The sequence below is a fragment of the Saccopteryx leptura genome, chromosome 6, assembly GCF_036850995.1.
Source record: "Saccopteryx leptura isolate mSacLep1 chromosome 6, mSacLep1_pri_phased_curated, whole genome shotgun sequence".
NCBI classification, from domain to species: Eukaryota; Metazoa; Chordata; class Mammalia; order Chiroptera; family Emballonuridae; genus Saccopteryx; species Saccopteryx leptura.
The window spans coordinates 151,432,435-151,571,870 of NC_089508.1; the positions used below are offsets into that span (position 1 = coordinate 151,432,435).

Below are 139,436 nucleotides of genomic sequence, written 5' to 3' on the forward strand. Positions count from 1 at the left end.
CGTGAGAGAAGGCTGGTAGTGGGGCTGTCCAGATCAGAGAGCGGAAGTGGGGTCTGTGCTCCTAGAATGCAAACCCAGGGGAAGTGGCCAAGGCAGCACTCAACTCAAAACATGTACACTTGGGGCCATGAAGGGGTGGCCATGGGAGGAGGTGAGCTCCCCATCACTGGAAGTGTGCAAGTTATGGCAGAACAACCACTTCAAACGGGATGTTTAGAGAGAATGTGTGCCCTGGAAAGGGGATCAGGGGTCTGGATGCTGGGGGGAGTTTTTCTCTTGGGTCCCCAAGTTCTTTCTAGGGTGGGAGGCTGTGCATCTCTGACATGTTCTTAGGCCAGTCCTTTGCCTGTAGATCAGAGCAGTGAAGGAGTTTTGTACTTGGCAAAGCCATGTGCAGCATGAAGGATGACTGGGAAGTTGAGGAGGGCTTGGACACATTCATAGCAAAGAGCTACCTTCAGTGCAGGCTCTCCAGATGGCCTTTGAAGCTGTACACTGTGTGTGTGTAGTGTGTGTAGTGTAGTGTGTGTGTGTATGGGGGGGTGTCTCCATGTTGCTTGCTGACAAAAAAGTGTACTCAGTGAGGAACAGCTTGCTCAAAGTCATACAGCCAGGGACAAGTGAGCACTTGATTTCAACTTGATCAATTTCTTTCTTTTTTTTTTTTTTACAGAGACAGAGAAAGAGTCAGAGAGAGGGATAGACAGGGACAGACAGACAGGAATGGAGAGAAGAGAAGCATCAATCATTAGTTTTTCGTTGCGCATTTCAACACCTTAGTTGTTCATTGATTGCTTTTTCATATGTGCCTTGACCGCGGGCCTTTAGCAGATGGAGTAACTCCTTGCTCGAGCCAGCAACCTTGAGCTCAAGCTGGTGAGCTTTTTTGCTCAAACCAGATGAGCCCTCGCTCAAGCTGGAGACCTTGGGGCCTCAAACCTGGGTCTTCCGCATCCCAGTCTGACGCTCTATCTACTGCGCCACTGCCCAGTCAGGTTCAACTTGATCAATTTCTGAACACATAGTTGGTACACACAGTAGGTTGCCAGCAAAGATAGGAAATGAAAAGTTTTTTGTTCAAAATTTTAGAAACCATACACCTAAGACAGTGGCTATGAAGGAAGGCTGATATGCATCTGAATTGCTTCTTTATGTGCACGTCTCTCTGTCACCTGCCTTGTGCTAAGTGCCTGACTGCATTACCTGATTGATCTTCATTAACTTTGTTGAGGGCTGCTGTTATGCTCATTCTACAGAAGAGAACCTTGAGGCTCAGGGAAATGAGCTGCCTTGCCCAAGGCTACTAGCAGGTAAGTAGTGGGAAGGGGATTAGGAACCAGGTCATCTGAATCCACATCTTGACCTCCTCGCCTCACTTTCTGCCTGGCTACCTGCCATTCCCTGAAGTGAACCTGGGCCTCAACCTCAGATACCTTGTGGCTGGCAGGCAGATGCCACTCAAGATGGCAAGACAACAACTGGCCACACCTGGCTCTTCCAGATGCTGTCCAAAGGTCTGGGCAGGCCAGGATGCACCCTCTGGGGGCCAAAGCAGTGACTCAGAGCTGTTGGCTCCAGCAGTCAGCATGGGGAGGAAGGGAGAGCAGGGAGTGGGCAGACAGACAGGCTGACTCCCTTGGTCCGGGGCAGACCTGGAGCCTGGAATGGAGACCCCTGCCTGTCCTGCTAGCAGTTAGGCCACCAGCCATCCCACCACACACTGCAAACACATTTGCTGAGACTTTACTTTGGGTGAGGAACTGTGCTTGGGACTTTAAATGTGTGGCTTCACTTCATCCTCACCACCACCTTTCTGAGGCAGGTTTTTTTGTTTGTTTGTTTGTTTTTTCTGAAGTTGGAAACGGGAGGCAGTCAGACAGACTCCTGCATGTGCCTGACCGGGATCCACCCGGCACGCCCACCAGGGGGCGATGCTCTGCCCATCTTGGGGTGATGCTCTGCCGCAATCAGAGCCATTCTAGCACCTGAGGCAGAGGCCACAGAGCCATCCTCAGTGCCTGGGCAAACTTTGCTCCAATGGAGCCTTGGCTGCAGGAGGGGAAGAGAGAGACAGAGAGGAAGGAGAGGGGGAGGGGTGGAGAAGCAGATGGGCGCTTCTCCTGTGTGCTCTGGCCGGGAATCGAACCTGGGACTCCTGCATGCCAGGCCGACGCTCAGAGCCTCTGAGGCAGGTTTTTATACATCACCCACAATTTACATATCATGGGTGCTGAGGCTCAGAGAGGTTCTGGAACTTGCCTGACCAAAATTGAATGCAGGCCTTGACCCTTGAACCTGATCCGTGAGCAACTGCCTTGTAATAGTCATATCAAGGGCCGTCCACCTACAGTAGCATCCAGTCCTTGAAGACACACAGGAGAAGACACCTTTCAGGGGTCAGAACTCAAAATTTCACCAGAGTTCCCAGATCCTGGTGTGTCCCCCCCATCCCATCTCTCCTCTCTCTCTCTCAAAAAAAAAAAAAAAAAAAAAAAAAGATGAAAGAGAGAGAGAAGTGGGATGGAGTGGGAAGCATCAACTTATAGTTGCTTCTCACATGTGACTTGGCCAGGAAAGCCTGGAGTTTCGAACTGGTGACCTCAGCATTCCAGGTTGATGCTTTATCCACTGTGCCACCACAGGTCAGGCTAGCCTGCAGCATTTTAATTTTTTTGTTTTTATTGTGGTAAAATACACATAATGTAAAATTTATCATCTTAACCATTTGAAGTGTGCAGTTCAGTGGTATTATGTACTTTCACATTGTGCAGCCATCCCCACCATCCATCTTCAGGACTCATGCATCTTGCAAAACTAAAACTCTGCCCATGAAACACAAACATCTCATTCTCCCTTCTCCCAGCTCCTGGCAACCACCATTCTACTTTCTGTCTCTGTGAATCTTTCTACTCTAGTTTTCTCATATAAATATACTCACACAGGCCCGGCCAGTGGAAGCACAGTAGATAGAGCATCGACCTGGGACTCAGGTCCCAGCTTTAAAACCCCAAGGTCGCCAGCTTGAGTGCAGGCTCACCAGTTTGAGTGAACGCTCACCAGCTTGAGCATGGGATCATCCACAGGATCCCATGGTTGCTGGCTTGAGCCCAAGATTGCTGGCTTGAGCAAGGGGTCACTGGCTTGGCTGAAGCCTTCTGGTCAAGGCACATATGAGAAGCAATCAATGAACATTTAAAGTGCCACAACTACGAATTGATGCTTTTCATATCTCTCCCTCTCTCTCTAAAAAAATTAAAAACCAGCCTTTTTTGTCACTGGCTTATTTCACTCAGTATAATGTCCTCAAGATTTATACATGTTGTAACATGTGTCAGAATTTCCCGCCTTTTTAAAGATTGAATAATGTTTCATTGTATATTTGGACCACATTTTGTTAATCCATTATCTGTTGAGGGACACTTGGATTGTTTACACACTTTAGCTGGTGTGAACATGCTGTTGTGAACAGGGAGGTACATGTATGTATGTTTAGATAATCTGTTTAAATTTGGTAGGTTGGGGAACAAACATCCCTGTTAAATTTAGTGCCTGGCGTATAGTAACTAACTGATACATATCTACTGCCCATGAGGAGGGGGTCACTCAGAGTTATGACAGGACAGTGGGCTTGTGCCCCAAGAAGGCTGCAGATTCAGTGTCCTGGGAGCCCAGACGAGTGGCGGTGGGCTCCTTGCTAAGTGCCAGGCCCCATGCCTGGAATGGCATCTCCATTTTCTGACTTTAACCTCGGAAGAATTCCGTGACATAAGTAACATTACTTTTTCCAAGTTACAAATGCAGGTGTCTGGTGTGCTACAGGGAGAGGGAGATGAAGCCCCGCAGGGAGGGTCCCACCCTCTGAGGGCCTCAGCAGGGGTCACAACAACAATGTCCAAACTCAAGGCTGGCCTCACTCCTCTGTGCACACCTCATGTTTGATGGTTACACTTTTTTACTCGTTCCCTCTCTTGACCTTACCCTCTCTCACCTTCTCCACAGGTGCCCCGTCAGTCACTGAGGACTCCTGTATGGGAGGAAACCAAGGGCTCTGACAGTGCTCTGGATGTCTGTCACCCTCCCCTCCTCCTGCCTGCCCCAAGGCTGGGGCTGGCTGCCAGGTGCTCTGGGCTCGGGCTCTGCCAGGCCCTCCCTTCTGTGGCCTGGGCCTCCCTCCCTGGAGCTCTGGGGCCTGTCGCTGAGGCCCTGTCCCCCTGCCTCCTGCTCAGCTGTCGTCAGCATCCTCGGAGGAGTCTTTCCCATCCTGGGAGGAACGATCTCTGGCAGGGTTAATGATTGCTCAGGGGAGGTGGAGATCGTGACAAAGTCTGTGAGTCGCATGCGGAAGGCCCCAGAAGGTGTCCACCTGTGCCTGCGGTGCCCATTCATCCTTCCGCAGCCCCTTCTGGGGCACAGGTAGGGGCCACACAGCCTTGCTGCAACAGGATATTGGGGTCAACTGCCGGGTGTAGGGCTGTTGGGGCCAAGGCGAGCTTTGAGGGTCCCACCACAGCTGGGTTGGAGCGCTGGGCACAAGGAGAGAGCACAGGTGCCGGGCCGAGCAGCCCTGGAGCAAGTGCCATCCTGGCTGCCAGGCCTGTTTTCACTGCAGTGTGGGGCCAATAACACCTCTTCTCAGGGTTTGGGAGGTTCCCTTCCTTCCTTCCAAAGCCTTGGGTTTTGGACCCACTGAGGAGTCTTCACAGGATGGGAAGAAGGCAGGGGCCCTGGGAAAATAAGCTAACCTGCCCGAGCCTCTTTCTCAGGAAGCTTCCTCTTTCTCAGGAAGTCATGGTGGCTGAGCCTGGATCCTCAGAGCTTGAGGAGAAAGCTGGGTTTTAACTGAGCAGTTTGGGCTCAGATCCTAGCTCCATTCTGACTGTGGGTGGGCTCTGTAACTCTGTGGGCCTCAGTTTCCTCACCTATACAATGGGATGGCAATAGTGTAGAAAGGAAGCTGGAGCCTCTGGAGCAGAATTGGGCCTGTGGTCAATGAGTGGCCCAGGTGCCACCTCAGCCAGCACTAGGAAGTGTCTGTCTGGACTACCGGCTGGATGGCCCGTTCCCAGACCCTGACACATGTCTTTACCCTGGTACACCCGGTGGAAACTTAGCTGAAGCCGGGGCCAGGCCTGGGCGTCCTCCCTGAGGCAGGGTCGCCTGGGTTGGGCACCAGGCATAAAACAGGTGCTGAGGGCACTTTGGGATCTAACTGATCCCAAACCGCTTGTGACCAACATGTAGACTCTGTGGCTTTTACCCTCGCCCCATTTCTCACCAGGGAAACAGGCTGAAGGAAACGGGATAAGGGCGTGCCTGGCATGGCACAGTGACTAAGTGAAATGCTGGAATCTGAACCCAGGACCATTGGACTCCATATCTGACTGCCCGTGAAACAGCCCAGGGTGTGGGCACTGGGGAAGCCCAGGCAGGGAGCCCAGAGCCCTGGGGTCCACATCCTTGCACCAAACTGGCTGGGCTGGTGCCCGCCCTGTGGGCACAGGAGTGGCCCATGTGGAGTCCGATGGAGCTCTGACCAAGGCTCGCTCAGGGCCTCCTGCTTTTAGAGCCAGTCTGGTTCTCACCCTCTGCCCTTGCTCTGGGTATCAATCACTCTCTGAGTGTCTCCAAGCCTCAGTTTCCTCACATGGACCCTGGAATGACCATACCCGCAGCCTGGGAACAGCTGTGGGAAGGGCATGAGGAAGCGGAAGTGAATGTGCCTTCAGTCAGAGGCATGGGTGGTGGCCTGGCAGCAGGGGTGGGACCTCCTGCTGGGGACCTGCGAGTGAGGCGGCCCCTCCCCCTCCAGCCCTGCGGAAGGCCCTGGGAAGGCCTGGGCTCCCCAAATCCTAGAACATCTTGGAGCCATGGGCTGTTGAGAGCTGTGGTGATGCCTCCTCCTATCGAGGCTGAGGAGCTGGGAGAGGGTAAAAATTCTCTGGAAAATGGCAGTTTTATGAATTATTATATTCATCAGAATCAAAGGGGAAGATGTTAGGGGGTTACATGAAATCCACTGGTGATAGATTAGGGAGACGGGAGAAAGAAGAGCAGGGGAAATCTCTGAATTTGGATAAAAAGTATAAACACATCTCCTTTTACACTGTTGGGTACATTTATAGCAGGACTCACCAGTGTAACAAGATATGTGGGCAACAAGACCACAATGAGGGTTCTGTGGTCTGTGCTCTGGCGGGAGACTGTCCCCTGAGGGGTCTGGAAAGTGGTTCACTCTGACATTCCAAAGCTGTGTTATCTTAGATGCAAAAAGACAATAGACAGGCTCTGTTAAGGTAAAGATTGACCTTTGTCAAGGAAGATACAGGCCTAGACATGACTGCCTGCATGACTCACTTTTAGTTCGCAAGTTATGATTTCGGACTATCCTATGTGGCTACTTTAGGTCTCTGAGTTTGTAAGGCCACCCACCATGCAGGCCTCCCCTGAGCTTGTCAGGTTTAATATGAGGCCCCTTTCTTGTCCTCACCATTCACTTCTTATCCATTTGCACCTGGTGTGGCCACTGCCCCTGTTGGGGTACAAGGAGCTTGGAGTCCAGAGGCAGGGTCACTGGTGCCTGAACATGGCTCCACGCCCCACCTGCCTTAGAGGGTGGAGAGACTCCGCACATGCCAGAAGGCGAGGTCCAGCATCCTGGGCACAGGGCACACATATGCAAGTACTTATGGAAGGACAACATAGGGTTGGACAGAGAGCAGGAGCATTCAATGCCACTGGCCAGAATGGCTTGTGTGGGAAGAGAGGCCCAGGACCTATGAGGACCTAGCCTGCCAGGCTGAGGGGCAGCAATCAGCCAGTGAACCGTGGCAGAGGTTTGAGCCTGGGTGTGGCTGTGCCCAGTGAGGCGGGAATGCTCACTGGTGGCCAGGTTCTCGTGTGCCTTCCCCCAGTGCATGCAGACTCTGCACAGTTTTCTCAGGTGACCGAATCCAGGGATGACGCTCTGAATCATAGGACTTTGGCCTCATTATGATCAAATGAGCGTGTTTGTAAAAGTCTCCGTGAGAAGGAGGAGGTTGTGTGAAACCTAGTGCAGATCCTGGCAGTGCAGGAAGGAGGAGCCAGGAGGAGCCCTGGGCAGGGAGTCAGTGAGCTGGCGTGGGGGCTTTGGGCAGGAGTGTTAGCTTCTCTGGGACTCAGGCATAAGGCAGGTTAACAATTCTTCCTTCCAGGGGTATGGTGAGGACTAGATGCAGGGAAAGACTGTCAAGACCCTTATGAAAATGTGCAGGGTCACCATGCTGCTCTGAGTAAGGCTTCCCGCAGCCCCCTGAGAATGGAAGGGGGGTAGTTGGAAGAGACTTGGATGAGCTGTGTGTGAGAAGGGAGCCTGGAGGTGGAGGACTCAGGGATTCCTGCAGAATGGAGTTCCTGATTGAGGCAGTTCTCCCTGACCTCACCCAGGGGCTCTGCAGGCACTGGGAGAGCTCTGGCCAACGAGAAAGGGTAAACTGGAAGCCAAGAAAGAGCGAGCACAGACTTCTAGCTTTGGATTCTGATCCCATTACTGACTGGGCCACTTTCCTTCTCCTCTGGTGCCACGGTAGGTTGAGGACTAAACGGTATGAGACAAAGTGCCCACCACAGCATGTGGCTGGGCCAGCTCCCTGCCGCTAGGGGCTGGGTCCAGGGCAGGAGTTCCCTGTCTTTCCAGCGGCAGACTGCACCAGGCGAACTTTGTCATGGTGAGGAGCGCAGGCTTTGTAACTAATTGTCCTGTGACTGCTGACTCACCTCTAAAGGAGGGGACAAAAGAAAACAAAAGAGGTGAGGAGTTAAGTCCAAGATCACAGCACAAGGAAAAGCCAGGACTAGCTGCATCCAGCCAGTGCACTGGGTTTGCTCACCCGGTGACACCAGCACCTACCATCGTCATCAGTGCCCAATTGCATTGCTTCTCCACTGTCAGCCCACCACCATGACCATCCCAACCCCGCACCATCCCTCTCCACCCTGTCATCACAGACATTACAAGCATGTCCATCCTTACTTCATATCACCACCATCACTGCTTCCATCCCTAAACTGAACTGCAGCCCGTGTCCCCAGCCCCGCCTGCACAGCCAGCTCAAGGACCGCCTCGGTCACTACCCTTGACCCTGACTGCGTTGCACCAGTACCTACCACAGCGTTGTCTTCATCTCACTGTGGACTGTGGCTCAGCACACGTGATTCTGAGGACTGAGGACGTAATGCCTCCTGAGCAGCTGGGCCCATTTGCACTTTCCAGCCTGGCCAAGTGTAGCCCTCCTGTTGAGTACATGGGCTGTCCCCTGCTCTCATCTCTGGGGACCTTGGCAAGCCAGCAGTTTCCACAGCCACTTCCCAAGGGGCACTGGTGAGAGCCACACTGCAAGGAATGAACAGAAATGCAGTCCTTGGCTTCATCCACACTCAGCCCACCCTGTCCTTGACCTCTGGTATCAGAGCATGGGCATGGTGATGGGCGCAGGGGAGAGCATGGAGCAGTTTCCATGGTGACTGTACTGGCTGTAGCAGTGATAAAGTGAAGATGACCCTGCAGGATGCAGAAGGAAGGGATTTGTATTTGCTGAGCACCTACTATGTGCCAGGCACTAAGCCGGCACATTTTATTCTCATCTACCTCATTCCTTCCCCCAACCACCTGTTAGAGTCATCCTTCCTATCTTACAGAGGAGGAAACAGGTCAGAGAAGGGCAGGCAATACCCAGCAAGACTGCTCTTCTCAGCCCTGTGCATGTGAGCACTTCAAACAGGGAGAACAGTGCAGTGTTGAGGGAATAAAGTTTGTGTCCCAGGGACCTGTGTTCAGAGCATGGCCTTGTCATCGAGCTGTGTGGCCTCAGGCAAGCCCTGTACTCCCTCAGTCTTGGTTTCTTAGCAGCCACCTCATAGCTGTAGGAATAAGGAGGTAATGGTTCTAATGTGCTTGGATCAGTGCTTGCTACATGGTGGGCTCTGAGCTCAGATCAATTTCAAGGTCAGTCTCAGGCTGGGGCTCTGGACCAGGCTCAGCTACCCTGCTCACCTTAGTTCCCTCTGACCCCTGCTTACCCTAGCACACCTGGAAAAGGGTGGGCGTGATAATGACCTGGGGAGAACCCCTGAATGGCGTGATGGGTGGACCTGGGTCAGACCACACAGGTGGGGCTCTGCCAAAGGAGGAAGGCCTGAGTACAGGTGCCCTTTCCCTGATGCCTTTTCCTCCAGGTTGCTCCAGACGTGATGGCATGGCTGAGGCTGTCCTGTCTACTGCTTCCTGCCCTCATCATGCCTGGTAGGTACCTCCCCTCCCACACCAGAGCAGCATTAACCTGGGGACCCCGGGCAGAACCCTCCAGAAGGCAGGGGCTCCCTCATCAGCAAACACAAAGCTTCAATGACCCAGCCCCCTGTTTGGCTGCCTGGGGAGGTCCAGGGAGGAATCCAGACCCAAGCGGGTGAGCAGGACTGAAGGTTGACCAGTGGGATCAATGTGGGCTCCCACAGGGCCAGATAGGGTTTCAGACGTCATAGGGGTGTTCACTATCCCAGTGCTGTGTCTCTGCAGTAGCAGCCAATGTGGCCCCTACGTTCCTGTCCAACATGACATTAGTGACCTTGCCAGAAGACCTACCTGTGGGTGAGTAACCATCCCTGTGCCCTGACTATGCCAAACCTTTACCCACAAGAGGGTTCCGGGGGCTCCCATGTAGGCTTGAAAGGAGTTTGTTCCAGAAGTTTGCTTTATCCTCTTCAGCATTTGGGTCCAGGGCCCTCACACAGCATCTGATAATCAGACTCCCATGTGAACAGTTCTCCTGTTTTCCATCTCTCTGTCTTTCTGGTTTCCCCAAGGAGAAAGTGTCCGTTGGTCTCATTATTTCTCTTACACTTCCCTCACTGGCTAATCTCCATCCACCCCTGCTTTTCCCTCCTTCCAAACAAAGAGAGAGCAAGCTTAAGGCTCAGAGCCCCTCACCACATCTCACCAGAGATGAACACCTTTGCTTTGCTCTTACTGCCTTTGTAGAATTACTTTGTATCTATGGCAAGGGAGATGGGTTTTCCATTTACAGCAGTAGTCTAATGCTTGTTTTTAGAATAAATGAAATAGTAAGTTGATCAAAAATAATGAATCGCCTGACCAGGCCGTGGCGCAGTGGATAGAGCGTCGGACTGGGATGTGGAGGACCTGGGTTCAAGACCCCGAGGTCACCAGCTTGAGCACAGGCTCATCTGGTTTGAGCAAAGCTCACCAGCTTGGACCCAAGGTTGCTGGCTTGAGCTGGTCACTCGGTCTGCTGTAGCCCCATGGTTAAGGCACATATGAGAAAGCAATCAATGAACAACTAAAGTGCCACAACGAAAAACTGATGATTGATGCTTCTCATCTCTCTGCATTCCTGTCTGTCTGTCCCTATCTATCCCTCTCTCTGACTCTCGCTCTGTCTCTGTAAAAAAAAAAAAAAAAAAAAAAAAAATCGTGTATATGGTAAAGACCATGGCAGCATGCAGGAGTGTATGATGTTTGGGAAACATCCTTTCAGTTGAAGCTATAAGGCTGGATACCTAATTCCCAGAAGGTGGGATATGGGTCGGAGAAGCAGAAATGATAGAGAACTGTATTCATTGGAATGTAAGGCCAGCTGTACATAATAGACCCCCAAAACAGATGTGTAAGCAAGATGAGGGTTTATTATTCTCTGACATAGCAGTCTAGAGCTGCAAAGTCCAGGGTTGTTGGAGGCTATGTTCCATCAGGATGTTCCCTGTTCTGCCTTCCCTAGAGTGTGGCCCTCATCTACATGGTTTATGATGCCTCACGCCACACCCCATTCCAGCCAGCAGGAGGAGAAAAGGCAAGAGGGCTCCCCCCTTTATCATAGGACAGACTTCAGCTATTACACACATTACATCTGCTCACATCTCAATGGCCACAACTTAGTCATGTGCCCACACTTAGCTGCAAGGGAACCTGAGAAATGTGGTCTTTAGTTTTGGTTGGCTGTGTGCTCGCTCAAAATCAAGGGTTCTTTCTGTTAGTCTGAGAGAAAAGGGATGTGGATATTGAGGGACATCTTATAGTCAGCAGAGTCAGAATTGGCGTCCCAGGTATCTAAAGTTACCAGATGAAGCAAGAGACTGCATCAAAGAAGTCCACTGGGATTCAAAAACCTGGGTATGGGTATAGGAGGAAAGGATGGGGGATGAGCATTGCAGCCACAAAGGCCACATCTATTTGGATGTGATTGCCAGGACAATAAAGTCTATTAAGGGTTATATTAACAAAGGTTTAGAGCCCAGGATGAGGGAGGTGATAGTCTCATTTATTTTACTCTGAGATGACACTATATTTTTCCCTGCAGGACTGGGCTGAAGTCAAACTATTTGATATTTATTTATTTCATTTATTTATTCTTTTTTAGAGAGAGAATGGGGGAGAAGCAGGAAGCATCAACTCCCTATTTATTTTTAAAAGATTTTATTTATTCATTTTAGAGAAGAGAGAGAGAAAGAAGGAGGGAGGAGCAGGAATCATCAACTCCCAATATGTGCCTTGACCAGGCAAGCTCAGGGTTTCAAAGTGGCCATCTCAACATTTGAGTTTGACATTTAATCCACTGCATCACCACAAATCAGGCAAACTATTTGATATTTATGAATGTTCTTTGTAGAACAGAGAAGTAACATATACATGTTAATGATATTTACACATATTTTCATACCTCTTTGGTCATATGTAAACACACACACACACACACACACACACACACACACACCTTCAAACAAATGTCGCAAATATATGTAACCCAAATGACCTCAAGACCTCCATTCTCCACGGTAACCCTTTGGGATGGGGACTCAAACTGTCTAAATTAAACAGCTTGAGTCCCCATCCCAGTTTCAGAGGCTGCTCTTATGTGTGTTCTTTTGGAGGCTGTGGCTTGACTATTGTTCCTTCTTCTTCCTGACCAGCTCCAGCCTTTACTGAGGGTTTGTGGAGAAGGGAGGAAATGATGGTACTCAGTAGGAAGCCAGTACTCACTGTCAGCAAGGGAGTGTCCACTCTGGCGCAGGTTCCTTGACCCCTACCTGCCTCCTCCTCTCCTCACCCCCAGGACCCTTGCAAACTCTGCCCTCTGTAGCCTCCCGGGAGCTCGTTACTACTCTACTGTTCAGAGCAAGGCACTTGGCTCCTTCTCAGCTAGACCAAATGAGGGTCTTTCCCTCTTTCATAACCACATGGCTCCTCTAAACCAAAGAGCAGTTTCCTCCTTCCTGAGACAAAGTCTACAACTCTCTTGGCATGCAAAAGCATTTCCAATCAGATTTAAAAATATGTTATTCGGGCTTTTTATTTTGAAGTACAGATTTTCCCTACTATCCAAAGTACAGTGTCCCTCTGAAGCCTTTTCTGAGCTGAAACGGCATTAAGTGGAGAGGCAACTACCATGAGTTTGCATGGAAAATGCTTGGAGCATTCCCAGACCCAAAATTCAATGCACATACAATGTTTTTATTTCATTATCACGATCAAAATGCTTAATTATGTCCAGTTATACGCTAAATGTAACCCCCTTAAAAGCTCTCTTAGGCTTTTCTGATACCTTAGGACACACCTTGCTAACAGGTGCACAAAATAAACTGAGACAGACACAGTTCAGAGCTGTAGGCCCCGTGCTGCAATGCTGGTGGGGGGGACCCAGGGAAGGTGCTAGGTGGGCCCCTCGCTGCGGGGCTCATGCTGCCTCCATAAGGCAACAAACACTGACCCAATTTTTATTTTTAAAAGTGAAAACCCTCCTTGGATTTCTTTTGGTTAGCAAAAACAGGTACTAATTAGGTATTTTGTAAAAGCAAAGTGATGTAAGGCAAATATGTGTGTAATATATGTGTAGAAAAGCACACTGGGCTCACACATGACCACCACGGGATCACGACACAGCATGTTGCCAACACCCCTAGTCCTTTCTTTCTCCCCTTCTAGTCACCCTGCCCCACCCTGTCCTTCCTCCCTAGAGACCTGTGCTCCTGACACTCAGACTGTGCAATACAGTCTGTTGGCAGGCAAACTTTTACTTACTTATTTATTTATTTTAATTTAGTGAGAGGAGAGGAGGCAGAGACAGACTCTCGCATGTACCAGGATCTACCTGGCAAGCCCCCTCTGGGGCGAGGCTCTGCCCATCTGAGGCCACTGCTCAGGAGCTATTTTAACTCCTGAGGCCAAGGCCATGGAGCCATCCTCAGCTCCTGGGCTCAACTTGCTTGAACCATTTGAGCCATGGCTGTGAGAGGAGAGAGAGAGAGAGAGAGAGAGAGAGAGAGAGAGAGAGAGAGAGAGAGAGAAGAGGAGGAGGGGAGGAGAAGCAGATGGTCACTTCTCCTGTTTGCCCTTACTGGAAACTGAACCCGGGACTTCCACATGCTGAGCTGATGCTCTACCACTGAGCCAACCTGCCAGAGCCCACTTAATTATTTTTCAAGTAGACTTTTTAAAAAGCATTTTCTCCCTGATACACTTTTCTATGCCCAAGGACACAGGTACACAGGGAAGGATTTACACACACCACCGCCTGTATTTCCTTTGGCGTAAGGTCCCTATTTGTTTGCATTTTGGCATTTCGGAATCAGGATATGTCTTGTAATTGTGGTAGTCACTTATCACAGAGTGACCCCCCCCCCCCGGCAGTGATTAAATTAGCAGTGTGTCTTATACCCAAGGAATAATAATGCAGACACTGACATCTTTTTAGCAGAACATAAGCCAAGCAGTCTTCCTGGAGGAGGGGGGCTTGATGAGGAGGAACTGTGACCAAGCTTTCCAAAGAGTTGCTGAAGGAGCTGGGGCTGTTTGAGAAAAGAAAAGCAGGCTTGGGGCACCATGCCAGGCCTGTCCCTGAAGGGCTGTCATGGGAAAGAGGAGGTGGTTGGGTTCTCTGAGATCCTCAGCAGGGCACGGGCCCCATGGCTGCATGTGACTATTGTGGCACTTCTGCCCTGTGGGCCCCTTTCTCCAGAAAAAATATGTTAAAATTGTATTTTATGGCTACATTGGTGTGAAGGCAAATATGCAGGCTGGACTATAATCATTTCCTCTTTCCGATTTTCAAATAAATTAAACATTCTTGTGGGACCCTAAAAGTATCACGGGCCCTGACCATACCTCTTGGGCCCTTGTACTGAATGGTGGAGCCCCAGGGACCCTGGGGGGACCCGAGGGAGCAAGCACAGCTTAACGAAACGGGGCAGGCGCTTGCTAATGAGCAGCTGTCTGACAGCTTGGCGGCACAGAGGCAAGGACCTTCTGTGTGGAGGTGGTACAGAGGTTGGATGGGGCAAAGGAGATGAGGCTGGGGGCACATGTGTGGATTTGAGGAATCTGTAAAAGTTTCTTTCAGGCTGGAAAGACAATGACCTTGGGATCACCTAGCCCCCCAATGTTTCCAACACCTGCTCTGCCCAAGGGTATGCTCTGGGGGGCTCGAGAGACCAGCAGCAGATGCCTGATTGAGCAGAGTGTCCTGGCAGCTTTTGGGCAAGCCCCCAGGGTGAATGGAAGACTTAGCAGGGGCCCAGGCCCCTCCAAGGGTCTTCAGCAGCCCCCCACCCTAGTACCCTAGTACCCAGCAGCTACAGCCAGACACCTTAACTCCAATCCTCTTTGGTCTTCTCAAAGAATCTTAGGAGGGCAGGTCCTGAGGCCGGGCTGGGGAGGGGAGAGGCCTGGGTAACAGCCCACCCCCCTGAGTCCCGTGCAGTTGGGTTCATTCCCCCAAAGGAAAGCAGGATGCTGTGTTCAAGGGGCCTCTGAGTGGGTGCTGAGTGACAACCACCAAACCTGATGCCCAGGACTGCTGGGGCCGGAGCCCTGGGACCTGGAAAGTTCCCAGATTTCTGGGCACAGAGAAGTCAGGTGCCCTAGCCTAGCCTCATGGGCAGCTTGGCCAGGCCAGTTGTGAAAGAGGTGGCTGTGGACCCTGGGCATCCCCTGTCCTGTCTCTAGGTGCTGAGGCCTTCTGGTTGGTAGCTGAGGACCAGGACCAGGACCCTCTGATCTATGGGATTAGTGGCCCCAAAGCCTACTTCTTCACTGTCACCTCAGCTACTGGGGAAGTGAAACTGGCCAGCCCTCTGGACTATGAGGTAAAGGGCAGTGGCCTGGGAAGGCCCCGTGAGGGGAACAGGGAGATGTCAGGGCCCTGGGAGCCCGTGTCCTGGTGGTGGGTGCCCTGGCTGTGCTCTCACTGCAAGCAGGGTCTCACCTTAAACCCCGTCTCTCCTCCCGTTGCAGACACTGTACTGGTTCACAGTTAACATCTCCGTGAGCGACGGTTACAACAATGCAGTGAGTTGTGGGGTGTTCAGGCTGGGCTAGGGGTTAGAGATCAGGGGACTATGACCCCCTCCTGACTGTGTTTCCTGCCTTAAAGAAGAGAGCCCCAGTTAACAGAAAAGAAATTGAGTGTTTATTTTATCAAGGTTATACTTGTCCACTTTTTGTTACACAATATTACCAAGATTTTAATATTTATTATACATTTATTTTAATGATATAAAACATTGTTTATATTATAAACATAACTGATTATGTTATTAATTAATACACATATTAATAAAAAACACATGCCAAATACCTCCCTACTCAACTCCTGAGGTGATCTCTTTCTGCTCCTTTGGCTGAATGTGTTGGAATTGATGCTCATATTTCTAAATACTAATGTGCCTTGTGTCCATGAAATTTGAGTGTTATGTCTTTATAACATATTTCCTCAACCCTATCCATTAGAAAAAAATCATTTCATTGATTTGGATGTTTATGAATACATTATCTTTGTAAACATCTCAAAAACTGCAGATAAAGGTCAAGTCCTCTCCCAGCCCACTTCCACCTGAAGTGTCCACTGCCCTGTGTTTTTTCCTGCCCTTTCTAAGTGTTCATATCCACCCCCTGTCCACAGAAGGATGGTCGTAGTTCTGTGTGCATTTTCTGATGCCCACGTGAAAGCCTCCTGTACATATAGCCTTGAACTGCCTGTCCACTCAACTCATAGCTTGGGAGCTCATTCTGTGTCTGGGCTTGAGTCCCGGTCTTTCTCTTCCAGCAAGGGGCCCAAGCATGGTGCTTTAGCTGGTCTGTTCTGATGGACATTTGGGTTGTCCACAGCTTTATACACTGGCAAACAAAGCTAACATGAATATCCTTGTAATAGAACAGGCACATTTTAGATTTTTTAAAAAGTGACCTAATGATGTCTGCAATTTACACTCAAATGGTTCAGTAAATATGGAGAGAGAGAGAAAAACCAAACAAGGGGCGACCCTGGATGAAAGATATATAAGGAGTTCTCTGTACTAGCAAATTTTCTGGCATTTGAAATGGTATCAAATAAAAGGTTACCCCATCACCTAATTGTCTATCTGAGAAACTATGTCAGCTTGCTCTTCCCCCAGGTGCTCCTCATTTTGTTCTCTCGGGAGCCTACAATTTCTGGGCTTACCTGGGCTTTCTCCCCACAGGCGGTAAGAGAACTTCAGGTGATCGTGGAGGACAGAAATGACAACGCCCCTGTCTTCAAGACCACCAATTTTTCCACCAGCATTAGCGAGGTAGCATCTGCCTTAAGGGCGCGTGTGTGGGAGACATGTATCCTAGAAGCTCTTCTCAGAGTGGGAAGGACCAGAGGCAGCCAGCTGGGGATCCTGGAGGGGAAGAGCACCTGCTAGAAGGGGCGGCTGCAGGAACCAAATCGAGGGGATGTTACCCCATGAACAATAGGTACAGCAGCATTTGGCAATCATTCAGACCGGATTGGGATTCTTTTAATTATAAAAGCATTGATTTTCTTATGTATCTGGAAAAATTAGAGGTATATCTAGATTCATGGCCAGATCCAGGTTATTCAAACCATGCCATCAAAAAGAGATTTCTCGCCTGACCAGGCAGTGGCGCAGTAGATAGAGCGTCGGACTGGGATGCGGAAGGACCCAGGTTTGAGACCCCGAGGTCGTCAGCTTGACCGTGGGCTCATCTGGTTTGAGCAAAGCTCACCAGCTTGGACCCAAGGTTGCTGGCTCGAGCAAGGGGTTACTTGGTCTGCTGTAGCCCTATGGGTCAAGGAACATATGAGAAAGCAATCAATGAACAACTGAGGTGTCGCACCGAAAAACTAATGATTGATGCTTCTCATCTATCTCCGTTCCTGTTTGTCTGTCCCTATCTATCCCTCTCTCTGACTCTCTTTGTTTCTGTAAAAAAAAAAAAAAAAAAAGAGAGCTTTCCCTCCAACTCTCAGCTCTGCTTCTCTTGTTGCCTCCTTCCTGGGGTAGGGAGATAGTTCTCCCTTGTGGGGATAAAAATGTCCCCAGCAGCTCCAGGATCTCATCCTACCAGCTTTGCAACTTCAACAGACTCTTTCTCAGTGGTTCCAGCCAAAACCCCAGGGCTGACTCTTATTGGCTCATTTTGGGTATGGAATGCACTGATTGGCTAGGTCTGTGTCATGAGCCTTGCCCTCTAGTAAGGGGAGGCAACCTCACTTGAACTGCATGAGTGGAGAGAGGTTCTCCAAGGGCTCCTGATCAGCAAACAACACCACTCTTGTACCTTTATTACCACGTGGCTTTTGAGACCCACGAGGTTAGGTCTCCATGCAACACCAGACTTGAGGCTGGTGAGGTCCAGACAGTCATTCAACAGGCTCTGATGGAACACCTACTGTGTGCCAGCTGTGTCCTCGGTGCTGAGGAGAGCTGGTGAACGAGATAGACCTGGTTGCCCACTTTCAGTTGCTCACATTCTAGTCAAGAGCACAGACACTAATCAAGGAAACATTAATTAAGCAGGATTATTTCAGATGGTGTGAAGCTCCATAGAGCTTATAAAACAGGGCAAAGTGAGAGCAGGTGACTGAGGAAGGGCTGCTTTAGGTTAAGCAGTCACAGAAGGCTTCTCAGAAAAAGCAACATCTGAGCAGAGACCTACATGGCGAGAAGAAGCTGGCTATAGCATGCTCCAGAAAGGGACACTCCAGTCAGGGGAACAGAAGATACAAAGGCTCTGAGATGGGGATGAGCTGCGTGTTCTGGGCTTAGCCAGGAAGCCAAGGTAAAGTGAGGGAGGGGAGGTCAGAGAGGTAGGCAGTGGCCCAACCTGGGAGGGCTATGGAGGCAGCATGGACTGTATTCTGACTGGTATGGGGAATCATTGTAGTTTTAGCACAAGACCGATGTAGCCTGATTCATGATTTTCAAGGATCTCGTTGGCCACCACTATGTGAAAATAGGGTGTGGACAGGAATTGCAAGGCCGGGTCTCAGGCAGCAAAGGCCTTCTAAAAAAACCTTCTGCGGCCCTAGCCGGTTGGCTCAGCGGTAGAGCGTCGGCCTGGCGTGTGGAGGACCCGGGTTCGATTCCCGGCCAGGGCACACAGGAGAAGCGCCCATTTGCTTCTCCACCCCCCCCCCCTCCTTCCTGGCTGTCTCTCTCTTCCCCTCCCGCAGCCAGGGCTCCATTGGAGCGAGGATGACCCGGGCGCTGGGGATGGCTCCTTGGCCTCTGCCCCAGGCGCTAGAGTGGCTCTGGTCTCTGGCTGAGCGATGCCCGGGAGGGGCAGAGCATCGCCCCCTGGTGGGCAGAGTGTCGCCCCTGGTGGGCGTGCCGGGTGGATCCCAGTCGGGCGCATGCGGGAGTCTGTCTGACTGTCTCTCCCCGTTTCCAACTTCAGAAAAATACAAAAAAACCCAAAAAACAAAACCCCCCAAAAAACCTTCTAGCTCTGCAGAGTGCCGCCTGGAACCTACAGCGGTAGGCTATAGAGAGCCCACAGGGATGTCTGATCAGGGGAGCGACATCCTGGGTTCCGGAATAGTCACTGCCAATCAGAAGCCAGCTCAAGCAGTAGGGAGGCTGTGTGAGGAGAGGAGGTGTGGGGGGATGCTGTTCCCTGCCCCACAGTGGCCTCCAGAGGCCCAGCCTAGTTGGGAAGGAAAAGGGAATATCCTTGGAACGCTGGAACTCAGGCCCTGGAAGGTGCTGTCCTTATCCCGTGGGACAGTTGGAGACTGAAGCTCAGGGTGGGGATGTGATGCATTCAGACGTGAAGGAAATGCATTGGAGTTCATAGGTGACGAGTCCCTTGTTACAGACCATGCCGATCGGTTCCCTAGTGTTTACGGTGCTGGCTGAGGACAAAGACACGGGGTCTGCGGGTGCTGTGAAATACTACGTGGAGGAGGTGAGTGTGGAAGTGTATGCCCCACCACCGCTCACAACCACCAGGGGGCAGCATCTCCCACACAACTGGCAGGGACCTTGAGGTCTGGGTGAAGATGTCTGTGCATGGTCCAGCCCTGATCTTCAAGCCTCTGCTGGGCCCCTCTGGACCTCACTTGGCCCAAAAGCATAAGGAGGGACCTGCTGAGTACAGGACCATTCTTCCCACCCTCTTCCCAGGGGCACTGTCTGGACCTTTACTGAGCACATGTCACATCAAATGTAGAGGAGGAAGTCAAGGCTCAGAGAGGTCCAGGGTCTTGTTCAGAGTTACACAGACTTTAGGGATATGACCCCACTTCTCATGAAGACAGATTTTCTAGCTGTAGCTCCTGAGCACCCACAACCTGCCTGGCACATACCTCAACTTGTTTGATCCTCCTTTCAACCCCCTGAGGCAAATACCTGAGCCCACTTCCCAGAGGAAACTGAGGCTCAGAAACCGAAGCTCAGAGAGGCTAAGTCACCTGGTGAAAGTTGCAGGGCTGGTCAGTGGCAGAGTGGGATTCGACCACAGGTCCTTCAGAGCAGGTATTGGGGCAGGGCTGTTGGGAGCTTGGCCTGACTATGCTCTCCCTCAGGTCATCCCGAGCACTGGGGACAGCAAGGACCTCTTCAGGATCCTGCCCAATGGCTCCATCATTCTCAGTGGCAGCCTCAGCTATAACAACAAGAGTGCCTTCTACCAGATTAAGCTGAGTGCCTGTGTGAGTGGGGGTGCGGGCACAGCTGGGGGCTGGGCCCTGGGATGCAGCCCGCTCACAGAGGCCTCCCGCTCACGGAGGCCTGTTTCGTCACAGGACACCGGGGGCCTGTACAACAACAGTTTCATCACCCAGTGCTCCTCCCCTGTCTTCCTGTCCATCTCTGTGATCGACCAGCCGGACCTGGACCCCCAGTTTGTCAGGGAGCTGTACTCGGCCTCTGTGCCTGAGGATGCACCCCAGGTATGCCTGGGACTTGGGGAATTCTAGGTGGAGATGAGAGATGGAGAAGGGTCTGCACCCTGACCATGTCTCCTTGCAGGGAACCTCAGTGCTGAAAGTGGAGGCTGTGGATAGAGACAAAGGCATCAATGATAGGGTGACCTACATCATCTCCAGTGAGGATCAGGGTGGCCCCAGGCTGGGGTAGAAGTGAGGAGGGGTAGAAGCTCTGTCAGAGCCTCTGAAAACAGCTGCTCCTGCTGCCTCTTGCCAGACTCCACAAAGCCTGGCTGGTTTGACATCGGGCCAGATGGGGTGATCAGAGTCGATGGTTCCCTGGACCGTGAGCAGTTGCTGGAGGAGGATGAGGAGGTGCAGGTACAGGTCACGGTGAGTGAAAGGTCCATCACCCCCTTTCCACCCCTACTCTCTAACCTCTGACCTTTGATCTCAACACTGAGCACTGATTCTCTGCCCTCTGACCTCTGCTCTCAGGCCACAGAGATGCACCCCAACATCTATGGGCAGGAGGCCAAGGTGAGCATATGGGTCACGTTGAGAGTGACAGATGCCAATGACCACAAACCTGAGTTTTTCAACTGCAGTCTCCCAACCTGCACCTTCGCCCCCCAAGAAGCCCAAGCCAGCTTCACAGGCTCTGTGGATGAGCATGCCTCCACTCGCATCCCCATCGAAGACCTTGCCATGGTGGTCCATGACCCAGACAAGGCAGGTGCACCAGGCGAAGGGTGGCATGGGCAGAGGGACCGAGGAGATGGCTGGGGAAGGAGGCTCGGATAGCATGTAGAGCAGGGTACTGCAGTGCGTGGAGGGGGTGAGCGGTGGGCAGTGGTGGTGCCAGTCAAGAATGATGGTGAGAGTCAGAGCTGTCGGGTGATAAAGGAAATGTTGGGGGATGTTGCACTGGTGTTCTTGTGCTCCGGGTGAAGCGAGGTGGTGGTGAATAGGGGAGGCTGGTGCTGGGTAAGACGGAGTGGAATACAGGTTTTGGTGACGTTGAGGAGAGGGTGGGGCTGGTGAAGTGAGGGGTGTTGGGATGGTGCTGGATATTGGGGGATGTGGGCAGTGTTGAGCGCACAGTACTCTGAGTGTTAAGTTGTAAATTATTCTTTTTAACTGATTGATAGATTTTAGAGAGAGAGGAAGGGAGAGAGAGAAAGAGAAACAGTTTGTTGTTCCACTTATTTATGCATTCATGGGTTGATTCTTTTTTTTTTTAAGTGAGAGTAGGGGAAATAGACAGACTCCTGCCTGTGTCCCGACTGGGGTCCACTTGACAACCCTTGTTTGGGGCCAATGCTCACATCAACCGAGCTATCCTTGGTGCCCAGGGCTGATGCTCGGACCAACTGAGTCACTGGCTGCAAGAGGGGAAGAGAGAGAAGAGGAAGAGGGGAAGAGAAGCAGATGGTTGCTTCTCCTGTGTGCCCTGACTGGGAATCAAACCTGGGATGTCCATATGCTGGGCTGATGCTCTACCACTGAGCCAATCATCCAGGGCCTCATGGGTTAATTTTGATATGTGCCCTGACTAGGGATTGAATCCATAGTCTTGGCCTATTGGGATGACACTCTAACTAATTGAGCTACCCAGCCAGGGCAAGTTACAGGGTATTCCTAAGTGGAGGATGACATTGAGTGGTGGGCATCACTCAATGGTGGGTGTTATTGAATAATAGCTGCGGGTGGTGTTTGATTGTATCTGGTGGTACCAAGTTGGTATAAGATGCGGAACGGAGCGTGATATTGGGTGGTGGGAGCTGGGTGGGTATGTTGAGTCGGAGGTTGGTGTTTAGTAGAGTGTGATGGGTGTTGGTGGTGCTGGTGTTGGCACGCGTGGTGGAGACTGGTGAGTGGTGGCTGGGAAGGGAGGCTAGCTGCAATGCTTCATGGGAGTGGTGTGTTTGTGTCTGGGCTCCATCTGCAGCCTAGACCTGGGGCCCACAGAGCCTAGAGGTGTCTTATGATGAGCCCACCTTTGTAAGGACTAGTGACCAGTCCAGTCTCCCAGGGCTGTTGTGCCTCAGTTTTTGGAGAGTCCCTCTCTCATGGGACCTCAGTGGACAGGGTTTCCTAAGGCGGAGCCTGAGGCCAGGGACTTGGGGAAAGGTGTGGGTGGGTACATTGCAGGAAGTAGGGTTCTTACTATACAGCCCCCCTCCACAGGGCAGCAATGGCACCTTCCTGCTGTCCCTGAGAGGCCCTGACGCTGCAGCCTTCAGTGTTTCCCCCAGCAAGGCGGCAGGCTCAGCTGATGTGCAGGTGCTGGTGAGGGACCCGGAGATGGTGGACTATGAGAAGCAGCTGGTGATGCTGGTGCAGGTAAGGAGCGTTTAGGGGCACTGGGCAGCTCAGGCCATGGAACACTCTAGTTCCAATGATGCTGCCTCCTTCCTTATCCTCAGGTTGTGGCCACTGACTCGGTCAGTGGGAACTCCTCCGAGGCCTTGGTGACCATCCACCTTCGAGACATTAATGACCATAGGCCCACATTCCCTCACAGCCTGTACAACCTCAGTGTCTATGAGCACAGTAAAGTCGGCTATGTGGTGACTAACAGCATCCATGTGAGTGACGGAGGATGGGATGGGCCAGACTAAGAGGCGCAAGAGGGGCAGAGGAGGGTCTGTGGCCCTGCCTGAGTCTCCATATCACCTGATGCCTTTGGTCTCAGCAAGTGTGCACACATGTGTGAATATGTGTGAGGGTGTGTTTTTGTGGGGTGTCTAGTGTGAATTTGTATTGGGGTTCTCCCTTTGTGTCAGGGAGCAGGACACCCCAATGCCCACCTATTGGGTAGGTGGCAGTGAGTACGGTCACTGCTGAACAGTGTGCCATTGTCTGTCTCTGCCTCACAGGCCTTTGACCCAGACATGGGTGAGTGGGGCCACATCACCTACCGCCTGCTTCCAGGGAATGGGTAAGGTCTCCGGATGGGCAGGGGTGTGTGGGGTAGCCAGGTAAAATATAGGACACTCAGTTACTTTGCAATTTCAGATAAACAATGAAAAAAAAAAAAAAAAAAAATATATATATATATATATATATATATTTCATGAGAAGTGGTACAATATTTTTTGTTACTTTGTTGAACTTCAAACTTAAGTGGGCACCTTGTCTCCTTATTTGCTCAATTTGGCCACCGTGCACAGCGCAGATATCTTTGAGGTGAAACCAGACTCAGGGACAGTGAGAGTGAGAAACAGTGAGCTGCTGGACCGGGAGAAGCAGGCCGTGTACTACCTCACGCTGCAGGCCATCGACGGCGGAAACCTGTCGTCCTCCACCACACTGCAGGTTCACCTGCTGGACATCAATGACAACAAGCCAGTGGTCAGCGGCTCCTACAACATCTTTGTCCAGGAGGAGGAGGGCAATGTCTCCGTGACCATCCAGGTACAAGCCAGCCTGGACCTGAGGTTGGGATGGGGGAAGGACACCAAACCTGGCTCTGTAGTCATGCTGGTCCTAGGCTGGCATCTGCGCTTTGCTGTGTGGCCCTGAGAAAGTCACTCAGCCTCAGATGGCCTCTGTTTCCTCTTTGGAAAATGAGGGCAATCATACCAATCATTCCCAAAGTCACTGAGGAATAATAAGATAATGTATGTAAAGTGCGTGGCACAAAGCCTAGCACAGAGCAAGCCCTCAAAAACATATTACTGCCTGACCAGGTGGTGGTTCAGTGGATAGAGCATCAGACTGGGATGTGGAAGACCCAGGTTCAAGACCCCGAGGTTACCAGTTTGAGTGCAGGCTCACCTGGCTTGAGCAAAGCTCACCGGCTTGGACCCAAGGTCGCTGGCTCGAGCAAGGGGTTACTCGGCCTGCTGAAGGCCCACGGTCAAGGCACATATGAGACAGCAATCAATGAACAACTAAGGTGTCGCAACAAAAAAACTGATGATTGATATTTCTCATCTCTCTCTGTTTCTGTCTGTCTGTCCCTATCTATTCCTCTCTCTGACTCTCTGTATCTGTAAAAAAAACCCCGCCAAGACCAAAAAAAACATTACTTTCTTCCCTCCCTCCCTCCCTCCCTCCCTCCCTCCCTCCCTCCCTCCCTCCCTCCCTCCCTCCCTCCCTTCCTCTCTATCTCTCTTTTTTTCTTTCTTTAAGCCAGTGATCTTTGGGCTCAAGCCCATGACCATAGGGTCATGTCTATGATCCCATGTTCAAGCCAGTGACCTTGTGCTCAAGCTGGCAAGCCTGCCCTCAAGCTGGATGAGCCACACTCAAGCCCAGTGACCTGGGGTTTTAAACCTGGGTCTTCAGTATCCCAGGTTGACACTCAATCCACTGTGCCACCACCGGTCGGGCCATATTGTCCTTTTTAATTCAGGCCTCTCTTTCTTCCAAAAAGTATTTGAGGTGGCTTAAATTAAAAAGTAAGCTAAAAATATGGAAGGAATAAAGAAGGAAAGTAAGGATGGTTTTGTTAAAGGGTACAAAGGTGGATCTAGAACCCAGAGCCACAGAATTGCTTGGAGTGGGCTTAAAAGTCAGTTCTGAGTTTTCCAATGGCCAAGGCAAGAAAGGAAATGAGATCAATGGCTGGGTTCACCGAGTCTATGAGATAAAAACCCATGATTGGCCCCAGAGAACACCGGAGGGAAACTTCTCCTGCGTCCTCTGAAAGGGGGCCTTGTGAGAAGTGGGCAGGTGGGTTGTCAAGCTGCCACACATGTGGCCATGGCGCTTCCTATCTTTCTGGGGCTGTGCAGTTTCCAGCACACTTTCCCATCCCGGGCTCCTGAGCGACTTGTGAAGCAGATGCTCCAATGGCCCCCATTCTATGGAAGAAAATGAGGCTCAGGGATGTTATGTGACTTTTCTGTTGTTGCGTAGCCAGTAAAAGCAGTGCTGGGTTGGAGGTCAGACACACTCGCCCTGACCTGGACCTTTTTTCCCGGCTCCTCGATGCGTACCACCTTGGTCTGTGAGCTCCTTGGGCAAGAGCATGTCAGATCTTCTGCTGTAACTGTGGTGCCCAGCAGGAACCCCAAGCAGCACTTGGCGAAGTAGTTGGCCTGAGTTCAGAGTGCCAAGGGATGAACAGATGGGGTCAGGCTTTCAGAATAACCATCTCCAGCTGCCTACATGGTAGGCATTTAATAAACAAGGTTCCAACAGAACTGAAATAAAAGAGCTGAAGTTGGGGGCTGGGGAGGGAGGAAGGGGAAAGAACTGGTCCCAAGTCAGAGTAGTCCAGCCCTGGATTCAAAACCACATTTGTTGAGCACCTACTATGCACCAGGCCCTTATTGGACCCCTGGTTTTTTGAGGTGAGTTAGGTGAGGGCACTGGATAGTAACCCAAGGGGGTCACTTGTGCTATGACTTGTGCTATGTCGAAGGTAATACAGGGATCATGGAAGCATCAACCTGGCTTAGAGTCAGGTAGAGAAGGTGTAGAGGGCATTCAGGGTGAGGGGACAGCATGTGTAAAGGCCCAGGGTCAGGGAAGAACCTGTTGCATTTTTTGGGCTAGATCACCCAAAAGGCAAATCAAGCATGTGTTCAGGATCCTGGAAGGAAAAGAACACACAACACCATCATGGGCAAAATCATAATTTTATTGTACAGTACACTTATTTTGTGTTTGTTTATACTTTGAATGTCTATAATATACTTCCCCTATGACCTCCTCCTCACTAGAATATCAGCTCCATAAGGGAACTGTCTTGATCCCAGCTCTATTCTTTTTTTTTTTTTTTTACAGAGACAGAGAGAGAGTCAGAGAGAGGGATAGTTAGGGACAGACAGACAGGAACGGAGAGAGATGAGAAGCATCAATCATTAGTTTTTCGTTGTGGCACTTTAGTTGTTCATTGATTGCTTTCTCATATGTGCCTTGACCTGGGGTGGGGGGAGAGCTACAGCAGATCGAGTAACCCCTTGCTCAAGCCAGCAACCTTGGGTCCAAGCTGGTGAGCTTTGCTCAAACCAGATGAGCCCATGCTCAAGCTGGCGACCTTGGGGTCTCGAACCTGGGTCCTCCGCATCCCAGTCTGATGCTCTATCCACTGCGCCACACCTGGTCAGGCCCAGCTCTATTCTTAATGCCTAGAACAGGGCCAGCATATTGTAGGTACACAGTAAACATTTGTGAGATGAATGAATGGTCATCTCAGAAACTCTTGTAAGCTGTTATCTGACCCTGTTAGGGGGGAAACTCAGGTTGGGAGATTGGCCAACATCCCAGTGGCTTCTGGCACATTTATTGTCCTCATGGGCTAGTGCTGGAGAGGGAGGCCAGGCTGCAAGGGTGTAACGCAGGACCAGATAACACCTGATGGCTGATGCCCAACCCTGCTTATCTGGCTTACCTATCTGTACAGGCTCATGACAATGACCAGCCAGGCACTAACAACAGCCGCCTGTACTTCAGCCTGCTGCCCAGTCCCTACAGGCGCAACTTCTCAGTGGACCCTGACACGGGGCTGCTAAGAAACCTGGGGCCCCTGGACAGAGAAGCCATCGACTCCACTCTGGAGGGACAGATTGTGCTGACTGTGCATGTGGCTGACTGTGGTGTGCCTGTCCTCAGCACTGAGGTCAATGTCACCATCACTGTGGAGGTAAGGCCTGGCTTAGCCAATGGCAAGGGCTCAGGATGGGCCCTATATTGGGGGGCTCCCAAGCAGATGGCCAGCGCCCACCTCCCTGTAGCACGAGTTAAGTTTCTGCCATTTGTAGTATGGTGGCTAAGAGTTCTGGAGCTAGGCTGGTGGGTTAGAAACCTGGCTCCCTGACTGGGGTGTCTCTAGGCAATTACTCAGCCTCTTGGTGCCCTCAAGTTCCTCATCTGTAAATGAGGATGAAAATAAGACAGTGAGGTAACAAATGGAAAGTGTTTTGAAGAATGCCTGACCCATAAAAGGCACTCAGTGACTGTTAGCTCTAATTATCATTTACACATCCACCTGAATCCCTCCTGTCTTCCACCACCATTCAAGGGCAAAGAGATGGGGTGAAAACCAGCATTTACAGTGTCAACTGCACACCTGGCAGTGCAAGGGAACAATGTTAAAATTTAACATTTTATTGATCAAGAAACTGAGGCATAGCCTGACCTGTGGTGGTGCAGTGGATGGAGCGTTGGCCCAGAATGCTGAGGTCGCCAGTTTGAAACCCCGAGCTTGCCTGGTCAAGGCACATATGGAAGTTGATGCTTCCTGCTCCTCTCCCCTTCTTCTTCCCTCTCTCTCTAAAAATGAATAAATAAGGCCCTGGCCGGTTGGCTCAGCGGTAGAGCGTCGGCCTGGCGTGCGGGGGACCCGGGTTCGATTCCCGGCCAGGGCACATAGGAGAAGCGCCCATTTGCTTCTCCACCCCCCCTCCTTCCTCTCTGTCTCTCTCTTCCCCTCCCGCAGCCAAGGCTCCATTGGAGCAAAGATGGCCCGGGCGCTGGGGATGGCTCTTTGGCCTCTGCCCCAGGCGCTAGAGTGGCTCTGGTCGTGGCAGAGCGATGCCCCGGATGGGCAGAGCATCGCCCCCTGGTGGGCAGAGCGTCGCCCCTGGTGGGCGTGCCGGGTGGATCCCGGTCGGGCGCATGCGGGAGTCTGTCTGACTGTCTCTTCCCGTTTCCAGCTTCAGAAATAAAAAAAAAAAAAAAAAAAAAAAGAATAAATAAAACCTTAAAAAAAAAAAAGAAACAGAGAGGCTGAGTAGCTTGCCAAGGGCCTCAGAAAGGGGTTTTGAACCCAGTCAGTATGGTACTGAGACTGCTAGCCCACAAACCACCTCCTCTAGATTCTAGAGTCTAGAAGGTGCATCTCTACCACGCCCATGGTGTGGGTGCAGCCCCTGCGGCTGTGCAGTGCACGGCCTGCACCGCCCCACAGGGCAGCCCTGTGTCCCAATGCCACTTTCCTTCAGGGGTTGGATTGATACCTCAGGGAAAATGGAGAAACGGAAGCTGAGTTAGGACTTGCCAACTGCCCTTGCACTAGAAGTGGGCCACAACGAAGACAGAAGGCAGCGCTGTGTTTAGTGAGTGAGGAGGAACTTTCACTGCTGTGAGCCGGTCCTCACCATGGCCCTGTGAGCAGGGACTTCGGCCCCATTTTTCAGATGAAGACACTGAGGCCCTGAGAGGTAGAAGTCCGATGCAAGGCAGAGGTGGGGTGGATTTGACTTGCAGCTGTGCTCTCAGCCACCCCTGCAGGTTGGGAGGGCCTCGAGAAGGCAGCTGGCCACGTGCACCGAGCCTGTCACACCATTTCTGGGCAATCACCATCAGAAAATACGGCTAGTTAAGGGGTGGGGGTGTTGGCTTTTAAAGATGTCCAGTTTGCCATTATTTAGAAAGAGCTTAAAGCAGAAGCAGGTGTCTGTGGGCTGCCTGGGGGAAGGCTGGAAAAGCCAAGGGCACCCCCAGTACCCCCCAGGGCAGGGCAGAAGTGGCAGGTGGAGTTGGTTGCCACAGTGGCAACGCTCTGTGCGGGGTGGCCAGGGCTGCAGAGGGAGGTGCACAGAAGGCTGAGCTGTGGTCAGAGAAGCAGGGAGGAGGTGGGGCTCCCTGAAAGTGTGTAACTCAGGTCAGGGGTCCCAGCACAGGCCTCTGGGCTCATTCCACCCTCTCAAAGGCTATCTCCTCAGCAGTGATGTGGGTGGTGCTGACCAAGGAGACCTGAGTCTGGGCTTTGGGCTGGAGAAAGGGTTGGTGTTTCAGACTGGCTCTGGGAGGCTGAGCCTGGGGTTCCTGAGGTTCCTGGACTCAGAACTGCCCCTGTCTATAGGACATCAATGATAATCTGCCCATCTTCAACCAGCCCAACTACATCTTCCCAGTGCGGGAGAGGGACCCCGGTAAGTCCTTTCTGGGTCAGGCTGACATGGGGGCTGGGGCCCAGTGTGGCATATAACCCCTCCCAGGGCAACCCTGACATGCCTGAGGAAAGTGAGAGCAGGGGACACCTCTGGTGGCCAGGCCAGGAATTCTTCCGAATTCTGCCCCCCACCCCCCTTCACAGGAGTGCTGGTGGGCATGGTGAAGGCCTGGGATGCAGACCAGACTGAAGCCAACAACCGCATCAGCTTCAGCCTGTCAGGGAATGGCGCCAACAACTTCATGCTCCAAGGCTCGGTGCTAGGGTCCGGGTGGGCCGAGGGCCTCCTCTGGCTGCCCTCAGACGTGAGCTTGGACTATGAGACCCAGACCGCCTTCAGGCTGAATGTGCGTGCTGAGAACCCAGGCCCCCAGGGGGCTGAGGCCACAGCAGAAATCTCTGTGTCTGTGGAGGACGTGAACGATGAGCCACCCACCCTGGACTCGGCCTCGCTCCGGGGCATCTGTGTGGCTGAGAATGGCTCGCAGCACGGTGTGGTGGCTCAGGTGGTTGCCCAGGATGTGGATACCGATTCCCAGCTGGAGGTGCAGTTTGTGACCGTCATCTGTACTAAGGCCAGTGTCAATGTGGGCAGCCTGTGCCGTGGCTGGTTCTCTATGCTGATCAACGGCTCTGTGCTCATCAATCAGAGCGAGGCCATTGACTACGAGACCTGTGACCTGGTCACGCTGGTCGTGCGGGCCTATGACCTCACAACAGACCCTCGGTTCCAGGCCTACAGTGACAATGGTGAGGCGGCCTGGTGGGTGGGGCATGGCAGGCTGCACCATAGGGACTGTGGGAAAGAGCCCTGGGCTGCAATCTGCAAGGTCTGGGTTCAAATCCTGACTCCGGCTCTTATCAGCTGTGTCACTGGGCAATTATGACACCTTCCTAAGGCTCATTGTCCTTGTCCGTCAGGCGAAGTTGGGTAGTAGTAGGCCAGTTGTGCAGATCAGACAAGAGCACCATGGACAGCATTTAACACAGAGCCCAGTATACAGCGGGCACTTTTTTTTTAAATTTATTTTACTGATTTTAGAGAGTGAGGAAGGGGGAGAGAGAGATATATAGAGAGAGACAGGGAGACAGGAACATCAATCTTCCTGTATGTGCCCTGACCGGGGATTGAACCGTCAACCTTTGTGCTTCGAGACGAAGCTTTAACCAACCAAGCTATCTGGCCAGGGCAGCGGGCACTTTTTGACGCTGTCATTTTGTGAGGTGGCGTAAGGACAGAGCACACCTCCAAATCAGATGTGTCCTTGTGTCCTGCCTTTGACCCAAAGAGCAAAACAACCATATTGCTAATGAGCATACACAGAGTCCTTACTATAGCCAAGAGCTGTGCCAGTCACCTGGGGAGCATTTCTTCATTTAGCTCCCACACAACCCCTAAAGTAGGTGATCCCCAGACAATTTTATAGAGGAGGAAATAGGCACAGAGTGGGCAGTTCAGTAACCTGGCTTACACAGCTAGTACGTGTCAGTATAGTGTTGTCAGATGTACCTGGGTTGGGCTCCGTCCTGGCCCACCACTCTGGCTGTGTGACCCTGGGTAAGTTGCTTACCTTCTCTGAGGTCTGAGAAGGATACACCCCTCCCCCCCCCCCCACACACACACACAAGGGTCAGAGGAGACTGGGTGGAGCAAGGGAGGAGACTGAGCATGGGTGATCCATGGGAGGGAGGCTGCTGGGAATATGGCTGAGACCCAGGCTCTCTGGACGAGGACTTTGCTTAGATACCCAAGCCAGCCAACCTTGTTTCCTAGGAAGCCTCCTTATTACCATTGAGGACATAAATGACAATGAACCATATTTTCTCCCTGACAACAAGACTTTTGGTAAGTAGCAGCCTTCTCCCTCCCTACCTCCAGGACTACCTTTGGGTAACTCCCATAGACCCTCCTCAGGCCCCAGGTGGCCCTTAGACAGGGAGGACAGCCTCCTGTCCTGCCTCTCTCCTGATATTTCCACAGGAGGAGAGACCTGAGCATTCACACCAGGTCTTCCCCAACTCATATCTGACTCTGGACCAGGCCCTCCCTCTCTGGGTCTCAGTTTCCCCATCTGCACAATGGGAGATGATGACCTGCTAGCTGATGGCTCCGGGGCAGTTGTTATAGGAGTCTCTGGTGGTAGAGAGGTTGAGGGCAGGTTTGGGGGACTGAGCTGAGCTTGTGGTCAGCACTAGGCCAGGTGGACACTGGTCCTGACCCCAATGACCCCTTCCTATCCACACTTGTAGTGATCATCCCAGAACTTGTGATACCCAACCAGCAGGTGGCTTCCGTGCGGGTAAGTCCTTGGCTCTCGCCTTTGTCAGTGCTGCCAGCCCAGCAGACACAGGGCCACGGCCTTTAGGCCTTTGAGCCGCCCTCAGATGCTTTAACACTGGAAAGGAAATTTATTGGCTTCAACATATGAGAAGAAAACCCCAGAATGGAAGTGAACACCTGCCTGATTGATATGATTAAACTTCATTCATTGTTAAATTTAGTATCATAAAAATTTCATGACCATAAAAACCACTTTCAGGCTAGATTTGTCTCCCTACGCCAAGATTCTTGAGTATCACAGAGAAATCAACTGTACATTGAATGAATTCCTTGTAGTTAAATAATTTCCAGAGCAACATCATAAAAAGACTTAATTCTTTATGGTGTTGGATGCGGGTGTGTTTCTTAGAAGGCGGTGGCTATGCTGAGCATGGGTGAGACCTCCCCCAAGCCTGGGCCCTGGGCCAGGCTGGGCCTCTTACTGACCTGGGGTGCTGCCATGCCTTTGTGGAATTCAGTTTCCCTCCTAGACAAGAAGCTGGCAGTTCCTGGCAGTAATCTCTAATGCAGAGGCGGCAGCATCTGGGTGCCCCTCACTGTGCTGTGGGGAGGGCATGGGTGCAGGAGATGAGCGGCTGGGCCTGCCCCGCTCAGAGCTGAGTCTTCACAGGACAGCATCTCTCTTGGAGCCTCAGTTTGCTTCAGAAAGTGCAGATAATATTCTCCCTCTCAAGGTTCTTTCAAGCTTTATACAGTCAGTTTTCCAATCTTTAGCCAGTTGCCATCCAATGCCATGAGTCTGCCCATGGCTTTGAACAATTTTTTTTAAACTAACTTTTTTTTGAAAATTAAACACCAGCTTTGGCCTCATCCTGAACAATGACATCAGTGGACTCGTAGGTCTGTGTGTTGGTTATATTTTTCTCTAAAAGATACTAGAATGAATAGAAATGTGTCTGCTCTCTCTCATTTCAAGACTCAGTAGGGGAATCTGTACTCACGCCAGTAAGCACTGAATGGAGGGCTCCAAGGCAAGGAGCCTGGCCATAGGAGCGGCTCAGGAAATCGCAGTGTCCGTGTGTGTCTGTGTGTGTGTCTGTGTGTGTGTGGGCGCGTGGGCGCGGGGGGGGGGATAGTGGGTGGGACGGGACATGATTTCCACATGAAAGGGAATTTGGGGGGTAACCTGTTGGGTTGGGGGGGCAGAGGCAGGGACTTGCCTAAAACTATATTTATAGAGCATTTGCTCAGTTGGGGTGGCCTGTGGGGAAGGCTGAGTGATCATGCAGACCAACTTCCCAGGCCACCCTGGCTTCTGTTTCCTGCTGGGGGTGGAGGGGCCCCTGGTCTGGCCCACAGATGTTGTCTACTCTTGTTCTCAGGCCAGAGACAATGACTCGGGGAACAACGGGGCCATCCTCTTCTCCATCCTCCAAGTGGATTTCATCACTAAGGATGGAGCCACGATTCCTTTCCAGGGCTTCTTCCGGGTCTCCACCTCCTCAGAGGCTGACGTGTTCATTGGCAACATTGAGTAACTGTGGGCAGCTCCTTGGGGGAGGGGGAGCCCAAAGGAGACCTCAAGGCAGTGCGTTTCCCATCCTTGGATGTGTACAAATAGGTTCCAGAGGACTCCAGCTTGGGTCCAAGGCTCAGCTGTGCCTTCTTCCTTTTATAGGCTAGTCACCAGCCTTGATTCCACTCTCCAAGGCACCTACCAAGTGACAGTCCAGGCCCAGGACAGACCTTTAGTGGGTCCTGCCCAGGAAGCCAACATCACCCTAAATGTGAGCACTGGTCCTTGCCTGCAGCCCCTGGAGCCCTTCACCAGCCTCTGGTCGCTTGTGCCTCATCTCCCTCCATGCCCTCCTCCCGTAGCTCTTCACTGTGGACCAGAGCTACCGGGTGAGGTTGCAGTTCTCCACGAGCAAGGAGGAGGTGGGCGCCAACACGGAGGAGATTAAGGCGTAGGTCTGGGGGCCTGGGGAACTGTGGGAGAGGACAGGGCCTGGGAGCCTGGTCCCTGGTGAGACCTGGATGGAATGTCTCTCAATCCTGCCCCAGACTCACATTGTCTCTTGTCCCTGTCCTTGACCCTGTACCTGCACTTGCTTTCTGCATGTCCCCAGAAGCCACTGTTGGGCTGGGCAGGGAGAAACCTAAACCAGGCTACCATGCACAGTTACTATGGTTGTGTGCTGCACAAGCACTCTGCCTGCTAAGCTAGAAACCCAGCCTTAGAGGAAGGAGCTTCCTTGTCAATTTGCAGCGAGCTGCTACCTGCTGAGCCAATGGGGCTGTCCAGTGGAAGTGCCCCTTTCTAATTCACACAATTCCTAATTCCACTGGCAGAGGCCTGACCACAAGCTGGGTTTAAGGCTCCTACCCCATGCCTCTGTGACATCTGCCCCCTTTGTAGGGCTCTCGCCCAGGTGACCATGACTACTATCTACATTGTTGACATTAAGGACATAAAATCCATGACTCGGTGAGTGCCTGCAGGCCTGGTGGTTGGCATGAGGAAGAGGGTGGTCCTAGGCTGCTCTTCATCCTTCACCCCTGCCTCATTTCAGGGCCCGAGGCCGTTCCTACCTTGATGCCTACTTTGTCTTCTCCAATGGGTCAGCCCTGACACTTGATGAGCTGAATGTGTGAGTGGGGCTGGTCTTAGATGGGCAGGAGAACGACCAGGAAGCTTGGGGGATGCCAGTGTCCCTTGGGTCTGAGTGGGGCTCTGTGCACAGGATTATCCGGAGTGACCGGGACTCACTGGTACAGCTGCTGCAGCTGGGGCTGGTAGTGGTGGTGAGTGACGGCAGGCGGGAGGAGTAGGGTGGGGTGGCCACGCCCACCGCAGAGCCTCCCTCACTCCTTTTTCTCCAGGGCTCCCAGGAGGTCCAGGAGTCAGACCTGCCGAAGCTGCTCAGTAGTGTTGCCATAGGATTGGGAGTAGCTTTGCTGCTGGTCATCGTGATCATGATCATGGCCCTCATGTGTACCCGAAAGAGGTGCTCTTCCCATCCTGTGTCTCTAGTCCCACCTCTCCCACTTGTATCCCCAGACATGTGGGGGGGGGGTAAAAGAACTTGGGTTTAGGCATCAGGTATATCTGTATTCAGTCCCCAGGGACCTGTTGTGACATCTTGGGTAGATTATCTCCCCTCCCTGAGCCTCAGTTTCCTCATCTGCAGAATGGGCATGACACTAGATTCCTCAAAGTCCTAAAGGAAGCGATGTGCATCTCAAACCCAGCAAGATGTCTGGCACACATAATGCATTTAATAAATGCTGTTTCTTTTTCCGTTTTCAATACATTTGTATTTAGTAGCCACATCTGGGTTTGATTCTAAGCCTTGCCGGTAGTCAGCTGTGTGGCCTTTAGCAAATCCTTTCCCTTCTCTGGGTATTACTTGTACTCTTTCAAAATGGAGCAAATATTCTCACCTGCCAGGGTGGTTGTAAAGTCACACTCCCAGGGCCTGCACGGGTACACAGTGGGTTTGCAGGGAAAATACCCCCTCCTGGTTTCCCATAGCTACCACCGGAAGCTTCGGGCTATAAAGGCTGCCAAGGAGGCCCGTAACACAGCAGCAGGGGTGCTGCCCTCAGCCTCTGCCATCCCCGGGACTAACATGTACACCACTGAGCGGTGCGTGGGACTCGAAGGGTGGGTGGTGGACCCATGGGGCGGCTGAGGCTCACAGCAGCTTGACTAGACCTCATTCCCCAGGGCCAATCCCGTGCTGAATCTCTGCACCAAGGAGCTGGACTTTGAGTCCCAATCCTCCTCCAGTGATCTGGACCATCTCAGGTGAGCAGTGACCCTCACAGCTATGCCAGCTGGTGGTTGTGTTGATGGTGGTGGTGGCGGCAGTAGTGATGGTGATGGTGATAGTAATGGTGATGTGTGGTGGTGATGCTATTGATAGTGGTAGTGGTGATGGTGTGGCTGAGAAGGTAGCAGAGGCAGTGGTGCTTCTTGAAGAGACAGGGAGGACTGGGTCTGCCAGCTATCTGAACTCCATCATCTCTCCCACAGTCTCAACTCCCTGGATGACAACTCTGTGGACCTGGAAAATAACAAACAGAGAATCAAGGCAAGAGGGGGGATGTGTTTTTGCCTGGGGATTCTGACTTGGGGTCCTTCTCTGGAGGGGTGGGGTTCAGGAGAGAGCTGAAGGACCTGCTGCTGACCTGGGCACATCTCTGCTCCAGGCCCTGGATACCTTATGGCTTTGGAATGGTGTCTAATCCCTGCTCCTCTACTATTTACTGTGACCCTGGGTTGGTGACTTCTCCCTCTGGTTTTATCACCTGCAAATGGGGATCAGTTTACCAACCATGCAGGACTGCAGTGAGGATGAAATAAGAGAGGGTATAAAACCACCTGGCACAAAGCAACTGTGAATATCTCCAGCTCCCAGCTTTATGTCCCTTATATAAAAGCTGAGAGGCAGGGGGAAGAGATCTGGAGGTAAATATAACCTAGCAAAGGAGAGAAGGTAGGCTCAAATAAACAACAGTACCATCATTTGCTCAATAGGTTAGTTGATTCTATTAGCTCGAGGTTATGCAGCCTGGGCTGCTGATTGGAATTGTGTGTGGGGCTCTTTAGAAATCCTGGGTCACCAGTTAGGAACTCTGATCCGATGGCTGACGTGGGCCTGGCATGAATGAATTGTTAAAGCTCCCGGCATTCTCCTGGGCTGGCAGGATTGAGAAGCACGAGAGGGGTGGGTTGGGCACCAGACTCAGAAGGAACCACCATATTCCTTCTAGCGCTTTGGAAACCAGCACTGGAGTTGGAGCTCTAAGGCCCACTGAGCTTGAATGTCTGTGGCTCTGTGTGTGTGTGCGCGTGGGGTGGTTAGAGAGCCACTGCCCTCTGGGTCTCACCCTCAGCTGTGTCCTGCTCTCTGGGGGTGACCACCCTTCCTTCAGTACTTAATTTCCCTTGAAGATGCCTTACATGGAAGGACTTGGTCAACCAAAGCCTCTTTTGGGTGTTAAAATACCAGACTGTTGCATAAGGACCTGGCTGTAACATGGTCGTAGATGGCAATCCCAGCCACAAGGCAGTGGTGGAGGTCTCTGGGAGAACAGCTCTCTCTGACTGAAAATGGTTTCAGGCAAAAACTCCAGTGAACATACTTTGGGGGAAGTGAGGCAGAAGAGAACAGTCTTGCCTGCCAGAGCCGGCAGCCAGACCAGTGGCTCCAGGAGGAGTCCAGAGCTGGCCCCCAGAAGGGACTGAAGTCAGGGGCCCAGCAATGGGACTGGACCTGGGGGTTAGGGAGGGTAGAGAGCTCTGAAGAGTCTGGAGAGGGAGGGGGCCAGGCCACTGAGAGCCTCCAAAGCCAGGAGAGAGCCCAGACTGTCCTGGGATGGCAGGGGGTCATTATATTTCCAGAAGCTGCCCAGGCTCCACCCCCTCTCTTGCAGCAGCAGGCAGGCCCCGGAGGCCATAGGCCTTCTCAGGAACTGAATGCCCTTCTCCTTGGCTGAGTGGGGAACAGAGTGGTGGGCCTTTCCCTCAGATGCCTAGCGCCCTAGACCTTTGTGTTCGTGTAGAAGTTTTGAGAAACCTGAGAGGTCATCCAAGCCTACCTTTTTAAGCTACCAAGACCAGGGAGGAATGCTGACTTGCCCAAGGTCAGAAAGCTTGCAAGGCAAAGGCAAACCAGAACCCGGGTTTTCTGTCTGCCAGGCCCAGTCGCATTTTCCTGGGCTGCGCTGTGCCTACAGCTGCTACAGGGGGTTAGTGGTGAGGGCTCTAGGCAGCACAAGGAGAATGGTTAGCCTAACCTGAGGCCCCTCAGCTGTTTCACTGTTCACCAGGGACAGGTACAGCCCCAGTCTGAAACAGCCCTGGGAGTGCCCTAGGCAGGGCAGTGCTGGGGGCTCTGCCCTGTGGCGTCTGCTGTGGAGGAGTTGACCCTGGGGCTGGTCCACTGGAAGGTGCACTTGTGAGGTGTGTGTGACTGGTCATGTGTGTGCTCTGCATGTCACATGGGGAGGGAGAAGAAAAGGCAGGGAGATGCATGAGTGTGCACCACAATGAACAGGATGGGACCCTGGTTGCAGCATGTCCTTCTGAGGCTGACAAATGTCAAACTGAACCAGAGGCAGCGCTGTGCTGTGGACAAACTTCAGAACCAGCAAGCCCAGCAGCCCAAAGCCTGCTCTGTCTGCCCCTCCCTGGCCATGAGAGCCTTCTAGGCTTCAGTTTCCACATCTATAAAGTGGGGCACACAATTCCTCCCTAGGGGACTCCTTGGGTACTTCAGGTAATGGATAGACTGCACCCAGCATGGTGCCTGCCATGGGGTACAGGTGGCAGGAATTGCTGGACTGGCTCCTTGGCACAAGACCCAGGGTCTGGCATTATTCAGGACTGGGCAGAACACCAACGTGCTGTTGTGTCTTTAGATAGGGCAAAGGCAAGAGTAGCCTCTCCACGTCCAGCCTGCCACTTGAGCCCATCTGTACCTCCAGTGGCTATGGCCATCTCTGGGGTATAGCCAAGGAACTGAGGCCCAAAGAGGAGCAGGGAGGGACTCCGGCCAAGGAGCCATCTCATTGTGTAGGCTTGAAGGTCCACCCATTTCCTAGGGCTGGGGGAGATCGTCCCACTTTGCCCTGCCCTTCACACTGTCCCTCTCTCCCCTACAGATGGAGCCCCAGGGAAGTCCAGTGGGACCTGAGGCAGAGCCTCTGAGCGTGGTGCTGGCAGGAAGGCAGGCAGGTGCAGGTGGCCAGCAGGGCTTATCCTTCACCAACGCTGGCTTGGACACCACAGATCTGTGACGAGGCCCTGCCGCAGGGCTCTAAACAGGCCCCCACTCTTCTGGTCTACCTTGGAAGAGACCCTGTCTCCCCCAAACTATACCTACCCTCCCTGAACATAATAATATATTGTGTTGCTCTGTCTCCCTCTGCTTGTAGTCAATCACAGCTGAAGAGAGTTTGGGAAAAATTTTATTACCAATGTATATTGTGACAGTTTGTAGCAAAAAACCCCAAACAAACACGACTGAAGGGGTGTGGGGACAGGAATACTGAGTCCTCAGGGACTTGTGAGGCTAACAGCACAGGAGATACGAGGGGCTGGAGAGGGAGGCATGTGGTTGTAGTGAGCTCTATTCTGCCCCCAACACCCAAGACTAGCTGTCACTCAGGCTGCCTGTGGCCTCTGACTGCTATCCCTAAGACCTACCTAAGACATTCTGACCTTTCTGCGACTCCCCTTTCAACTGCAGTGCAGGGTGCTCCAGCAGCTGCCTCCCCCCTCTGGGAATTGTGAACTGGAGTCCTGTGAGAGTACAGAGGAGGGGGGGCTGGGCCAGGTGAGGAGACAGGAATGGGGGATGACTACCAGCATGCAAGAGATGCCTGGGCCATGGGGGCCAGCCCGTGGCGGGGACACACACACACACACCCAGGGCCTCACATTCAAAGCCTTCTACACTCTGGGGCCTCACACACCAATCCTTGCACACTTGGAGCTTTTGTACACAGTGTCTTCCATTCTGGGGACCTGGCTGCCACTGGCAGCCAACCATTCTGGACGGCTCAGGAGCCTGCCTCAGCTCTCCGGGCTGGGGGAACTGAGCAGATACCCAAGGTTGCCCAGGGTGACCAGGAGGAAGTGGAGTGGAGTGGAGGGCTGGGAGGAGATAGTAGGGCTTCAGGGCTGGGCTAGTGAATTCAGGACGAGGGAGCTGGGGAGAGTAGGTTTGTTTGGGAGGAGAGGAGGCTGAAGAGAAGGGGATGAGAAAAGGTCTTAGAGGTTGGCCATACCTTGGAGGCCTGTTAGGTGTTGAGGGAATCCCTTCTAGGGGCCTGGGGTCAAGAAGGGAGCCTGAGAAGGTTGGAAATACGGGTTGTACCAAAGAGGGTCAAATCACTCGGCCGTGGGTCCCGCCCGCGAGCAGCACCGCGGCCGGCGCACGCTCTGCAGCAGCGAGCGAAAGAGGCCAGGTGGGCGCTTGGCACCGCCCTCGGGGGGCGCAGCGCGCACTGAGCCTGCACGGCCAGGGCCCGGGCGGGCGGCGAGCGGTGGCGCGGGTGCCCCTTGGCGGCCGTGCTCCTCGATCTGTCGCTCTAGGTGTTTCTGGATGGCCATGCCCAGCACCTCCACCTCCATAGAGGCGCCGTACACCTCCCATGTCATGCCCTTTTCGTCCCAGCTCACGTCACGCACAGGCTCAACCGCCTCCGGGGCCGCCAAAGTTGCGGCCAGCGCTGAGCCGGGCCGCACCCGCACCTCCGGGAAGACCGGTGGCGCGGTGGGCGGCGCCGCGGCTTGCGGCGTCATGGGCCCAGTGGCGACAGAGCGCATCTCGGCGGCCCCCAGCGACACCTGCAGGCCCGCGTCCCGGCGCGAAGGCAGCCTGGGCGAGGGGCTGGGCACGCGCGGCGCCACCTGGAAGCTGAAGGCCGGGCCGCTCGTGCCATCCTGCGGAGACATAGGGCTCACGGCCACCGACACGCAAGCTTGAGCGCCCGCCTGCGTGCCCACATCCTCGCGCGGCAGCGGGGCGCTCGCATCCCACGATGGCGCCTTAGTGAAGTTGTCACGAGTTCGTGGCCTGGGCGGGGGTCCATCAGCCTTGGGGCTGGGGCTTCTCTGGGCCCCAGCAGCCACCAGGACTTTCTGGCTCAGGCTGCAGGCCTCGGTGCTGGACGCTGGCGCTGGGTCCACGTGGCCCTCGCCACTCCCGGCATCTGAGGGAGAAGAGGCTGAACCGCAGGTTTTACCATCTGACCACCTTGGGGAGGCCTCCGCCAGCTCTGGACTCAGGGTGGCCACATTCTTCAAGGATAGGGGCTCCGCTTTTTCCAGAGGTGGCGCAGAGTTGGCCTTCCCCAGGGCCACAGGCTCCAGTTTTCCGGAGGCAACAGGGTCAGTTTTTCCTAAGGATCCAGGGTCCTTCTTGTCCAAGGCCAGTGGCTTTTTCTTTTGCAGAGACGCAGCCCCTGCTTTTCCTGATGAAGTGGGACCCTCCTGCTCTGGAGGCTTTGTCTCTGCTTTGCCCTGGGACTTGGGTTCAGCTTTCCCTGAGGCCCCAGGGTCTATCTTTGTGGAGTTCACAGGATTCCCCTTCTTTGGAGGCAGAGGATCCAACTTTCCCTCTGCGAGCGCTTCTGCTTTTCTCAAGGGTGCCAGGGCTGTCTGCCCTAGAGTCGTGGGGGCCACCTTCCCTGAAGACACGGAGTTCGCTTCTCCAAGGGGCTTCATTTCCGCCTTACCCCTGCTCACCAGGTCCACCTTGCCCAAGGGGGCAGGACCAGCCTTCCCTGAGGCCACAGGACCTGCCTTCTCTGAGGACAATGGAGCTGCTTTCCCCCCAGTCACAGCCTCAGCTTTTACAGAGAACGAGGGTTCCACTGTTCCCAAGCACTTGGGATCCCCTGGAATGGATGGCACAGGTTCCATCCTTCCTAAAGGTTCAAGATTCTCTTTTCCATAAGATGATGTTTTTATATTTCCCACAGAAATAATGGGATCCATCTTTCTGGAAGACACCAGGTCTTCTGCTCTTGATACAGTTTCCGTCTTTCCCGCAGATGTTGGTTCAGCCTGTGCAGGTGACAAGGGCTCTGGCTTTCTTGAGGGCATGGGAACTACCTTTTCCAGTGAAAGTGGGCTCTCCTTGCTTAAGGACACAGCATCCACCTGTCCAGTGGACCTGGTTTTTGTCATTCTCGTAGACACGGGATCTCCCTTTTCTGAGGAGGCAGGCTCCTTCATTACCAGGAACTGAGGGTCCTCTTTTGCAGAGGACACAGTTTCTGCATTTCTCATAGATACAGGATCTATCATCTCCAAGAGTTGATTCCTTCCTGTTGATCCCAAAGCCACTGTTCCACAGGATATAGGCTCGATTTTGCTTGATGACCCTAGAGTCAGAATTCCCAAGGACCCAGGATCCACCTGTCCTGAGGGCCCAGATTCCCTCTTTCCCAAGGACCCAGGATCTGCCTGTCCTGAGGGCCCAGAATCCCTCTTTCCAAAGGACCCAGGATCCACCTGTCCCAAGGACCCAGGATCCACCTGTCCCAAGGGCCCAGGATCCCTCTTTCCCAAGGACACAAGGTCTGTCTTGCCCACAGATGCAGAACCCATCTCTTCTGAGGATATAGGAAACTTCTGTTCTGAATACCAGGACTCCTCCTGTCTTGAGCACAAAGGATCCACTTTGGCTGAGATCACAGAATCCTCCTTCCTTGGGGACACTGTATCTACCTTGCTGGAGCATGAAGGATTTACCTTTCCCAAGGATCCAGGATCCTCTTTTCTTGTGGTCTCAGGATCCATCCTTCCAGAAACCACAGGTTCCCCCTTCCCCAAGACGACTACAGGCTCTGCCTCTCCTAGGAACATGGGATCTGCCTTTCTCACGGACCCAGCATCTTCCTTTCCTATGGAAGTGGAGTCTGCCTGCTTTGAAGACTTGGAGTCTGCTTTCTCCAAGAACATGGGATTTCTGTTCTCCAGGGATGAGGGTTCAGATTTTGCTGAGGACACAGGCTCTGGCTTCTCAGAGGTGACTTCTGGTGTCCCGGAGATCGAGATTACATGTGCCCCCACTGTCTCCTTGGTGGCTGCCTCTTGGGGAGGGATGCAGGTCAGGGATGGGCAGGTCAAGCTCCCGTGAGGACCTTCAGAGCAGGAGGCCCCTTCCCCAGCCCCAGTGGGGTTGCTGTGTCTTGAGTACATGCCTGGGCTTTGGGCAGGGGTGTACCTGGCGGGTACAGGGCTGGCCTTCAGTGGAGAGGGGCAGTAATCCCTCATGGCCAAGTTCCCAAACCCCAGGATCCCATCCTGTGGGCAGCAGAGGGCTATGGGCAGGGGTCCTGGGGGCTGGAGTCCTTTCGGAGTCACTGGAGCCGCGCTGGTTCTTCAGCACTGCCCAACGGCCCTCATGGCCATGCTTCTGCCCCAGGCTGCTGTCTGGCTCTGAAACAGAGAGAGCAGACTCAGACTCAGACGACTCAGGGGAGACCAGTGGGAAGAGTCTCCATCTGCGCCTTCTCTCTCTTACCCTCCTCCTAGCAGCCAGGCCTCCTCTCCAGGTTCTCTGACCTCATCTGGTTCCCTCCTGTCTAGAGGGGCTGGGCTAAAAACACTAACTCATGCACCCTGCTCTCCAGCTTCACTGCTCCTGTAACCCTGACTTCCTAACATGGTATTCAAGGTCTTCACAACTTGGGCACTAACTCTTCAACTCATCTACCATTACTCCTCCCTTGTCAGCCTACTGCAATGCTACCAAGAAATTATGCTTTTGTCCTCTAGCCCACAGTCACAAACTCTGATACCACTGGGGCCAGGTAGGTAATTTGAGTGAGAGAAGCAGGATAAGTATAAAACAATCGGGAGTGGAGGACTACAGCAAACTAAAGAGTGCATGCCTTGCCCAAGGGGGGAACCATTACTCCACCAGCCAGATACTGCTCTGGAGAAATGCATCCTGCGAGTACCAACGAGAAGTGGGAAATCCAACGCTTTAATGTAAAATGTCACAATCAATTCAAGATTTAAATAAAACAATACTATGGGGGTCAATCGAAATAGGTTTAGGCCATAGTTATGTCCGTGTAGACCCTGGGGAGCTATGAATAGTTTATAGTCAAAGAAGGGACATAGTCCAATATGTGTGTTTTCAAAGGTTGCTCTGGAATGGTGTAGAGGGTGAGCTGGAGGAGAGGGGCTGGCCAAGACCTATGAGGAGGCTGGTCTGTCATTCATCCAGTTCATTCATTCACCCAGAGCCTTCTCTGCAGTGAACCCTGAGCAGCTGCAATGGTCTAGATGAGAGATGGCACAGGAAAGGTCCTGGTTGGGGAATAGGAGTCAGCAGGATTGAGATCTCTGAGGGAAAATTGACAGGAACTAGCTGGCTGTAGGGGGTACGGTGGGAGTGGACCACAGGATTCTGGCTGGGGGTGGGTGGGTTGCCAAGCAATGGTGCTGGGCAGGAGATGTGGGGAAAGGGGATGTTGCATTTTAGATAAGCCAAGTGTGTGATACCTGGGGGACAGCCAGGGAAAGGATCTGGTTGGTGGCTGGGTCTGCGAGCAAGTCGGTTCCATTGCACTCAGTAGCCAAAGCAAGCCCCAAACCTGCCCTTCCTACCTTCATCTCCAAAGCCACCCTACTAGTGCTCAGGCCAGAATCCCTAGTCACCCCTGACATTCTCACAGCCCATATCCCATCCGTCAGCAAACCATACTGGATCTACCTTCAAAGTATATCCAGAATCTGGCCACCACCTTGAACTTAACTCATACCATCTCCCACCTGGAGCATCCCTGCTTTTTCCTTCATCTCAAACAGCTCATTCTCAACTCAGCAAGCGGAGGGATCTTAATAGGACCCAAGGCAGATCATGTCCCTCCTGTGCTCAGAACCATGTGAGTATCTCCCCATCTCATGCAGAGTAAAAGTAACCTCCTTACAGTGGCCCACAAGATGGCATTTTCTGGCCCCAGTACCTCTTCCTCAATTATGCTGCCCAGCTGATCCTCAAACACCCCCTGCCCTAGGGCCTTTGCATTGGCTGTCTCCTGGCTGGAATGCCTTCCTATCTGATGTCTGCATGGTCTGCACCCTGACCCCTCCTGTATAAAACAGCCTCCTCTCTAACACTGGCTGGTGTCTTGCATCTCCCATGACCTGCTCCAATTTTCTTCACAGTACCTGTTATCACCCAACACATTGCATTGGTTTACTGCTTATGGGTTTGTCATTAGAATATCAGCGCCAAGAGATGGGATTTTGTTGTGTTTACTGATGTATCCTCAGGGTTGAGAAAAATGACTGGCAAGTGGGAAACTAGTAGTTCCCAATAAATATTTGTTGAACGAATGACAGGATGATCTTTTGAGATGTTGGTCTAACCATTCCATTCCATGCCATTTACTTTCCCTGGCTCTTGATAGGAAAGTAAATTGGCTGTGATCTTTTTGGAAGGACATTTATCAATTCCTATCAAAGTTTCCAGTGCACATAGCATTTGGGCCAGCATGCCCACCTCCAGGGATAGTCTTGAAGACAGATAGTGAACAGAGGATGCACAAGAACATGGCTGGTGATGAGAAGAAAACCAAGAAGCAGGTTTTGGAAATGGAGGACAACCCCTGGGACCACTCATGGCTGTCAGAATGTGTGGGGTGATGAGGAAAGATGTCCAAAATAAAGTAAATGAAAAAAGTTAAGGGACAGAATGGCCAGTGGGATCCCATGCATGTAGCCAAGGAAAAAGGATAGACATACATCTATGGCTTAGTTATAAAGTGAACATTTTTAGAAGGAAACCTTTGAAACTTATAGCAGTGATGGCCTCTGGGAAGTGAGGCCAGGGATTTGGAAGAGGAAGAAACTGTTTTGTATGTCCTTTTGTGAAGTTTAAATTTGAGTTCTGACTTTAAAAACAAAACAAAACAAAACAAAACAGGAGGCCCTGGCCAGTTAGTTCAGTCAGTTAAGAGTATTATCCCAAAATGGAAAGGTTGCAGGTTCGATCCCTAAGTCAGGGCACACACAGGCAGCAACAAAAGAATTCATGACTGAATGGAACAACAAATGAATGTTTCCCTTCTCCCTCCCCTCTCTCTACCTTCCTCTCTCTGTCTCTCTAAAAATCAATAAAAATTAAGCCCTAAATGGATAGCTCACTTAGTAGGAGCATCCTCCCAGAGTACAGAGGTTGCTGGTTTGATTCTCTGGTCAGGGCACATATAGGAGCAGCTCCACATTCCTGTCTGTCTCTCCCTGCCTCTCTAAACAAACAAGCAAAACAAACAAACCCAGGAAATATTTTATTTTTTTGGTGGTGGGGGGGAATAGGCAGACTCCCACATGCACCCTGACTGAGATCCACCCGGCAACTCCATCTGGGGCCAATGCTTGAGTACTGAGCTATTTTTAGTGCCTGTGGTTGATACGCTCCAACAGCTATCCTCAGCACCCAGGGCCATTGGCTGTGGGAGGGGAAGAGGGAGAGAAAGGGAAGAAGCAGATAGCTGCTTCTCCTGTGTGCCTTGACCCGGAATAAAAACTCGGGATGTGCATATGTCTGGCTGAGGCTTTATCCACTGAGCCACTGGCCAGGGTCAGGTTTTTTGTTTTTTTTTTAAGTGAGAGGAAGGGACATAGAGACACAGACTCCCAAATGCATCCCAACCAGGATCCACTCACAATGCCTGTCTAGGGTTGATGCTTGGACCAACCAAGCTATCCTCAGTGCTTGGGGCTGATGCTTGAACCAACTGAGTCACTGGCTGCAAGAGGGAAAGAGAGAGAGGGGGGGGAGAGGGAGGGGAAGAGAAGCAGATGGTCACTTCTCATGTGTGCTGGGTCAATGCTCTATCCACTGAACCAACTGACTGGAAAGAAAATTTTAATGACTCCCTATTACTTTTAAGGTCAAGTCCAACTCCATAATATGCTTTCAAGCCCTGCAGACGTACTGACCTGCTAGGCTATATCATTTAGTATGCACTCCCTTCCCCCCAAATCATGTACACACACACATATACGTGCACACATACATTCATTCCACTCACACACACCCATATTCACTCACACATGCACATATGCGCCACCTCTTCGGGTTCCTCCATGGCTTCATATCTCTCCCTCTGTGGGCTCTACCCACTTTCTGCCTGGCTCCCATTCAACCTTCAAGTCTGTTTTAATGCCTCCTCCTCCCCTGTGAGCCTTCCTTGCCCACTAGCTCCCTGAGGGTTCCCATAGCCTCTTGTTTTCCCCTAACCAGATTCATGCCACTCTGCACTGAGCCCTTTAACCTCTGGGTCCCTGTCTAGAGCTCAGTCCCTGGATGGGGACTTAGCTCCCACTGGGTCCTCAGACTTTGTTGGGCTTATGGGACTTGGGGCAGGGTCATCACAAAAATGGGGATGTAGGGGGATGGATAGTTTTGTAGAGGATGGTAGTTAGGGTTTGGGGAAGGTAAACTGGGTGCCTGTAGGACTTATGGGGGAACTCCAGGAGCAGCTGCAAGACAGGCTTGGAGCAGAGGAGAGGTCTGGCTGGAATTCTTTGGATTTGGTTTTCAGCAGCATAAAAACGAATTGGAAGTTTACTGGCCCACAGGGCTCAGGCAAGCGTGAGTCGAGTGGTATGGACTGTTTCCATCTTCATGTTTTGCCTCTAGATGGTGATATGGGCACAGGTCAGTATTTTCTCCCACAGGAAAGCCAGCAGAGTAAGTGATTAAAGACTTCTGACGTCCTTAGGGTGAGGGAGTAAGAGGGAGTGGTGGGGACTGTGCTAAACTAGAGCACATTAGCCCCTTTTAGCATGAAGTGCTACTAGCTAATTAGAAATTCACTTATTAATTCAACACATATGCAATGTTCTAAACACTGTTCTTGGTACTAGGGATACAGCAGTGAATAAGAAATGCATAGTCCCTGCCTCTTTAGGTGTGGAAAGATTTGGGGAAGAGCAATTCACAAGCAGGCAAATAAATCATGCAATTTCAAGTAATAATAGATGCTGTGAAGACAAAGGAGTGGGCAGCTGGTTTAACACATCGTCAAGGAAGGCCCCTCTGTGGAGGTAACAGCTGAGGCAGCTGTGGAAAGGCCTGAGAGTCTGGAGTGGAGTGGAGTGGGAAGGGGGAGAGGGAGGAGGCAGGTGGGAGCGCATCATGCAGGCCATAAGGGCGAACCGGGGGCAATCCTAAGGGTACGGAACTCCATGGTGTGTCTTAAGCAGGGAAGTAAATGTGGCTCATGATTGGCCAGTCCTCCTATTATTTGGAGCAAAGTCATCAGCCTGGATTTTTTTATATTTTAAATGTTGGTTAATTTTTAAAATACCACACAGGCCAGCTCTGACCCCTAGGTCACTTGCTGGAGACCACTGATCTATCTGGTTGTGCAGGCTGTAGAAAAGGGTGTTATAAGCCAGATCGACTGGGTACATGGCCAAGAGAGAGGGACCAGGTTCTGGTCAGGGCTGGGTTTGCCTGCTAGGTGTGCCTCTCAGAACCCATTTCCTCTTCTGGAAAATGGGAATCCAACAGCTGCCTGGCAGGTGCAGCGAGAGCTTGGATGGAGCTGGAAGTCATCAACAAGGGCTGTAGGAGGGTACTCTGATCCTCACTAGCCCTCCTGTCACCCCTGGTAACCCAACCTTGGGTTCCCTCACACCGGCCCCTCCAACAAGCTCCCTCTCTCTGGGTGTGGACTATGTAGGAAGTCAGGACAGCTCTCCACTTAACAGTCTGTGACCTCAGGGCACTGTGGACCCCGGCAACCCACCCCTGCTCCCCCAGGGATGCTGTGAGATGTAAAGGAGACGAGGGTGCGTGCACAGCTCTGCAGCTCAGGACTAGGCTGTGCATGCGGAAGGCCGTTGTTATCTACTCAGCCTGTCCGAGCCCAGCTGTGCAGGGAGGAAGGGCCTGCAGCAGGGGCACAAACTGGCAAACCTAGGCCTCAGTATGCTTGTTTGACCCCTAAAAAACAAATTTTTAAAGAAATTAACTTCTAAAAATTAGAAGACTTCATTGAAAACCAGGTTTCCAGCTTCCCTTGGAAAACTAAAATGTGGTGAGGCGATCTGAGCGTGCTTCCTGCATGGCAACAGTCGGCCGAGGCCAAGCAGAGGCTGCCCTGGTCGGCGGGGTGTGCTCTCCAATTCTCCAGCGGGGTCCTGACACTGAGGCTGGCTGTCAGTGGCCATTGGTCTCTGAATTTGAACCATCATTTTTCTCATAGCCACCCCCTCGTAAATTATCTGCCTGGCCTGTAGCCATCTAAGTTTTGACCCTTGGCCTAGATACCGAGAACAGTGGGAAGTGACCTCACACACAGCCATTATTATGTCTATGTACAGAACCATACACCTGCCATGCATGCAGGTGCTGTGTTCTCATCTTACAGAGGAGGAAACTGAGGTTCTGAGGGGCAGGCATGGCCCAGCTAGGAACATGCTCCTTCTGAAAAGTCTCCCTGGGAAAGGCCAACTTCTCAGTTCCCAGCTCTAGGTTCTCCGACTTGGGATCAGGCTTAGGTAGAGACAGAGAACCCAACAGGGGTTAGAAAGACGTGGGGTCAAGCCTGAGCTTAGTCACTGACCTGCTCCATGATTTTAGGTGAGTCTTCCCAAGTCTGTGAAATGGGGGAGGGTGTGTAGATCTTAAATCCAGCCCCATGTTTAAGATCAGTCAAGATACCACTCCCAGATGCTCTGCTGCTCACAGTTCTTCTGGGTCCTTGCTGGCTCTTCTGGAAAGTTTGGTATCTCCAGCCCCTTTTTCAAGAGGCAGTCCAGGGCTGGGGTACCACCTCCCCATCCCCAGAATCCAGCTCCATCACTCTTCCACTGTGTGCTCAGTCCTGGGCGTGGCACTCTCAGTCTCCCTTTAGCAACTAGACTCCACAACACTCTCATGAGGGGGGCATTATCTACCCATTTCACAGGTGACACAGATCAGAGGAAGAAAGGATGGACACCAAGGACACACAGCTGGGGCAGGGAACTGTGGTTCAAAACCTGTTGTGTCTGAACTCAAAGCCTGAGTTCTTCCTACCTGTATCAGCTAAGACCTTGAACACTGATGCTTGACTCTTAAAATGTCTTTCTGTTCTTTGGGGTCAGGCCAAGGGTCCTCCACACCTCTGGACCTACCAGGGAACATTCAGGAGAGGAAGCAAGTGTATCCCCCATGTACACAGCCACTTGCGGGAACACACATACCCCATGAGCAGATGACCCCCTAAGTGCAGAGGGTGTGCAACCTCTTGCGGCTGTCTGCACCAGCATAGGCCAGCCTGGGGAGCCAAGATTTGGCTCCTGAATTCTGCTCAAGAAGAGTTTGGTGTACACATGGCAACCTGTATGAGCAGAATCGCCCGTTTGTTTGTGTCACATGAGAGCCACTTGGACCGTGCGGGTATGCACATGTGTGGCCACGTAACCTCAGTCTCACTCAGGGAGAGCTGGCTAGAGATGTGCATAGGTGCTTGTGCCCTGCTCCTAGGCAAAACAGCCCCTATAAATGCCTGTTCTGGTTCAGAGACCTGGCCAGCCCACTCCTCTTCCTCTAGGGTTTCTTTGCGATGTGGAGTCAGGGCTGCCAGGCGAACACCTCCTGTCATGACAAGACCTACAAAGGCTTGTAGGGCGTGACAGGTGTGAGTGTACCTGTGATGTCTGAGTCTTGGTCTGCTGCCCCTCACCCTCTCATCCCCTCATCTAGTATCCTCAGAGCAGCAAAGCTTCCTGCCTGGGTCTGGAGGTGAGAAAGAGCCTAGCAAAGGATGATAGCCTAACCTTCTTCCAGAAATGGCCCCGGATCATCCATCCATCCATCTCCAAGAGGGCAAGAGTGTGTGCACACCTGGGCAGAGTGTGGGGGAGGATGATGAATAGCAAACTAAGAGACAGAGAATGTATGACAGGGAGAGTGGACACAAGTGGGACAGCCTACTCCAGGGTCTGGGGTTACATGAGGGACGCCATGATGAGCAGGTGTGAACAGGCACAAGCAGGCCAGAGCAGGGTGGCTGCGAGTGTGTTACATCAGAGAGTATTGTGGAGCTGAGTGTGCTGTGACAGGCAATGGCTGGTGTGAGTGCGTAGCTAAGTCTGGGTGTGTATGCAAGGCTCCTACTAGGTGTACTGGGTGAGTGCACAGGTGGCGAGTGCATGAGTCCCATGGAATGGCCACAGTGTATGTGTGTGGACCTGTGGCCTAATGCGTGGTGTGACAGTGTGAGATGGAACCCCCAGTGTGTGCCACACTAACTGTGCTATGTCGAGTGTGCTCAGTGTGAGCCGCTATGTATCGCTGAGCTTGCTCTAGGGTAAAAATGAATCAACGCGGGCGGACCCCCTCCCCGCAGTGGCGGGAAGCGCCCCCTCCCATACGGCCAAGCAAAGTGGCTGTCGGCCCGGAGGACAGGCACCGGGCCCAGGCTCTACACACATGCGGGTTGGCCAGCAGGGCCCTAAGGGGGCTCTGCCGGGACAGCGGGACCCGCCCCCGCCCCGCCCGGTCTCGTACAGGAGCCTAGAAATGGACACCCACCGCCCCCCGGCCGCGGGCGCACACGGACCCGGGCTCATACTGGACACACGCCGAGCGCAGGGCCGAAACCCCGCCACCCGGGGTTCGAAGACCCTGAACAGTTGTTTCAGAGGTCGACAGGAGAGAAGAAGGGGTTCTATGACACCCGCCCGAGGGCAGCAGGTGCGGGCGCGGCGCTTACCCGGCCGTACCGCTGTTCCGTCTCCTCCGCGCGCCGCGCTCCGGCTCCCGCGGGCCCCGCCCGAGCGGCCTTAGCTGCCTCCGGCCGGGGTGGCGGGCGGACCCCTGGACTCCGCACCGCCGGCCCCCGCGCCGGCTCCGCGCTCCTGCCCCGCGCCCCGCCCCGGGCATGCGCGCTGGCCGACTCCGGTCTGGGAACTGGGAGGGGCGGAACCCACGGGGAAGCGGGGCTGAAGGGGGGAGGGACGCCGCTTACCACGGCCCCTGCGCTCCTGGGTTCCCTGCCCTACTCGCCCGAGCTCTCCTGTCACAGACGAACGAGGAGACTGGGTGGCGGAGAGGCTGGCCTTTCGCCGAGCGCCTGTTTAGGGTGGAGCGCGCTCATATCTCACTCAATCCAGCCCTGCGAACACCCTCTGCGCGTTTCACGGTGAAGGAAATTCGGGCTCAGACAAGGGGAAGCCACTAGTCCGAGGACACTCAGCGCTCGGATAGGGTCGCAGGTCGGTGAGATCTCCGAGCTCTCACTGCACGGAAATTTCCCGCCTCCGCCTTGGCCGCACTTCCGGTCTTGTCCTCCCAGCCCCCAGTCCTTTGTCTTGCTGCCGTCCACGCCCCCGCAAGTGGCGCGGACACAGGTGGTGCTAAGGGTTCAGGGGAAGCGCCTTGGAGTCCCCTGCCACCTGCCGTCCTAGCCACGTGACCACCCACCCTCTAGTCTGTGCAAATCCAGTTCTCCTCCCCCTGAGTATCCACGAGCAAATCACTTCACCTCTCTGAGCCTCAATTTCCCAATCTATAAAATGGGACTGACATGAACCACCTCACAGTGGCCTTGGAAGGATGAAGGAGCCTGAAATAAATGTTCACGGGCTTCCAAATGAATATGAATTGCCAAGGACATCAGGACTTGCGGCCCACACGTCCTCAACATTTATTGGCAGTGAAACAGTCCCCTTTGACTTCCCAGAGGAGAAAAAACAATTCTATAATTGCCAAGAGGTGATAAAACCCTCTCACCTTTACTGTGAAACCACTTACTAAAAATGGTAGCAGCTCATGTTAATGTAACACTTATTTAGGGGCAGACACCATGCTAAGTTTTATTTACAGGTTTCATCTAATTTCAATTTCCAGTCACTTAGAGGAAGTCAATATTAATGTATTATATCCCCATTTTTAAGATAAGAATACTGAGAAATTGATGTCACTTGTCTCTGCTCACACAACTAGTTAGTAGTGGTGTTGTCTTACTCTTGAAACCTTACTTATACTTAACCGTTACTTTCTACTCCCCTCACTTTCCTGATGAACCTTAAGTCAACGTGGTCTTTAAAAAGTTTATTTAAATAGACTAGATAGCAAATGAAGAAAATCTATCAGACCAGCGTCTTCAGCCAGCATTCTAGGGAAGCAGAAAACCACGGAGTGCCGGGCCAATTTTCAGCACCACGGACAACACCCATACTGGGTCTGCTTACTAATGTTTCAGGCCCTGAAAATTGCTCATTCGCTGTCCACAAGGGCACTTTGCTTCAGTTTACAAACTCTACTTTCGTCATTTCACTTTATTCTCCCTATAGTCCTTCAAGATAGGCATTATTGGACCCGTGATACAGATGAAGACATGGAGTGTTGGGGAAGTTCACAAGCTGTGAACAGTGGTAAGACCAACCTATTATCTAAAAAGCCACACTGGGGCAGGAAAAAGGTGGATCTGAGCTAGACCAGGGCATGAGTGAGGAGGCCATGGCGATTGTCCAGGTGAGAAATGATGCTGCCTGAACGATGGTAGCATTTGTTGGGATGGAGAGAAGGGACCAGATTTGATAACTATTTAGGTCTCAGTGGTCATGTGCTGGATGTGGGTGTGAGGGAGAGAGAATTCTGCTGCCTCTCTGAAGTTTTGCATTAGGGAACCAAGTGGGTGGAGGAAAGATACCCTGGGGGAAATCTGGGGCTGTGGGGACAGACATTTTGTCATATACGAGTCCAAAACTGAGCTTTGGAATGGCCAAGGCAGACAGACCAGGGAGCTGATAATGGAAGTCATAAGGATGTGTTGTACATGAGGGGAGCATGTAGACCAAATAGGGTGAGATGAAGACTGCAGGTTCACCTTGAGGAACACCAACACTAAGGGACCACCTGGGAAAAGAAGCTGCAAAGAAAAATGAGAAAAGTTCCTGGCTAGGTGTCTCAGTTGGTTAGAGCATCGTCCCAACATGCCAAGGTTGTGGGTTCAATCTCCAGTCAGAGCACATACAAGAGTCAACCAATGATGGCATGAATAAGTGGAACAACAAATCCATGTTTCTTTTTCTCCCCCTCTCTTTAAAAAAAAAGAAAGAAAATAAAAGAAACAAAAAGAAAAGAAAGAAAAGAAAAATGAGAAACAGTTGTCTGGGAGACCAAAAGAAACCCAGGAAAATGTGATGTCACAGAAGCCAAGGGGAGAGAATGTTTCAGAAGGAGGGCAGGACCAACCACATCAGAAAGACAAAATATGGCTGAAGAGATGTCCTCTGAACTTGGGAAGAAGGTAATGGAAATTTGATGAAAGCACAGTCAGTGGAGTGGTGGAGGTGGAAGCCACACTTGGAGGGGGTGGGGTGGTTGATGAGTAAATAGGAGTAAGGAACTGGAGAGGGCAAGCAGATGACTCTAATAAGCTTGGACTTGGAAGGAGAAAGGAGATGTGATGGTCTCTACATGTGACTAGGAGGAGATTGGAGGCATTTAAATCCTGATAGAAGGGGAAGCAGTAGAGAGGGAAAAGGGAGATGCCAGCAAGGGAGAGCATGATGCTGGGCCTAGATGCTTAGGGTGGAAGGGTAAGATGGGGTTCAGCTCCCTGGGGAAGCTCACAGACCCTGAAATGAAGATCAGGGAATGGCGTTTATTTGGGAGGTGTAGTGACAACAGCAGGGGAGTGGGAAGGTGACCCAGTAGAGGAAGGCATTCAGTAAGTGGTGGTTGAGTAAGCCAGCTACTATAGTGGGTGAATGAAACTTAATCCTGCAGGAAGTCTTGGGAAATGGCATAAAGGTACATCTCAGAATTGTCCTGGCCAAGGGTGGAGGAGCTGGTGTATTTACATCTGAGTGCCTGGCAGACGTTGAGGCTGTGTGTTAATTCCCAGGTGCTTCTGGCTCACAGTGTGTGGGGGCAGAGTAGGTCCCACAGCTGGAGGGCAGCCCTCTGACAGAGCTGCCGGTCCTGGCTGGTGGGAGTCTCACTGGCAGGCACAGAAATGGTCACTTGAGGGGATGTAGTCAGTGCTCTGGCCATGCCTGCTACATGGGTACATCCCATCTATGCCCTTTGCCATCAAACCACTCTTGTTCCATAGGGACTTGTTGATAAAAACATGTTAAAGCCTGACCAGGCGGTGGTGCAGTGGATAGAGTGTCGGACTGGGATGTGGAGGACCCAGGTTTGAGACCCCAAGGTCGCCAGCTTGAGTGTGGGCTCATCTGGTTTGAACAAGGCTCACCAGCTTGAGCCCAAGATCACTGGTTTGAGCAAGGGGTCACTCGGTCTGCTGTAGCACCCTGGTCAAGGCACATATAAGAAATCAATCAATGAACAACTAAGGAGCCACAACGAAGAATTGATGTTTCTCATCTCTCTCCCTTCCTGTCTGTCTGTCCCTATCTCTCCCTCTCTCTGACTCTTTCTGTCTCTGCTACAAAAAAAAAACAACCCAACGAAAACAAAAAACAACAACAACCATGTTGAAAATGAAAATTTTCAGACAACAAAACCAAGTGCTAAGGCAGAATGGTAGCTCAAAAAGGGCATGGAGGCCCTGGCTGGTTGGCTCAGTGGTAGAGCGTCAGCCTGGCATGCAGGAGTCCTGGGTTCGATTCCTGGCCAGGGCACACAGGAGAAGCGCCCATCTGCTTCTCCCCCTCTCCCCCTCTCCGTCTCTCTCTTCCCCTTTCGCAGCCAAGGCTCCATTGGAGCAAAGTTGGCCCGGGCGCTGAGGATGGCTCCATGGCCTCTGCCTCAGGTGCTAGAATGGCCCTGGTCACAACAGAGCAACACCCCAGATGGGCAGAGCATCGCCCCCTGGTGGGCATGCCGGGTGGATTCTGGTCAGGCACATGCAGGAGTCTGTCTGCCTCCCCATTTCCAACTTCAGAAAAATACAAAAAAAAAAAAAAAAGGGCATGGAAGCAGGAGGGTGGGTTCAGATCCCGGCCTTCCTAGTCACTAGCTGTGTGGCCCTGACTGAGGTCTTTCTCAGACTCAGCCTCATCATATGTAATAGCTCTCAGAGCTCAAAGGTGAATGTAGGGAGAAAACCTCAAAGCAACAAAAACTAAAAAAAAATGCCTGGTGTAACACTCATGGCAGATAATGGGGTAGTGGTGAGCCTAACACCATGCACCCTTTTCTGACCACAGTACCTCTATTTTTGAGGGGAACCACCTCCTCACTGCAGTCTAAGTGGTGGAGGAGGACTTATCCCACTGCCAGCTTTAGAGGTGGGCAGTGACCTAGGCCTGGCCAATCGCTGTGCAGTTAGTTACTAGTTCTGGGGACTGGGGGTAGAGCACAGGACAGAGGCCGGGACAACTGTCTCTCACACTTTCCTGGAACTTTGGGAGTGTGGTATGTCCCCTGGGCTGTTGAGGGGTCATCTTTGTCCCCATGTGGAGTATGACTGGGCCTGGGTTTGGGCTCATCCTGGGATTCAGGCTCATTCTGTGACAACTGACATGGGCACTCACACCCATGTGAATGTGTGTGTGCAGGTGTCTTGGTTGGTCTGCTACTGGGAAGCCATACACACTCGTAAGCACCAGAAGATAAACAAGTGCCTGCAGCTCCTTGGCTGGGGCCCAGGTCGGGGGCGGAATAAACAATCCTGGTGACTTTCTGAAAAGCAAGCATGTGTGGCAACAGGTGCCATGGAGACAAGCAGACTGTACCAGAGCAGAGACAGCAGCCACCCCCCAACACTGCCCTGCGTGTGTACACACACACACACACACACACACACACACACACACACACATCTCTGTGCTTTCTCATGTTCATATTAGTTCATATCCACTCGATCAAACAGTCTCAACTTAACCCCCAGGCACACCCAACCTTGGGGTCTAGCCAGTTATCCCCATTCCAGCTTTGCTTGAGGCCAGAGGCTTTTGAGAAGGTCTGAGAATCCCGATACAACAGCACCCACAGTTCCTCAGCCATTTTCTTAGACACTGGTCCTGTTCTAGGTCCAATTTCAGCAAATCAGTCTTTAGGGAAAGTGCGGTGGTGGTGGTGTGTGTGTGTGTTTGGGAGGAGATCATGTATCAGGCAGAGCCATATAAACCCAACTTTTTGGAAAGTGCTTGTGTTTGCTTCAGAGATGCACACACAACACACATTCACCAGGCTCTTTCAAGATACATTTACCCAGATCCCTCATCCCCTGCAATTTGTACAGACACACCCTGAATACAATCAGATACGTACCTGTCCTCAAGCAGGCAGTGTGTACCCCCATATATCCTAGATCAGTGGTTCTCAACCTTTCTAATGCCGTGACCCCGCAATACAGTTCCTCATGTTGCGGTGACCCCAAACCAAAAAATAATTTTGGTGGCTACTTCATAACTGTAATTTTGCTACAGTTATGATTCGGAATGTAAATACCTGATATGCATTATGTATTTTCTGATGGCTTTAGGCAACCCCACTGGGGTCGCGACCCACAGGTTGAGAACCGCTGTCCTAGATGATGATAATGATGGTAATATACCATTTACTGTCTGCCTTATTGTTTTACAGTCATCACTTCATTACATTTATTCCTTAAGGAAAATCATCTGAGATTGATAGTATTGTTATTTCCATTTCATAGGTGAGGAAAGAGAAGTACAGAGAGCTTAGGTAACTTGCCAGGGTCACAGAGTTGGAAAGTGACAAAGCTGGGAGCCCAACTCCAGACCACATTATTAGCTTTTCTTCATTTACTCAGATATACCTGCAACACCTCATGCATGTGCAGGCATACACATACACAAATACACACATGGAAATGCTGCCTCCTCAGTCAGCTCAGGTAATTCATGTCCATGGAGTCATTGACCCCACTTTGACCTCTCCATATGCTTCACTCCCAGTCCCTCCAGGCTGCTCTGATATTCATGAGAACCCCTGGCCTGGGCACATGGGAGCAAACCTGCTACCCACAAAGACCCCCTCCCTTCCTTTCCACATCCCCACCCCCCAGCAGCTGCTGCCCTGGCCCAGCTGGGGGCGGCCCGAGGATTTGGATGGGTGACTCAGGCTGAATCATGGCCCAGCTGCTCCTTGGCAGCCCTCTCCCCCGTTCTGCCCAGAAAGCCTATTTTGAAAACTGAGGGTGGGAGACAGGGAGTGGAGCAGGAGGAGATGGAGGTGCTTGAGAACAGGAGGAGTCAGGCAGAGGGTCTCTGTGCCCTCCCCACTCCTCAGGCAGTCCCCACCCATGTCCCTCCTTCTTCCAAGGAAAGGGGCCCTTCTGCATGGACAGAGGCCAGGGCTCCCTTTGTAAGCTCAGAGTCCTTTTGGCTTCCCTGCCCTACCTCTTGGACCTAATAACAGCAATGACTATATTAACTATTCTAATTGATCACTCACATGTTACAGTACTCTATGGTTTTCAAAGCACTTTCTCATCAGTATCTCTTATTAGTCGTATGGGGTGGGAATTAGCATTCTTACTTTCGAGCTGAGGAAACCAAGGCTCAGAAAGGTTATGTGAATTTTCCAAGGTCACACGGCTGGTGCAAGAACAGCTGGGAAGCAAGCTCCAGCTTCCTGGCCCAATTTATGGACAGTGAGCATTAGGGCCAGGAGTCAAGCTGCAGCTGGGCGAGGGGAGTGTGAGGGAGCATGGTGGAGACATTGCAGGGACATGTTGGGATCATAGTGGGGGGCATGGCAGAGGGTGTGGCAGGGTGTATGACAGCCAGGATTGGTGGCTTAGTGTGTGGCAAGATCATGACAAAATTTTTTTTACTCTTCTGAAATGAATGGATTATAGGGTTGTTTATGCTTTTAAAACTTCTTTTTAGTGTTTCAGGCCAATATCTCAAGGCTAGCTAGTCCAAAGCCATGGAGTTTCTACTGAGAAGACTTGAACTATGGGAACTTTGCTTCCTGAAGCCTCCATTTCCTCATCTGAAAAAATGGGCCCAGGCCTCCTCCAGCGTAGGCATGAATCACGTGCACGTTGTCCTTTAGAAGCTGTGAAAGACTTCACAAATGACAAAAGTTGTCATTTTCCACATTTTGTTCTATCTTTAAAAAAAAACACCCATGGGTGCTGGGTGGAGGACATGGTGGGCTTCTCGAAGCCTGGGTAGAGGTGCTGAGAAGGGGAGTGGGTAACACCTCTTCCTTCCCCTTGCCTTGGCTCGCCTGGCCTTCCCCCACCCTCAGCCGAGAGCTGGTTTCTAGGCAACAGGATGGATGCAGGGATGGTTCTGGAGGGGAGAGAGCTATAAATAGGGAAGGGAGAAAACAAAAATAAAGTTCCAGAGCAAGCTGTGGAGCCTCATATACCACGGGTGGGGTGGGGTAGAGTGGGGAGCTTGAAGAGACGGGATGGTGGGGACACAGGGAGAGCCCCCAGCCCTTCATCAGGGGGAGAGGGCAGTTTTCAGGTTAGCCAGCCAGGTCCGGAGAGTGCTGGCATGGGTGGGGAGGAGTCTGTGTGTGCACAACTGAGCAGGATGGGGGTGGTGAGGAGAAGTCATTTCGATTGGAGAACAAGGGAAAGCTCAGGGGAGAGGAGGATTTCAACAGGCAGAGCCAAGGGCAGCTGTGGAGGAAAAAGCCCTGACAAGAAAGGACGGTGGGGTTAGACCCACAGATCTCAGGGGGCCTGGCCAGGCTCAGAGCACTGACCACACACCTCACGTCCATGCAGACGGGGGGGGGGGGCTCCTCCTCTCTGCAAGATGGCTGCAAGGCTGTCTCTTCAGACCTTCCAGGCCACATCCTCTACATGCAGGTTTCAGCTCCAACCTCACTCCTCAGAGTCCTGAGCTGACCACCCAATTTCATGTTGGTTACCACCCCGTCCCTGTCACATTCTGTTACATCACTCTGTTTTATGTTCTTCATAAAACTCAAAATTATCTTGATCATGTATTTGTTGATCTATGGGACATGAGTTCTGTCAGGGCAGCAACCCGTAGCCCCTCAGTTCTAAGAACAGAGTAGGCGCGCAACACACACTGTTGGATGACTAAACACACCCAACACACATGGGCAACATCCGTGTACATGCATCAACAGATACACCTGCATCACATATGTATCTCAGCACCCCTACATAAAGCCACAATCTCACTTGCAGTCTGCATGAAATTGCACAAGTGTGTTATCTCAACTCTGTTGTCCCTATGTTTTTCTTTGTTTGGTGGTTTTGTGTGTTTGTCTCCCCAAAGAGCAAGTCCCTTTTGGAAAACTGGGCTTTGGGGTTAGGCTTGTGGCCTTTGTCACTTCCCAACAATGTTCCCCAGAACAGGTAACTGCCTCTCTGGCTTCCATTCCCTCATCTGTAAATTGGGGCTAATAACAAGGAACCCCTGAGGACAGTTTCAAGTGAAATTAATGGAGACAAATGTCGGATGCCTGGGACATAGTGGGCACTTGGTAAATAGTTTCACCCCTGTCACAAGGGAGGAGTCCCTGAGTTATGTGTTCTCACATGTGCATCCACAGTCGGGGCTGCCATCTGACACAGGGCTGGCATCTTCCACTGATGCTTCTGGGCCTGTGCCTGGAATGCATTTAAAGTGACCATGGCAGAAGAGAACATTGGTCTTTGAGCAGAAACCAGGCTCAGAAAACCAGGTGCATGGCTTGGCACCCAGGAAGGAAGAATACCCCCCACCCCAAGCCAGATGGTGAACCTTGTTTGGCATCTAAAAATGGTGATCAAGTGCTGATTACTGGAGAGGAGGTGGCAAACACAAATTCTTTAGAGACCAGGCAGGTCATGAAAATGAGTGAATAGGGAGAAAGGGCCTGTTGCCAACTGGAATCGAATGGAAACAAATAAACAAATGTCAGGCTAACAAATTAAACACTTCTATAGGTCAAATTCAACCTGAGGGCTAGGAATTTGCAACCCCCACAGGCTGTGGGTTGTAAATAGTGCCCTAATTCAGTCAAAAGGGATCTGAAGATCCTGGCACTCGCATGTGGAGTCAGAGAATCCAAGCCCATCGGTTTGTCCTCCCTACATACACACATCTGCCAGTTGTCTCCGACTTCCGAAGTAAAGGCTCGGTATACTGCAGGTCAAGGTGACCCGAGGGGACCGGTCTATCGCAGTGTTCAAGGCCTTCCCAAACCTGGCACCATCCCCGCCCCCGGTCCCTCAGGGAAAGAGGCAGCGCTAACACTTAGGATAGGCTGAGTAGAGCGAGCTTCTTCCAGACCTGGCACTGGAGTCGGAAAGTTTGTCCGACCAGACAGAGAAGGGGGTGGGGTCTTACGCAGGCGAGGTTGGGGCATCCAGCGACAAAACAAGGTGGGGGATCCGCGGGGACGCGGCCTCTGTAGGAGTGAAGTTAAAGCGGCTCTGCAGCAAAGGGGGCTGGAGCTTGCCTCGGTTCTATGGGGGAGCATCTGAGCCAATGAGAGCAGCACCTTTGCCTCGACGAAGGCGGGACCTTACGCAGCACCGTGATGTCTCCGCCCTTTCTTCCACACCTGAAGGAGGTGTTGGGGTCTTTTCAGTGTCGGTCCTGGTCTGCTGGAAGCGTCTGGCTGGCCTCCCGATTTCTGCAGCCCCTCGCCCACCTCAGCCCAGGCCGCAAACCTTCCGGGAGGGATGAAGCACCGGTTGCCTATGCTGTGACTCCTTCTGAGGCAGCTGTCCATCTCCCCTTCCCTTGCATAGGTTTGTCTGCGTTAGACAGGTGTGAGCAGGTGTGTTTGCGTGTAAACGTTTTGGGGAGGAGAGAGGCCTGTCTGCGCATAACAGAGTCTTTCCTTGCCCATGCTGCTGATTTCCGAGGACTTGTGCGGGGCTCGCGTGCAACAGTGTGCACGTGTCCGCACATATTGGCCACAATGCGTACACTTCAGCTGGCGCACAGGGACTAGCGTACGTGCACACATGTCTGCGCGTGCGTGGCAGTCGTACGCCTGCGCTGCGTGTGCGGCGAAGTGTGAACCTGTCCACCCTGTGCTACAGCGGCGCAGGGTTCCCCTCATACCGGAACCTGCAGCAGGCACTTTACCGCCCAGCAGGTGGCTCCCGAGGCCACCTTCCCGCCTCCCAACCGACTACACGTCCTAGCCTTGGGGATATCCCCCCGCCCCCCGGTAATCCCACGTGGAGGGTGGGAGATGGAGAAGCTGAGGTCCAAGGTTGTCAGTCTCGTACCTGGGCCAAGTGTGCCGGGCCCCAAAGAGGAGAGTAGGGCAGTTGGGACTTGGAAAACCATCGGCCAACCCCATTCGGCGCCCAGCCCTGCCCGTGCGGTGCCGCGTACAGACAGATTGACTTTATTCATGGACACGCAGGGGCGGCTGTGCCGCCCGCCCGGAACACGCTCACAGGGGGGTTGGGGGACTCTCCATGCCACAATCACGACACAACGCCCGCGCTTGGACCGGGCCAGCTGGGGGAGGGGGCATGGCATAGCCTGGCTCCTGGTTTTGGTTAAAAAATGGTTCTGGGGGTCAATGTGGAGTGGGATGGGGGACTCTGGGGCTACAGGGGGGTCGTTCGGAGAGCCACTTCGGGTGGGGTGGGGAGCCTCGCTTTCGGATCTTTTAAAAACACAAAACATGCTACATCCGCGCAGACACTGGACCGGATTGGGCGGGGAAGGGGCGACACAGGTGGAGCGAGGCTCCTAGTGGCAGCCTCAGCCTGGCCCTGTCCCCGCCCCAGGGTTGGAGATCGCTGTGTAGGGAAGACAGATGGACAGACACTAACACAGGCTCCGAGGGGCGCCTCGGAGTAAAGGAAGATCTTGTGTTTGGGGGGAAGGGGTAGAAGGACAGCCCTGGTTCTGGGGGGCAGGGCAGAAACCGGAAAGGGATTGTGCTGATGGTGGGGGGCCCTCCTGGGCCCTTATGCCTCTGGCTCATACTCCTGATACTCCTCCTGCATCAGAGGGGTTGGGGTGCAGTAGAGAAGAGCAAAAGAGGAAGGGGTTGGAAAACAAGCAGCCAGGCTTGGACTGAGGACCTGGCTCCCCCCCCCCCCATTGAGGAGGAACAGTACATCCCGTCCCCTTGGGCAAACAAGGAAGCTGGACGTAGGGGACAGTCTGGCTAGTCCTAGGCAGGGTGCCTGGGGCACAGTGCTACACTCCATGCTGATAACTCCTGGGGCTTGGGTTCTAGAAAATGGAGACCTGAAGCTCCCTGGCCCAACCCTACCATGCCAGGGACCTCCTGCCCCAGTTGGGGATGACAGCAATCCTCTGAGATGCCCACAACCCCACCCAGCCCTGCCACCCCTCACCTGGGGTGGTTCCTCATAGCTCTCTCCTTCTGGCTCCATCAGGGGCTCAATCAGTGGCTCCTCAGCTGCTTCCTGGGCCACTTCCTCAGGCTGCAGGCAGAGAAGGGGCAGGGCTTGTGGTGGCAGCAGCTGGGGATGCCCCCAAATTCCTACTCTGGGAAGCTTGGATGACTAGGGGACAGGTAGGCTTTGTTGACAGTGAAACCAGAATTTCTAATTAAATTGTTTATTTGGAGTACCTTGGAAGTGGGATGAATGCATGAGAAGTGAAACCCCTCCAAATCCTGCTTGAAGCTGGGGATGGGGAGTGGAGCAGGGCTCTCCATGCCCTCTCCCAGCACCTGGCAGCCCCCTGCACTTCCATCATTTGGACTGAGTGGAATGGGGAGATAGCATATACAGTTTATCCCTACACCCTCTTGGGTCTGGCTTTGTGTAGGGCATTGGGATCCCAGAGATAACCCTGAAGGCTCCTCTGGGCTGGAGGGAGATGGAGGCTCAGAGATGGACTGGGCAGGGGATCTGAACCATTCTCCTGCCACCTTCCATCCAGCCCTCCCCCAGGGCCCTGAGTGGCCTGGTTTCTTCAGCTGTTGCTATTTTAAGATAAGCTGGAAGCAACAGCTCAGTGGTGTTGCTTGGATGTGTGAGCTAAGATTCTCCCTTCCCCCTGCATCTGCTGCCCAGCCCAGTGCAGACCAACAGGCGCGCAGTGGGAGGCTGCCAGACAGATGGTCAGCCACCTGCAAGTGAGCACATGTATGTGTGCAAACGGGATGGAGCTGGCTGTCACACAGGCACACACAATAATAACCTGGGGTCCCATGCACGGTTGCACAAGGCCACATGGGCTGGCACATGCCTGGGCCTTTGGGGAAACCTGTAGGCAGGGAAAAATACCAACTCCCCCACTTCCACAAGTACCACTATCCCCCCCTACTGGGTGGAGATAAGACTTTTGGGACCTTGGAAGGTTGGCACTGAGGAGGCTTGCCCAGACCACTATGCACTCTAGTTGCCCCAGCTCCATCCAAGCAGCTTCAGGTCTTTTGAATTATCAGTCCAGGTGGGCCTCATGGGCACAGGACTTTACAGCTCCTGACCTGGTTCATTCTCCTCAGTATCCAGCTGGGTATACTAAGGCCCAGGAGGTGGGAAATGTTAGTTTGCTCCAAGTCACCCAGCTGTGACCAGAACCCAGGAAAGAAACCGAGTGTTAAAAATCCCAGCTTGAGCACATTGTTAGGAAACAACTCAGAAGTCCAGTAGGTGGAGAAGGAGGTATGCGTTGTGGTTTCATCACGTGTGGATACTGAGCAATAAATATGGAGACCAAGAGTGCACAGCATGGTTTCCTGTTGAGTGGAAGAAGCCAGGTACAGAAGGGCATGAACTTTAGGATACCTTTTATGTGAAGTTAAAAAACACCCAATTAATTTGTGGTGATAGAAGTGAGGAAGCAGTTACTCACAGAGGGAGAGGCAGGGCCAGGCTGAAGGGGAGGAGAGTAAGGCGCTGAGGGCACAAGTGTTGAGGAGGCACGCACTCTCAGGGTCATGTCAATGAGACCCCGGAATGAGCACACCCCTTAAACTCTGTGCCCTCGACACCTCCCTCATCTCACCCTAGTCTTGGCCCTGGGGGTAAGGACTGGAAAGGGGTGGGAGTGGGGTCTTCTGAAGGACTGACATTCTGTGTTTTGATCTGGGTGCAGGTAATATGGGGGCGTTTCCCAGCCTGGCCACTCACTAGCTGTCTGGTATCAGGGAAGTCACTTCACTGCCAATCTCAGTGGTCTTGGCCTGGGCTGGGAAATGAGATGGGGTCTCTGCTTTGTAGTAGTACAGGAGGCTCCAGTGACATATGTGAGCAGGCTGGGATGGAACATGCATACTGTGCTTGCATGGTTTCCCCATACCTGGTGGCCCCAAAGGGCTTTAACTTGAATTGTAAATCTATGATCTTGAGTTTCCCTGAGAGGGGAAGTGCTGGTAGGAGGAAGGTGGCTGGAGAAAGATGGTTCTGTGCAAATGCCCCTCACAAACAGCCCAGACCTGCCTCTCTGACCTGGTTCCATGCAGGCACCAAGTGACTCCAATGATTGGACCTGAGCTTATCCTCCCAACCACCTTTTTAGGGAGGCAGGCGGGAATAGGATACTGTGCAAGTCACCTCACCTTTCTGAGCCTCAGTTCTTGCTCTGTAAAATGGGCTAACTGTGCACCTTCTACATAGGGACATTGTCAAGAATCAATGAGTTACTTCCATGTAACATGTCTAGAGCAGTTCTTGCCCATATAAGAGGTCAGGGAATGGGAGCAATCACTGGAAACATAATAATAAGAAATGAGAAGTCACACAGCAGGTAAATTACACAGGCAGGACATAAACCAGAACTTCTGAGTCAAGTCCCAGACTTCTGATGGGGTAGAAACCAACTGTGCAAAAATGTCTGGAGTGGAGGGTGAGGTGTGGTCTCCTGCCACAGTCTGGTGGATACACTCGTGCAGAATGCACACTGATTTTCCAAACCAGCTGTGGAAGGAGCCCCCACCATCATAGAGGCAGAGCATGCACTTGCATGTGCACAGACATGCAGCATCCCACAGGGGGATGGATGTCTGTGCATATGTATGGGCCCACAGAGTGTACCATCACAGTGGTACACATCCACACACAACTGTGGTCACAAGAGCCCCTGGGGGCAGACATGGACTGCTCACATTGTCATGGGGCCACTGTCTTACTGAGTACTCACTGTAAGCAAGCCTGGCTGTTTATCAGTGGTTCTCATGGTGGTATCCCTGTACCTGCACCACCAGCATCCCCTGTTACTTGTTAGAAATTCGGATTCTCAGGCCTCATCTCAGACCTTCTGAATCAGAAATTCTAGGGATGGGGCCAACAGTTTGTACTTTAACTTGGCCTCCTGGTGATTCTGATGCACACTTCAGTTTTGAGAACCTCTGATCTATATTATCTCTTCTACATAAGAGCCCCATTGTGTTCATCTCCCATCATACAGGCAAAGATTCAGGCTCAGAGCCATAATGGGACCTGCCCAGAGTCACATAGTCAGGAAGTAGTGGAGCTGGGATCCAGATCCAGCTCTGTGAGGCTCCAGAGCTGGCAACACTTACTCTGCAGCATGTCCTAATGGGGGCATCTGTCTTTATGCACACGGGGACAGCCACCCCCTCCCCAGGGGAACATGTCTGCACAAACATGTGACACACAACTCACTCTTGCCCCCATGGCCCACACCTGCTTGTATCTGTCTCAGGGCCTTTGCATGAGCTATTCCTACCACCTAAAATATATTCCCCACTTGGCTTGTCTCATCCTTTGGGTAGCAGCTTAAATATCACCCTTCAGAAAAGCCCTTTAGGCTAAAGTAGCCCCCTCATTCCTTGACTAACTCTCCTATCACCCTGTTGTCTTTTTTTCATAGACTTATCCTTATCTAAAATCATCTTGCATATTGGTTGGGTTTTTACTATCTTCTCCTGCTGAAATATCAGCTCCATGAATGCAGGTAACTATTTGTTGCAGTAACCCCTAAAACAATTCCTCTCTGGTATGAATACCTGTTGAATGAAAAGAAATGAATGAACAACCTGTGACGCATGCAGACATGGCCAGAAGTGGTTCAGGTCACACTTGTAAGCAGGACATACGTACACAGCCAGATCTTAGACATAGTCACAGGGAGTAGCACATCTATTCACACTTTCACACAGGCTCATTCTGAGCTGAGTCTAACAGAGTCCTGAAGAAGGTAAGGCAAGATGGCTTGTGTCCCAGGCTAGCTGGGGGAGAGGAAAGCCTGGTGTCGGGTTTATGGGTGTGCCTGGCATGTGTGTGCATTTGCACTCATTCATTAATGTGTGTGGCGGAAGGATTGCTCACCTTCAGATCGGTGGGGAATTCTTCCTTCTTCACCAGGCCTGTGGCAGCTGCGATGTTCCCAGCCCCAGAGAACACAGCTCCTCCCAGATGTGATGCCTGCTCCTTGGTTTTCTCAGCCACTAGAGTAGAAAGAAGGTTGGGGAAGGGGATTGGGGCCCAGGGTGAAGGAGGCATAGTTGCCCCCTCCCTGTTAGTGACCCATTGCCTGCCTTTTCCATAGAACACCCCCAAGCTTTGGGGGTGCCCTCTTCCGCCACCCCTACACCCATCCTCTGGAAGCAGTCAGCTCTCAGGCTGGGGTGAGGAAAGGAGCTGTGCAGGGCTAGGCTGGTACCTGAGGCCACTCCTTGTACAACCCCCTCTCGGGTCTTGCTTCCTGCAGGAAGACAAAGGGGCACATTTAAGGCCTCTGAGCTGAGGGAACAGAGACTCTGGCAAGCACAACCATTACACAATGAGCAGAGGGACCCAGTCAGCAGCAGGCATCCTTGCCCCATCACTGCCTCCCTGGGCCTCAAAATCCCACAAGTTCCCCACCACCACCCTGAGCCCCCCCATACCTCCTCCCTCAGGACTTCCAGTTTTCCCCACTATCTGTCCCTCACCACCCCTACCTGAGGTGATACCTGTACCCCTCAGGGCTGTTGCTTGAGCACCTGCACTGTGCAAAGCATCAGTTCATTTCATTCTCTGCCCAGGTGGGAGAAGGTAGGGGTGAGTCTGGAGAGCAAACAGGCTATGTATTTGGAAAGGTGCCCCTTGTGCATGGCTGCCTACATCCCACCTGTGGGTACTGCCATCTAAGCACTCTATTTCTTCTAAAGGCTCTTTTTTCCTAACAAGAGTGCAGATCCCTCCTTCTTGCTGGAGAGGAGAGAGTCTCTGGTGCCTGATGAGACTATGGGTGAGGTGCAGATTATGGCCAACACCCATGGCATTGACTGGGCTTGGTCACAGCAAAATGTGGGGTTGATGGGAAAGGCAAGAGAGCCTGAGGTGAGGTGAGGGGTGCCTTCAAGGGAGAGGGGAATCACCCATCCTGAGCATCTGGCTATTCAGACAACAGTTGATAGACCTGGAAATAGGTGTGGGCAGGCTGACACCCCGGGGAGGAGGAGGACAGGCCAAGTGTGGGAACACAGGATTCTTACAGCTAAGGCCAGTACCCAAGGACAGGGCATAGCTGCATGTGCATCCATTCCTTCCTCCTAGAAACTGCTCTGTGCTACGTGCCTGGCCAATCGCTTACTGTTGGATGGGGTAAGAGAGGAGCAGATTGGGTGTCCATGACCTCCGGCCCCATGGGGTATGTGATAGGGGAGGGGGCATTGCCTGGGCCTTGACAGATGGGAACAGGTGGATGTACAGAAGGGAGACTGGAGGGTTCTCCAGGCTCAGGGACCATGCAGGCAGGACACAGGCAGGTGTGGGTCTGGGGTCGGTACACAGCATACTGAGGCGGCCTGTGTGTCCACAGAGATGGGAATGGTGAGAAGCAAAGCTGGGCACACAGACTGAGGCAGGACCACGCCAGACTACAGGGAGCTGAAGCCTCACAGGGTGGGAAATGGGAGCCATCCAGGGATCCTGGGCAAGGGGAAAAGGCAGAAAGGAGGACAGAATGGGGTCCAGTAGGTGTGGGCTTAAGCCATCTCCCTGACTTGATCAACTCTGCCTCAGATCTAGCCATCCTTGTCTGTTAGCTACACTACCTTCCAGGAGAACTCCCTGTGATTTGTTCTGTCCCCAGAGGTATGAGGGTCCTTTCCAAACTGAAACCAGATCATGTCAATTCCTACCGTACAAACTCTGGTGACAATTATAATAATGCTTTGCCCTGGCCTATAAGGGCCCCTCATGAACCGCCTCTTGTCCATCTATCCTGCCCTTTGCTCTCTAGCTTTCCCTACCTCCCTCCTGGCTCCTTATTCTCAGGCCTCAACTCAAATGTCACCCACTTTGACCACCCTATCAAAGCGGCCCCTGCCCCAGCCCCAACCACTTGATGTCAAATCCCACTATGGAGATGCTCTGTGTCACTATAAGGAGAGAAAGCACCTGTGTCTCTCTTGTCCACTGTTACATCCCCAGGAGCCATGCAATGGCTGGCACATAGTAGGTGGTAAATAAATACTTTTCAAATGACTGCAAAGCCAAATGTAGCCCTCTTCAGCCCTCATAGGGGGCAATTCTACCCACTGAACTCAAAAAAGGTCTGAATGATGGAATAGATTCAGTAAATGTCAGTTTCTGGGCTTTGTCTTCCTTTATGCAAATGATCCTGCAGTTTCCCTCTCCTTTCACATTTAGGGTGAAAGAGTTAACCATTTGGCCTTTGTCCTGATGGCAGCAGGCAGCTGCAAGGAGGGGGGCCTGAAAGAGAGATGGCAATGGTGGAACCATAGGCCCTGGGAGACAGAAGCACAGAGAGCAACTCAGAGGTGGAAGTGACTGGAGAGGAGGGGTGGGAGGGGGCCCTGAAAATACAGGACGGAGGGCAGCAAGGGGAGGGGTGGGCTCTGGGGTCCAGAAAGCTTGGCTTAAATTCCAGGTTCACATTTTGCCAGCTGTGTGACCTTGAGGAAAAGAGTCAAAACTCTGTGAGCCCCAGCTCTGGTCTGTAGAATGGGCAGGGGGCATTAAATGAGGTAATGGGTGCTATGGCATTGCATACAGTACTGGGCAGAGTTGGGGCTCAACACCAACTCGCATTAATTATGCAAAGAAGAAAAGGAAGACTACCTGCTTTGATCACCCCTCAACCCCTGGCCTTTCAGCTGAATCCCCCCATCACCAACCCTGCCTCCCATTCTCCCTCCCTTTGGCTGTGTCCTCAGTGACCTCTGCCGACCCCACCCCATCTGCTGACTCATACTCTCCTGCCCAGATCGCCAACTCTTTCCTTCTAAGTACCGGGGCCCCACTGTCCACCCCCCACCCCCCCACGAGTCCCGTGGCCCAAAAGCCCCGCCCCTTGCCCACCGACGTAGAGGACGCCCTCCTTGGTCTTCTCAGCCGCCTCTGTGACCCCCTGCTTGGTTTTCTCTGCGGCAGCCACGACACCCTCCTTGGCCATGGACAGGCCCTTCATGAACACGTCCATCCTGGCTGCCTAGGGAGGGAGAACACACGGGCACGGTGCGCTTGCCCTCTACCCTCACCCCAGCGCTTCCCGAGGGACGCGGGGGTGGGGGGTTAGGGGGAGCTCCCTTCGCTCCTGAGACTGTGGCACCCTTCTGGCCGGGAGCCCCTCCCGACTTTCCCGGTCCCCAGCGTGAGGCCACAGGACCGCGGCGAGTCCTAGCGTCCTTGAAACCCGGGGACTCGGGAGGGGCCACCTCCTCGGGTATCCGGGGCCCCGCAATCTGCAACCCCGAGGAACCGGAGTGCTGGACTCGGCGCGAAGCCCCGGAGCCTAACTGCACACATACGACAGTGTCACATGGCCATGCACACAAACATACTCCATGGACACGTTCACGTGCACATACAGGACACGCAGACGTTCAAACGCACACTGACACTCAGGCACACAGGCACACGGGCGCGGACGCACGTCCACACAGCCAGCCAGGCAGTTGCAAACACTGAGCTGCAGACACACAAACCCCGGGAGCACACTGACACGCACCCACCAGCGCTCTCTCTCCGTTCTCGACCACTTCCCCATTCTCTTCCCTGTCTCACTCAGTCCCCTTTCCAACCCCGGTTCTTTCCCGGTCTCGGCTCCCGGCTCCCAGAGAGCGACCACCTCACCTGGATGCGGGGCCGAGCTGGGAATGGAGCGGCGGCTGAGGCGGGAGAACGCAGAGGCTCGGCTAGACCGGGTTAGGGTGGGCTCAGGGCCGGTTGGGGGATCGGGCGGTGGCCAGCAGGCGGAGCGCGGGCCCTGAGCCGGGCGCAGCAGTGCACGGGCCTTGGTGCGTTGCCTGCCACCACTCGCGCCTTGAGCCCAGCTAGCTCGCGCGCTCTCGGGCTCCGGCTCTAGCGCTGCCGCAGCTCTGAGCTCAGCGCTCCCCCCTGGCGGCCGCACCGCCCCCTTGTCCTGACTGACAAGGGGGCGGGGAGGGTGACATCTCTGCCGAGCCCGCTTGCCTCTGGAGCCGGGCCTGGGACCTGCCGTTAGGGATCCCAGGGCCTCAGACTCACGTCCTGCCCCCAAGAGCCCAGTCTCGTGGGGGAGACAATGTAGCGTGCTAAGAATAGGGAAGAAACAATCCATTTGGAGTTCAGAGGGGTTTGAATCTCAGCTGTGCTTTTAAAAATTAACTGTGGGGCCTGACCAGGCGGTGGCGCAGTGGATAGAGCGTTAGATTGGCACGCAAGACGACCCAGGTTCGAAACCCTGAGGTCACCGGCTTGAGTGAGGGTTCATCTGGTTTGAGCAAGGCTCACCAGTTTGAGCGAGCAAGGGGTCACTCAGTCTGCTATAGCCCCCCTTCCCCCGTCAAGGCACATATGAGAAAGCAATCAACAAACAACTAAGGTGCTGCAAAGAAGAATTGATGCTTCTCATCTCTCTCCCTTTCTTTCTGTCTGTCCCTATGTCTCTGTCTCTGTCACACACACACACACAAATTAACTGTGGAACCTGGGGCCACTCAGCTCTCCTTTCATTCAATGAACTTTATTTGAGCGCTTGGACAGATGAGGCAGTGGAAAAGGAAAACAAGGGTCCCACTCTGGAGGAGCTTATAAAGGTGTGTGTGTGTGTGTGTGTGTGTGTGTGTGTGTGTGTGTGTGTGTGTGTAGATGGGACACAGGACAGGAAACTTAAACCAAACAAAGTTATTTCAGCTTGTGAGAAGTGTTATGAAGATAATAACATGGTGATGGAAAGAGTGACTAGAGGAGGAGTACTTGATGCAGAGTGGTCAGGGAAGGACTCTGTGAGGAGGTCAAGGGTTGCACAGACCCCAGAAAAGGCACCAAGGCCAAGATGTGTGAAGACAGGATCTATAGAGAAGGAACTGCAGGTGCAAAGGCCCTAAGGCAGGACTGGACTTCAGAACAGATAAAAGGCAGTGCTGCTGGAAAGCCAAGAGGAAGGGAAGAGACAGACAAGACCAATTTTTGTATAGTTATGGTGGGGATTGTCAATATGGTCATAGATTTCCAGGCACACATAGGCCCTCAGTGCTATGACAGAATTATGCCCCAAAAGCTGGGATTCCAGCTTCTTGGACTCTGACATCTTGGAGCAGCCAGGGCAGGCTGTACAGAGGAGGTGATATCTAAGTGGGCCTAGTGGGAGAGGTAAGATTTCATCTGACACATAAGGGAGGAAGAGAGTATTCCTCTGTGGGTACAGTCTGGGGGGGGGCAGAGCCACTATGGCTAGAAATACAGGGTGTGTAACTGACAGATGATAAGGTGAGGAAAAAGCCAGCGGCCAGAGTGTGCAGGGCCTGGAAAAATGCTTACAGGCTGCTGCTAGAACTGCAAATTAGTGCATGCCTTTTGAAAGGCAACTTGACAATGTTTACCAGAGACAGAAATACATGCTCCTTTTGAGCCAACAGTTCCCCCTTCCAGGAATTTATCCCTTGGATCTCTACTTATACAAGCACACAAAGACATTTGTGCACAGATGTTCACTGCAGTGTGGCTTCTTTTAGCAAAAAACTGAAAAGAACCTAAAGGTTCATCTGTGGAAAACTAGCTAGTTAATTGGGGTATGTCCACTTGGTGAAATGCCGTGACGCCCAGGAAGGATTAGCCAGGCTCATGTCTACTGACATGGGCACCAAACTGTAAGGTGTGGGACAAGCCAATTTTGATACCCCGAAAATTGTATATTTATAGTGATCACATACTATATTCATTATATAGACACCTTATATACAAATATACACAAGCTTACTTATATCTGGATATACAAAGAACACATCTGCAAGAACTCCCAGTAAAACCATTGACGATAGTTGCCCCTTCTCTTTCCAACTGAGAGGACTCAGAGAGACAAGCTTTGATTTCATCACCTTTGAGTATTTTACCTTGAATAATATTTTACTTGTATAATTTTAAAAGCTAGCACAGGGGATATCTATCATTATCATTGGCCTCTTAGCATTGGAATTGCCCCCTTCCTATGTTTGGGGATTCCCCACCTTATGAGGCAGAGCCCACCTCCTCCTCTAGGAGCTTTCAATGCTTTCTCAGCCTTCCATACAGCCAGGACCCATGACCCCAGCCACGGACACCCTAGCCCCAGACCTAGAACCTAAGACTAGTGTTGTCAGAGTAGCAGGAAAGGAGGGAGTCTGTTCTTGTGAGGACAGGTGGTATTGGTGGTGGCAGTTCCTGCCAGGGACCACATGCAGCAGTGACACTCTTTCTGGGGGCATCTGGCATGACAGGGCAAGCTGCACTGTCTGTGCCCACCCAGAGCTCAGGGGAGTCTTCCTGTGCCTGCTTGGCAGTGTGATTTGGGGCATCACTCCAGGCTATGAGATCTCCAGGGAGAATTCTTTTGCCTTCCCAGGGTTTCTAAGCTGCTCATTATTGATTAATAAATGTATCTGCTTAAATTAGCCAGAAGTGATTTCTGTGACTCATGACTAAAACCCCTGAATGTCAGAGTAGGTGATAAGGAAGGGCTCAGCAGGAGGGAGGACAAGAGGAGAGAAAAAGAAGACCAGATGAAGGTGTCTGTACTGTACTTGCTATTGTAAGAACTGGAAGTCACTGCAGGCTTTCAAGCAAGAGAGACCTACATGAGATATGCATTTTAGGGGGCCATATGGGAGTGGGTTGGAGGGGCACATGGCTAGAAGCAGCAAGATCAGTGAGAAGCCTGAGGCAAAATTCACAGGAGGTTTGACAAAGCCTCTGGGTGGGGGCTGCAGCTTGGGTATCCTTCAGGAGGTAACTTATCAGGTGCTGGGGAAGGGGGAGAGGATGAGTCTAGAAAGATTCCCAGGCTCCTGGCTTGGACATCAGGGTGAAGAATGCTGCTGCAAAATTAAATAGGCATTGAGGAGTAGAGCAGTGTTTGGGGGGGCAGTGGTGAGCTTGTTTGGGATATACCAAATTTGCAGTTCCTGGTAGACAAACTGGAGCAGGTGTCTAGCCAACAGTAGGATATCTAAGCCCAGAGCTCAGGCAGTTATTCCAGGTTGTCCTCAGGTGTAGATTTGGGCCATGGTGTGGGGAAATCTTTAACACATGGCACTCCAAGGGGGGAAACACCTTGAATTGTAGTTTGTGTTAGCTAGGGTATAAATTCTCCCACTGTGGATAATGTCAAGCTGTCAATGTAATGTCACTGAACAGAGAATTGGGAGTAGATACTCTGTATTTTCACCATACAGATAAAATAGATTTAAAATAAAACTGGAGCATAATTAGTAAAATAATTAAAAAGGTATGGTTTTTATTTATTTTTTATTTTTTTATCACAAGTTGCCAATAGCACTTTATTTTTTCTTCTCAACATCTTGTTCTGCAGCTTCCTTGGCTCTTTTTGCCCGGATGCCAAAGAGCCGGGCATTGGCACGAGCCATGCGAAGACTGGCAAATGCCTTGAAGTTCTTCTCTTCCTCTGTGATGACCCTGGCTTTCTCCTTCTTGTAGACATTCCGTATGGGCATGACTGGTCCTATCAGCTGGGTGGCCAACTTGAGTTCTTCTGCCTGTTTAGAGCTGTCTCCCTCCTTGGCGGCCGAGGGCTTCCTGGGGAAGAGTATGAGCTTGGAGCGGTACTCCTTCAGCCGCTGCACGTTGGCCTGCAAGGACTCAGTGGACTTGTTCTGCCTCCTCGGATCCACCGAGATCCCAATGGTCCGGGCCACTTTTTTGTGAATGCCGGCCCCCCGTAACTCCTCCAAGCTGAAGCCCCTGCCCGCTCGCACTTTGGTGTGGTACCTCGCCGTGGGGCATCTCACTATGGGCCGGATTGGTCCAGATGCTGGGCGCGGGGCGATGCGGCGTGCTTTGGATTGCCTGGCCTTGCGTCTGCGGATCTTCCGCGCCGGCTGGTTAAACCACGTGGCAAAGCGCCGCTGCCAGTCCTTGTGGAAATGGGGCTTCAGGACCATGCCATTTCGGCTGGGCGCCATAGCTGCTGCTTACGGGCCCACTCCCTACGAAGAGAAACGGGCACCGGAAAGAAGCTAAAAAGGTATGTTTTTATTATGTTTTTGTTTATATTTGTTTTTAACATAATTTAAATCAGCATGTTTATATTATTTCATTTTTAATAATGACTTTTATAAATGCCTCATAAAATTCCTGAAACTTGAATAATTGTTCAAATGAGCTGGTCCAAACCAGCCCAGTACTCCACTGGATTTGAGGTCATTAGCATAGAATTGGTGGCTACAGCCATAGGCCTTGATTGCTCAGGGGAACATGGAGAGTGGAAAGAAGAGAGGGTTCAGAACTTAAAACTTAGGTCTAGAATCCTGAGGCATTGCAACCTTCAGGAGTGGAGAAGCCTGGAGAAAAGACTGAGGGGGAGCAAGCCAGGGAGGAGGAGAAGCTGGAGAGGGTGGTACCAGGGAAACCAACGGCATTAGAGGGCAAATGGATAAATGGTACAGAGAGGCCAAAACCAGGAAGAGTGAAGACCTAGGATTGGTAACAAGTGGGCTGTTGGGGAGTTGCATGGGAGGTGGAGGACCTGGGAGCCCAGGAGGGAAGGAGGGAAGGAGCATCCAGGGAAAGTGGCCAGGAGAAAGTGATGTTTGAGCTGGGTTTTGAAAGATGAGAAGGATCCTACAAGTGGTGGTAAGCATTTCTTGCACAGGATCTGACAGGTGGGAAATACCAGAAGATAGAGGGAATAGAAAACAGGTTAGCCTGACCTGTGGTGGCACAGTGGAAAAAGTGTCGACCTGGAAATGCTGAGGTCGCCGGTTTGAAACCCTGGGCTAGCCTGGTCAAGGCACATACGGGAGTTGATGCTTCCAGCTCCTTCCCCCTTCTCTTTCTCTCTCTCTCCCTCTCTGTCTCTCTCTCTCCCCCTCTCTCCCCTCTAAAAATGGATAAATAAAAAAGAAAAAAAAAAAAAGAAAAAAAAAAAGAAAACAGGTTAAATTCTGAATTAGAGGCAAAGTTCATTTGTCTGCTAGTGCAGCAGCTTAGGCAAAGCAGGTGTTTATTCTTTCACTTAAAGAAGCCCAATGGGCCTGACCAGGTGGTGGTGCAATGGATAGAGCATCGGACTGGGATGCGGAAGGACCCAGGTTCGAGACCCCGAGGTCGCCAGTTTGAGCGCGGGCTCATCTGGCTTGAGCAAAGAGCTCACCAGCTTAGACCCTAGGCCCCTGGCTCCAGCAGGGGGTTACTCGGTCTGCTGAAGGCCCGTGGTCAAGGCACATGTGAAAAAGCAATCAATGAACAACTAAGAAGTCGCAACGTGCAACGAGAAACTGATGATTGATGCTTCTCATCTCTCTCCGTCCCTGTCTATCTCTGCCTCTGTAAAAAAAAAAAACAAAACAAAACTCAAGTAACCAAGATAAATAATATTAAAAAAAAAAAAAAAAAGAAGTCCAATGGGAGGCAGTCTATAGTTAGTCTGATGACTCCTACCTTCCTGCTCCATCATTCTTAGTACATGAATTTCACCTTCAAGGCTACTTCATGGCCCAAGATGGCTGCTGCAGCTCCAGCCATTAAGTCTATGCAGAAAGCAAGAAAAGGGGAAGTGCAGTAAAAGGAGCACCTTCCAGTTGTCTTTCTTTTTCATAAGGTATTGGCCCACAATCCAATCCAACAACTTCTGCCTCTCTCATTGACTATGCCTTGCTGCAGCAAGGCTGGGAGTGTGGTCATCCAACTGGTCATATGGCTTCCCACAGTCAAAGTAAAAGAAGGGAGAACAGTTACTGTGTGGCTCACTAGAATCTTTGTCACTATTTTGATTTGCCCCCAACTCTTTTTATATTTTGAAAAAATCCTCAACCTAGAGTTGCAGGCATAGTACAATGAATGAAACCTCCAGAAAAGTTGCAATATTAGCACAACGACTACCTGAATTCCTTCACCTTTGTTCACCAATTGTTAACGTTTGCTACGTTTTTCTTGCTCCCTCTCCACATGTGCTTTCCTCAGAAGAAGAGTACATGGTTGCTGGGCTGCCACTTGCACAGTGGATCCTTTATCCCATGCCACACTGCCCCCCTTTAGGGCATAGGATGGTAGAGCTCAGGCCCCCGGGTCTCTTTCTGGCCAGGTCCTAAACCTGGGGTGGGGGGGAGGTGGTGCTCTGCTTGTTTCTGTTCTCTCTGCCCCTGGAAACTGTGTCTCTCCATTGCTCTCTTCTCTCCCCTCTCCTTAAGAATGTACTGAGAGTGGCTACTGAAGCTTCTAGGGAGGGAAGGAAGGAGAATGTGGGGAAGGGGGTGGGAGAAGACCCCAGGGGAAGCAGCTGGAGCAGAAGGCACTCTCTTAGGGAGATCCTGGGGACCCCAGCCCTGCCTGGTTCTGAAAAAATCTTGATGTACTTTTTATTACTCTGTGGTAACTGAGAGTGGACTAAACATTTATCAACATTCCTGCAGTCAGAAGTCTCAGGGGAGGAGGAAGACAGGCAGGCAGGATGGGGGGCTGAGAACAGAGAGGAATGGGTGATATTTACTGACCACCTACTGTGTGCCAGGCACAATGTCATTCTATCATCAAGTCCTAAAAAATTCTGTAAAGAAGGCATTTTCATTTCCACTTTACAGTTGAGGGAACTGACACCCAGAGAGGGCAAGTGATTGACATCTATTTTCAATCAGTTTTTCTTGAGCGCCTATTATATACCAGGTACTGTTCTAGGTATTAGAGATTCGGCAGAAAATGTGACTAATAAAGTACTTGCTCTTTAGAATGCTCTAGTAGAAAGCAAGAGGAATTAATAAGTAAACTAGTAAACAAATAGATCCTTTAGATTGTGTTGCTTTTGTCAAAATCGGTGATGTTAGCCTTGGTCAACTCTCCCTCCTCACGCTGACCTCTGAGTACTTGCTATGAGCCAGGCCCTGTTCTAGACACTGGAGAACAGCCGTGAATAAAAGAGGCATTTGAGGAGCTTAGAGTCTCATAGAAGAAGGCAGATGATAAGTAAAATAAATAAATAAAATCTATGGTGCTGGAGTGGGGCTGAGGGCCTGGACAGTTCAAGGCAGTGGGCAGGGAAGGCCTCACTTGAGTTAGTAATGGAGTAACAGCCAATGTAAATGATAAGGCAGCAGTGGGCCAGGCATATTTGAAGACCTGCATAAAGGCCAGTGTGGCCAGATCAGTGCAAGTAGGAGAGGGGGCAGAGTGCTGACGGGGTCCTGCAGACCCTGTACTCTGAGCAGAGGAGCCATGTGTTCTAACTTGCATTTTTAACAGCTGCTGTGTAGAGAGTAGTAGATCATTCATGGGTAAGGGTGGAAGCTGGGAGTTCAGCTCAGATGCTATTGCCTTCAGGCAGGATGACAGTTGCTTGGGCCAGGTGGTGGCAATGGAGATGGAGAAAAGCGGTCGGATCCTGGATCTATCATGAAGGTTGAGCTAAAGAGAGAATGTGCTGATGGGTTAGAAAGAGAAGAGTCCAGGACAATTCCAGGATTTTTGGCTGAGCAATTGGAAGAATAGAGGAGATTGTAGGAAGAGCAGGTCTGGGGATCGGGAAGGTCAGAAACTCAGCACGGATAGAATGAGCCTGAGGCAGAGGCATACCAGATACCCAGGTAGAGCTGTGAGCAGACAGTGGACGTGTTATTCTGGATTTCAGGTTGGGGCCCGAGGTATACTGTATCTGTGACATTTAATTCTGAGGACTGGACGAGATCATGAAACAGCAAATGTGAACAGAGCAGAGGTGCAAGGGCTTAGTCCTGGGCCTTCCAAAGAAAAGAGGAGGAACCATCAATTTTGTTCACACCCGTGTTCCCCAGTGTCTGAAACAGCACCTATACAAAATGACTGCTAGGTCGTATTTGTTGAATGAATAGCTAGATGAATGAGTGAATGGTGCTAAGTGCTAAGAAGGAAATAAAACAGGGTGATGAGTTAAGAGTGCATGAGAAAGAGGGGTCTACTTTAGACAGGGTGGTCTGGGAGGGTCTCTTTAAGAAGGTGACATTTGAGCTAAGACCTGAAGGACAAAGAGGAGAAATTAGTCACATAAAGAGTTGCAAGGAGCCTGACCAGGCAGTAGTGCAGTGGATAGAGTGACAGACTAGGATGCAGAGAACCTAGGTTCGAAACCCAGAAATCACTGGCTTGAGTGCGGGGTCACCAGCTTGAGCGTGGGTCTTTGGCTTAAGTGTGGAATCATAGACATGACTCTGTGGTTGCTGGCTTGAGCCCAAGGTCGCTGGCTTGAGCAAGGCGTCACTTGGTCTGCTGTAGTCCCCTCCCCTGTGTGCCCCCCCCCCCAGTCAAGGCACATATGAGAAAGAAATCAATGAACAACTAAGGAGCTGCAACAAAGTACTGATGCTTCTCATCTCTCTCCCTTCCTATCTGTCCCACTCTCTGACTCTGTCACCAAAAAACAAACAAATAAAAGTAACTGAAAGGAAACAGCAAGTGCAAAGGCCCTGAAGTAGGAGTAAATCTGGCCAGTTGAAGGGTTTGGTGTGCTTGGGGCATTGTGAGGCTGACTCATGGAGGAATTTGCAGGCCCAGAACAAGGACTTTGAATCATATCGTGGATGCCCTGGAGGATTTTAAACAGAAGAGTTAAGTGATCAGATTAATATCTTAAATTATTTCTCTAAGTCACATGGAAAATGTTCTGTAGGGAGGCAGGAGTGGAGGAAGGAGAATGTTAGTAGAAACCTGGCCAGTGGCCCAGGCCAGAGATGACAGGGCTTGCTGGATGTGGGGGCATTGTGGAGAGAGAGGAGTGGGCAGATTCAAGACATTATAGGAACAGAATGGCAGGATTGGGAGCTCTTGCTTGTTCAGGCCCACTGTGAAGATGTCCCACAAAGGCTGTCTTGAAAAGGTCTTGGGTGGGGGCCAGGACCTCTCTCCTTAGTCACCAAGGCTGGAGTATGTGGGAGTTGGTGGGAAGGGGTACTGTGGCGGGCAGGGTCATTCTATGCCAGGCTCTGGGCCAGGACTCTGAGGCAGTTAACACCATGCCCAGCACTTTGGGAGGGTCCTTTTGTCACTGGATAGGAATTGGACTCAGAGTGGGTCTACCTCCAGCCAACCTGTAGTGTGTGGGTTCTTTTTTTTTTTTTTCTTTCATTTTTCTGAAGCTGGAAACAGGGAGAGACAGTCAGACAGACTCCCGCATGCGCCCGACCGGGATCCACCCGGCACGCCCACCAGGGGGCGACGCTCTGCCCACCAGGGGGCGATGCTCTGCCCATCCTGGGCATCGCCATATTGCGACCAGAGCCACTCTAGCGCCTGAGGCAGAGGCCACAGAGCCATCCCCAGCGCCCGGGCCATCTTTGCTCCAATGGAGCCTCAGCTGCGGGAGGGGAAGAGAGAGACAGAGAGGAAAGCGTGGCGGAGGGGTGGAGAAGCAAATGGGCGCTTCTCCTGTGTGCCCTGGCCAGGAATCGAACCCGGGTCCTCCGCACGCTAGGCCGACGCTCTACCGCTGAGCCAACCGGCCAGGGCCTGTGTGTGGGTTCTTGATTCCTGCAGGAGAGATTTTACAACACAAGCACGAGTCCAGGTGATTTTGAGAGCACATTTATTTTTTTAAAGAATATATATTTTTAATTTTATTTATTCATTTTTTAGAGAGAGAGGAGAGAGAGAGAGAGAGAGAGAGAGAGAGAGAGAGAGAATGAGAATGTGGGGAGGAGCAGGAAGCATCAACTTCCGTATGTGCCTTGACCAGGTAAGCCCGGGGTTTTGAACTGGCAACCTCAGCATTCCAGGTCGATGCTTTATCCACTGCACCACTGCAGATCAGGCGAGAGCACATTTATTAAAGCTGGAAACAGTGAAACAAGAAAGCACTTAGGACAGAAGAAACAGCATCAGGAGAGAGTCCAAGTAGCTTTGTCTCTCTAGAAATGTCTAGCTTTGTCTCTCTAGAAATGTCTAGCTTTGTCTCTCTAGAAATGTCATAGGAAAGAAGTGAGCCTAGGCGGGGCTGCTGTCAGCTCACCGGGAAATCAGAGAAAAGGGGCCATGGAGACAGGTTCAGGGGGTAGCCCAGGACGAGATGCTGCTGCCTATTGCTCCCCTGGTTGCAAATCTTGTGGAGACCCTTAGAGTTTAGGGGAAAGTTCATGCCCAAGAAAGAAAAAGGATGGGAGTGTGTCAGAGAAGAAGCCCACACCAGCATATTCTATCTTGATGGAGAGGCCACATAGAGCTGTTCTGGCCGGCACCCCAGCTGAGGTCCCAGTTGACTGTGCTGCTGGGAGTGAGCAGATGATCTCGCCCAGCCTGTGAGCCACTCCAACCAATGGTGTTTTGGAGCAGAGACGAACTGTCCCTACCGAACGCTGCCCATATTGTGGCTCTATGAGCGAAAGAAATGATTTTTGTTTTAAGCCACTAAATTTGGGTGGTTTGTTGTACAGCAAAGGTGATGGGATGCTGTGCCCCGCCCACCCCCTCTCCAGGGCCTGTCCATCACCAAATGCCACTGAGCTTTCCTTCTAAATGCCTCTGAAATCCACCATGTTCTTGCCTGCCACCTGGACACCTACGTTAGCATCCTAATAGATCTCCCCCCACTCAGTTTTGCTGCCATAGAATCTATTTTATACTAGTAAGCCAGAGAACTTGCTGGAAAGCCCATGTGATTACCTGTTCAGCCATCTGCCCCACTTAAACACTCAGTGGCTCCACTTTCCTAGGGTCAAGACTTCTCATCCTTTCCTCTTTTGGGCTTCTCCACACTGGCCTTCGCTTTGCTTCTTCCAGGACCACGTTCCCCTTGCCCCAGAGCCTTTGCACATGCTGCTCTGCCCTTGAGATGCCCTCCTCCACTGCCTAGTTAACTCTCACTCATGTTTCAGCTCTGGGCTCAAACATCACCTCTTTGGTGAAATGCCTCTAAGCTAGTGGTTCTCAAAATGAGGCCCCTGACCAGCAGCACCATCAGGGAATTGGCCAAAGATACCAATTCTGAAACTCTGAGCTCAGAGTTAGGAGTCAGAAATTCTGGCCTGGGCCCTGTGGTCTGTTTAACAGGTCCTGCAGGTGGTTCTCACCCATGCACTTGAGAACCACTCTAAAGCCCCAGTTCAGGTGGTAGACTATCTTATTCACCTGTGAATTCCTTTCCTTCAGAGGTCGGCATTTGTGATCACAAACATGATCTTTGTGAGATTATCTGGCATCTGGCTCCCTGGCTGACCAGAGAGCAGGGCCATCCAGTTTTTGCCACTTACCACCTCCTAGCACATAGGCCCATGCCTGGCACATACCTAGCACTTAGGAAGTAGCGGTTGGATAGATAGTGACTGTCAGCCTCCAGGTGGTCATGGGCTGCTCTGGGTGTTAGGGAAGGGATGATCTGGGCCCCTAAAAGTGGCTAGGGGGAAAGAGAAACCTTAATAAACTTGGGGAGGCACCTGTCCCTGCGGAAAAGGGTGCTGTTCAGAAGGCTGGGGAAGCCCGAGCTTGCCCTGCCCCGCTTCCCTTCGCAGTCCTTCCCCGACCCTGGCTGGCTGGCCCTCAGGTGGTTTCTGCTGACCTCTGAGCCAGGTCTTCTATGGGCTTTATATCATTTCACACAGCATGCTTGTGAATAGTATATCATGAACTTTCCCATTTTACAGATGGGGAAATAGATGCAGTGAGGTTCAGTCACTTGGCAGGGAGGACTTGAATTCCATTGTGTGGCACTGCCCCTCACCAGCCATGACCAGGTGGTGGATATTCGAATAGGTCAGGAATGCAGTGGGCCAGTGGGGCCCTGTGGAACCCCATTTGCTCTTCCAAAGGGCACCCTCAGTTGCAACAGATTGTGGACCCATGAGGCGGAGGCCCAAGGTTGCCAGACCTTCCCAAATTTTCAAGAGAAACCAAAAATGTGGATTTGTAATACAATCTCCTTGTTTCTGGAAGATTAGATTTAAAATGACCTCAGATGCTTCCAGAGACCTGATAAATGCTTGTGTCAGATGACATTGGTGGCCAAATGAAAGAGGTGAATGCAGTGGTGGGATTCAAATAATTTAACAACCAGTTCTCAGCACTAATGACCGTTTTAAGTATAAAAAAACTGATATACTGAAAGGTAGTTTATTATTTCATGCATTTAATACTTAAATAAGAACAATAAAAGAGGTACACAAAACTAGTTTATAAGAGTTTTAAAATATTAATGAAAAAATATTAAATAATACCTGATAAAAAAATAAAACTTTTTTTTAAATGAAAAAAAATTTTTTTAATGGCTGGCCCCCAGTATCTCACTGCTAAGCCCCATTGCTGCCAGGGCATGACCATTGTTCTTCTTTTTTTCTTTCTTTTCTTTTGTGACAGAGACAGGGAGAGAGATAGAGACAGAGGGAGGGACAGACAGGAAGGAGAGAGATGAGAAGCATCAATTCTTCATTGTGGCACCTTAGTTGTTTATTGATTGCTTTCTCATATGTGCCTTGACCTGGGGGCTACAGCAGAGCAAGTGACCCCTTGCTCAAGCCAGCAATCATGGGTTCAAGCCAGTGACCATGGGGTCATATCTATGATCCCACGCTCAAGCTGGATGAGCCCGCGCTCAAGCCAGTGACCTCGGATTTCGAATCTGGGTCTTCTGCGTCCCAGTCTGACGCTGTATCCACTGTGCCACCACCTGGTCAGGCAATAAAACTGTTATTTAAGATATTTCTATATTGTTTCTTGATTGGCGTCCTCACTTGCAATTTTTCACCTATGGACGGGAACTTAGAATACACTGTTGTGCAAATGAACGTTAAAAAAGTGTAAGGAATGTAACTTTGTGATTTCCACATTGGGTGGCTGCCCAGACGCCCAACTTAGAGAGAACTCTGATTACAAGTGCCATTTTAACAACCGGTTCACAGAACTCAACAAAAAAATAAGGTATCAGTTCTGCTGAACCAGTGTGAACCGGCTGAATCCCACCACTGGGCGAATGGCAGCAGAGACAAACAGGGGGACACTACAGTGCATGCGTCAGGTCTCTGGCCTGGCCCTGCCCCGCTGTCAGAGGCACTGCTGCCTTCTCTGGGAGAGGCTGCTTTGCATTCAGGCCCCACCCTGGGTGGGGAGCAGTATCACTAAGGGCAGACCCTAATACTGACCTTTACCTTCCTGTCTCAGCCCCCACGTGGCCAGCATGATGTGGGTGGGGTTGCGTCTGCCTGGTCACCCCAGTCTCCAGACCTGAGCCTGCCCGCAGAAAGTCCTCACTCAAGTCTTGCTGATAGAAGGAACCCTGCTCCCTCGGAGTAACCCCATGCTGGCTCCTCCCCCTCCCCTGTGCTAGGTGGGCGGGGGCAGGTAACTGGTGGGTTAAAAGCCGGCAACTGGTGCCCCTTGGATGTTCGGTCCCTTGTGGAGCCCAAGCTGCTACAGCATGGCTACCGCAGGCCCTGTAAGTCCACCTGCCTGCCCCTCCTGCAGCAAGGGACAGGGACTGGGCAGCCTGGCTTCCTGGCTGGGGTGCGCAGCCCACCTCGACTCCTTTCTTTCACCAGGCAGTTAAGGCTAAGGGTGAAATCCTAAAGTGGGAGGAGGAGGAAAAAGAGAAAGAGGAAGAGGAGGAAGCAACAGTGAGAGTGTCGATGAGGGAGGAGGATCCCAACTCTCCCACAACTCTGCTGCCCCTGCCGAGGAAAGCCTGGAATGAGGGCCCTGAGGAAGTGAAGCTGGAGTTGCACCTTCTGCAGAGCAGGTAGGGCAGGTCCCTGCTCTGTAGCCTTGGACAGCCCCTTCCTCTCTTGGCCCCAGTTTCTCACTGCAGAGGGTCAGAGCTGGCCTAGGGCTTCCGCCCTGTTGTCCTTTTCAGATCCTCTTATTTTCCCCCACTAGGATTTGTCCCTGCCAGCCTTAACTTAGTGGGATTCTGGGTTAAGTGTCTCCACTACTCCTCTGGTCCCTGGCCCTTCAGGGTAACTGACTCTAGTCACTTTGGAGGGCTGGACCCCAAATCCTACCCCCAATTTGTCCTTGAGGCTTGAGACCTGGTGCTCTGCTTCTCAGCCACCCCTCTCCCCAGGTGGGCCTTGTGGTTCTTCAAGAATGATCACAACCGGGCCTGGCAGGATAACCTGCACCTGGTCACCAAGTTTGACACAGTGGAGGACTTCTGGGCGTGAGTATCTGTCCTTTGTGGAAGAGGCCATGCCGGTGCGGTGTGTGTGGGGGGATCATTCCCAGCCCCCAACCCCCAGCCCTCGGGAGCTGCTGCGGGCACAGCTTTCCCAGCCCTCCCTAGGGCCTGGCAGTGGTAGTGAAGGCAGGGCTTAGCGCATTCTTCAGGGGGCACTGGGGCTGAGGCACAGGCCCCTGACACCTTCTTGGGGCTTAGGGAGAAAGCCTGAACAGGGGGAGAAGCAAGGAGTTCACTCTGACTTTGCTACTTCATGCTTTTTGACCCTGGGCAAATTCCTTCCCTTCTCTGAGCCTGTCTCAACCACAAGTGAGAATTAGGCTCCTCAAAGTGTCTATGGAGGAGCAAGTGAGGGGACCCAAAAGGTGCTGTGCAAACTGTAGGAGTGAGTGAGAGGCCTGGGCTCCAGCTTGAGGGGCATCTGAAACAAATCTTGCACTTGGTGGCAGGTTCAGGGCGGGGAAGTCATCTAAAAACCTCTTCCTGGGCTTGGAAGGTCAGGGAAGGCTCTGGAGAGGAGGGGAGATTTGAGGGTTTGGGTAAATAAGAATGGAATTCCAGGCGGGGGCGCCAGTGTGAGCAAAAGCTGGGAGGTCAGATGGCACTGGAAAGCGGTGGGGTCTGGTAAGAAGTTGAGGGGGCTGAGCCCAGTTGGAATTGGGCCCTAAAAAGCCTGGACTTTCAGACTGGGGTTGGGGACTCTCTCCAGGATGTATAGCCACATCCAGCTGGCCAGTAAGCTCTCTTCAGGTTGTGACTACGCCTTGTTCAAGGTAAGCTCTGCTTCCCTGCCGGGGGGCGAGGGGGCTGGTTCTCCCCAGTGTCTGCTGTATTAGTCCCTCACAGGGCTCTGGGGTGGGACACTGAGGACAGCCTCCATCAGAGCCAAGGGGAGGAAATGCTATAGAGAAGCTTGGACAAAGTGCCAGCCCTGAGCTGCACCTTGAAGGACCACTGAAGAGTCTAGAAAGTGGGGAAACAAAGGAGCCCAGATTTCTGGCCTGATTCCTTAACTAGGAACAGGCATCAGACTTCACACGGACAATGCTTATCAAGGTCCAGGCCAATCCCTGGAGGTGCTGACCCAGCAGATGTGTGTGGCAGGATCCTGACATCAGTGTTTACAGATTTCCCAGGGGACCTTGTGCCCAGCCCAGCTTGGGAAGTCTGGCATGGCTCACACTGGGGTTGTCCTAGAGGCTTTGTTAAATACCTTCATTTAAACTATTACCTTAAGGAATTCTGTTTAGTAAAGGAGATAAGTGCACACACACATGCAAGGCTGTGAAAAGTGACAAATATTGGGGCTCTGGAGCCTGGGGGAGCTCAGAGGAGGCTCTGGGAGCTGAATGGCTGGTAGTGGCACTAGGGGATGGAGGCCGGAGCACCTGGCCTGGGGAGACCTACTGAGGGGCAGGGGCAGGACCCGGGAAGGTGGTTGGGCCCCCACTTCCCATTGAACAAAGGGAGGCAGTTGACTTGCCATCTGGCATCTGGCCTCCCAGGATGGCATCCAGCCCATGTGGGAAGACGCCAGGAATAAGCGGGGTGGCCGCTGGCTGGTCAGCCTTGCCAAACAGCAGCGCCACATTGAGCTGGACCGCCTGTGGTTGGAGACAGTGAGTGGAGGGGCTGGGAGGGAGGCTGCCCAAAGAAAGGGGCAGGGCTGGTAGGGGACCTGTGGTAGCAGTGGTCTTGAGGATGGCGGGTGCAGTCCTAGCTGAAGGTCTTATCACTTCTTTTTTTGGCCCCAGCTGCTCTGTCTTATTGGGGAGAGCTTTGAGGAGCATAGCCTGGAGGTATGTGGGGCTGTCATCAACATCCGAACCAAGGGGGACAAGATTGCGGTGTGGACACAGGAGGCAGAGAACCAGACAGCTGTGCTTCACATTGGGTAAGGGTGTCTAGCATGAGGTGGGAGCTGGATCTCTTCTAGGGGAGAAGACAAAATGGGGGTGGCTTGGCCAGTAAGGGAGACCCCTGGAACTCTACCTGCTGTCTCCCCCTTCTACCTTACCTACATGTATAAAGGGTTTGAGGTTTAGATTTAAAACTATTTCTAGCAGAACTCTTTTCTTTTGCATTAGTACTATTTTTGGTTTCCATATGGCTAAAACACACAAAGCACAGTGATTGTGGCTGGAACCAAGGTAGGAGCTGTGGGCACCCAAGATCCTAGCTTATCTCCAGGACCCACTGCTCACTGCCTATCTTATTTTCTCTCCCACTCACCCACCAGGCATGTCTACAAAAAGCGCTTGGGACTCTCCACAAAGACCATCATTGGGTACCAGGCCCACGCAGACACAGCTACCAAGAGCAACACCATAGCTAAGAACAAGTTTGTGGTGTGAGAGAACCTTGGCACCATTCTCCATTGAGCCAACGCAGCCTCTCACTACTGTGTGTGTATGTGTCCTGGGCAGGACTGCAGGCAGGGGCAGAGGGCCTGGTTTTCACCTCCTCTGGAGGTAATACAAACATTCTTTAACATGAGTTGGGGCCCAGGCCTAGGGTTGGTGTTAGCAGATTGTGGAACCAGGGCAGTGGAAATGTGGAGAGAGTCTCTGGCATTCCTTGTTTCACCCAGCAGTAGGTGTGGTGAGGTGAAACACGAAAAAAGAGGGTTCAGCTGCAGGTAGAAAGTGAAGTCCATGATCCAGAACTTAAAACTCTGTGCCTACCTAGGAAGGGGGATAGTTAAGGAGCTTCAGGGCCAAACTCTTGTATTCTAGGGGAGTGGGGCTCAAGGCCACTGCTGCTCTGAGAGCTGGAGTTCAGGGACAGGAGTAGGGGGCTCTCTTCCTGGTGATCACTGTGCTGAAAAACCTTTGTGGGTTGCCTCACATCAGATTTGTAGACTCGGAGCCCACCCAGAATCCCATACCTTCCTTGGAGTAGGGCTGTGCCCCCACTCCAGAGGTTGGAGGCTTAGAGGCAGGACCCCATAATTTCACAAAGGGATGTGAGGGGAGCTGAGAAGGGAGACAGCCCTATGCCGTCTCTTCCCCTTTCCTCAGCTGTGGCCAGGGCGGGGCTTACGTGGAAGTGGGTGGGTAGTCAGGTCACAACATGGTTCTGCTAGAGCTAGATTAACTTAAGCTCAAGCATCTTTCTGTTCCTGTTCTAAATAAATACTCCCTTTTGAACAAAACTGGAATGATTTTTAAGGACTCTAACATTAAATATGATTCAGTCTGTATAAAACCTCGATCTGCTCCAGCCCTCTCTCTAAGGGGCTTGTGTGACTCCCAGGTACCAAGGAGCGCAATCAGGCCCAAACTGGCATAGGGGAGAGGGATAAGACTGGGAGGGCGCCAAAAGGGTGGGGCAGGGTCTGGAGTATTTCCCCCAGAAAAACTGAAGGGGCAGGGAGCAGCCAGCTCAGCACTCACAAGACCTGGGAATCATCTGGCTGGAGTTTGACCCAGTATAGGCAGGGTTAAATTTCTGGTGCATGAACCACGTGTCTGATTGGATTTCACTGTAATAAAACATCCTGCACGTGTGATGTTAACTCGAGTCGAATCGCCATCACCATCTGCTCACCAGTGCAGTAGTTACTCCTCTCCAGAGATGAGCTCCCACAGCAGAGCCCGGCATTGGGTCGGCGCTGCTATTGAGCCTTGCGGGGCGGGGGGAACTGGGTGGGGGGACAGTTTGCGGTGCCAGGAGCCAGCGCATCAGGGGACTGGAGGACGTCGGGGCGCTCTCTGCGGCTGCGGGCGAGAGCGGCGAGGCCCGGGGCGGGGCGGGGCCGGGCTCGGGGGCGGGGCTCGCAGAGGACTGAGTCGCGCTGGGGGGCGGAGCCAGGCCTAGGGGCAGCGGGGCTGTGCTGGTGCCGGGCCAGTACGGAGCTGGGCGGTCCCGGCGCCGGGGGCGGTCCCTGCGGGGCGGGCGGGGCCCAGCGAGCGCTCTGTGTGGCCTTGGCCATGAAGCCGCAGCCACCGGGCTAGGCCCCGGGCGGCTCTAGCCCAGGGCGGCCCGCGGAGGGCTGGGCCCGGCCCCGGCTCCGGTTACCGGGCCGGCGGGCGGCCGCTCACCATGCCCGGCAAGCACCAACACTTCCAGGAACCCGAGGTCGGCTGCTGCGGGAAATACTTCCTGTTTGGCTTCAACATTGTCTTCTGGGTGAGCGCGGGGTGGATTCCGGGCCCTGTGCTGGGGTGACGGGAGAAAGAGGTTCAGTCTCCTGAGGGGAGACCATTCCCTGCCACAGGGGCTTAGGACGGTCTCACCATTCCCTCCAACCACTCCAACCTGCCCGCCCACCCCCAAGACCACCGGAGAGAACTAGCGGGAAGCTCAGATTGCAGGGGGGCGGGTCCCAGCCACCGTGGGCATGGTATGGCAAAGGGGAGACACCTGTGTCTTCACAAGGCTCGACCGAGAAGAGTGCCTTTTTGAAGGACCCAGGGGCACGCGTGATGTGAGTGGTCCTCCCTCCTGCCCAGCTCACTTTGATACCCTGGGGTGTGGGGTGCACGCTGAGCCCCGGTCCTGGTTTATAAAGGAGTGTGCTGAGAAGGGAAGGGCGGGGTTTCCTTTCCTGCCTTCTTGCCCCTCCAGCACCTAAGCCTGGTTGTCTTGCCTTTAGCTCTGGCTAAGGGGGCTGAGTCAGAGCGCCTCCACTCCTCCTAGTTCCTTACTGGGATGGTTTCCAGCAGAAAAATCCAATACTGTAGTCAGGGTCCTGGGGGAGGATCTCTCCTATTGAGAGACGGGGCGCTGGTCCTCGGGGAACAGAATTCTACATTCCATAGCAGAATAAACCAAAGCTCTAGAGTGGAGCTGCTCCTGCCTGAGAAGGGATCTGTTGGTGTCCCTCCCAGGGTGGCATCTCTGCCCCTGGGCCCTGCCAAGTCATCTTTCACTTCTCCTGCATCTCATCTCTCCAAGGTTGCTTGCTGCCTCTGCAGTCTCTGCTTCTGCTGCCTTGGTCAAAATGCTGGGCTCATTCAGTTTTGCTCAGCAGGACTCAGTGGCACTGACCTCTACCCACAGGCTGCCCATGCAGTCACCTGCACGTGGGTGTCTTTTGGTTCCAGCAGAGGGTTGGATATATGCAGATTTTCCTGGTGGGAAAGTCTGGAGGCCAAGTCTGGAAGGCTTTGTGTACAGGCCTAGCTGTGAGATTGTAGGCAGGTTACTTCTCTCTGGGCCGCAGCTTCTCTGCCTGGGAGGGAGTGATAATGAAGCCTGCCTCCAAGGTTAGGTCATAGCAAATGAATTATAATTTACTGTATTTTGTTTGTTTTTTAGTGAGAAGAGGGGAGGCAGAGACAGACTCCCCCATGTGCCTGGCCAGAATCCACCCGGCAAGCCCACTAGGGGGTGATGTTTTGCCCATCTGGGGCCCCGTTGCAACAGAAGCCATTTTTTAGTGCCTGAGGAGGAGGCCATGGAGCCATCCTTAGTGCCCAGGGCCATCTTGCTCTAATTGAGCCGTGGCTGCAGGAGGAGAAGGAGGAGAAGAGAGAGAGAGAGAGAGAGAGAGAGAGAAGCGAGAGGGGGAGGGATGGAGAAGCAGATTGGCGCCTCTCCTGTGTGCCCTGACCGGGAATTGAACCCGGGATATCCACACCCCCGACCAACGCTCTACTACTGACCCAACTGGCCAGGGCCTAATTTACTGTATTCTTTTTTTTTTTTTTTGTATTTTTCTGAAGCTGGAAACGGGGAGAGACAGTCAGACAGACTCCCGCATGCGCCCGACTGGGATCCACCTGGCACGCCCACCAGGGGGCGACGCTCTGCCCCTCTGGGGCGTCGCTCGTTGCTACCAGAGCCACTCTAATGCCTGGGGCAGAGGCCAAGGAGCCATTCCCAGCGCCCGGGCCATCTTTGCTCCAATAGAGCCTGGGCTGCGGGAGGGGAAGAGAGAGACAGAGAGGAAGGAGAGGGGGAGGGGTGGAGAAGCAAATGGGCGCTTCTCCTGTGTGCCCTGGCCGGGAATCGAACCTGGGACTTCCGCACACCAGGCTGACACTCTACCACTGAGCCAACCGGCCAGGGCTAATTTACTGTATTCTTGAAGCTATAGAACATTATTATTATCTACATTCTACATATAAGGGAACAGGCACAGAGAGGTTAAGTCATTTATTCTAGATACATAGCGCCAGTAAGTGCAGAACCAAGGTGACAGCCCTGTAGGCAGTGGGTGGAGGTGAGGCAGAACACTGAGCAGAGGGAACTCTCTAATGCCAAGGGGGGACAGGCATGAGAGGCCCAGGCTTGTTCCAGGGCACTAGGGCTGGGACAGAGTTTGAGTTCTATGTTGAGAGCAGTGTGGAGTAGTGAGGGCTTCAGTGCTGGTGCTGGGTCTCTTCTGGCTTTTGTATTGGAGGCAGATCTGTCTGGCTGCCTTGGGGAGGATGGGGGAGGAGCCTGGGTTGGAGATGGAGAGACCAGGGAGGAGGCCTGGGACAAAGTTGGGATGGAGGGACGAGAAAAGCTTCAGAGGAAGTTGTAAAGCTGGATTGACAGGACTTGGCCAGTTGAGGGGCTCAAGGGAGGGTTTCAGGGAGGCAACAAGGCCTATGGGAGGTACCTATGAAACAGATCCAGAGATTTTTTTGTTTTAGTGAGAAGATCTTGGTGTTACCCTGCTCATAATCTTCCAGGGGTTTCTCACTAGAATATGGTCCAGACTCCTTCCCACGGCCTTCAGCACCCTTTGGGGCCTGGCCTCACTTCTTTCATTTTGTCCCTGGCACAACCAGAACTAACCTAAGCTCAGAGCCTTTGCCAGTCCCTCCTCCTAGAATTCTCTTCTCTCTGTATCTTTTTATCATTTTTTTAGGGTTTTTTTTCTTCTTCTTACAAGGACAGAGAGAGAGTCAGAGAGAGGGATAGATAGGGACAAACAGACAGGAACGGAAAGAGATGAGAAGCATCAAATTATCCCTTTTTCGTTGCGACTTCTTAGTTGTTCATTGATTGCTTTCTCATATGTGCCTTGTCCGTGGGGCTGCAGCAGACCGAGTAACCCCTTGCTCTAGCCAGAGACCTTGGATCTAAGCTGGTGAGCTTTGCTCAAACCAGATGAGCCCATGCTCAAGCTGGTGACCTTGGAGTCTCGAACCTGGATCCTCCGCATCTCAGTCCAACGCTCTGTCCACTGTGCCACCGCCTAGTCAGGCTGTATCTTTTTATCATTTAAATCTCAGCTAACATGTCATCACTTTCCCTAACCAAAACCTGCCCCCCCACCCCTAATTACTCCCCATTGTGTTGCCCTGTTTGATTTTCTTTAAAGCAGTGGTCCCCAACCCCCGGACCGGGAACCAGTACTGGTCCGTGGGCCATTTGGTACCGGTCCGCGGAGAAAGAATAAATAACTTACATTATTTCCGTTTTATTTATATTTAAGTCTGAACAATGTTTTATTTTTTAAAAATGACCAGACTCCGTTACATCCGTCTAAGACTCACTCTTGATGCTTGTCTCAGTCACGTGATACATTTATCTGTCCCACCCTAAAGGCCAGTCCGTGAAAATATTTTCTGACATTAAACTGGTCCATGGCCCAAAAAAGGTTGGGGACCACTGCTTTAAAAGATCTGTTGCTAACTGAAATTACCTTGTTTGCTTATTGGATTTCCCCCACTGGAGTGTAAACTCCATGAGGGCTGAGAGCTATCTCTCCTATTGGCTGATGTGTTCCTAGCATCTGGAACAGGAGCTGGGACATGGAAGTGTTTGCAGTAAGTGTCTGCAGCCAGGGAGAGGCTTGGGTGGTGATCCTGGAGATGTCAGTGTCATGAAGGGGAGGAAAGTGAGTGTGAGGAGGAAGGGCAGAAGGCTCAGGTTGGTACTGGTGGAGGGACATGCGCGTGGGGTTGGTGAAACAGAGGTGCTGGGAGGGAGGCTGAGAAGGGGCAAGTTGAAGAATGGCATTGAGTTAACCACTGAGGGGTTCAGGATAGAGAAAGTAGTGGCGGTGGCCTGTCTAAAGGCATGGGCGGGTCAAGTGGGATGAGGCAGGAGAAGTGATGTTTGGTTTCACATCCCAGATCCAGTGTGGGGGAGGGAAGGAAAGATATTTTTAAAGAAAGGGTACAGCAGTGGGAGGAGCCTGGGATATGAGATGGGAAGGCATTACAGGTAGGGTGGAGTTAACTGAGGCTAGGTGCTGAGGGGAAGAAGCCTGTAGAGAAAGCAGGGGTGAGGTCTGAAGAGGTGGGCTCATAGCCCTGGGCTTGGGCAGGAGGTGATGGATGGTCAGGCAGTAGCCTTGACATCCAGGTCTCTTCTCAGTAAGGAATTGAGGCAGGATAGTGGGTGGTGGTTAAAGGCTCAGGGAGAGCTGTGGCCACATGTTTTCTAGGATACAGACAGCCACTGGCCCAGGCTAGGTCCCCTCTGCTGGGTCCTGCTCTGCATGAGGACTCCTTGTCATGCAAGGGGCTTTGGTTTTGAGCTCTGAGGATGGAACGTGACGGAAAACAGTTTCTGGAAATCAGAGGTTGAAATGGTGGACTGGGGGTGGGCTGGTAGTCACAGAGTTGCAGGGAAGCCAGAGGGCTAGACTTGGAAGGGAGCTGAGGCCAGGAGCCCTGAACCCCAGCATTGGCTGCAGTGGGAGCAGAGGCTCAGGACACTACTGCTGCTGCTTAGCTGGAGTGTCTTTATCACCCTCTGTTTTAGTTCTGAGTTCCAGGGAAGGGGCCCTGATATCCATCCCAGGGCTAGGGAGTATTTAATCTTCTAGGCTGTGTGCTGTGGGGAAGAAGCACTGAGATGTGTTCTTGGGAAGGTGGGAAGGATCCTGGGTCCCATTTACATCTCTTGGCCCTCTTCCTTTCTCTCCCTCTGAAGACCCTGAGTGCTCAGGGTTGGGGGGGAGGCTCTGTTGGGGGTGGAGCAGGAAGCTGGTGCCCCAGCTCTCAGCTCTTTTCTTCTGCTCTTGCAGGTGCTGGGAGCCCTGTTCCTGGCCATTGGCCTCTGGGCCTGGGGTGAGAAGGTAAGGCAGTGGGGAAGGGCATGGGGCTGCTGCAGGTCAAGATAATGGGAGGGTCAGTACCCTCACTTGCCTCTGCTCCCCTGGCACAGGGCGTTCTTTCCAACATCTCGGCGCTGACAGATCTGGGAGGTCTTGATCCTGTGTGGCTATTTGTAGTAGTTGGAGGTGTCATGTCGGTGCTGGGTTTTGCTGGCTGCATCGGGGCCCTCCGGGAGAACACCTTCCTGCTCAAGTTTGTGAGTGCTTCCTACCTAGATCCACCGGGGACCCCAGCCTCCTCCCCCCCACCTCTTACATATAGTTTGTGCTTAATAATGGGTGGTTTTATTATGTTATAACAATAAATATTAGATTCATATTATTTATAATCATAGGATCTTTTCTATTGTAAATGACTGAAAACCAGTGGCCTAAGCATAAAAGGATACTTATTGACTCACTAAGGAAAGCACAGAGGGTGCTGGCTGCTGGCATATGTAGGTCCAGGGGCCACCAGTGTCACTTGGCCTGGTCTCTCTATTTCTTGGCTCTGTTCATCTGGGTTAGCTCTATTCCCCATGGGGTAGAAGCATGCCCAGGAACGGGGGGTGGGTGGGGGGTGGAGGGTCTCTGGCTTCACACTGCCATCCTAGAAATTCCTACTGAAAGGTGAGGCTCTTTCTTCTCATCCATTCTGTCAAAGTCCTTCAATTGTATCTTCTTGATTCTGATTGCCCACATATGGACCAATCCCTGTGGCCCCTGGGAAAGTTACCGCTCTGATTGGTGAGCTCCTGGCACATGCCCAGTCCTCTATCTGGGAATGGGGAAAGACATAATGGCTCTAGCTGAGCCACAGAAACTGAAGGTATATATTTAGGGTATTTTCCTCAAAACAAAAACAGACAAACAAACAATAAAAAGAAAGAATGAAAGAAAGAAAACACAGGTGATTATCAGAGGAAGTGGAATGAATGGGTAGGTAAGGACAGCACTGTCTTGACCATCATAAAACAACTCTAACATGACAGAAGCTGAGGACACTGGACTGTCTTGGATCTGGGTGGGGTGGAGCTCCACCTGGTGGCACCCCTAAGCCATGCATCCCCAACCCCCACTGTCTGTATATCTCCACCCCCAGTTCTCAGTGTTCCTCGGCCTCATCTTTTTCCTGGAGCTTGCAACAGGGATCCTGGCCTTTGTCTTCAAGGACTGGATACGAGACCAGCTCAACCTCTTCATCAACAACAATGTCAAGGCCTATCGGGATGACATTGACCTCCAGAACCTCATTGACTTTGCTCAGGAATACGTGAGTCCAGTGTCCAGCACTCACCCGACACCTGCAGGAGGCACTGGCTGGGCAGATGAGTGAGGGAGGGCGCTCCCTGTGTGCTGGTACCATTCCCTCACCCACCCCTCCAGGGAGGCCCCAGGAAGAGAGCCAGGCATTCTCTTTTCTGAGGGGCAACCAGAGCTGGTGATCCCTGTGGGTCCCCAAGTCCTAGAGCTGCTCCGATGGCCCTGGGCCCTGGCCTGGCCTGTCTGCTGGGGGCAGTGGGAAGGTAGTCACTCGCCTGACTGTCTCTATGGCGATTCCCAGCCTGGCCCTGTCTTTCTACAACCGGGCTTATCCCCAAACTGGCTGGGCCTGGCTTACCTGGGCTCTCTCCTCCCCCAGTGGTCTTGCTGCGGAGCCCGAGGGCCTAACGACTGGAACCTCAATATCTACTTCAACTGCACTGACTTGAACCCGAGCCGGGAGCGCTGCGGGGTGCCTTTCTCCTGCTGCATCAGGGATCCTGCGGTGAGTGGGGCCTGGTGAGGGGGCAGAGGGCATTGCTTAGTGCAGGTCCAGTCTGGGAAAAACCCACCACAGGGCTTGCTCAGCCCCACCCTGTGGATGTCTGGAGGAGGTTAATTTACTTGGGATACTCCTACCAGGCTGGGGAGTTGTGTTCATGGGCAGCACTGAGGCCTGCTAGAGTGGGGGCTGTGCCTCTTCAGCCAAACCTGTCCCTGTGTTTGTAACGGGATGGTAGCTGCAGGCCTCTGGACACAGGCCCTGGCCCACCGGGCTCCAGGCACCCTGTGGTTCCAGCTAAGTGCAGCCCAGGCAGTGTCTTCTCCTGGCTGGCCTGAAGGTTGTTGGGGCCGGGGCTGGGTCACCCCCTCAGTTATGGGTGTATGTGGTGTGGCCACCACTTTAGGGTGTCGGGTGGTGGGGGTTCTGATCACTTGAGGGCTTTCTTCAGAGCAGAAACTTCTCACAGCGACATCCCTGCAGTCACAGTTCCCCCATCGAGGGCCAGGCTTCTTCCCGTTCTTGTAACACATGAGCAGGGTTCCTAAACAGGAGAGAGCTTAAGCTGGCGTGTGCAGCTGTGCACCTGGCGTCAGGCAGAGCTGTGCGTGGGTCTTGCGAGCCTCACTCGGGTATGGGTGTGGCTGTGGCCAAATTCACATTCTGTTCACTTCCCCCGGGAAGCAGGAACCATTGCAGTGCTGGGCGCATGGGCCCCAGGGTGTCCCCTCACCAGTGGCTCATTGGCTTGTTTCTCCTCAGGAAGATGTTCTCAACACCCAGTGTGGCTACGATGTCCGGCTCAAACTGGTGAGAGTGGCAGGGACAGGGCTGGGGTTAGCTGGGGCACAAGGAGGGGAAGGGGCCCCCCATAAGCTTCTCTGAAAGGCCTCAGGATTTGTGGGGAGAGGGTGCTGAGTCCCAAGAACCATCCAGGCACTCAGGCCTTGGTACTGCCAAACACGGGGGCAGTGGGCCTGTGGGCACAGGCTCAGGTGCGTTTGCTCATCCACCTCTTTGTTGAGGGCCCACTGGGTGCCGAGCATGGCCCTAGACACGGCGTGCACACTCCCCAGACAGACAGATCCCTGGTGCTCTGGGAGCCCCTACTCCAGTGGCGGGAGAGACAGGAAGCTCACTGATAAATCAATGTTGGCAGTAATGTGACAATTTTGGAAGAGCTTGGAAGAATATAAAATAAGGGAGGTGGTGAGATGGGGCTGGGTAGTCAGAGAAGGCCTCTTGGGATCGAGGGTCTGCCGAGCCCGCAGTGAGGAGAAGGAGCTGGCCTGCGAAGGCCCGCAGTGGAGCGTCGGGCAGTGGGCCCTGAGGTGCAGGGCCTGGGCAGGGGTGGGGTGAGGCCCACGGTGGCGGTTAGGCTGAGCCACACACCTGTGTGTCCCCAGGAGCTGGAGCAGCAGGGCTCCATCCACACTAAAGGCTGCGTGGGCCAGTTTGAGAAGTGGCTGCAGGACAACCTGATCGTTGTGGCTGGGGTCTTTGTGGGCATCGCCCTTCTGCAGGTACAGTGGGGGCTCCGCCTGCGGCCCTGCTCCTCTACCCCAGACCCCTGCCGCTGGCCTCTCCCTCACCTACTTGCCCTTGTACAGGTCTTTGGCATCTGCCTGGCCCAGAACCTCGTGAGCGACATCAAGGCAGTGAAGGCCAACTGGTGAGGCTGCCATGCTGCCACTGCCACCTGCCTGGCCGCCCCAGGGCCTCCACTGTGCCATGATGGGCAGAGCTGCAGGGGGTGTTTCTGCTTGGACCTGAGCCCTGCGTGAGGCTCGTGTGGATGTGCTGTGCACCCACAGAGGAAGCTGCATGGCTCTGCCTGGGCTGCCTGTCCGAGACTTGTGTGCCTGGAGGGTGTGTGTCAGTGTGGGTGTGCACATGGAACGCTGTTTCTACTGTTGTGCGTGGCAGGCTCTCCAGGGGACGAGGACGGGTGCAGGCTGTGTCACTCCTCTCTGCATGGTGGTAGAGGGCGGGCATGGGGCCTGCTGTTGCCAGAGATGCGGCCACACGCAGCTTCAGAGCTCTCTTCTCTATTAGCTGTGACCTTGACCCTTCCAGGAGCCCACTTGTCTCAGACTCTAAAAACTGAGTCCAAGAATTTTTCTCTCCCTTGCTTGCCTCTCAGGATCAAACATGATGATGGCTACAAACTACTTAAATAAACACAACTTTGAAAACACCAGCTTGCACCCACCATCTGGTTCTGTCAGCTGCTGGGCTCCTGGCTTGGACCCGCCCTGCCCCATTTTCTTTGGCCTGGGTTGTGTACATGTTTGAGCCAAACTTTATTTTATTTATTTTATTTTTATTTTTTTATTCAGTGAGAGGAGGGGAAGCAGAGAGACAGACTCTTGCATGTGCTCCAACCAGGGTTCACCTAGCATGCCCACTAGGGGGCGATGCTGTGCCCATCTGGGGCATTGCCCCCATTGCTCAGCAACTGAGCTCTTCTTAGCTCCAAAGGCAGAGGCCATGGAGCCATCCTCAGTTCCCAGGGCCAACTTGCTCCAACAGAGCCATGGCTGCAGGAGGAGAGGGTTGGAAAAGCAGATGGGTACTTTTCCTGTGTGCCCTGACCAGGAATTGAACCTGGGACTTCCACACACCGGGTCAATGCTCTGCCACTGAGCCACTGGCCAGGGCCTGAACCAAACTTTAGAACTTGGTATATGTCACTTAAAAGTCTGACCCCTGGCTTCTTGGGAGGAATGGCCATCTGCCTCAGCAGCTCCCTGTGACCACCTCTCCTGGGACAAGAACTCCCCATTCTCTGAGGCCCCACCTGCCCCATTCTGCTCATTCGACTCTGCCCTGCCTGACCCTATAGGCTGGGAGTTGGCCTTCCCTGTCTCTGTAAGATTATTCCCTGCCAATACCTGGAGGCTGCTATGGCCAAGCCCGGGGCAGCACAGGGCTGTGAAGAATGGAGACTGGATCCTACTCTGAAGAGGCCAAGGAGGTGGCTGACCCTGCTGGGGACTGAAAAGGGTGCCAGTGGGCCCAGGAAGGTGTGGCTGAGGAGTGGGATGGAGATCGGTTTGAGGAAGAAAGTAGCTGGAAGCCCAAGGATTGACTCCTGGGCTCCCTACTTGGAATTAAGTTCAAAATCTTCCTGGTGGCCTGCAGGGCTGCCTCATGGTCACCAGAGGGTGCGCCAGTACAGCATTTCCTGCGCCTGGCTTTTCTCTGGCAATCTCATCAGGTACAGTCAAGTGTCCTGTGTGGTCACCCTGCTTGCTAGTGTTTCGGGGTTCCGTGAACTTGTAAACCTCAAAAGGAGCGAACTGGCTCAGACTTGGGAAAATCCAGCTGCTCTTAGCTCTGGCTCTTAGCAGCTGTGTGAAGGTGCATGTGCTGTACCCCTCCCTGGGCTGCCCGTTGTGGCTGGTTGCTGGATCTCAAACCCAGGTGTCCTGAGGGTGCAGTAGGTCATATTATAGATGAATGAAGCAGGTCTTTGAGTGTTGAGGCCTTTGCAGTGCTACTTTGACTTTCTCATTGTTATGGAAGATGGGACACAGAGACATTACGTTGTGACAAGAGAAATACTTGTATAATCAAGTTGATAATGGCAGCTGGCCTTGAGAGATAATCGGGTAGGGTGGGAGTTACAGCAAAGCCCAGATCCCCATCTGAAGTTGGTGGCTGTCACTAAATTACTGTAAAGTAAGAATGCAGGTCTAATGTTAGTAATGTAGAGACACCAGAAATCCAAATTTTTATGTAAAAATATTTTGATTTTTAAGTTGTTGGCAGCTAATGAAAAAAATTTAAAAATTTGCAAGCCAAACAAAAGGCAGGGGCCAGTTTTGGCCCCTGTGCTACTGTTGATCCTTCTGGGATAGTCGCCCCCAGGAACCTTGCTGCTCTGCCATTCAGGATGCTGGGAGCTGCTGCCAGGGGAGCCTTGGTGGGGACGCCCCGCGTCATGCCCTGGGGTCCCGGACAGCTGCTGGCTGCAGGTGAACAGACGCTAAATAAATTCAGCTCAGTTCAGTGCATTTGTCTTGTGTTTCTTAATTTCAAACGCTTTCACTTTCATTCCCCCAACCTGCATATCTCCCATTTGAAGAAGAGATTCTCTTCCTGATGAAGCTGGAGTTCAGCGAGGGAGGGCGTTGCCCAGCGCACAGCTGGGAGAGGCACCCAACTCTGACCCCTCTTGCTGAGGCCTGCCTTTCTGACACATTAGTGTGAGACCACACACTCACAATGCCCACCAGGGATGGGCAGCAAGGCATCATTCCCCAGCATGTTGAGTGTTCACATAAGTGCTGGGGATATAGGAGAGAGAAGGCAGGTCCTGGGCCTTGTGCTGCATTCTGAGGGAGACAGACAAGTACGCATTTGTGTTAATATATGAATGACTAAGAGTGACGGGCTAGGCAGTGACAGCTGGGGTGTCTGGGAGAAGGGACCCCTTTGATGAGGGTGGCTGGAAGAGAGGGTGCCATCTCTGGGAAGTCCCAGAAGAACAGTGTTCCAGGTTTTGGTACCAGCTGCCCTAGAGGCCCTGAAGCCAGAGTGGCCTCCACAAGAGGAAGCCTGGGGTACTGGAGAGGTGGGAGTGGGTGAGGGGCAGAGGGTATGGCCAGGGGAGGTGGTGGAACCAGGTTATATTTGGAAATTAGATTGGTGAAATGGGATAAGAATGACTGGTGGGAGTAGTTATGACTCTGGCTGGGAATCCAGTTCTCCAAAGCTCAGTTCTGCTGAAGACAGCCATCCATGAATCCACCCATGCATGCATGCCGCCACTCAGGTAGGCGCTGGCTAGAGGCTGTGGTTACTGAGGCAGCTTGCACGTGCCCTTGCCTTCCGAGCCCACAATCTCTTGGCAGAGGCAGACAAAGCAGCTGCTAGTGGTGCAGTGTGTACATGGTGATGAACACATGATCACTGCTAGGTGGCATATCACGCTGGTTAGAGACAAATTTCCTGTGCCCAAAGTAGAACTTAAAGCAGCTCTTTTCCTTGCGCTGATGGACCTTTTCAGATACGTAGAAAGCACAAAGAAGTGTGTAAGGCTGCTCCTGCCCATCCCTGGGCCATGGGGACCAAGGTGACCTTCCCACTCTCTGTCAGGGAGAGGTGCACACCGGAAGTGACAGAAGTGGCCATAGTCTGGCAGCCTGGGAACACCCCAGGACCCTGGGCCTGCCTAGTCTGACCAGGGAAGAGGCTTCCAATTTGGTGAGAAGGCATCCTGTGACCAGAGTGGGACCAGAAGTGACACTGGGTTGATGAGCCTTTGGATACATACGGTCAGATGGCCTACGGAAGTCAGGCCAGGGTCCCCTCCCAGTTAGCACCCGAGGCAGGGTGGGGCATGCCTCGGTGGAGCCACTCCAGGTGACCACCAGAGGGCGCCAAGGTGCGGTGGACACAGAGCAGCGGGACCCCAGGGCAGAGGGGCTGTGAGTGTGCATCACTGCCAGGAGCCCCTGTGGCTGAGTGAGGCAGCTGCCCTTTCCGAGACCAGAGTGCCCACCCTACTGCCAAATCCAGGCCTTGCCACCCTCTGCTTTGTCCACTCTAGGGACAAACAACACTGCCCCCCCCCCCCCCCCAGCCCCTGCCTCTCCCAGTGCTCAGGGAGATGTGAGTCCACCTTCCAGCCCACACAGGTAGTGATATCTGCCAGACAGCTGGGGGGCTCTGCTTTCTCCAGTGGGCCGGAGTAACATGCTCCCCCCTCCCCCCCACACACACTTCCATTTGCTCCTTCAGCCGGAGTTACTGAGCACCTAGTATGCACCAGATACTGTTACAGGCACTTGGGATACTTAAGAGAATAAAAGAAGACCCACCCCATGGTGCTATCAGGGCAAAAGAGTAACTATTTTCACTTTTGGGTCACTCAGCTCTGCCTTTATAGCAGAAAGCCACTCTCAACAAGATGAATGGGCGTGGCAGTTTTTCCAATAAAATTTTCTGGACACTGAAACTAGAATTCCATATAATTTTCACATGTCACAAAATATTATCCCTCTTTTGATTTCAACCATTAAAAATACAGCCATACTTAGCCTTTGAGCTATATAAAAACAGGCAGTGGGCTGGGTTTGCCTCACCATCTGGAGTAGTGGCCCCCCAGTGTAGGAAGGGAGATGACACACAGTGAGTCCTGTAATGAGTTGCTCACCTGGCGCGGGTGAGGGCTGTGGAAATAGAAGAGTGAGTGTGAGCCCTACCCATGGGAGCTGGGCAGGCCTCAGCATTAAAGGTGTGCTCAGAGGGAGCCTCGTTGAGAAAGCAAAATGAAGCAAAGACTTCTTATTTTCATATAAAATTATTTTGCCCTGGCCAGGTAGCTCAGTTGGTTAGTGTCATCCCAATATGCCAAGGTTGCAGGTTTGACCAGGTCAGTGCATGTATAATAATTAACCAAAGAATGCATGAATAAGTAGAACAACAAATTGATGTTTCTCTCTGTGTCTCCTTTCTCTCTCTCTCTCTCTCTCAAATCAATAAAAATTAAAAAAAATATTTTGATAGCATGGGTAAAATAGAAACCCAACCTACATTAAAAATAGAAGAAACGGGCCCTGGCCGGTTGGCTCAGTGGTAGAGCGTCGGCCTGGCGTGCAGAAGTCCCGGGTTCGATTCCCGGCCAGGGCACACAGGAGAGGCGCCCATCTGCTTCTCCACCCCTCCCTTCTCCTTCCTCTCTGTCTCTCTCTTCCCCTCCCGCAGCCAAGGCTCCACTGGAGCAAAGATGGCCCCGGCGCTGGGGATGGCTCCTCGGCCTCTGCCCCAGGCGCTAGAGTGGCTCTGGTCGCAACAGATGACGCCCAGGAGGGGCAGAGCATCGCCCCCTGGTGGGCGTGCCGGGTGGATCCTGGTTGGGCACATGCGTGAGTCTGTCTGACTGTCTCTCCCGGTTTCCGGCTTCAGGAAAAAAAAAAAAAAAAAAAAAAAAATAGAAGAAACGCCTCTGACCTGTGGTGACGCAGTGGATAGGGCATTGACCTGGAAACACAGAGGTCGCCGGTTTGAATCCATGGGCTTGCCTAGTCAAGGCACATTTGGGAGTTGATGCTTCCTACTCCTCCCCTTCCTCTCTCTCTCTCTCTCTCCTCTCTAAAATGAATAAATAAAAAAAAATATTAAAAAAATAGAAGAAACTCAGGTCCCCTTACACCCCATTCTGTCCCCTCCCCTTCCCTTTCTCAGTGTCATCACAGCCTCTGGACCTTTTACATTCTCCAAAGTGTGCATGCATATTATGTGTCCATAGCAAATATTCAGTATTGTTTTGTATGTGTTCTAAGTGGCAGGTGACTGTCCCCATCTTGCTGAGGCTTGTTTTTCTGCCCCCTAGTCATGTCCACGCATTAAAGCTGCTCATTTTGGGTGACTGACTGTGCGGGTGATTCCCTGCAGAAACAAGCCATGGCTGCCTCTCCATTCCTCACCTGATGGGTTGTGGACAGTCCAGCCTTTCCTGCTTTGGGTGTCTTTCCACACCAAGGTCATGATTAGAAGCAAAGCCAAGCCCTCTCTCCTGGGGTTCCAGCTGGAGCAGCCATTGCTTTGCTGGGCAGGAGGATGAACACTACAGGGGAAGGTGGCCTCAAGTTGGAGCTGATGGCAGAGATGGCCCCAGCAGGGGCCTCATTTTTCTTCACAGCCCAGGCAACAGGCCGATGCCCATACCCATCAGAGGCCTGGAACTCAACCCATCAGAGGTGTGAAATCTGTACAATTAGCCCCTTGGCACTGCCAAGGCTGTTGCCATGGTAATGCCTCCTGGTCCCCTGTGAAGCCACATAAGCAGATGGGGATGTCAGCACCCTGCATACAGAGGGGCTTCTGCTGTGGACGGAGTATCTAGCCCTTGACCGAAGGCTGCCTTAGGCACCTGGAGGACTGAGTGCATCTGGACACCTGGGTCCTGCCTGTGGGGATGCTCATGTCTGGGAAATAGCTCTCTAGGCCTGCCTCTCACCCAGGCCAGACCCTTCCCAGTTGCCCCAGTATGCCCCACACCCCAATCTGTGAAAGGCTCCTGAGAATTATGACTGAAAAAGGGAGTATCCCCCCTGGCTCACCTGTCAGCCACCATTTGCCCTGTACGACCGTGGGCCGTGCTGCACTGTGCACTGGGAGTCTAGCAGCCGCTCCCACAACGTTCCTGCCCTCAGGGGCTTGGGATCTGGTGGGAGAGGCTAACAGATGAGTCGTTAGTCTTTACAAGTGATTTATTTGTTTGAATAGGCAGTGCAGGAATGTGGTTACAAACTGCAAACTACTTGGAAGATGTGTGCAAACCCCCTCTTGCTCATCTCCTCCCTCTCCTGAGGCGGTCCTGGCCTATCCTCCCCTCCCAGAGATGGTGTGTGCATTCAAAAGCAGCTCTTCTCAAGGAACAAAGCAAGGACCAGTCCACATGCTACACAGCCTCTGCATGCTCTTCTTTCTGCATTTTTCACTGATTAGCATTTCTGGGACATAATTACATATTAGTACGTATAGATCCACCCAATTCTTTTAAACAACAGCAAATTGATAATAGGAAAACTCATACTATGTGTGGGGTGCTCCTCTAAGCATGTTATTTATAATAAATGATCTTACTCCCCCAAACACCTGGGAGATGAGTGCTCTGCTTATCTCACTTGGCAGGGCAAGCAGCCGGGACCTCCCCGCCCCCCGCCCCGGCTCCCCACGTGTGATGCGACCTGATTGACGTTCATGGCCCCTCCTGGTGGATGTGCAGAACATTTGCAAGCAACAAACACCCTTGTACTTTAAAAAATTTTTTTTAATCAGAGGGAGATAGAGAGAGAGAGAGAGAGAGAGAGAGAGAGGGAGGGAGGAAGGGACAGAGAAGCATAGTTGTGGCACTTTAGTAGTTCATTGATTGTTTTCTCCTATGTGCCTTGATTGGGGGCTCCAGCAGAACCAGTGACCCCTTGCTCAAGCCAGCAACCTTGGGCTCAAGCCAGACCCTTGTACTTTTATCTTTGGAGTATAAATGCTTGGAAGTGGATGGCTGGGTTAAAGGGCATGTGCATTTTATTTATTTATTTATTATTATTATTTTTTTTCTTTCTGTATTTTTCCGAAGCTGAAAACGGGGAGGCAGTCAGACAGACTCTTGCATACGCCCGACCAGGATCCACCCGGCACGCCCACCAGGGGGCGATGCTCTGCCCATCTTGGGGCGTCGCTCTGCCGCAATCAGAGCCATTCTAGCACCTGAGGCAGAGGCCACAGAGCCATCCTCAGCACCCGGGCAAACTTTGCTCCAATGGAGCATTGGCTGCAGGAGGGAAAGAGAGAGACAGAGAGGAAAGAGAGGGGGAGGAGTGGAGAAGCAGATGGGCGCTTCTCCTGTGTGCTCTGGCCGGGAATCGAACCCGGGACTCCTGCACGCCAGGCCGAAGCTCTACCACTGAGCCAACCGACCAGGGCGGCATGTGCATTTTAAATGCCCACAGCTATTACCAAATTGCCCTTTGAATAGGTCATGTCCGCTTACTAAGGTGCACCTGCCCTTCTGGTTCCCAGCAGCCAGAGCTGGCACTGCCTTACCCATCTTACTATCTTTGCCAATCTGATAGAATAAGGTACCTCTCCTGATCGTTTCCTTTGCATTGCTTTTACAAGACATCGGGCATCTTTTCATATAGATCAGCACACTCGGTATAATCAGAATCACAGAGTGAGGTCAGTGGGTGGTTTTCCTGTCTGGCTGGGAGTGGAGGTGGTGTATTGCGGTTGAAGACATCAGGCCCTTGGGGTGAGGGGTGGACCAGGAGAGGGCATTCTTGGCGGAGGAGAGGATCTGAGCAGGGTCTCAGAGGGTGGGAGGTGGGACACGGGTTCAGACCTGGGGACGCTTCTCTTCTCCAGTGTTACCCTGCTCCCTGTGTCCCTGATCTCCACACAGGCAGTTTTCTCTGCTTCCAAGCATAGCTTGAGCTAAACCTGGGTTGGCGGGAGTAAGGAGGGAAGAGGAGGGGTCTCTTCCCCCCTCCCTCAGGGGCACCTTCCAGGATCTAGGGGGAGCCTGCCTCTCAAGCCTTCAGAGAGTAGCCCCATCACCTCTCTCTGCCCCTCTGTCTCCCCTGCCGCTCCCACCCATCCCTGCCAGCAGCCGGCAAGCGTACATCCTCATTAGCATGGTTCAGTGGCCAGCACTGGTAATTGATCTCTTTCTGGACTAGTGTGGACAGCAGCTAATGGGGACAAATGTAGCGGGAGGTGCCGCCGCTAACGGACACTCATTGGAGGCCTGCACGGGCAGGAAGGTGAGCAGGAGCTAGGGACGCACCTAGCAGGCCTGTGACTCAGTGGGGGAGTCTGGAGCCTCCTTGCCTGTGCCCCGCCACCCCCCTAGCTACCATGGCCCCCAACCTGGGCCTTGGGGCAGGATGGACACATAGGTGGGCAGAGGAGCTCTGGAATTCAGCGACCTACCAAGGCAGTGTCTTGGCCAGTCTAGTAGGTGTTGAAGGATAGATCCTAGGAAGGTTGTGAGCCTTGGGGCCCCAAAGTAACTAAGGCAGGCAGTGACTCCAATGAGCCATATATGGGGAGGGAGGGAGACTCCAAAGCTGGACCCACCAGCTATGGGGCTGGTCAGAAACAAGGATTCCACTATATAGTCAGTCAGCAAATATTAAGTGCTTACTATGTGCCAAGCACTGGGTAGTGGCAAGGAAACCAAGATCTTCCATGGGTGCAGGGAGAGAGACAGTAACTAGGAAATAATACTTAAGATACTAATAAATGAAGAAGTACTCAGAACAAAATGGACAGGGTTATGTGATAGGGGTGATTGAGTGGAGGTGGTGCTTTAGGATGCCAGGCTGGAAAAGATCTTAACAATGAGAAATAAAAGGGAATTTCTTTAACCTGATATAGACATAGAGAACAAATGTTATACTTAATGTTGAAACATTAGTAGCAGAAATAGGACAAGGATGCTGACAATCAGTGCTGCCATTTAGCATTATATTTGAGCCCTAGCCAACGCAATAACACAAGATAATAAATAAGAAGTATAAAGGGCCTGGCCTGTGCTGGTACAGTGGATAGATCGTTGACCTGGAATGCTGAGGTCACTGGTTCAAAACGCTGAGCTTGCCCTGTCAAGGCACATACAGCAAGCAGTCAGTGAACAACTAAAGTGAAGTGACTATGAGTTGATATTCTTGCTCCCCCACCCTCTCTCCTCTCTCTGTAAAATCAGTAAATAAAGCCTTAAAAAAAAAGAAGTATAAAAGTTAGAAAGGAAGAGACAGGGACAGGGACCATTTCTCTTGCTTTATTTCCAGTTAAGAAGATACTTAATAAATGTTTATTTTTAATTTTAAATTTTTTTTTTTTAGCAAGAGAGAGAGGAAGAGGGAGAGAGAGAGAGAGAGGGACATACATGGACAGGCAGACAGGAAGGAAGGAGATGAGAAGCATCAACTCGTAGTCTTGGTACCTTAGTTGTTCATTGATTTCTTCTCATACATGCCCTGATCAGGGGGTGCCAGCCAAGCCAGTGACCTTGAGCTAAAGCCAGTGACTTTGGGCTTTAAGCCAGCAACCTTTGGGCTCAAGCCAGTGACCATAGAATCATGTCCATTATCCCAAACTCAAGCTGGTGAGCCTGCACTCAAGCCGGCGACCTTGGGATTTTGAAACTGGGTCCTCAGTGTCCCAGATCAATGCTCTATCCACTGTGCCACTACTGGTCAGGCTTTATTAAATATTTATTTATTTATTTTTAATTAATAAATTAGGACCTTTTGCAAAGGACCTTTATATGTATTTATTTCATTTAACCCTCACAACTTTGTGTTACTTAGGACAAGTCAGATCTTCTGTGTCACTGTTAATGACTCTCATAGCTTGAGCTAAAGCTATTTTCTAGAATCATGTCTGAAACTTTTCACAGTGTAAATCACTCTAATTGCTATCATAATGTAAATCACTCTAATTACTGTCCATCTGCATGTCCCACAATCACATTGAAATTACCATATCTAAAATGGAATTGTCTATCTTCCCTACAATTTTATTATTTATTTAAAATGTTAATTTATTGTGTTAACATGGTTTCAAGTGTCCACTCAATAAAGTTAATGTTTATTAAATTGAAGAACAATTCAGTGTGTCCTCAAGTTCTTGAGGGGGCAGAGACAGAACTGATTCTCTGAAAATTCACTGGTGCCCAACAGGCTCCACGAGTATGGTCCTGCAGGAAAGATAGAAGCACAATGTTCCTCTAAGACCAGAACCGAACGAGAGCTCTTGGGATTCCAAGAAAGGACTTTGTTTTCAAAATAATTGGTGTTGGTATGAAAACAGGGACTAGATGTTTAGGTTGGTGGAGTCTCAGTCTCAAGAGCAGGTGGCACTTGGATTCTGTGTCGGGCACAGAAAGTTGGGCGGCAAAGCCAGGCGGCATCTTCTAACCAGTGGGGCTGCAAGGATCAGAGGCATGGGCCCCCGGAAATCTTTCTGGCCTTCCTCTTGGGGCACCTAGAGTCAGAATATCCTGCTGTTTTCCATGGGATTCTAGAATATTGAGTTTACTTTCCACTTCCCATTTATTTCCTGCTAGATTTAGGTTCTTGATGTGTCTACTACACGCCTAGGAAAAGTAGCTCTGGCTCAAGGCAAACTGGGTGTCAGGCACTTACTGTCTCTACCTGGTCCCCATCTATTCCCCCCACTTCTGGGAGTGGCACCTGGGTTTACTTTTAGGGAGCAATCTTCCCAACCTTTTGTTCTGTTCTTCAAGGGGAATAGAAACAGGACCAGTCCGCATGTTTCATCCCCTGGCTGTGGACAATTTGGCAAAGGACGGCTGCTTCTGAGTCTCTGTTGGGGACTGCTGGTGACCACTTCCCTGCCATGGTCCCAGAGCGAAGGTGACTCAGAGAAATGGGGTCAGGAGAGGGTGACCAGCCTTAGCCTGGGAACCACGTGTGGGCCTCAGACCAAGCCGTGTCTGCTGCAGAGCTCGCCTTCTCTTTCCAGTGACAGGGGCAAATAAGTCCACACCCTTTTTTGTCTAATCTTGTTCAGATTGGGTTTCTATTACCTACATCCCAAAGAGCTCTGATCGACACAGTGGGGACGAGAACATCTGGGCACGAAACGCTGAAGCTCTGGGTCATACACGGTGTCCCATGGGGCCAGGGGTGGGCCAGGGGAGAGAAGCGGCTCCAGATGGAGCCCCGTCGGCCCTCTTGCCTCTTCCTTAGTCCCGTGCTGACCTCCCAAGGGGGCTGCCCCAAGGGCTCAAGAAAAATGCCAGAATGATTAGGCATCGTGCTGTCATTTTTGTAAAATCAAGTTCACTGAAGTATAATTTACAAACAAAAAAATGTACCCATTTTAAATGTATATTTCAACAAGTTTTACAAATTTATTCTCTTGTATAACCTCCACCACAATCAAGGTAGAGAACACCTGCATCACCCAGAAGGTGCCTTCTGTTCCCTCCTTGTCTGTCTCTGCTTCCTGCCCCCCCCCCCCCAAAACCACTGAATGCCTCCTGTGGCTTTGAGTTAGATTTTCCCTCTAGAGTTTCACATACAGTCATTCCTTAGTATTCTCAGATTCCAGGTTTGTGAACTGGCTTACTTGCTAAAATTTATTGTAACCCCCAAATCAATACTTGTGGTACTTCTGTGGCCATTTGTGGACATGTGTAGAGCGGTGAAACATTTAATATGCCTGATGCCCAGGCTCCCAGCTGAGGTTGAGCATGGCGACGCTCCGCCCCTCTGGTCGGCTTTTGTGCCTGACACATGTCCTTTGTGCAGTCCATTTAGTGCCATGTTTTCACTTTTTTGCTGTTGTTGTTATTAGCTTTGCTGTTTCAACTGGCACCTGAGTGTGGTGTTGAAGTACTAGCTGTCTAGTGTCTCTTGACATGAGAAGGCCATGCTGTGCTTTATGGAGGAAACACATGTGTTAGATGAACTTCATTAGGACATGACTTACAGGGCTGTTGGCTATGAGTTTATGTGAATGAGTGAACAATATATATTCAATAATATGCCTTTAAGCAGAAACACATATACAACTAAGTTATATACTGATCGGTTGATGAAAATGCTGTGACCAGGGGCTCATAGGAGCCCAGCCTGATAGGCCCCTTAGAGCAGAGGGTCAGCACTCACAGATGCAGTGTCTGTGGGGACTGGAAGATGACCACAAAGAGGAATGAGGAGCGGCTGTGTGTGGGACCATGCAGATGCAGCCCTTCGAGTCCGGCTCTGCCGCTTAGCATGATGCTTTTGAGATTGATTCACACCGCTGGACATATCACGTGTTTGTCCCTTTTACTGCTGACTCGTGTTGCATCATGTGGGCACACCGTGCTTTACTTATTCACCAGTGGCTGGAGCATTTGGATGGTGTCCAGTGTTTGGCAACTGAATAAAGTGACTATAAACTTCTGTGTACAAGTCTTTATGTGAACATGTTTTCATTTCCATTCCAAGTATTTTCTTTTTCTCCTTTTTTTAAAAAAAGTTGTTATTGTGGTAACATTGGTTAATAAAGTTACATAAGTTTCAGGGAAGTATTTTCATATGAGCAAATGACTTTCCTATTTGTTTATCCTTTCCATTGCCATGTGAAGTAGCATCATTTTATACAGGAGATGGGACGCAGGGCCGTGGTGGCCTACTGAGGGTCACGCAGCTCCCAGCTCCTGCTCCAGCCTGCTGCCTCTTCCCTGGTGGAGACTTGAGGGTCCCAGTCAGTCCCGCCCCCATGCTGGCGTGGGAAGGCCCTTGGTGCTCTCACTGTCATGGGCCTTGGGTTCCCCAGCTGCATGATGTGCAGTTACAGTCCCCTTCAAGGACCCTTGGGCTTCCAATCCTATGGTCCTCACCCTTCCTGAGCAATGGAGCCAGGCCTGAAGTAGCCCTTGGGAGGCTGAGCTAGACTGGAACCAAGAGTGACAGAGCCTGAGGTCTTGTCCTGTCAGTTGGGGGGCTCTGCTGCCCAAGTCCATGCCCCTTGCTGAAGGTAACAGTGCCTTTTCTGTTTTTTTCCTCTTAAGGGGTCTTCCTCCTCCATCATGTGCAGCATAGCAGGGACTGGCAACCACAGCCTTACCCTGGCCAAAGGAGGGTCCCGTACCCATCTCTTGTCCCCGGGTTTTGAGCTGGAGCAGCCTTGGAGCAGCCCTTGTTCTTGGCCTGGATATTCTGCCTGCTGTCCATTCAGGCAGTGCTGAACGAACATAACAGTGCATTCCAGAAGCTTTCTGTTGCTTGCAGTCAGTTAACCCTGCATACCACGCTCACTGTGCCCTCCCTCGTGGACGCAGGCCTCAGCTCCAGCTTGTCTCTCAGGAGGCTAGTCCTATGGACTTCCTAGGTGTGAGGAAACCAGGAGAGGGAGAGCCTGGTATTTAGGAGCAACTAGTGCAGTGGGTGCGGTCCCTGGCTTACAGAGGAAAGACACAGATTTGGGTTCTGACTTGGTGCTCATCCTCTAGGACTCATTTTCAAGTCCCTTAGTCCTGTTTCATTCACTGTGATTGACGGCCTCCTATGGGCAGATTCTCTCCCTGGTGCTGGAGAGATGGGTGGACAGGCCCTGCTCTATTGGAGAGGGACAATGAGGTGTCACAGTTGGGCAAGATGACAGAGCAAGTCCCACTGCCCTGGAGGCCAGCTAAGGGCTTTGTCCAGACCTCAGTTAGCCCTTGCTCCCTTGGCCCTTCGCCACCTCAAACAAGGCAAAATTTATTGGAAGAAAAGCACAGAAATCAAGGCAGCACTGGGGCTATAAGGAAGGAGAATGTAAAGGAAGGTCTCTTCAGGGAGTGATCGTCAGGATGGGAAATTCTACTGAAGAGTCGGAACTATGGAGCCATCTACCAGGCTTCACGTGCCTGCGTCAGTATGCACCCTGCTCCAGGTCTTATGATTGATAGCCCAGCGGGGCTGCTTGTGATGGGGCCGGGACAGGGTGAGTCCTCAGGTGCCATGCCCTACTTAGTAGGGGAAATTCAGGGAAGGAAAAAGCCACACAAGTGTCTCCTGGTTGTCAGGCAAAGGCTCACAGAAGGTTCCCACAAATCCACAGGAAACTGAACTGAGAACGCAGAGGCGGTGGCCACACCTGCACCCCACACCTATGTGTGACCGTCTTGGGAAGGGCTTCCCACCTGTTCTTTAGCTGACACAGCGCTGAAACCTGGGAGGTGCTCCATGTGTGCTTGATCAATGCAGGTGGGATGAATAGACTGTGTGCCTGCTTCAGCTCTGAGGCTGCTGCCAAGTCCGTCCCACGTGGCTACTGACTCCCAGAATTCAGGGTCGAGTAATGGAGACAGGCGTGCCCTGAACTAGAGACAGAACAAGACACAGCTTACAGCCCTGTCACTGAGGCATGTGGCCAGTGCCATGGGAATGCCCAGGAAGGGTGGCCAGCCCAGACAGGAGGCTGGGGCTTTCAGAAGAGGTCTGGCCCGGAAGGCTGAGAAGGGTAAGAGGCTGTGGCAGAGAGGGAGAGCATTTGGGGAGGGGGCTAGCTTTTCATTACAGGGCACTGCCTCTGCCCTGGCGGCCTTACAGGGGGTGGAAGTGACTGGGCAGGGAGTTGAGGATGGGGGTGGGAGTAGAGGGAGCCCTGGGTGGCGGGAGAGGCATTGAGAGGGGACTGCAGGCCCCTGCTAGCTGCGGAGGACACCCCAAGGTTACCTTGCCCTGTGGCTCGGGGCTGAGGCTGCTGATGGTGATGACAACAGAGAACCAGCAGCTCTCCGAGTTTTATTATCATTCAAATGAGGACGTGGAGAGGTATTTCATTTGATTGGTAGAATAATAGGAGTCATTTATCTACCTTCTCTCAACCTTTCATATGTGTTTCACTATTTTATGGGATCGCATACATCATAGTAAAGGCAAAAATGTATTTTTTCCCCTGACTTGGGGCTGGGATGCAGCAGGATGGGAAGGAGGCTCTCAGAGTGGTTGGCAAGAGCTGAAGGAAATGAAATCGAAAAAGACTATTATTGGTGACAGACAGTTACATCTGAAAGGATAAGAAACTCCCTAGTGAGGCACGGATGAGGAGTTTTAAATGGAAGATCTAACAGCTCCAGCTCTGGGCCAGCTGGAGAGATGGGGCTGAATGAAGGCCTGAGAGGTGGGGGGAGGGGTGGGGGCGGGCGGTCGGGGGCAGATGGGGAGCGGAGCCAGGCTGACAGGGGGGCATGTGGCCAGCTGTTGGAATCCTTGGTCTTTCTTCTTTTATCATAAATTACACATGTCTTACAAGGATCTGTTCTCCTTTTGAAAAAAATAGAACATTCCAGGTGATGCCCCCTGTGACCACCAGCCCCAAACCCACCCCTTCTTCCCCTTCCCTAGAGGTAACTGCTATTAACTGATAGGGTTGCAGGTGGGGGCCATGACCCCCTCCTCCCTTAAGTGGACAAAGGGACATTGACAAACTGGATGTTCCAGGTCACTATCCCCTGGGCATCTAGGTGACTAACCCAGGTTTGGAAGGTCCCTTAGTTTATTTACAGTTAATCTTACATAAATCGCTGAAAGAGACATTTTTCCTTAATGACTACCAGCCCCACCCTCGAATCCCCTATTTAACCCTACTGGTTAGAGAACCGGGTGCTGCTCTCCCTTATGAGACAGCCCGGCAGGTTTTCTCTCAATAAAGCCTGTTACACTGGTTTTTCAGACTCTGAGTGATTCTATCATTTGGTGCTGAAACCCAGGACGGTGCCCTGGTTGCCTACGATCCCCCAGCTCTCACCCAAGCTTACTACCAGGGAAGTGGCAGACAGCGGCAGCTCAGCAACTTGTTCCAGGCTTACTCCCTGAATCTGCTTGGTCCTGGGAGTGGGGGTAGATTGGCCGGCTCCGTGGCCCTGTTCCGAACCCCTGCTGGACCAGGATTAGGGATCCTTCTACACCTCCCCTTCCTCCAGTAGGCACTTTTCCAAAATTTTTACCCTAAAAATCTGGGGAGGTAGACCTCGGGGTTTCTTATCTACTCAGACTTATATTTTTGGAAGTCCAGGCACCTGGCCAAGAAACCTCCTACTCACGGGGACTGAATTTTTGTGGGTGATGACCCCGACAATTTTTCCCCTTCCTTTCCCTACGGCTGGAAGAGGAAGAAGGGGAACACTCCTCCTTCCTCCCCGACTCCGTCTGCCTCCTTTACCTACCACTTTCGATTACAATACACTGAAAGATCTCGATAATTTTTGCCACCAGACAGGGAAGGTCTCAGAAATTTCCTATGTGCAGGCTTTCTTCTTTCTCCAATCTCGACCCTCCCTCTGTTCCTCTTGCTCGACCTACCGAATACTTTTAGCAAGAACCCCTTCTTCCCTGTCCTCCTTCAACTCTCCAAGCTCTGATCTTTTTGACCCCTCAGACCACGTGGCACCACCACCAGCATCTCAACCTCCTCCTTCATATAACCCCGACATAGAGCCCAAAACCACTTCCCCAACTACCCCCTCCCCTCCGCTTTCCCCTCCTAACCTCTGTCCTCGATCTGGTGATCAGCCTCATCCACAACCTCCTCTCAAACCCCACACCTGGCTGGCAGGGGGTGGGTGGGGGGAGAAGGAACTCCGTTTAGGCTCCTTTTCCTCCAACCCAGACACTTACATAGAAGTGTTCAAATACCTACACAATCCTGACTTTACATGGCATGATCTCTACATAATCCTAACCTCTTCCCTCACTCCCTCCGATAAAGACCAAGTCTGGACTTCTGCCCAGCAAATCACAGATGAGGCCCATACTAGAAATAATGCCAATCCCATAGGTACCACTGCAGTTCCTAACACAGACCCTAATTGGAGCTACCAAACAGACCACCAAAATCGGACAGCTAGAAACCTTATGATTGATTACCTCCTCCAAGCATTAAACAAATTAGCGAATAAGGCTGTAAACTATGATAAAATCAAGGAAATTGTCAGCGTCCCCAAGAAAACCCTGGAGAATTCCTTGAACGCCTATCCCAGGCCCTTCAAAAATATTCTAGAGTAGACCCGACAACCCCAGCCGGCACGGTTCTCTTACACTCCCACTTCATATCTCAATCTGCCCCAGACATTCGGAAAAAACTTAAAAAGTTGGAGGATGGGCCAGAAGCACTCCAAAGGGATCTCCTAAACCTTGTGTTTAAAGTATTTTATAACTGGGAAGAACAGGAAAGGTAGGACCAGAAGAGGAGCGATCAGGAAAACTACCTTATGCTAGCGAAGGCCCTCCAGGGCCACCCTCCAGCGGGCTCAAAAACCCCTCTAAAGGGGCATTGTGGAATTTCTTCAGACCCACCAGGCCCTGCTTTAAATGCAGACAACATGGCCACTGGGCTAAACAGTGCCCTAATCCCTGAGCTCCTCCAGGTCCCTGTCCTCACTGTCACCTTGAGGGACACTGGGGGGTAGATTGCCCCAGCCACTGAAGGGGGACTGGAACAAACCTCCCCAAAATAAATTCCACACCTGGATCTCTGACAGATTTTCTGGGACTGGTGACTGAGGATTGAAGGGGCCGTGGGCAGCTGACCCCGGTACTCATCACACACTGTGAACCCAGAGTAAAACTTTGTGTGGTAGGTAAGCCTATCTCCTTGTGGACACTGGGGCCCCTTTTCCACCCTCCCTGAATTTCCAGCCCTCTCACCACCTCCAACACAACAATCACTGGAGTCTCGGGAATTAAAACCAATCCCTTAATAACTCAACCCCTCCTGTGCACTATAGAGGACATACAAGTTACTCACCACTTCTTAGTCATTCCACAATCCCACTACGGTAGAGATGTCCTCTCCAAATTCCAAACTACCCTAACCTTGACGACTATACATAATAGTTCCTCAGCCGATATTCTCCTTTTGCTGGTGGCAGACACAGACTAGGTCACAAACCCTCTTCCACTTCCCCCAGAGGAGGGAAATCCCATAATTTGGGATGCCTCCCAACCCTCAGTTGCTAAAGATCACACCCCCATCCTTATTCATCTCAAGAATCCCAACACCTACCCTTTTATTTGGCTACTACCATTTATTGGTCCACTCACTCTCCTATTTGTCATTTTAGCTTTTGGGCCTTGATCCTATGCCTTATTCTCTAGCTTCTTACAGAACTGTGTGCAGGCCTTTACCAACCAGAAAAATGGAGAAATCTACCTAGCTCTACACACCAACCCTGAAACTTGCACTCGCCAGGCAGAAAAATACGAGCCTCTATGACTACGCCCCTAAATAGCAGGAAGAAGTTACAGAAGAGAAACCACTGCCCCGATAACCCTACCCTGCCTTCTGCCTTCTCAGTATGTGGTCTGTCGCCTGCGCCTTTTCTCTAATTTCCTCCAGGACTGCCTTCACTAAAGGTCTTCACTAGCTGGACTGTCCATGAACTCCTGTTACTCCAAGCCACCTACCAAAAGGTCCCTACTTCGCCACTGCAGCCCGAGGCCAGCCACCCCTTACCCAGACTCACCGCCCCTTACCAGCAGGAAGTAGCTACAGAAAAATGAGCATTGCCCCTCAACCACATAACGAAAGGCTGGAATGATAGGGTTGCAGGTGGGAGCCATGACCACTTCCTCCCTTAAGTGGACAAAGGGACATTGACAAACTGGAAGTTCCAGATCACCTTCCCCCAGGCATCCGGGTGACTAACCTGGGTGTGGAAGGTCCCCTAGCTTATTTACAGTTAATCTTACATAAATCGCTGAAAGAGATATTTTTCCTTGATGACCACCAGCCCCCACCTCGAATCCCCTATTTAACCCTACCTGTTAGAGAACTGGGGGCTGCTCTCCCTTACAAGACAGCCCGGCAGGTTTTCTCTCAATAAAGCCTGTTACACTGGTCTTTTGGACTCTGAATGATTCTAACATTAGCATTTTTTTTCTTTTTTCTTTTACGAACATATAAAGATACCTTAACAGAGGTACTCTTTAGTGGATTTTCTTTCTTTCTTAAATGATATGGTCCAGCTCCTTGCATTCCATATTCAATGTTCCCAGCTCTGTGTGCGTAGGCCCACATGGGTCTCCATCCTTCTGGGAGCTGCCCTGTGGCTCTCCCTCCCAGGACACGCTCCGTGTTTTAGCTACCCAGTGTCCCCTGAGGAACACTGGATGCTATTCCTGGGCACCTGGGCCAGTTACCTGAGGGCAGGTGAGCAGTGAACTTGCTTGGGGGGAGGGCATGCACTTTCGGTTGGAGCAGACTGCCCGATTGATGCCCAAAGGGTCTCTGCTGTGGGGCTCCAGCCAAGTGCCCCCAGCAGCCCCATTGCTGCCTGCCTCCCAGGGGCTACAAATGAAAATGCAGGAAGGGTCACTCTTGGGTTCCTGCCGAGGTGGGTGGCAGGCAGAGAGGGGAGCAGAGAAGGGCTGGATGGACAGGGAAGCAGAGGGAAGGGGAAGACCTGACACCCCAGAAGAACCCTCAGAGCTCCAGGTGTGACCCCACAAGGTGGAGGTAAGATTCCAGTGAGGAGGCATTGAATATGATGGTGAGGGCCCAGGTAAGGGCCGGAGGGTGGGAATCAGAGGGCATTGTGTGGCTGGGTGGTCAGCATATCAGCAGCACCCAGGATGGGACTAAGACAAGCTGAATCTGTGAATGGTAGCAACCCAGGGCAGAGGTGGGGAGCATGGCTGTGGAGGGGTCCTCCAAGGACTCCAGCTCCCTCACGACAGCACAGAGACCTGGGGGTCCAGCTGAGCACAGCAATTTAGCCCCGGCCCACAGGATGGGCTGAGGCCCTCTGCTCAGGCCCTGTCCATGGAACAGCATCTGGGGCCCAGCCCTCAGTGATGTGGGAGGCGTGGTGAGGGAGACAGGGGCAGTGGCTCAGTGGGGACCAGGATCTCTATTCTGGAAGAAAGACTCAGGTTCCAGAACTCTCTGGAAAGCCAAATTGCAAAAATTATAAGGGAGAGTAGCTTAAAAAAACAAACACAGCTTTATTGAGATATAATTTATATAGCACATATTTCACCCACATAAAGTATACAATTTAGTGGGTTTTAGTGTATTCACAGCTATGCACACTCATCATCACAGTTAATTAGGACATTTCATCACATCCAGAAGTCTTTTAGCTACTATTACCAATCTCCCAGTCCTAGGCAGCCACTAATCTCCTTTCTGTCTCTCTCAATCTCCTGCTCTGGACATTTCACATGAATGGATTCATACACTGTGTGGCCTTTGTGTCCGGCTTAATGCACTTAGCATAATGTTTTCAAGGTTAATACTGTAGCCTGTCACTACTTTATTCTTTTTATGGCTGAATAATACTCCAGTGCATGGCTAGACCACATTTTGTTTATTCATTCATCAGTTGATAGACATTTGTGTTGTTCCCACTTTTTTTGTACTATTATGAATAATGCTATAAACATTCGTGTACGTGTTTCAGTATGGATGTATGTTTTTATTTCTCTTGGGTGTATTCCTAAGAGTGGAACTGCGGGGCTCATGGTAACTCTGTGTATGAGGAGTATCCAAGGTTTTCTAAAGCGGCTACACCACTTTCCATTCCCACCAGTAGTATGTGAGGATTCCAACTTCTCCACATTTCTTGCCAACACTTGTTATTGTCTGACTTTTTTATTCTGGCCATCCTAGTAGAAGGAGTTGCTTTTTGAGGTGATTCAGAAGCTAGTGGCATGAGCTTGGTGCACCTATGAGCTCTAGGCCCCTCTTAAGCTAATCCAGGAGGGAGGGGGGCTTTCTGTGCCCCAGCTCTGCTCTCTGCTGGGTAGGCTTCACCTCCGTCAGACCCTGGCCCCGTGAGGCAGCTTCGGCCACTTCCTGAGATGCACTTGGAGCCTTCTTCCCTCAAAGGCCCTGGGAGACTGTATTAATCAGGTTTCCCAGAGAAAAAGAACCAACAGAAGGGAGGAAGAGAGAGAGAGAGAGAGAGAGAGAGAGAGAGAGAGAGAGAGAGAGAAGAGATGGATTGAATGATTAAAAAAAATTGGCTTATGTGATTATGGAGGCTCTCAGCACAGGGTCACAAGAAATGGTTTTGTCTCCTCAGGGTATGGCTTCACACCAGCCATCCTGGGACAAGTGACACTGAAGTGCTCCCCAGTGTGGGCTGGTGCTGCCTGCAGTGCCCACTCTGCCCTGTCTCATGCCCACCACCCACAGCAACCAAACCCGCCCTGAGGGGTGCAGGCTAGGCAGAGAAGCGAAGAGGAAGAAAAGATGTTAAATCTTAGCTTCTGACCTTCCAAAGGCCCAGGTCCCATCATGAACAGTAAGTCTGAAACCCTGCCTGCCTAGCACGGTTCTGCCCTCACCACAGAGAGACGAGGTTAAGAATTCTGGCTGGCTGAAGGAGGGAGAGAGGAGGACAGGGAGGAAAGCAGGGAGCTGGGCCCTGAGAGGCTCTTCTGTGTGGGAGGTGGGGTGGTTCGAGTGGGGCTGGGGAGGATTATTCCTGGAGGGAGTTGGGGGTCTGGTTGAGGGGGTACCTCAGCCTTGTTTCAGGTACCTTGATTTCCAGGTCCCCTGTGGTGACAGACAGAAGGTGAGAGGTGGCCTGGTGAGCTTCCAAGGCCCAGGACTCTGGAGGAGCAGCCCAGTTCCCCAGGGGGTGGTGATGGGAGGAGACCACCATCAAAACTGGCTTGGCCTTTACAAGCAGGGGCCCGGATGAAGACACAGATACCTCATCAGCTGCCAGTGCTGAAGGGAAATGGCAGATGTCCCTATGTTTGTCTTGGGGCTCCAGCAGGGTTGACACAGACCTATGACCCACCTGCTGCTCCCCCCACCATGTTCTGGCATCACCAATGTTCGTGGGAATCCAGGGAAAGGAGAGGGGACCCTGAATCAGTCTAAACCCTAACTGCTAAACTAACCAGACACTTTCTGCTGCTGGCCGCAGATGGGGATTTGAAATAAAGAGGAAGAACTGTGCACCTGAAGCCTGTATAATTTTGTTATCCAGTGTCACCCCAGTAAGTTCAAGGAAAAAGGGGAAAATGAATGAAAAGGAATACTGACAATAGGAAGATATGGTTTTGGTTTTGACACACTTGGGAGAGTTAGTGTCTGGATACTCATACCCACAGCCCTTGGCTTAATTCAGGACAGTGACTGGGGACTTCCATGGGGTCACAAAGATGACATGGCAGGGCTCTCCCGCCCTGGGCAGTGCAGACAGATGATGGCTGGACCTGGATGGACATGACCTCCCCACTCCCCTTTCTCCGGACCCATCCATCTGGTCATATGCAGGTTCTGTGGGAGAAAAGGCGCCGGGGGAGAGGTGAGTTGAGCCGCCCATGTTCCTGCTCTCTGGTAGTCACTGTTTGGTGAGTGACACTGACAGGAGCCAATGAGGAGGAGGGAGGCAGGGGGGCGGGGTAACCTGTCAGTCATAAGGGAGGCCTGCAGGAGGTTGTGGGGACAGAGGGAGGTGTCCTTGTATAAACGCAGGGCATGGACTCAATAGCAGCTCCTGGATCCCAGCAAGTCTTCAGCTCTCTGAGCCGTTAGGTCCTCACTCACAGGCACTGCTGTTGCTGACCCCTTAACTCTGCTCTGTCTCACCGGGAAACTTCCCCGCTGGCATTCGGGCAGGGCTGAGCCTGCCTTGGGGCTTCACGTGTGGGCAAGTGAGCCAGGCCAGGTCACACGCCTGTCCGGGGCCTGTGTGGGAATTGCCAGCTGGAGGAGCTGGCCCCCAGGGTGCTGAGTGATGAGGATGGCTCTCAGAGCTGCTGGGGCCTCTGAGGACAGGTGGCTTGTCCGAGGACCCTGGGCCTCCGAGGCCAGAGCGCTGAGGGACAGGGAAATTGTAGTCTGTCTTAGTCTGCTCAGGCTGCCGAACAGAATGCGGGAGACCAGACGGCCTGCACAGCGGACATTTCTCTTCATTCCTCATCTTCCGACGCGGCCTGTGCTGGGAGGGCAGAGTGACGTGCAGGTCCAGGACCACCGCCGCTGCGTTCACGCAGGGCCATCTGCCGGGTCCCCACAGCTCGTCTCTTCATTCTGGTTTCGCCACAGAAGGAGCAAGTGTACCTGGCATGCTGGCTGATTATGGTCTTCTTCACCATTTTCCTGAGGGAGGCATCATAATGGTCCCGTATTTACTGACTCTTCCCACCTTCCTGGTGCATTTATCCACGTTGCCACAAACTGGGTCAGATCCCAGAGAGAAACAATATCCGTTTGTATCTCACGGTTCTGGGGGCTGGGAAGTTCAAGATCAAGGTGTGGGCATGTTAGGTTTCATTATGGGGCCTCTTCTTTTGGCTTGTAGATGGCCACATTCTCACTGTGTCCTCACATGGTGAGGGAAGGGAGGGAAAGAGAGAAAGAGAGAGAAAGAGAGAGAGGGCACTCTGGCTCTTCTTATAAAGACACTAATCTGCCTGACCTGTGGTGGCACAGTGAATAAGGCATCAACCTGGAATGCTGAGCAGGCCAATTCAAAACCTTGGGGCTTGCCTGGTCAAGGCACATACACTTCTCACTATCCATCCCACCTCCTCTCTCTGTAAAATCAATCAATAAATCTTAAAAAAAAAAAGCTCTCTCACTAATGTTATGAGATTAGAGCCCATCTTTATGATCTCATCAACCTTGATGACCTCCATTAAAGGCTCTATCTCCAAATATGTTGGGGGCTGATGAAGCTTCAACATATGAATTTGTGAAGACACATTCAGTTCATAACAAAGTCCTAGAAACATAGTATGCACCCCTGTGTCAAGCTCTGCCTGAAGCCAGTCTACTAATTGACTTAAATTTTTTCCCCCATTGATTTGAGAGAGAGAAGCATCAATTTGTTGTTTTACTTACTTGTTCCATTTAGTTGTGCACTCATTTATTGCTTCTCATAGGTTCCTTGACCAAGGGTTGAACCTATGACCTCTGGCATGTCAGGTGAACACTTGATCCATGGAGCCACCTGGCCAGGGTACCCATTGACTTCTCAGTTACATAGCCATTCTATTCCAGGACAACGTGGCTTGGGTTTCTGCAATTGAGAGAGTCCTGTGACAATTGTCATAGATATTACATATGTATGTATGTGTATACATAAATAGTATATGCTTAGCACACAGGATGTAGGGAAGTGTTCATTCTTTTTTTTTTTTTTTTTGTATTTTTCTGAAGCTGGAAATGGGGAGAGACAGTCAGACAGACTCCCGCATGCGCCCGACCGGGATCCACCCGGCACGCCCACCAGGGGTCCTCAATGCTCTGCCCACCAGGGGGCGATGCTCTGCCCCACCGGGGCATCGCTTCTGTTGGGACCAGAGCCACTCTAGAGCCTGCGGCAGAGGCCAAGGAGCCATCCCCAGCGCCCGGGCCATCTTTGCTCCAATGGAGCCTTGGCTGCGGGAGGGGAAGAGAGAGACAGAGAGGAAGGAGAGGGGAGGGGTGGAGAAGCAGATGGGCACCTCTCCTGTGTGCCCTGGCCGGGAATCGAACCCGGGACTTCTGCACGCCAGGCCGACGCTCTACCACTGAGCCAACCAGCCAGGGCCTAAGTGTTCATTCTTGGAGAGAAAACACCCGTTTAATATGGGGCGGGGGCAGTCAGGAAAGAACAGGAGAAGACGAAGAAAGGCAAATCCGGAGAGGGAAGGAAGGCCTCAGAAACTGTGAAGGGACAACAGGAATTGCTCTCTGGAGGCAAATTGGGAGGGAAAGTGAGAAGAGAAAGGGGAGCCAGGACTTGCTGGAATGTTTGGTTGCCAGAGCGCTAAGTTCCGGCACTGTGTGCCTTGTGGTGTGGAGGCTGTCCCAGGTGTGGCCGTGGCTGTTCTTGGCAGCAGCCCACTGTGTGCCTCCCTGTGGGCTGTCCCCTGTCACCGGAGCCATCCTTTAAAAGAAGTAGATCAGACGAGGTCTCTTCCCCACTCCACACCCAGCTGCCCGAAGTCCCCCGTCACACTGAAAGACAGGGAAGACCCCGTGCTTCCTCAGCTGACTGCCCCGGCCTCTGGGCTGCCACCCACAGGCCCTGTCTCACTCTCCTCTTGTAAGCTAGTCCTACCGCCAGGCCCCCACACCTGCTGTTCCTCCACTGACCTTTCAGTCCTTTCTCCCCGGTTCAGCGTCCCTCCTCAGCAAGGCCTTCTTGGATCCCCCCAGAGCAGTATTGAGGTGTGACCCCAGGACCCTGTGCTATGTTGTCATCAGCGCTCACCCTGGTCTGAAACGAGCTCACTTGTGTGTTGACGGTAGCCTCCTCCTCCAGCATCCACACCCAGGGGTGGGGATTTTGGTGGTCCAATCACTGCTGCATCCCAATCCCTGGACAGAGCCCAGTACCGAGTAAACACTTGAAAACTCTGTGCCAAGCCCTAAGCAGAGTCTCCTGGGCTACAAGGGCAGCTGTGCGAAAGCAGTGCTGACACTTTCAAACACTAGACTCAATTTCTAGCTTAGCCCCATTACATTCAATTCAGCATATATGTATTTGATTTGGAGTGCTCTTGATCAATTCTGGATCTCTTCAGTTGCTTCAAGTCCCTCCTCACTAAGGTTGCACTTGAGATGGGGGAGGGGTCCACGAAGGTCAAGGTCTCAAGTGGGGCTGAGCTCACCTGCACCTGTGCTAGCTAGTGCTGCATGCACATACCCAGGGCTCCCAGTCCTCCCCACTGGCTCCTGCTGAGGTCCCCTGACCTCTGTGGTCCAGGGTCCATCCCCTGCCACATGCCCCTTCCTGTCCGTGGGCTTGGTCCCCTGGTATATTTCAGGGCCACTCTGGTGACTGTCTTACTCTAAGACAAACATTCTGCCTGATGGCACACATGGGACCCTCCAAACTGCCAAAGGCTGTCTGTCTTGACTCCTCCAAAAGGAGTTTCTTATATCTTGCTGGCTGGGGTCTGGCGTGTGGGCGTCTCTGTGGGCCCTGCTGCTCCCCAAGCCTCCCCTCCAAAGTGAGGCAGAGTCCACACATGCCAAGCTAGTTCCCCTCCCCCACCTCACTCCAGGGCTCTCCCCAGGCTGGGGTCTTCCTAGTGTGCTTTGACAGGAAACTGCTCTGATTTGTTGCTTGAGGCATAAATGTGAGCCTTAGGCCACCCCAGGCTCCCTGGCGTTTTTGGAGAATGAGAATGTGGGAATGCTGAGAGGAAGGGAGAGCAAATGTTGATAGGAAGAAAGCTGACAGCACCTCCACTTCTACTCCGCGGGGTGAACCAGGAAGGGGTGAATCTGAGGGGTCTGAGTGCCCAGTGTGTGTGAGCAAGGCTGGTATGGAGGGCATGTGCTGAGGGCGAGGCAGCGGGCTTCATCTTGCTTTGGAATCCGCAGGACTGAGCTAGATTCCTGGTGTTGACAGATGGGAGCTGCAGTGCAGCTCTGTTCCAGGCTGAAGCTCAGGACGGGGCAGCGGGAAGACCCACCCCAGTGCCGCCCGCAGCCCACGGTGGAGGGCTTCCTGCCCCCTTTCACTTCGCTGACTCCTCATCAGATTTTCCATCTAAGCCTCAGCCGCCAGCCCCTACCTCTCCACCCAGCATTGCCTAATTCCCCATTCTCGGATGCAATTTACTATTTAAGTCTGCAGCCCGACTGGGAGAAGCGGGCTTCCTGGGAGACCGCTGTGATGGGGAAGAGAGATTGGGCTTAGTGGGGCCTCCTGGGGTGGTGGGAGGAGACAGGTGGAGGTGGGTGGAGTGGGCAGTCCTGCGGGTGGGAGTGCTCCAGAGAGGCACTGAGCTGAGCCCGAGGCCCAGGGGCACCAACCAGGCTCTATCTCAGACTGTGATCAGGCTTCACCTACTCCGGGTGACCCCTAAAGAGTGGGGACATTTTCGCACTGCACCCCCACCCCAGGACTGCCCTTGTGCCTCGGGTTCCTAGAGGGTTTAAGATGCTAAGACCTAGCTGCCAGGCAGCCTCCAGGCAGGCTGCTTCTTATGGCTCCTAGGCTTCTGGATTTAAAGAAAACCAGAGTTGCATTTCAAGTGCAGGAGATTTCATATAAATGCCTGAATTTCTAGCTTCTGAAAACTGAAAAACTAGTTGTCAACACTGAGCTGCCTTCCACAGGCACACTTGGGCTGCAACCCCATTTGGAAGGGAACACGTGGTTAGCATTCACCACAGCCTGGCCACCTCTTCACACACCTAGGGGCCTGTCTGATCCGTGGGGACAGCTGGGTTTGGGACCCCCGCTGATGTGGGACACAACAGAGGCCAGAAAGTCAGAGCCCTGTCTTCCCCCAGCTGTTCTGTGGGTTTCTGGAGGGCAAGGACTCTCTTGCTCTTTCTGCATCTCTGTCTATTACTCATGGAAAGGCTAAGCCCAGGGCCTGGCATGGGAAGGTGCTGGATGAACACATCTGCAACAAGCAGCTGGATGAATGAGTGAAGAAATGGTGACACTTTGGCCCTGGCCGGTTGGCTCAGTGGTAGAGCGTCAGCCTGGCGTGCAGGAGTCCCGGGTTCGATTCCCGGCCAGGGCACAGAAGAGAAGCGCCCATCTGCTTCTCCACCCCTCCCCCTCTCCTTCCTCTCTGTCTCTCTCTTCCCCTCCTGCAGCCAAGGCTCCATTGGAGCAAAGTTGGCCGGGGTGCTGAGGATGGCTCTATGGCCTCTGCCTCAGGCGCTAGAATGGCTCTGGATGCAACAGAGTGACGCCCCAGATGGGCAGAGCATCGCCCCCTGGTGGGCATGCCGGGTGGATCCCGGTCGGGCGCATGTGGGAGTCTGTCTGACTGCCTCCCGTTTCCAACTTCAGAAAAATACAAAAAAAAAAACCCCAAACAAACAAACAAACAAAACTAAGCAAAAAAAAAAAAAAAAGAAAAGAAAAGAAAAGAAATGGTGACACTTGTGCAGGGGCTACAAGACCGAATGCTACTTGAAAAGCTGAGTCTGAGTTGCAGGCCAAAGAAATGGAGGGACAGAGTTTAGGGCAACTGAGGAGTCCAGGGTAAGCGGGGTTGGGTGGAGTGAGTGTGGGGAGGTCACCTGGGTGGGGGTGTCACCCAAGCTGGTCCAAAGGCCAAGCTGAGGAGCTGAGGCTCATTGTCTAATCACCTGAGCTTAAAAATCCCAGAGTCTGGGCCCTGGCCGATTGGCTCAGTGGTAGAGTGTCAGCCTGGCGTGCAGAAGTCCCGGGTTCGATTCCCGGCCAGGGCACACAGGAGAAGCGCCCATCTGCTTCTCCACCCCTCCCCCTCTCCTTCCTCTCTGTCTCTCTCTTCCCCTCCCGCGGTGAGGCTCCATTGGAGCAAAGATGGCCCTGGCGCTGGGGATGGCTCCTTGGTCTCAGCCCCAGGCGCTAGAGTGGCTCTGGTCCCGACAGAGAGACACCCCGGAGGGGCGGAGCGTTGCCCCCTGGTGGGCGTGCCGGATGGATCCCGGTCGGGCGCATGCGGGAGTCTGACTGTCTCTCCCTTTTTCCAGCTTCAGAAAAATACAAAAAAAAAAAAAAAAAAAAAATCCCAGAGTCTGGAGACCCACTACAGACCCACTAACTCAGACTCTTCAAGGCAGGGTGGAGGGCAATCTATGTTTTAAAAAATGTCTCCCCATGTGGGAGACATAGATAGGCCTGGGAGCTGCATGGCTGGGAGTTGACCATCTGTGCCCAAGTCTGCTGCTGTGTCCAAACCCCTTCCTGCTCCCACACAACCTTGGTTGTCATCTTTCTGAGCATTGGTCAGGCCCTGTGTGTCCATCTTGGCCACTCACCATGTTTTAAGTAAGTTTTAGAAGGAAGAAAAAGTATGAAGTGACTCTGTTTATTTTGCCCAAGTGAAGTCCATTTATAAAGTGTAGTACTTGTTTAAGAAAAAAGAAACAGGTATTGACAAAATATAAGAAAATAAATTAAAGCAGCAGCACTTTAAAAGGATCTGTCCAATAATTTGATATTTTCCCCCTTCTTCCCTCAGAGGCCAGAATGACATAATCAATCTTGCTGTTCCATAGTTTGTCTCGTTACAGCTTTTTCTTTAGTAAGAAAAAAAGGAAGGAAGGAAGGAAATAAAAGGAAAGGAAAAAGATGTCACCTGCAGCACCATCACCTGCCACCTCAGCATGGGTCCTTCTCTGTCCTCTGTTCCCCTGCTCCAGCCTTCTTGTCCTGTTGGCAGCCTGGCCGCCAGCCCCAGCCTAGCTGTCCATGTGGCACCGGCATGCTTGGTCAGCTCCTGACAGTTCCATGACCCACAGACCCAGTGGTGACCCTATCCTGTCCCCCTGCCTATGAGGGGTTCTCATGTAGATTTCTTATCCTGACAGCCTTGTGCAAACAACTGATTTTTTTAAAATAATTTTATTTTTAATGGGGCGACATCAATAAATCAGGATACATATATTTAAAGACAACAACTCCAGGTTATCTTGTCATTCACTTATGTTGCATACCCATCACCCAAAGTCAGATTGTCCTCTGTCACCTTCTATCTAGTTTTCTTTGTGCCCCTCCCCCTCCCCCTTCCCCTCTCCCTCTCCCCCCTCCCCCCCGTAACCACCACACTCTTATCAATGTCTCTTAGTTTCACTTTTATGTCTCACCTATGTATGGAATAATGCAGTTCCTGGTTTTTTCTGATTTACTTATTTCACTTCGTATAATGTTATCAAGATCCCACCATTTTGCTGTAAATGATCCGATGTCATCATTTCTTATGGCTGAGTAGTATTCCATAGTGTATATGTGCCACATCTTCTTTATCCAGTCATCTATTGACGGGCTTTTTGGTTGTTTCCATGTCCTGGCCACTGTGAACAATGCTGCAATGAACATGGGGCTGCATGTGTCTTTACGTATCAATGTTTCTGAGTTTTTTGGGTATATACCCAGTAGAGGGATTGCTGGGTCATAAGGTAGTTCTATTTTCAGTTTTTTGAGGAACCACCATACTTTCTTCCATAATGGTTGTACTACTTTACATTCCCACCAACAGTGGATGAGGGTTCCTTTTTCTCCACAGCCTCTCCAACATTTGTTATTACCTGTCTTGTTAATAATAGCTAATCTAACAGGTGTGAGGTGGTATCTCATTGCCGTTTTGATTTTCATTTCTCTAATAGCTAAAGAAGATGAGCATCTTTTCATATATCTGTTGGCCATTTGTATTTCTTCCTGGGAGAAGTGTCTGTTCATGTCCTCTTCCCATTTTTTTTATTGGATTGTTTGTTTGTTTGTTGTTGAGTTTTATGAGTTCTTTGTATATTTTGGATATTAGGCCCTTATCTGAGCTGTTGTTTGAAAATATCATTTCCCATTTAGTTGGCTGTCTGTTTATTTTGTTATCAGTTTCTCTTGCTGAGCAAAAACTTCTTAGTCTGATGTAGTCCCATTCATTAATTTTTGCCTTCACTTCTCTTGCCATTGGAGTCAAATTCATAAAATGCTCTTTAAAACCCAGGTCCATGAGTTTAGTACCTATGTCTTCTTCTATGCACTTAATTGTTTCAGGTCTTATGTTTAGATCTTTGATCCATTTTGAGTTGATTTTAGTACAGGGGGACAGACTGTAGTCCAGTTTCATTCTTTTGCATGTGGCTTTCCAGTTTTCCCAGCACCATTTATTGAAGAGGCTTTCTTTTCTCCATTGTGTGTTCTTGACCCCTTTATCAAAAATTATTTGACTATATATATGTGGTTTTATTTCTGGGTTTTCTATTCTGTTCCATTGGTCTGAATGTCTTTTTTTCTGCCAATACCATGCTGTTGTGATTGTCGTGGCCCTATAATACAGTTTAAAGTCAGGTATTGTAATGCCCCCAGCTTCATTCTTTTTCTTTAGGATTGCTTTGGCTATTCGGGGTTTTTTATAGTTCCATATAAATCTGATGATTTTTTGCTCCATTTCTTTAAAAAATGTCATTGGAATTTTGATGGGAATTGCATTAAATTTGTATATTGCTTTGGGTAATATGGCCATCTTGATTATATTTATTCTTTCTAACCAAGAACAAGGTATATTCTTCCATCTCATTATATCTTTTTTGATTTCCCTTAACAATGGTTTATAGTTTTCATTATATAAGTCCTTTACATTCTTTGTTATGTTTATTCCTAAATATTTTATTTTTTTTGTTGCAATTGTGAAGGGGATTGTTCTTTTGAGTTCGTTCTCAAATGTTTCATTGTTGGCATATAGAAAGGCTATTGACTTCTGTATGTTAATTTTGTATCTTGCGAACTTACTGTATTGGCTTATTGTTTCTAGTAGTCTTTTTGTGGATTCTTTGGGGTTTTCGATGTATAGGGTCATATCATCTGCAAAAAGTGATACCTTTACTTCTTCTTTTCCGATATGGATGCCTTTTTTTTCTTTGTCTTGTCTGATTGCTCTGGCTAGAACCTCTAGTACCACATTAAATAAAAGTGGAGAGAGTGGACAACCCTGTCTTGTTCCTGATTTAAGGGGGAAAGCCTTCAGTTTAGTGCCATTTAATATGATGTTAGCTGATGGTTTATCATATATGGCCTTTATCATGTTGAGATATTTTCCTTCTATACCCATTTTGTTGAGAGTCTTAAACATAAAATTGTGTTGTATTTTATCGAAAGCCTTTTCTGCGTCTATTGATAAGATCATGTGGTTTTTGTTCTTTGTTTTGTTGATATGGTGTATTACCTTAACCGTTTTACGTATGTTGAACCATCCTTGAGATTCTGGGATGAATCCCACTTGATCATGATGTATTATCTTTTTAATATGTTGTTGTATTCGATTTGCTAGTATTTTGTTTAGTATTTTAGCATCTGTATTCATTAGAGATATTGGTCTGTAGTTTTCTTTTTTTGTGCAGTCCTTGCCTGGTTTTGGTATGAGGGTTATGTTGGCCTCATAAAATGTGTTTGGAAGTATTGCTTCTTCTTCAATTTTTTGGAAGACTTTCAGTAGAATAGGAACCAAGTCTTCTTTGAATGTTTGATAAAATTCGCTGGTATAGCCATCAGGGCCTGGACTTGACTTTTATTTTTGGGGAGGTTTTTAATGTTTTTTTCTATTTCTTCTCTACTAATAGGCCTGTTTAGGCTTTCTGCTTCTTCTTGACTCAGTCTAGGAAGGTTGTATTGTTCTAGGAATTTATCTATTTCTTCTAGGTTGTTGAATTTAGTGGCATAAAGTTTTTCATAGTATTCTCCAATAATTCTTTGTATACCTACGGTGTCTGTGGTGATTTCTCCTCTTTCATTTTGGATTTTGTTTATATGAGTTCTTTCTCTTTTTTCCTTGGTAAGTCTTGCCAGGGGTTTGTCAATTTTGTTGATCTTTTCAAAGAACCAGCTCCTTGTTCTATTAATTTTTTCTATAGTTTTTCTGTTCTCTATTTCATTTATTTCTGCTCTGATTTTTATTATCTCCTTTCTTCGGCTGGTTTTGGGTTGTCTTTGTTCTTCTTTTTCTAGTTCCTTAAGGTGTGAAGTTAAGTGGTTCACTTGGGCTCTCTCTTGTTTATTCATATAGGCCTGAAGTGATATGAACTTCCCTCTTATCACTGCTTTTGCTGCATCCCATAGATTCTGGTATGTCGTATTGTCATTTTAATTAGTCTGTATATATCTTTTGATCTCTGCACTTATCTCTTCTTTGACCCATTCATTTTTTAAAAGTATGTTGTTTAGTTTCCACATTTTTGTGGGATTTTTTCCCTCTTTTTTGCAGTTGAATTCTAGTTTCAAGGCTTTATGATCAGAAAATATGCTTGGTACAACATCGATTTTTCTGAATTTGCTGATGTTGATTTTGTGGCCCAACATATGGTCAATTCTTGAGAATGATTCATGTACACCGGAGAAAAATGTATACTCAGTCACTTTGGGATGAAATGTCCTGTAGATGTCTATCATATCCAGGTGCTGTAGTGTTTTGTTTAAGGCCACTATATCTTTGTTGATTCTCTGTTTGGATGACCGATCTAGAGCCGTCAGCGGTGTATTGAGGTCTCCAAGTATGATTGTATTTTTGTCAGTTTTTGTTTTAAGATCAATAAGTAGCTGTCTTATATATTTTGGTGCTCCTTGGTTTGGTGCATATATATTAAGAATTGTTATGTTTTCTTGATTCAGTGTCCCCTTAGCCATTATGAAATGGCCATTTTTGTCTCTGAGTACTTTTGCTGTCTTGTAGTCAGCATTATCAGATATGAGTATTGCTACGCCTGCTTTTTTTTGGATGTTATTTGCTTGAAGTATTGTTTTCCAGCCTTTCACTTTGAATTTGTTTTTATCCTTGTTACTTAGATGAGTTTCCTGTAGGCAGCATACAGTTGGATTTTCTTTTTTAATCCATTCTGCTACTCTGTGCCTTTTTATTGGTGAGTTTAATCCGTTTACATTTATTGTAATTATTGACACTTGTGAGTTCCCTATTGCCATTTTATATATTGCTTTCTGTTAGTTTTGTGTCTTGTTTGATCCTTCTCTTTCGTTTTTCTATCTTTTGTTTTTATTTGGTTGTATTCCATACATCTTTCCTCTGTTGCTATCTTTTTTATCTCATGTGCTTCTGTGGTGGTTTTTTCAATGGTGGTTACCTTTAAGTAATGAAAAAGGTTCCTACCCTGTTCATTGTAGCGCACTATTTTGTGAGTACTTTTGCTCTCCATTGTCCTTTGCTACTGTCAATCTCCATCCTCTCCCCCCCTTTCTTTTTGTTGTTGTCACAGTTTAAATTTGGTTTTATTGTGTTCTTCTTGGAGCTTTTACTCGTGGCTTTGTTTTTTTTTTTTTTGTTCTTTGTATCTGATTGGAGAACCCCCTTTAGTAATTCCTAGAGTGGGGGTTTTCTGATGATAAATTCCCTCATCTTTTCTATATCTGTGAATGTTTTTATTTCTCCTTCATATTTAAAGGATAGCTTTGATGGGTATAGTATTCGTGGCTGGAAGTTCCTCTCTTTCAGGACTTTAAATATTGGGGTCCACTCTCTTTTAGCTTGTAGAGTTTCTGCTGAGAAATCTGATGATAATCTAATGGGCCTTCCTTTATATGTTGTATCCTTCTTTTCCCTGGCTGCCTTGAGAATTTTTTCTTTGCCGTTGGTTTGTGCCAATTTCATTATGATATGCCTTGGAGTAGGTTTGTTGGGGTTAAGAAAACTCGGAGTTCTGTTTGCTTCTTGAATTTGAGGCTTTAGTTCTTTCCACAGGCTTGGGAAGTTCTCATCTATTATTTGTTTGAGTATGTTCTCCATTCCATTTTCTCTCTCTTCTCCCTCTGATATACCTATTATTCTTATGTTATTCTTTTCGATAGAGTCAGATAATTCTTGTAGGGCTATCTCATTTTTTAAAATTTTTGAGTCTCTTTCTTCTTCTCTCTGTTGTGCCTCAAGTTGCTTGTCTTCTATTTCACTAATCCTCTCTTCTATCTGGCCTGTTCTATTAGTTAAGCTTGTTACCTCGTTTTTCAGCTCGTGAATTGAGTTTTTCATCTCTGTTTGATTTGTTTTTATAGTTTCAATTTCCTTGGAAATATATTCTTTGTGTTCGTTGAGTTGTTTTCTGAGCTCCCTAAATTGCCTTTCTGTGTTTTCTTGTATATCTTGGAGGATTTTTAGGATTTCTATCTTAAATTCTCTGTCATTTAGCTCCAAGGTTTCCAATATATTAAATTTTTTCTCTGTAGATTTTTCCTCATCTAGCTGTGTTACCTCTCTTTCTTTTGTATCCATGATATTCGATTTTCTCTTCCTTAATGGCATCTGAGGGTGGTTTTGTTGATAGTATTAATAAGATTTAATAAAGAATAAAAAGTTAAAAAAATAAAAAATCAAAAAGAGTTGTTTTTTTTTAAAATTAATAATGAAATAAAGAAAAATAAAATAAAAATAAAAAAAAGGATATTATTCCCCCCCTCCTTTTTTTCTCTCCTCTCCTCTCCTCTCCCCTCTTTCTTGAGAAAATCTTGTGGTGAACTGTGAATTATATTGTACTAAATATAACAAACAATGCTTGTAATGGAGGGCCTGAATTGGGGAGAATTAATAATGGGGCAAAAAAAAAAAAAAAAAAAAAGGGTGTATGGACCCACAAAAAGCAAATAAGAAAAAAAATTGGGTCAAGAATAAAATGATTTGCTTTTATGTGTTGATTGACTAAGAGTTATGATGAGAAGAATAAGAGGGAAGCAGAAAAATAGGGGGACAAATTAAAAAATTACTATTGTATTTAGTGGAACAAGAACTAGATAAAATGGAGAGCCAGGGATGGGAGCACTGCTAGTGTGTTAAAAAGGTGAAGTAAAAACCCCCCAAAATGCAACAAACATATGTTTGAGTCCCAGATAAGATATTGTTCGTTATTGAGGTTTGAATGAGAGGAGACATAAAGGAGAAAGGAAGAAACTAATATAGAGGGAGAAAAGAAAGAGAGAGAGAGAGAAAAAAGAGGGAACCACTAAAAGAAGAAAAAAGAAAAAAGAGGAGAGAGAGAGAATTAAGGGTTTTGGAGTGCAACCCTCATAGAGAGAAAGGAAGAGGAAAGAAAAGATAATGGGAGATGTAACACTTATGGGTAGTTTAGTTCAAGGAGAGGAAAGAGTAAGACCGGCAGAGAGTTAAATGACCAAATTGGAGGAGGAATAAAAAATATCAAGAATGAAGATAAGAGAAACAAACGAACAAATATAATAAAATGGGATAGGCTATAAAATCTGCATATTATTCTTGATTTTGAGAGGTTATCTTTTTGCTTTTTCTTTTCTCTCCCTCTTCCTGGTCGGTGACTCTGTACCTCGGGTTCTGCCCCTTTGGCACGCTCAGGTAGAGGTTTGCACTTGATAAGTCTCTATGGCAATGTCGTGTATTGTGCTTCAGTCTCATTGGCAGTCGAGGCTCATTAGCATTTATAGGCTCCACCAGTGAGAGAGTCCGTGTTCCTGGAGCCTTTCTCCTAGTCTTTCCTTCCTCAATTAGTAGCCTGATAATCCAGCTATGGGGTTGCTGCTGCCTCTGCCTGGATAGTAAGAGGCTCAAAGAGCTGGCAACTCCCCACTGTATTCCCACTCAGCACAGGGCTCTGGGTAAGGCTCAGTCAGTCAAAGCTGCTAGCATAATCAGGCGAGGCTTACGCCCACTCAAAGACCTCTGGCTCTGCCACTCTGTGGGATAACATGGGTGCGCACTGCCGAGGCACTTAGAGGAATCTCTCGCTCACTATCTGTGCGCGCAGACCAGGATATCAGGCCAGCAGTCTCACCTGAGTGAAACCCCCACCCACAAGGAAAATTTCCGGCGTTGGAATTGGCTCTCGCTCCGTCCCCATGCACGGCTTTCCCAGGGCGCTGGGGCGGCCCAGAGATTCCGCTTTTGGCCCACACAGAGGCCTCTGACTCTGCCCCTCTGTGGGGTAACACGGGTGCCCACTCCTGAGGTGCTGGGAGGAATCTCTTGCTCACTCTCCGTGTGTGCCGACCAGGATATCAGGCCAGCCGCCTCACCCTCTGAGTGAATCCCCCTCTTGCACGCAAAAGTTCCAGCGTTGGAATTAGTTCTCGCTCCCTCTCTGTGCGCGGCTTTTACAGGGCGCTGGGGCGGCCCGGAGATTCCGCTTTCGGCCCACACAAAGGCCTCTGACTCTGCCTCTCTGTGGGACAACACGGGCACACACACTCGAGGCTTTGGAAGGAATCTCCCTCCCACTATCTGCGCACGCCGACCAGGAGATCGGGGAAAATGGCTGCCCCGCTTATCTTTCTTTGTCTGGGTTTGGCGCGAGTGTTAGCTTGTATTGCCCAGGTTGCCACAGGAACAGTTTTTCTTCAGCCTGGATTTCTGTGCCACAGCCTGGTTCGGCCGTTTGTGCCGTGGCCTGGATCTATTCACCCCCTTTGCCCGCCTCAGTTTCTATATTCTCAGTTCCCAGTGAAAGCCGCCCTGTTTAGGTTAGTGAGGAAGGCGGAGCATTTCTTACTCCCTATTTCCTTTGGGGTTTGATTATATATTTAGCCAATTTTTCGCTCGATCATACCTTTGGCTGTATTGCGAAACATCTGGAGGCTCCAAGGATAGGTTTTTCTGTTTCTGGTTGAAGATCTTGTTGAGTGTTGGGGGAGATTTATCGATATCACTTCCTACCGTGCCATTACTCTGATGTCATCCTGATTTTTTCATAAGAAAAGCACAGAGCAGGATACATGAGTGCTAAGGGTAGATATACTTTGCACATGCAAGTGCACCCACACTGTAGGCAGCACCTTCTTCCAATGTATGCAGGACCTCAGACAGACAGGGGGTCCCACACCCCCTCATTACAGACCCCTTCCCCCCAAACACTGCCCCTTTTGTGGCTACTGTTCATTGACAGCTGTGCACACAAGGAGCCTGCCCTCCATTGGTGGCACTCTGACCACCTCCACCCTGATGACAGGTAAAGTTTCTTGGGATCCAAGCTAGCTTTAAAAATATTCCACCTGCATTTTTAGCCAAATCATAGAATTTTGTATGTTTCTCCACTCAGAAAGTGAGGTCAGTAACACCCCGGAGTGGTTGTGAGGATTGAGTGAGCAGCCACATGTAGTAATAATAATTACAATAATAATATTTTATATTTGAGCAGAAGCTCAGTGCCTGATCCCAAGTCAAAATCTTTTTCTGACATTATTGGATGACACCTTCAGTTTATACTATTATTAGCCTTATTTCACAGATGAGAAAACTGAGGTGCAAAGGGGTTAGGTTAACTGCCTGCCTTATAACTAGTAAGAGGGAAGGAGTTTTGGGGGAGGGCACCTTCCAGGATCCACAGCCCCTTGTATATTACTTTCCATTTTCCTCTAGAAAGGTGCTGGTGAGTATGGTTTTCATGGAGGGCAGTGATGGTGCTAGTCTCCAACAGTGGGAGCCTGGGTCAGTGTGTCCCATACTGTGGAGCCAGGGATAAACTCAACCATGAACCTCAACCCAGCCTGTGGTCTTTGGTGTTACTAGACCTGAGCCCCCAGCTCCTGGATTCTGGAAGTTCCAAATATACCTTCCCATTTTGGCTAATGTACGCAAAAATGTACCAGTCCACCTCCTGTAGCTTGAAACCCCAGGACTCTTCTTATGATAAAAAATGGTAATAATAACATCAAGAGAAGCCCTCCTTTCTTGAGCACTTATTATGTGCTGGGTCCCGAGATAAAGGGCTTCATTATTGGATCTCATCCTCACCACACTCCTATGATTCTGTTCTACAGGCAAGGAAGCTAAGGATTATATATGTTTGGATTCTTGCCCAACATCTCACAGCTAGAAAGAGGGACAGCTGGGTTCTAACCCTGAGCTGCCTGAGCATAAGTGTGAGCACACAGCTCTGTCTGTGTGCCTGACATAGGAGGTGTTTCACTAAATGATGGCTTTTGCACCCTGTGGGCATATGTGCATCATATTAACACATTATTGAAAGGTTCCAGTTCCAGGTAAGATGAGGTAAACATACTCTTACCCCGTCTCTCCCACTGTGTACAGCTTAACACCTGGATGGAACACATGGATTAGCTATTTGAGCTCACTGGAAAGAAGACCAGATATAAAAGCAACACCAAATCCGTAGTAAGTGTATTACCTTTTTCCTCTCCAGTATCACCAGAGGCTGAATTCATCATAAAACTTTGAAGTGGATATTCCCATCTATGCAGACAGCTCCAAGAAAAGCCCTCTGATTCTCACTTGAGGAGATAGAAAAGGGTGGCCTATTGCTTGAGATCTCCTGTTTTTCTTCTCTTTTTGCTTCCTCCTCTTTTCCCTCCTCTGCACCTCAGCCCCCAAGCAGCCGTGTGTGTTGGCAGCAGTAGCGCGGGCATCATGGGCTGGTAGGAACCTAAAACTAGAGGATGGACTCCTCCTCCCCAGTGGGAGGAGCCTTGTCTGTGAAGGTGAGCAAGCCCCTGCTGCTTGGTCTCCACACTAACACTTACATACAGGAAGGGCAGAGCAGGGAGTAAATAAAGCTCCAGCTTTCTGGCCTGAGGACTGGCAAAGGAGAACCTCAGGGAACTGGGAAGTCCAGGAAAGATCACAAAGAGGAAGAAGAAGGGGAAGCATCCCTTAAAGTTGTTTATGAAATCCTGAACTCACCCCAAACTGTACATGGTTTGACCCTACACATTGTACAGAAATCTGAGAACTGAACTATAGAAAAGACAATTGCTCAAATCCCAGGTTGGCCATGGGGTGGTACATTAACGGGACAGTTCCAAGTAGCACTTCAAACACTCTGAAAATGAACTGACATTTTTTTAAATTTAACATTTTATTTTATTTTATTTTTTTGTGAAAGAGACAGAGGGAGACAGAGAGAGTGACAGATAGGAAAGGAAAGGGATGAGAAGCACCAATTCTTTGTTGTGGCTCCTTAGTTGTTCATTGATTGCTTTCTCATAAGTGCCTTGATGGTGGGGCTACAGCAGACTGAGTGACCCCTTGCTGAAGTCAGCGACCTTGGGTTTTAAGCTGGTGAGCTGTGCTCAAACCAGATAAGCCCGCGCTCAAGCTGGCGACCTCCGGGTTTCGAACCTGGGTCCTCCGCGTCCCAGTCTGATGCTCTATCCACTGCACCACTGCCTGGTCAGGCATGAACTGACATTTGAATTACAACCTATAGGAGGTTTGTGGGAACCCAGCTGGGTCAATTGCTTGCTTTAAAAATATGTCAAAATTACACCATACAGGAAGAACCAGAAAAATCTCAACTCACTTGGGAAAAGTTAGTCACCAGATGCCAATGCTGTGATGATTTTATTTTATACCAACTATTACAAAACTGGACCAATATAAAGGGCAAACATTTTTGAAATGAATGGAAAGATAGAAAGTCTCAGCACAGAAATAGAAGATATCAAGAAGAACTAAATGGAAATTTCGAAGTAAAAAATACAATAACTGAAGTAATAAACTCACTGGATAGGCTCAATAGTAGAATGGAGATGACAGAAGAAACAGCCAGTAGATTTGAAGCTAGGCAAACAGAAGGTATCTAATCTGAATAACAGACAGGAAAAAAAAAAGATTGGGAAAATAAATGAAGAGCCTACGGATAGTAAAAAAAAGGTCTAACGTTCATGTCATTGGAGTCTTGGAAGGAGAAGAGAAAGAATGGGATCTAGAAAAAAAGACTCAAAAATATAATGGTAAAAGTTTTAGAAATTTGGTGAAAAACAGAAAATACAAATTTAAGAAGCTCAGTGAATCCAAAACAGGATAAATACAAAGGAAGCTATGCTTAGACACATCATAATTAAATTTCTGAACACTAAAGACAGAAAAAAAATCTTAAAAACGACGAGAGAAAAGTAATGTATTACTTATAGGAGAACAATGATTCAAATGACTTTGGGTTTCTCATCAAAAACCAGGAAGGACATAAGGGAGTGAAACAATGTTTAAAAGTACTGAAAGAAAAGAACTCACGACTCAGAATTCTTTAGAGGAAATATCCTTCAGGAATGAAGGTAAAATAAAGATTGTTTTCAGATGAAAGAAGGCTGAGAAAATTTGTTGTCAGGAGACCAGCACTAAAAGATTGCTAAGGGAAGTTCTTCAGACAGAAGAGAGATAAACCTGACCAGGTGGTGGTGCAGTGGATAGAGCATCGGACTGGGATGCCGAAGACCCAGGTTCTAAGCCCTGAGGTCGCCAGTGTGAGCAGGGGCTTATCTAGCTTGAGCTCAGGGTCTCTGGCTTGAGCGTGGGATCTTAGACATGACTCCATGGTGGCTGGCTTGAGCCCAAAGGTCACTAGTTTGAAGTCCAAAGTTACTGGCTTGAGCTCAAGGTCTCTGGCTTGAGCAAGGGGTCACTCACTCTGCTGTAGCCTCCCCTGCCCCATCAAGGCACATATGAGAAAGCAATAAATGAACAACTAAGGAGCTGTGACAAAGAATTGATGCTTCTCATCTCTCTCCCTTCCTGCCTGTCCCTATCTGTCCTTCTTTCTGTATCTCTCTCTCTGTCTCTGTCACACACAAAAAAGCGAGATAAGAGTAGAAAGAAACTTGAAGCATCAGGAATAAAGGAAAAGTAGCAGAAATGGTAAATATTTGTATAAATATGATAAACCATTCTTCTCCTATTAAGGAAGCTCTTTAAAATATGTCTGGTGACTGGCCCTGGCCGGTTAGCTCAGTGGTAGAGTGTCGGCCTGGCATGCAGGAGTCCCAAGTTTGACTCCCGGCCAGGGCACACAGGAGAAGTGCCCATCTGCTTCTCCACCCCTCCCACTCTCCTTCCTCTCTGTCTCTCTCTTCCCCTCCTGCAGCCAAGGCTCCATTGGAGCAAGGTTGGCCCGGGCGCTGGGGATGGCTCCATGGCCTCTGCCTCAGGTGCTAGAATGGCCCTGGTCACAACAGAGCAATGCCCCACATGGGCAGAGCATCGCCCCCTGGTGGGTATGCCGTGTGGATCCCAGTCGGGCGCATGCGGGAGTCTGTCTGACTGCCTCCCCCTTTCCAACTTCAGAAAAATACAAAAAAAAAAAAAGTCTGGTGGCTGAAAATAAAAATATATAACATTGTCCAATGGGAAGTTTAATGAATATAGATATGAGATTGTTGTATCGGAACAGTGAGAAACAGATGTCTTGCTACACACACAATTAAGTAGCCAAATTAAGAAATCTTTAATTACTGCTGGCTGCACGACCACACGAAGACCTAAGTTGTTCAGATCAATGCGGCCCTGAACACAGTTTGGGACTAGCTTTTAAAGACAAAATTACATACTGATTGAGGAATGGGGAGGAGAGGAAGCATAGCAGTAAAACAAAGCAGTGAAACAAGCTCTCTTACAATGTTTATCTATAAGGTTAATTCAGGGAGAAACATTCCAGAAACATCTGCAACCTTGCAGAACCATCCAAGGCCACAGCCTGGGAACCCAGCCTCAAGGCCAGGGGTAGGGAGTCTTTTTAGAAAAAGTAAGTTCTGCTAAAAGTCTCTTTGTTTTAGAGAAAGTAAGTTCTGCCAAAAATTATTTATGTTAAGAGCCTTTCTTTTCTATATTTCAATATAAAAGACAAATACAATGCACAGAGATGAGGGTAAAGGGGTTGATATAGTGGTAAAGTTTTTCTATTCCACACGAAGTGTTAAAATATTCCTCTTTTTTTTGAGAGAGAGAGAGAGAGAGGCAGGGAGAGAGAGAGATAGCAACATCGAACTGTTCCTGTATGTGCCCTGACTAGGGAATTGAACCAGCAACCTCTGTGCTCCAGGAGGACACTCCAACCAACTGAGCATCTGGCCAGGGCTTAATTTTTATTGATTTTTAGAGAGACAGAGAGAGGAAGCGAGAGAGAAGGGAGAGGGAAAGGAAGCATTCATTTGTTGTTCCACTCAATTGCATATTCCTTGGTTGCTTTCTGTGTGTGCCCTGATGGGGGACTGAACCCACAACCTTGTTGTTTTGGGACTATGCTCTTAACCAACTGAGCTAACTGGCCAGGACTGATAAAATATCAATTCTTAAGTAGGTTGTGAAATTTAAGTATATTTATTGTAATTACTAGCGCAACCACTGAAAAAACTATGAAAAGAGATATGATAAAAAAAAGA

At 51.0% G+C, this 139,436-nt stretch overlaps 5 protein-coding genes and 1 pseudogene across 10 annotated transcripts; 3 read left to right on the forward strand and 3 right to left on the reverse strand.

Moving 5' to 3' along the window:
* Positions 1-4,308: 4,308 nt before the first annotated feature.
* CDHR2 (cadherin related family member 2) lies at positions 4,309-38,248 on the forward strand. Of its 2 annotated transcripts, none has more exons than XM_066388371.1 (32): positions 4,309-4,413; positions 9,214-9,280; positions 9,554-9,625; positions 14,993-15,132; positions 15,281-15,334; positions 16,507-16,596; positions 19,133-19,222; positions 19,842-19,967; positions 20,061-20,207; positions 20,287-20,362; positions 20,461-20,576; positions 20,682-20,915; positions 22,374-22,529; positions 22,613-22,774; positions 23,066-23,127; positions 23,360-23,603; positions 26,545-26,784; positions 28,948-29,017; positions 29,182-29,787; positions 30,812-30,883; positions 31,288-31,337; positions 32,701-32,852; positions 32,997-33,105; positions 33,197-33,285; positions 33,738-33,806; positions 33,892-33,969; positions 34,063-34,123; positions 34,202-34,326; positions 34,854-34,967; positions 35,049-35,129; positions 35,358-35,415; positions 37,991-38,248. In XM_066388371.1, the coding sequence occupies exons 2-32, from the start codon at positions 9,229-9,231 to the stop codon at positions 38,123-38,125; spliced, it is 3,930 nt and encodes a 1,309-aa protein (XP_066244468.1). In that variant the 5' UTR covers positions 4,309-4,413; positions 9,214-9,228; the 3' UTR covers positions 38,126-38,248. The 2 variants fall into 2 exon arrangements, with proteins under 2 accessions (XP_066244468.1, XP_066244469.1); XM_066388372.1 differs by having other exon boundaries at positions 9,557-9,625.
* A 30-nt stretch (positions 38,249-38,278) lies between these two features.
* On the reverse strand, positions 38,279-51,083 carry GPRIN1 (G protein regulated inducer of neurite outgrowth 1). Of its 3 annotated transcripts, none has more exons than XM_066388374.1 (2): positions 50,583-51,083; positions 38,279-42,281 (listed from the first exon to the last, which is right to left on the reverse strand). In XM_066388374.1, the coding sequence occupies exon 2, from the start codon at positions 42,114-42,116 to the stop codon at positions 39,222-39,224; it is 2,895 nt and encodes a 964-aa protein (XP_066244471.1). In that variant the 5' UTR covers positions 42,117-42,281; positions 50,583-51,083; the 3' UTR covers positions 38,279-39,221. The 3 variants fall into 3 exon arrangements, with proteins under 3 accessions (XP_066244471.1, XP_066244470.1, XP_066244472.1); XM_066388373.1 differs by having other exon boundaries at positions 50,573-51,083; XM_066388375.1 differs by lacking the exon at positions 50,583-51,083 and adding an exon at positions 45,525-45,606.
* Positions 51,084-61,073: 9,990 nt separating this feature from the next.
* SNCB (synuclein beta) lies at positions 61,074-70,033 on the reverse strand. The gene is made up of 6 exons (XM_066341398.1): positions 69,725-70,033; positions 68,951-69,080; positions 66,303-66,344; positions 65,969-66,087; positions 62,060-62,149; positions 61,074-61,696 (listed from the first exon to the last, which is right to left on the reverse strand). The coding sequence occupies exons 2-6, from the start codon at positions 69,069-69,071 to the stop codon at positions 61,664-61,666; spliced, it is 405 nt and encodes a 134-aa protein (XP_066197495.1). The 5' UTR covers positions 69,072-69,080; positions 69,725-70,033; the 3' UTR covers positions 61,074-61,663.
* A 3,307-nt stretch (positions 70,034-73,340) lies between these two features.
* Positions 73,341-74,079, reverse strand: LOC136375755 (large ribosomal subunit protein eL13 pseudogene; annotated as a pseudogene).
* Positions 74,080-83,343: 9,264 nt separating this feature from the next.
* Positions 83,344-87,312, forward strand: EIF4E1B (eukaryotic translation initiation factor 4E family member 1B). 2 transcript variants are annotated; one of them, XM_066341817.1, is made up of 7 exons: positions 83,344-83,444; positions 83,548-83,744; positions 84,069-84,164; positions 84,892-84,955; positions 85,688-85,801; positions 85,937-86,076; positions 86,422-87,312. In XM_066341817.1, exons 1-7 carry the CDS (start codon positions 83,391-83,393, stop codon positions 86,534-86,536), a joined length of 780 nt encoding a protein of 259 aa, XP_066197914.1. In that variant the 5' UTR covers positions 83,344-83,390; the 3' UTR covers positions 86,537-87,312. The 2 variants fall into 2 exon arrangements, with proteins under 2 accessions (XP_066197914.1, XP_066197915.1); XM_066341818.1 differs by lacking the exon at positions 85,688-85,801.
* A 720-nt stretch (positions 87,313-88,032) lies between these two features.
* On the forward strand, positions 88,033-97,133 carry TSPAN17 (tetraspanin 17). 2 transcript variants are annotated; one of them, XM_066341884.1, is made up of 8 exons: positions 88,037-88,313; positions 93,100-93,150; positions 93,240-93,386; positions 94,271-94,441; positions 94,811-94,936; positions 95,696-95,743; positions 96,340-96,456; positions 96,544-97,133. In XM_066341884.1, exons 1-8 carry the CDS (start codon positions 88,227-88,229, stop codon positions 96,607-96,609), a joined length of 813 nt encoding a protein of 270 aa, XP_066197981.1. In that variant the 5' UTR covers positions 88,037-88,226; the 3' UTR covers positions 96,610-97,133. The 2 variants fall into 2 exon arrangements, with proteins under 2 accessions (XP_066197980.1, XP_066197981.1); XM_066341883.1 differs by having other exon boundaries at positions 88,033-88,313; positions 96,340-97,133.
* The last annotated feature ends 42,303 nt before the right edge of the window (positions 97,134-139,436 follow it).

Bases quoted from the DNA above. Each gene is read 5' to 3' on its own strand.
- CDHR2 (XM_066388371.1), top strand. From the start codon at position 9,229: ATGGCATGGCTGAGGCTGTCCTGTCTACTGCTTCCTGCCCTCATCATG. The intron at 33,807-33,891 runs GTGAGTGCCTGC...GCCTCATTTCAG, and splicing joins GACATAAAATCCATGACTCG to GGCCCGAGGCCGTTCCTACC. The intron at 34,327-34,853 runs GTGCTCTTCCCA...GGTTTCCCATAG, and splicing joins CTCATGTGTACCCGAAAGAG to CTACCACCGGAAGCTTCGGG.
- EIF4E1B (XM_066341817.1), top strand. From the start codon at position 83,391: ATGTTCGGTCCCTTGTGGAGCCCAAGCTGCTACAGCATGGCTACCGCA. The intron at 83,445-83,547 runs GTAAGTCCACCT...TTCTTTCACCAG, and splicing joins GCATGGCTACCGCAGGCCCT to GCAGTTAAGGCTAAGGGTGA. The intron at 86,077-86,421 runs GTAAGGGTGTCT...CTCACCCACCAG, and splicing joins ACAGCTGTGCTTCACATTGG to GCATGTCTACAAAAAGCGCT.
- SNCB (XM_066341398.1), bottom strand. From the start codon at position 69,071: ATGGACGTGTTCATGAAGGGCCTGTCCATGGCCAAGGAGGGTGTCGTG. The intron at 66,088-66,302 runs GTACCAGCCTAG...TTTCTACTCTAG, and splicing joins TGTACAAGGAGTGGCCTCAG to TGGCTGAGAAAACCAAGGAG. The intron at 62,150-65,968 runs GTGAGCAATCCT...CTCTGCCTGCAG, and splicing joins AATTCCCCACCGATCTGAAG to CCTGAGGAAGTGGCCCAGGA.
- GPRIN1 (XM_066388374.1), bottom strand. From the start codon at position 42,116: ATGAGGGATTACTGCCCCTCTCCACTGAAGGCCAGCCCTGTACCCGCC.
- TSPAN17 (XM_066341883.1), top strand. From the start codon at position 88,227: ATGCCCGGCAAGCACCAACACTTCCAGGAACCCGAGGTCGGCTGCTGC. The intron at 93,151-93,239 runs GTAAGGCAGTGG...CCCCTGGCACAG, and splicing joins TCTGGGCCTGGGGTGAGAAG to GGCGTTCTTTCCAACATCTC. The intron at 93,387-94,270 runs GTGAGTGCTTCC...CTCCACCCCCAG, and splicing joins ACACCTTCCTGCTCAAGTTT to TTCTCAGTGTTCCTCGGCCT.